This window comes from Hibiscus syriacus, unplaced genomic scaffold (genome assembly GCF_006381635.1).
Source record: "Hibiscus syriacus cultivar Baekdansim isolate YM2019G1 unplaced genomic scaffold, ASM638163v2 tig00110303_pilon, whole genome shotgun sequence".
NCBI lineage: Eukaryota > Viridiplantae > Streptophyta > Magnoliopsida > Malvales > Malvaceae > Hibiscus > Hibiscus syriacus.
Window position 1 is genome coordinate 908146 of NW_024062672.1, and position 144179 is coordinate 1052324.

General features: G+C 35.4%; 8 protein-coding genes, 1 long non-coding RNA gene and 6 pseudogenes across 15 annotated transcripts; 5 read left to right on the top strand and 10 right to left on the bottom strand.

The window, feature by feature from the left end:
* Positions 1–7173: 7173 nt before the first annotated feature.
* LOC120116858 lies at positions 7174–11134 on the top strand (annotated as a pseudogene).
* Positions 11135–11296: 162 nt separating this feature from the next.
* On the bottom strand, positions 11297–13339 carry LOC120116753 (ATP synthase subunit d, mitochondrial). Its single transcript, XM_039137164.1, has 5 exons — positions 13107–13339; positions 12795–12876; positions 11886–11950; positions 11707–11793; positions 11297–11599 (listed from the first exon to the last, which is right to left on the bottom strand). The coding sequence occupies exons 1-5, from the start codon at positions 13275–13277 to the stop codon at positions 11498–11500; spliced, it is 507 nt and encodes a 168-aa protein (XP_038993095.1). The 5' UTR covers positions 13278–13339; the 3' UTR covers positions 11297–11497.
* Positions 13340–15943: 2604 nt separating this feature from the next.
* LOC120116754 lies at positions 15944–29958 on the top strand (annotated as a pseudogene).
* A 1548-nt stretch (positions 29959–31506) lies between these two features.
* Positions 31507–32823, bottom strand: LOC120116859. Its single transcript, XM_039137258.1, has 5 exons — positions 32665–32823; positions 32198–32464; positions 31965–32018; positions 31779–31810; positions 31507–31692 (listed from the first exon to the last, which is right to left on the bottom strand). The coding sequence occupies exons 1-5, from the start codon at positions 32786–32788 to the stop codon at positions 31507–31509; spliced, it is 663 nt and encodes a 220-aa protein (XP_038993189.1). The 5' UTR covers positions 32789–32823.
* Positions 32824–35106: 2283 nt separating this feature from the next.
* Positions 35107–38279, bottom strand: LOC120116755 (integumentary mucin A.1-like). 4 transcript variants are annotated; one of them, XM_039137167.1, is made up of 3 exons: positions 37912–38279; positions 37145–37803; positions 35107–35300 (listed from the first exon to the last, which is right to left on the bottom strand). In XM_039137167.1, exons 1-2 carry the CDS (start codon positions 38247–38249, stop codon positions 37179–37181), a joined length of 963 nt encoding a protein of 320 aa, XP_038993098.1. In that variant the 5' UTR covers positions 38250–38279; the 3' UTR covers positions 35107–35300; positions 37145–37178. The 4 variants fall into 4 exon arrangements, with proteins under 4 accessions (XP_038993098.1, XP_038993100.1, XP_038993099.1 ...); XM_039137169.1 differs by lacking the exon at positions 35107–35300 and having other exon boundaries at positions 36895–37474; positions 37511–37803; XM_039137168.1 differs by lacking the exon at positions 35107–35300 and having other exon boundaries at positions 36895–37474; positions 37508–37803.
* Positions 35402–36012, top strand: LOC120116860. The gene is made up of 2 exons (XM_039137259.1): positions 35402–35461; positions 35558–36012. Exons 1-2 carry the CDS (start codon positions 35402–35404, stop codon positions 35876–35878), a joined length of 381 nt encoding a protein of 126 aa, XP_038993190.1. The 3' UTR covers positions 35879–36012.
* On the top strand, positions 35894–36636 carry LOC120116861 (annotated as a pseudogene).
* A 10-nt stretch (positions 38280–38289) lies between the features above and the next one.
* LOC120116756 lies at positions 38290–40691 on the bottom strand (annotated as a pseudogene).
* An 82-nt stretch (positions 40692–40773) lies between these two features.
* Positions 40774–41904, bottom strand: LOC120116757. The gene is made up of 4 exons (XR_005515585.1): positions 41840–41904; positions 41674–41731; positions 41499–41595; positions 40774–41138 (listed from the first exon to the last, which is right to left on the bottom strand). It is a non-coding gene; the product is annotated as an uncharacterized LOC120116757 (long non-coding RNA).
* Positions 41905–45252: 3348 nt separating this feature from the next.
* On the bottom strand, positions 45253–59367 carry LOC120116862 (annotated as a pseudogene).
* Positions 59368–59758: 391 nt separating this feature from the next.
* On the bottom strand, positions 59759–63145 carry LOC120116758 (leucine aminopeptidase-like). The gene is made up of 4 exons (XM_039137170.1): positions 62047–63145; positions 61566–61799; positions 61152–61478; positions 59759–60202 (listed from the first exon to the last, which is right to left on the bottom strand). Exons 1-4 carry the CDS (start codon positions 63046–63048, stop codon positions 59915–59917), a joined length of 1851 nt encoding a protein of 616 aa, XP_038993101.1. The 5' UTR covers positions 63049–63145; the 3' UTR covers positions 59759–59914.
* Positions 63146–81375: 18230 nt separating this feature from the next.
* On the bottom strand, positions 81376–89700 carry LOC120116759 (EVI5-like protein). Of its 3 annotated transcripts, none has more exons than XM_039137171.1 (19): positions 89477–89700; positions 88500–88569; positions 87612–88235; positions 87340–87519; positions 87115–87228; positions 86977–87035; positions 86657–86723; positions 86466–86517; positions 86258–86350; positions 86033–86116; positions 85513–85913; positions 85214–85275; positions 84859–84928; positions 84337–84417; positions 84139–84240; positions 83573–83682; positions 82767–82884; positions 82143–82290; positions 81376–81581 (listed from the first exon to the last, which is right to left on the bottom strand). In XM_039137171.1, exons 1-19 carry the CDS (start codon positions 89539–89541, stop codon positions 81448–81450), a joined length of 2634 nt encoding a protein of 877 aa, XP_038993102.1. In that variant the 5' UTR covers positions 89542–89700; the 3' UTR covers positions 81376–81447. The 3 variants fall into 3 exon arrangements, with proteins under 3 accessions (XP_038993102.1, XP_038993103.1, XP_038993104.1); XM_039137172.1 differs by lacking the exon at positions 89477–89700 and adding an exon at positions 89212–89332; XM_039137173.1 differs by lacking the exon at positions 81376–81581 and having other exon boundaries at positions 81845–82290.
* Positions 89701–95975: 6275 nt separating this feature from the next.
* Positions 95976–97698, top strand: LOC120116760 (CDP-diacylglycerol--glycerol-3-phosphate 3-phosphatidyltransferase 1, chloroplastic-like). Of its 2 annotated transcripts, none has more exons than XM_039137174.1 (6): positions 95976–96250; positions 96624–96721; positions 96840–96902; positions 97031–97144; positions 97229–97284; positions 97397–97698. In XM_039137174.1, exons 1-6 carry the CDS (start codon positions 96109–96111, stop codon positions 97407–97409), a joined length of 486 nt encoding a protein of 161 aa, XP_038993105.1. In that variant the 5' UTR covers positions 95976–96108; the 3' UTR covers positions 97410–97698. The 2 variants fall into 2 exon arrangements, with proteins under 2 accessions (XP_038993105.1, XP_038993106.1); XM_039137175.1 differs by having other exon boundaries at positions 96840–96890.
* A 2129-nt stretch (positions 97699–99827) lies between these two features.
* Positions 99828–102512, bottom strand: LOC120116863 (annotated as a pseudogene).
* Positions 102513–105596: 3084 nt separating this feature from the next.
* Positions 105597–107809, bottom strand: LOC120116761 (serine/arginine-rich splicing factor RS2Z32-like). Its single transcript, XM_039137176.1, has 6 exons — positions 107675–107809; positions 107111–107150; positions 106871–106966; positions 106431–106630; positions 106263–106349; positions 105597–106057 (listed from the first exon to the last, which is right to left on the bottom strand). Exons 1-6 carry the CDS (start codon positions 107779–107781, stop codon positions 105676–105678), a joined length of 912 nt encoding a protein of 303 aa, XP_038993107.1. The 5' UTR covers positions 107782–107809; the 3' UTR covers positions 105597–105675.
* Between the last annotated feature and the right edge of the window lie 36370 nt (positions 107810–144179).

Below are 144179 nucleotides of genomic sequence, written 5' to 3' on the forward strand. Positions count from 1 at the left end.
AACATTAAATAGAAATTCTTACCTTAAAGGCCCAAGTAAAGCCTGTCAAAGTGTATTTAGAACCATCTCCCCGCAAACTTTTTCGATCCTCAAAGGAAGACGACAACTTCTTCCAGGTAGCTTTCCATAGATATAAATCCCACAGAAATAGGTTCCATGCATTTAGGTCCTTTACCAAAAATATTAGGTCCTCAGAGATAGGTTGTCTGCCCTCTTTGCCTAAAAAGATGGCATGCAAAAGTAATAAATGGCATACTCGGACAACATCAAGGTCATCCATCCGAGTAAAACCATCTTTATCAAATAATCTCTTCAAGTCGTCGACGTGTAAACTCGGCTTCGACTTTGCCAGCTCAGGAAAAACCCGAGATAACCATGATGGGCGGGCGATATGACTAGTGTACCGACCTATATCATCGTGTTCGAAGCGTAGACCAATGATTAAGCAAAACTCCTCCCGCCCAAAACAAGTATGTGCCAGAGGAAAATGAAACCATATCTCCTCATCATCACGTTGTATCCCCTCGGGTAGATCGTTAGTCATGGTCTGAAGAAACAAATGTGTCAACATAGTATCTCCACCCGTATGTTGCACTTTCAGCCGTGGCCCGAAGCAAGTGTCATCAAACAATTTTCTTTGTAGAGGTGTAAGCGTTGACGCAATTTTAGTGGCTAGGCTTAATTTATTCCTTAAGGTCAATGCAGCCGAAAAAAATTTCTACAAAAACAATAAACATACAGTTAGATATACCAAAAACTGCAAATTATACACTATAAATAGACATGATATTAAACAGTGAAAACAAAGCCAAATATGTTTCAAACTAGCACGGTATTCACCCAAGTCATTATTCCATCATAGTTCACAAAATGCATCAGATAACATTCCAGAAGTAAGCACTTATATAAACATTTAAAAGGACAACATATAAGTTTAGTGCAGGTTCAAGGACAACATAAAGAGTAGTAGTTTATTCTTGAAACTTAAATTAGCAACACTGTGAAGTTAGTATTTGTCTTTGTTTTTTGGTTGAAGTAATGCAATTCATTCAAGTTTCAATTTTCAGAATAAAAGAAGTTTCTGAAACTTAAATTCGCAACACGAAAATGAAAATCACAATGCGTTGTGATTTAGGGTTTTTTCAACAAAAAGGCAAAACAAAAAGACAAAACAAAGACAAATACTAACTTCACAGGGTTAAAGACTAAATAGTTTAGCAGTATTGGCATCAACCGAATGAATTTACTAAGCAATCTCAGTGAAATGGTTAATCTATATATATTGAAATTACCAGTAAATTTATCATCAATATAAGAAAAATCTAATAATAATAAAAAAATTTCAAAATAAAAATAAGAGATTAAAAAAACTAACCCTCGGCGGTTGATTTTCCATTCTGACCGTGAATGGTTGTGAGGGTTGCTCTGAGAGATGAAGATAGACGGATTTCGTCGGAGATGGGGACGGATGTCGCCGTAGAGAGTGAGAGATGGAGATGGGACTGAGTTATGATTTAGGGTTTTAGGTTAGAGATGATTTACGATAATACTGTTTACATTTGTGTTGCGAAATTAATAATGTTTCGCGTAAAAACATTTGACTTTCGCGTTGCGAATTTGACTTCTATGTTGTGATTTACAAATTCGCGTTGCGAATTTGACTTTTGTGTTGCGAATTTGACTATCACGTTGCGAATTTGACTATCGCGTTACGAATTTAACTATCGCGTTGCAATTTACAAATTCACGTTGCGATTTACATATTCGCGTTGCGAAATTGGAAATTGGGTTGCGAAATTGGAGTTCGCGTTGCGAATTTATTGGTCATTTTGGCAAATCCAAAAAAAGTTGGTTAAATTCGTATATTATAAGGCATTTTTGGTCACTGAGGTTATTTTCTCAATTTTCAATCACCGATGTATGCCAATATTAGTATCAAAACGTTCATATTTCACTTTTCTCTCTCCTATTATCGATTTTCCAAGAAACCCACAAAATCGATAAAATTAAACAAAAAAACCCATGTCATTTTAGGGATTTAAGGATTTTCTTAGATTCAAGGAATTTACAATGTTTGTTTGAGAATCTGAAATATGATAAACATTATTTCGAGAAGAGAAGCGACATATGTCAAGAATAGTCTTATTGGATGATCATTAGAAGAAAGAGGAGTGAGATGTGAGCATTTTGATATCGATCTTATCACGAAAGACGACCATGATATACAATGATTGGTTGACAATGACAACTAGAAAGGCACAATGCTAAAAAAATGAACAGTTTGAAAGTTTAGTGACAAATTTGATAACTCTAAAGTTTATTGTCTAAAATGACACCATTTTAGGCATCAATAGTTGCACCAAAACGATGTTGTTTTGTCCATATCATCAAACCATTTAGGTTATAACGACCTAGTGACATGATTGAAGTTAAAACTAAAGTTCAATGTTATAATTGAAAAAATTGAAACTTCAATTATATAAACGATAAACTACATGGAATCCAGTAATATCTTAAGTAGTTTATCTCTTTATAAATCAAAAATTTAAATTTAGTTTATTTATTTAATTTTGATATTAATCCTAAAGCTATATGTAAACTTTGATTTAAAATTCAATAGATATAAAATGTTTGATTTGATGTAACTAAATACATACAAATTCAATTATAATTCAATTTTAAATATTAAAAAAACTAATTATATTTATATTAAATGAATATAATTATTTGTATATACATAAGTTTTTTTTTAAACATAAGTTTTTTTAAACATAAACATGATATTTCATTTATCGAAGTCGTATCAACAAACGTCTTGTCAAATACAAACTGAATAAATATATTCGTGACTATCGAAATAACATATAACAATGTTCGCATAGAGATGGCCTATAAACAAAACCATTAACAAGTGAAGCAACGACATAAAAAAAATTAAAAACACCCCAACGGCTCCGAGCATCAAACATGGAAGAGAGAAACTTGAAGAAGAACCAAAAGGACCAACGGAAAAAGCGATCTCCCCTTAACAACAATCCCATCCGGCACCTTTATGCGATAATCAGAGAACCATCTTGAACAAACGAATAGAGGAATCATGCATCGGGAAAGCAACAACCATGTATTCAGGTAAAATAAAAAACCAAAAAGAAAACCAAATAAAACCTGCACCGAGAGTTCAAAAACACCAGTAGCCACGATATCCTTTACTAGAGAAAGGGACAAAAATATTATTATAGTAAATATAAGAAAACATAACTAGAAATGATAGGCTAGTGGTCGGAGAAGACCACCACAGCTGCTATGAACAAAAAAAGAAATTGAAAATTGTCCAAAAGTTTGTAATTGTCGCAGGGAGTTTGTGAGTGAGTGGTTTAATAAATATATATATACAGAAGTTAAATATGAAATGATATAAACTAATAATATTATTATTAGTTTGTGAATAAATTAATTTAAATCAAATCTCGTGTATCAAATTACATAAATATTTTTTTTGGTAACAATAAAAGCCATTGGAATCAGTGGAGGTTTCTTCTTCTTAGAGTCGTTTGATCAGAGTTGAGAATGTTTTGGATTTCAAGTGGTGGAGTCGTTAACGTAGTGAGTCCAAAATCCTCCCTCTGCCCATCTTGGTAACCTTATCGGCCGAGGCATTCGCTTTACGTGGAATATGTCTCACTGTGACTCTCTAGTTACGTTAAAAGTAGCCTCTGATTCTTCTTAAAAGGGATGACTCATGGAGAGAGGGGTGGCTCTCGAGGACTCTAACCGCTTCTTCGCTATCGAGCTTTAAGTGAAGATTGTTGACGCCAAGAGACCAGGTAATTTCCAGGCCATCGAGAACCTCTCACATCTCAGCTTGAAGGGCTGAGCACCGTCCAACGTTTCTGTTGAATCCCACAATCCAGTCGTCAGCGCTGTTTCGAATGATTCCGCCGCTCACAACTTCCATCGTCACGGGGTGCATGGACCAATCAGTATTAAGCTTAAGAATTCGAGGTTTGGGTGCTTTCCGTTTGGTTCCAGCATTTTGATTTAACGTGCAAGTAGGATGAGAGATATATTTTTTTGCTTGGTACGCGCCTCAAATTTAAACTTAAGATAATGTGTAGATTTAGAAATTATGGACCTTTAACCTTATATGTTACCTGATTTTTTATCAATTATATATGAATATTATAATTTTGATCAAATATGAATAAAATATTTTTAAAAACAATATAATCATTGTGTTTTGCTTTATACTATGGATCTTAATTCGGATTTGTATTTAAAGAAGAAAGAAAAAGGCAATGAATACTAAAGAAAATGATAAAAGAATAGTGGTATTTAGAGTATTAGATATGACCTACAATAACTAATATAGTATTACACACACACACATAATGTGTATTAACAAAATCACTTTGCAACTACGGGGAAAAATAGCTTCACACGTGTGAAATACATCATAACGAAGACTTGTTCATTGTATTAAAAGCATGAGCTCCGCACCTCGAAGGCCTCAACAGACTCCAAAGAAAACTCTTCTTGTCTTTAACACCACAGCCGTCATCGGCGTCCACCACCGCCATATCTCCGGTGGCCCCCAGAGGAAACATGGGTAATGGGTGGTTTCTTCTGCTTTGCCTTCTCTTTAAATCACTCAGCTCCATCTTCTGCGGTATATTCGTTACCCCTATCAAAGCCTTGTGTTGTTTGACAGAAGAAGTGCTCTCAGACCTACAGATTTTGGCTGGTAAAGAAGAGTTTGGCTTGGAATTCACAGAGTAAAGAGAACCCAAATCATTTTTGTTGCTGTTGAATCGCCTGAACGAAGATAAAGGGGAAAGAGACTTATTTTGATCACCATCGTCTGCAACAAAGTCTCGTTCTTGGATGAGTTTACCGCAGAAAACGGTGTCGCTTTTGTTGTTTTTCAGAGGAGTGATTGGAATGAAAGGAAACTCAAAAGGTTGAGGATCATGATAAGGAGAGTTGGGTGAGTGGTTAAAAGCAAGGGATTGATCATAGAGGTCTTGGCTTTCAAGTGAAAAATCACAAAGAGAGAGAGTTTCTTGAAGCTCTTCTTGGTTAATGTTATAAAAAGCATTTGCCTTTGCATCCATATTTTGGGGGATTTGAAAATTTTGGTAAGAGCATTTTGGTTTATATAGGTATTTTGTTTGAGCCTCTAGAGGATGGGGTGGTTAATAGCTATGAAATGACGGTTATCTTGACAAGAAGGCTTTCTAGACGGAGTGAGGGAAGACCAAGTGTAGGCGAAGTGGATGGAGATGATTTACTAAAATCATAATTAGGGTGAGTAAAATTTAACTTAATTCGAAAAATCAATTTTTTCGTCTAGACTTAATTTTAAAAAAAAAATTGACTTAAAAAAATTTCATGTTCAAATCAAGTTGTAAAATACAACTCGAATAACTCGAAATTTTTAGTAATTATTAGATGAATTTTTAAGCTTGAGTCGAGTCTCTCAATTTTATATAATATATGTATATCACATATGAAAGAAATATACATATATTGTATTTTTTTATAAAAAATTACACATGAATGTATTGTTATATATATATATTGTATATGATCATAAAAATCATTTAAATTGAAATTCAATAATATCATAATATTATAAAATATTGATAATTAAATTTCAACACAAATTCGACTCAACTCGACTCAAATTTTATAAACTCAACTCGAGTCGAAAAATTTGAAGTCAATTCTGAGTTGTAAAATAAAACTCATCAACTCAAATAACTCGAATTTTTTTTACTCGTTGACTCGACTCGATCAAACGATCTCCTCTAATCATAATAACTAATGAATATTTGATTGAGTTACTAGGAAAGATAACAATAATATAATATTAACTAAAACAAATGGTACAAGGTTTTTCATAAACAAAAATATATAAAATTAACTTTATCCCAGAGGAAAATTTAAATAGGTAAAAGATGCTTTACTATTATAAATTTTAAAATTTAATGTGCATATTTTATATGAAAATTTTATTATTTATTACAATTTAAGTTCAATTTATCATTAAATATTCATATGATAATTACAAAAAAGGTAAAAGTATTTTTTAGTTCATACGTTTATAATTTTTTTTATTAATTTGACTATTAATATTAAAAAAATAAAAAAATACTATTAACTGAATAATATAATTTTTCAATAATCTATATTTATAATATCTTAAAGGTTATTCTGATAAAAAAAATTATAAATATAAGAGATCAAAAAAGTAATTATATTTATCAGAAGTTAATCGTAAAGTTAAACATAAGTTATGAAATGTTTAAGATTTTTAAATAAAAAAATAATACATAACATAGACTCGGTTTTCTAAGAATACAGTTTAAAAATTAAATTTTACATTTTAAAATAGTACAAGAATCCTTAACATATTTAAACTTTAAAAAAGATAAATACAAGTTTTTGATTTGATTAAAAAAACCGTAGGGTATAAATCAAATAATAAAATCAAGGGTAAACTATACATTTAGTATCTAAATTATTAATTTTGATCTATTTTAATACTTAAACTTTTATTTTTTTTAAATCATATCTAACATTTAATTTTTGTTTCATTTTAATACTCTTCGTTAAAAATTTAATACGTTTAGTATCTAAATTATCAGTTTTGATTCGTTTTAATACCTTTAACTTTAATTTTTTTTCTCTAAAACTCAGTGCTAAATTTTAAACGGATACTAAAATAAAACAAAAGTTATTTGTAGGACAAGAAACTAGTGCCACTTGGCTATTTGTCAGTATGGATAAGCTTGATTTGCTTAAGAAGGCAAGGCAGCGTTGGTTTCTTCAGCAGATCCTCCTTCCAAGTAAAATCTCCTTTTAGTTCAAATATCATTTTATTGGCCAAAGATATAAGTTTATATTATAGGGAAGCTAGGATTTCGGGTTGTTCGAATTGATTTTTGATTCGATTTAAGTAGGAAAAGCTCTTTTCATACTTTGAGTTGGCTCAACTTTTTTTTTTTTGGGTTGTATATGGTTCTTGTTGAATATCCATAGAGAAACAAAGTTTGTATTGAAGAGGGGAGTTTTTGAGGTGGTAAAGAGTAATGTTGTCTAAAACTGATCCATTGGAATCGATTACGAATCCGATTCAATTTGTAAAGGAAACACTTTTACCTCTTGAATTGGGCATTAAGAAAACCGCTAAAGATGTTGAAAGTTGTTTTTGGGTGTCAAATAATAAAGGAGATAATGTTGAATTGATTTCCCAATCGAATGTTAGTGATAGGAATGGTAAGGTTCAAATCTTTGGTATGAATAAGAGAAATGGCAGTTTTTGGTAGTGATGTTAATGATGGACAGTGTTGTGTTGGTAGTGAAGAGAGGAAAAAAGCTCCAACTGTGAAACTTCCCGTCAAGGCCTTTATCGGAATGTTTTCGCCTTTAAATGAGAAGAACAATGAGAAGGTTGAGGTGGTTAGGAAGGGATTGAAAGAAAAGGATGTGGATAGGGATGAAGGTTCTTGCATGAATTGCTTTCAGTTTGCAATTACTTGGTCAGCGTTGGTTAATAGTTTTGTCCATACTATACTGAACTCATTTTACTTCGGTAGGAAAAGAAATCGGAGAATGGGTGACAAAGATAAAGGGTTTCGACATTCTTGTATTCATGACATGAAATCAAAGGCTCCAGTTGAGTGTAGGCATAGCGAGGCAAGGGCTCAGTTTGGTGCAAAGAATGAGGGTTTGGAACATAATGATGAAAAACATGCACCATTTGAATGTTTTATAGGGCTTATTCTTGATCAGTTGACTCAAATCTTCAGAAGTTTGATCAGCTTCTCCAGGAAAGTAAACATATGCATCATGATTGCCCTCAGACTCCATCTCCACAGCCTGTGTTCGATTACTTTAAATCAGTGACAAGTATTTGGGAAGGTCAAAAGATTGATGTAAATGGTTTTTTGGGAAATTTGAAGTTTGCTAGAGTGGGAGGTGTTCCATCAGGTATGGTTGGAGTTGCGTCTCAAGTGAACAAAGAGGGTGCTGATGGTGTTAGTACTGGGAGTAGGGTAGAAACAGCTGGTAGTTCCCGACAGAAGTTGGCCAGTGGGATACTTAGCATTCCTCTATCAAATGTGGAGCGTTTGAAATCCACCTTTTCCACTGTCTCACTTACGGAATTGATCGAGCTTCTACCACTTTTGGGCAGCTCTTCACAAGATCATCCTGACAAGAAGAAGCTATTCTCTGTCCAGGATTTCTTCAGATACACTGAGTCTGAAGGTATGATTTCTCAGGCAGCTCGGCAAACAATTACCTTCATATCATTTTCTTTTCTTGGTTTGGTTCCTTGAATAGCAACATCAATAGATATGTTATGTTGTAGACTATACAAGTAGTATAATTCTAGCCATAGTTTTCTTGGTTTGGTTCAAGGATTATCAGCAAAGAAATATATTATGCTGCGACTATAAGTAGTGCAATTCAAATCATAGTTTCTTTAAACTCTGTAGGAACTAGTTAGTTTTGGACTCTGGTTTCGGTTATCACCCTTCCCTTATTCCAAACTGAATTTGGGGGTTGAGAGACTGGTCGTTGATAGTTTTTCTTTTTCATTCTCTTTAATAGACTTCTCAGTTATCGAACTTTATGCTAAACGAGTTCATATCCTTTGAGTTCTCATGGAATTAATTTCAGGGTGGGTAATTTACCATGGCCTAATTTGATCAACTACAGTTCAGTAAAATAGCTATGAACTAATTTTACTCTTGCGTTATTCTTTTAGGGAGGAGGTTCTTTGAAGAATTGGATAGAGATGGCGATGGACAAGTAACCTTAGATGATCTTGAAGTTGCTATGAGAAAAAGAAATTGCCACCGAGATATGCACGGGAATTCATGTGTCGCTCTAGAAGTCATTATTTTCAAAATCATTCAATTGGATTTTGTCTTTGATGGAACAGAAGGAGCCAACTATTCTTCGAGCATACACTTCTCTCTGTTTAAGCAAGTCCGGGACCCTCCAAAAAGTGAAATATTGGCATCACTTAAAAATGCTGGACTTCCTGAAAATGAGGACAATGCTGTTGCTATGATGTGGTTTTTGAATGCAGATACTGAGGAATCTATTTCATATGGGCACTTCCGCAACTTTATGCTTTTGTTGCCTTCTGATCGCCTACTTCAAGATGATCCTCGGTTAGATTAATATTTCCATTTGAATAATCTATAGCAAGTCTAGTTGAAGCTCAAGGTTTAGTTTTATTTATTATTGGCTTGCCTTTTGTTCAGTCTTCACCGTGTAGAACATAAAACTATAGATCGGATCATGGTTACCAAATTAGAGTGTTTAGGTCCGTTTTGTGAAATTGATTGTTTACTGAAGTACTGCTCTGTGTTTCTTGGTCTGGACACCTTGTTAAAAATGTTATCTTTTCCTATTGATCAATGCGTATGTTAGTATAAAGTTTTGGTACCAGGCCTTAAAGGTTATTATAAAAGCTGAATATTAGTAGCAATTACCACCTTCCTGTTTTTCCTTTGGTGAACATATAGTTTTTTCTTGCACATGCACTCCTTTTGCACTAATTCTCTGGTGACTAACTTCCGATGTTAACTTCTTTTTATATTACATACAGGAATATCTGGTTTGAAGCTGCAACTGTTGTTGCTGTTGCACCGCCTGTGGAAATACATACCGGAAGTGTTCTTAAATCTGCATTGGCTGGAGGTCTTGCAAGTGCGCTCTCCACATCTTTACTGAACCCAGTTGATACTATAAAGGCATGTTATTCAGCTTAGTGTTGTTGTTACATGATAAGATATAAAATTTTATATGTTTCCGCATCATTCCCTGTAACTGGTATCAGACGTCCAGAACTTTTACATCATTCCGTACCCTTTGTGAACACCTACTGGACTCTGTAACCATCATATCTTTTGCAAAGACAGATATGCATTCTGCATGTTAGTATTTATTTGTCAGTATGGAGTACGGAAAGCTCATGTCTGGCACTCACTTTCATAACCGTTAATGTTTTTCACATATGGTGGAAATTGTTCCTTTGTGATATTTATGATATATTGGTTTCTCTCGTAGATGGTTTTTATTGCAATTTTTGGTGCTTGCTTTTCTTCAAGATAAACCCTTTAATGTTGTTGGAAAACCATTTTACTTGTTACATATATTTTTTGGAAGCCATTGAAGTACTCCATAGTTTGATAATGTTTCGCAATACCTGAGCTTTTCCGTTTTCTTTGATAAATATATTCAGGCTTTGGCTAAATTGTGCAAGTCATGAAATGCTTACAACTTAGTGCACAACTGGTTCTACGAGTCTTCTTGCCGTCTGCTTATTGTGTAATGTTGTTTACTTTAATATTTATTGTCAGAGTTCTTTGTCGTGAGGTGCCATTCTATGTTGCCGGGATGGGTCTTTATGCTGAATCAAAAAAGGTATTGAATTTTATCTCGAACTTGAGTACTTTCATTGCTCTCGAGTAATTTCTCAGTGTGTATGCGATTTTTCATTTCGGTTCTGCATCTTGTTTTAGATCGCACAACTTCTCAAACGGGAACTGGAGCCATGGAAACTATTGCCGTGGGAGTTTTATCTGGAGGGTTAGTTGCTGTTGTCACTACACCTTTTGATGTCATGAAAACTAGAATGATGACTGCTCCAGGGGGGCGGCCAATATCGATGTCAGTGGTAGCATTTTCTATACTCCATCACGAGGGACCTCTTGGTCTCTTTAAAGGAGCTGTACCCCGGTTTTTCTGGATTGCTCCCTTGGGAGCCATGAACTTTGCCGGCTACGAGTTGGCAAGGAAGGCCATGGTCAAAAATGAAGAAGCGGCTACGGATCAACTCTCCCAAAAGAAATTGGTCAAAATCTAAGTATGCCCCAAATCCTTGGAAGGAAAAGAACATAACCTGGAAGTGGCCTCTAGATTTTTTGTTAGTGGTGAAAACAAACCGAATACTGTTGGAAAATTTTGTGCACTTGGGGTAAGGCAGCAACTTTTTCAAATTTAATTTGTTTACAACCCCTACTTTGTATTTCTCTTTACTTCCTTTTTGAACTGTACTTAACCAAGGTGATCATTTTGTTGGCTTTTGGGTTACATTTTTGTATCTCTTGTACATTATTTTGTAATGCCTTTTTTTTAATAGATTTATTAGACTTGGGGAATAAATGGTTACGTTGATTAAGTTTGTTTACCTCAAAAAATAATCAGGATTTACTCGTTAGTTTTGCACGTCGGAAATAAGGCAAATGAAACCCATGGAAATGGATGCAACTTAAAATGAAAAAGCATGTTTTAAAATATCCACTTTGGTGAATTATTATTGGATCCCAACATTTCCAACAAAAAGATCAACCAAATCAACACAAAATGTGGGTTTTCGTAATCATCATTTGGATCAAAACAGAAAAAGAAACAAAGTTCAACTCGGAAATACTGGTAGACTGTTTTGCACCTTGGCCCTTATATTACCAAAGATGTCTCAATAACCCCAGTTGTCGTTCCGGATTTCATCATCGAATTTCTTTTTCAGCTCGGGATGTTTCTCGAAGTACTCGTCCGCTGTCATGGTGCTGATCTTTTGCTGTTCAAATGAAGGAGCAATAATTTAAAAAATTAAAGTCAACAATTGCAACTACAGTCTACAGTTACAATAAAGAAGCATTCATTAGGGAAGCAGTTTGTGATTACCTTCAGCTCCTGAACCTCAGCAATTTCTTTCTCCAAACGTTCAGACTCTTTCAAAGATTTCTCTTCAGCTTCTTTCAATTCAACCAACTGTAAACCACAAGCAAATAGCCATATCACATAACAAAAAATAAACACTGAGACAAAGTTAAAAGCGGGTCAAGCATCTCCATAATTCTCACCAAGGCATCAAATTTTGGTTTGTATTGAGGAGTGACTGTGTCAACAAACTTGGGGATCTCAACACCTTCATATCATATAAAACGAAGAAAACATGAGGATCATCAACGTAGACAAAAAGAGAACAATGAATAAAAAAAAAACCCCAAACACACACAATAATCAATGCAGGTCCAAAAATTGCCATAATCAAGGCAAAGAAACTACACTACTAAACAAGTTATACAGTGTATACAACCAATATGCCAAGGAAGCAGAGAAATTGAAGCAGCCTCATAAATATGGTTAATTGCTAGGAGGTGATCAGGGGACATCATACTGTAATAAATTTGAAAGTCGTCTGGTTCAGTGATTTGAGTAAACATTTTTCCTTTATCGTAACAAAGGTCTGATTGAACTAATTTTATATCAAACATCCAAAGTACTGAAGTAATAAGAGTCTCGTGTATTCTGTAGAATCTGATTACCATAATTATTATGAAAATGAAAGATTCAAGCATGTTCCTAAAACTATTGCAGCATTTTACAAGAGAATCATATTTAAAAACTTTCTGAGCAAATTATATAACAACCAATAAATGCATCACCCCTGTTTGGAAATCAATTCCATCTTAGCTTCTTGATAAAATATGCAAAGCAGGACATTGTCTAAGAAAGATTAAAGACATCCAGAATTAAAGAGCGACTGTCAAATTCATTCCAACCTTCCCTAATTTTTCATCTAAACAATGAAAAAGGAAAGAGCTTAAGCAAAAGTAAATCCAAAGCACAAATTGAGGAAGCTGCAACCATGTGACGACCTGAAATATGAGGCAAGTATACCATCTATGCTTTTAGGAAACTACAGCAGATCAAATCATAAAGAGCACAGAAAATAAACCCAAAACATGACAATCATCAAATAAACTTACTGTCATAAGCCTCTTTGTACATATCCACCAAGCGCGAGCCGATTCCTTTTCTATAATATTCCCAATCAATAGGTTCAGGTTCCTGCTAAAAAAATCAGATTATCACCGAGATCACAGTTGCAATAAAATTAATGTAAGCAAAAAATGAACAATCGACCTAACGACAAATAAAAGTCTTCAAAAATAATTATTCTTTAAAAAAATAAAATTACCAAAATCCATCAAAACCCTAAAGATCTAGTACAACATTAACCCAATTAATTTTCAAAAGGAAAAAAGGAATCTGAGATGAGAAAGAAGAGAAACCCTAACCTGGCTGAATTTGGTCTGCAAAGTGGAGTTAACTTCATCAAAAGTGCGACGAAGAGTGGCGAACTCTTTGCGAGCCTCATCGGAGACCAAAAGCTTCGCCATCCCTTCCCAATCAATGTTCTTTGATGCTTTGAACGCCACGTCGACTACTTTCTTCCCTGTTCCGCTCATTTTTCTCGCACTATCGCGTTTCCTAAACGCAATTCTTTTTCCTCCAAGCTCTAGGTGATGACTGATAAGAATGACTGCTGCTTCTTGTTTGGGAGATAAAACGATCTTTAAATGAGAAATTTTGATTGTTCATGATGGGCAAAATTGGAAATTGAAAACTTGACCCGACCGGTTCGATCTGCTTATTTTGGGCTTTATTTAAATACCTCATGATACATCGGGGATTCTCTGTCAACCAACTGGATTGTGTTGGGCTTTATTTAAGAACCTCTAACCGAGATTTTGACGGTTAATTCAGTTTAATTATCGGTTCTAAAATTAACACAGTATTTACGAGCATATGTTCATCAAATTTTAGTTGAGCAAATATGGTGATAGGACAAATGGTAGGCGCAGATATTCTCAAAGAAACAAACACCGGATTCGAGATCGATTTCGGCGAAACAAATAGACCCTTAATGTTTGCAGCTGATTTCTGTTGGTAAGAATGCTTTCAGTCACGTTATGGTGTGTTCTGAAACCTGCAAAACTCATAAGTTGACAAAGTAACCACAATATGAACATTCATTCCCGTCGGGAAATCGAATGCCGAACACAAAACACAACGAACGTGCCCCCAATGGAGAACTCATTATTATCAAGAGTTACGAGGTGTAACATATCGTGCAGAACATCTCGGATAAGATAAATAACCAACTTGTCTCATAAAAAACTAACATATAACTTATTTATGAAAAACAGACAATTATCTCCCTACCCCTTGGCCTCTCGTTACTTCTTCAAGGCTCAAGAAGCATTAACAAGTTCAATAAAACGTCGTACAAAAACAAGTCAACAAAACCGGGATTTCAATCGGTTCTACTTGTATTGAATCTCCGGTACTTATAGAATGGAGGCAAAATTATTCTCCACTAGACGAAGAAGGTGAAGAAGACGAAGAAGGTGAAGAGAATTATCATCCACTGATATCAAGGCCTGATAAATCTCAGGAAGCTTAAGACCAACACTTGCAGCTGATTTTCCAAGTACTCTTTTCATTTCATCCGACCTGTCTACCGCAATGTTGTAAGAGAACAATTATTCCTGCCATATAAATAACAAAACCGGAACAAAAATGATGCGCTTGCTGGTGACATGGAAGTATATAAATAACTATATAATCAATACAAGCAGGATAAGAGAAAACATGAAGACCATAACTAATATAACATTAGAGAAACCAATGACAGGCATCTTAAAGCCTTCTCTATTAATCCCTGGATGAAAAGAAAGCCTTGTATTAATATACCAAACATGTCTTAGAGAAACCATGCCACAGTCCCACAAAATAATATCCAATATGTTTGGATATGGTCTTCCAAGAACCATCCCTAGAAAAACTTTTGAAATGATTGAAGATACCCGTGTTAGGCACTATCATAATGCAAGCACCATAATAATGAATGTAAAACATTCACAAAATAAAGAACACCAATGGAAAAACCTTTCGGAAAAAAACCGCCGATTGAACTTCTATTTTACACAAATTTAGTTTCCTACACATACAAAGGAAAAAGTAGAGTTCTACGCATATTGAACTTCTATTTGAGGTGAGTTTCTTCCTGACCATCTCGGCCCCGATCAAAAAAGAATTTGGGTCACACTGCTCTAAAAAGGCATAAAACCCGTATCCCACACTTACACCCGAGTACACCTAACATGGGTCCAATAAGCAACAACCAATGCTAAACTAGCAGATTTAGAATCCTTTTGATTACTGGTTTTGCGGTTCCATTTTAATTTTTGAGAATCAGGAAGCAAAACGGCATTTCAATATAATATAAACCATATATTTGAATAATTTGAAATAAATTATTAACAACATGAATTTCTATTAAGTATACATAATTTTAAGAAATTATAAAGACACGTGAAAAATAGCATCAGAGGGAGCTTAAGCGTAGCAGTGAAAGATAGCATTTACCTTGTGATGATGCACACTGTTAAGTAAATATATAATCATTGGCAAGCTGGATCCTTTGGGCAACCAAGGAAGGGTCTGAAAGTTGACTGTTCTTCCTGAACTGTTCTGTTATATACTGGCTAAAATGCTTCTTATACTCTTCTTTTCCAATGTGTTTTTTCACTGCTTTGAGAAGATCACAATATGCTTTGAATGCTTTCAAAGCTTTGCTCACAACCCATTGTCAAGCCCTTTAATCTGTGGTGTGTGTGTGTGTGGGGGGGGGGGGGATCACAATGTCAAAACTAAGCGGTGTAAACACTCTCTCTAACGCATTTTATCAAACAGTATGAAGAAGTTAACAAGTCTGGTTGAGAACGAGACTTTACGAACTTTACTTTTAAAACAAACCCAGGAATCGAAATGGCCTAAACTAAAAAGATTAACATAAAAACATGAAAGAAGAAACCAATAATGAAGTTCCCAAGCGGAGATAACTGAAGAAGGAATTACCTCCGCTTCCTTGAGAGCTTTTTTTTATTAATTTTTTTTTTAAAAAAAAACCTTTTCTGCTTTCTTATTTTTATTTGAAATTTTCGTCTTTTTTATTTCACCCAAGAAAAAATAAAAAGATAAAAAGCCCATGTGATTTGTTGAAAAAGGCTCAGCCCATTTTCGACTTGTCTGGACTCTCTTGTGTTATTGAATTCGAAGATGACCGAACTAAGTAGAAGAAAAATATAAAACCAGATCTTTCTTAATACTAATAATCAAGAAAACTCGGTACTTTATTTCCATAGAAGAAGTGAAAGGGGAAATCGAGGGAAAATGTCAAGAGAGAAACTCCGAAGAGCCACACTCCCTCCTGTTCAAGAGGTATTCGTTTTCTATTTCTATCACTTCAGTGTTTTTTTATTTCAATAAATATATATATTACTGAAAAAATGGAAATAACCCATCATTTATTTCGTCGAAATCTGGGGGGAAAAGAACAAATTGATTATTTGGAACTATTTTTACATTTATGTACTTTTTTCCAAAGCTTTGTTTGGTTGCTAAGAAAATAGGGGTGCTGAATGTTGGAGGAATGGAATGTTTCATTAAAAATAAGGAAATTTGAAACCTTTTGATAATTTTCTCTGGGTTTGTAGTATTAACATGTGTAAAGTTTTGTTCTTTGAAAGAAACAACTTGATTTCCAATCAGGAGTAAACTGATAAAGATTGTAGTTTATATTTAGGTATGATTTTACTTTATTTTTATGGTGAGGAATGATTTCTATTTGATTTAGTTTTTTCTTTTGATATGAAATGCAGAATATTACTAAATTAGAGAAAGCTATAAATGAGGGCAATTTCTATGGGGCTCAGCAAATGTACAAATCTATAAGTGCACGGTATGACTATCTGCAATTCTCAAATTTATATTCTTTGAGTTGCAAATAGCTAGATATGATATTAGTCTCTGTTGCCCGGATGCATGGAAAGTCGTGCCTATTATACATGTCAAGTATCACCAGAAAGAAAAAATGAAGAACCTTAGCAACATAGGTATTAGCTGTGCTTAGAGTCTCAGATGAGGCTTAATGGGGCAGATCCCCTTATGGTTTTGGATGAAAGGCTTGTATGCTTGAGACTTGAGTAGGTTATGGGACTCTGCTAGTGGCATTCTTTGTTTTCAAATTTGCTTAGGATTCCATCTCAGTTGTTAAGGGAGCGAGTAATATGACTTATTGTTTTGTTCCTTTGTTTTCTTTTTACTAATTTTGAAGTTGGGACAAATTTAAGAATGGTGCTTACCATGTTTGAACTTCTGTTTACTTTGGAAGACTTATCATTGATTTCGAAACATGCGTGTTTTATTTCAGATATGTATCTGCTGAAAGATATTCTGAGGCCTTGGATTTGCTTGAGTCAGGTGCATGCCTCCAGTTGAAGCATGGACAGGTAATTATTTTCCCTTTCAGTTACATTGGTTCAGAGCTTGTTGATCAAGTTCTTTTTCTTTTTCCCTCAGTGTTCTGTGCAAAAGCATCATGTAGTTGGCATCGGTTGTTTGAAATTTGGCCCCAGGATGAATTGATGATAATTGGATACTACTATATTTTGTTTTATCTCCTTAGGATAATCATTGGCTTAGAATCTTGTTTTTTTAAGATTTGAACAAATATAAGATGGCATCAATATTGTAATTGCAAATATAAGATGACATCAATGCAGAAATTGCAAATATTTCATGGTTAATTTGCTTTACATGCTTGGTTGGCCTTCCTCCTAGTCAAAATATAATATAGGATGTAAGTTTGATGTAAGCTAGTATATCAAAGGCTAGGATATATTAGCGATCTACTTGACCCAATATTCTACGAGGAAGGCAGGTTAAGAATGTTGATGTTGATAAATTCAATTGCATTTTACTTTATAATTGCTTAAAAACGATTGTGCTGTTGTGGAAATAGAGGTGGTGAAACTTGCATGAGGAAATTGTTGGTTGCTCTTCTTAATTATTGTCCTTAACTTCATGGACATTGCATTGAAGTCACGGGAGTGAAAAATTTTCAGGTTACTTGTGGGGCAGAGCTTGCAGTTTTGTTTGTTGATGCACTTGTCAAAGGGAAAATTCCATATGGCGGAGATATCCTTGGTCAGTACATGTGTTGTCTTATAGTTTGATTTTCTTATCAGCACAAATTGTGATTATTAGTTTATGAACCCTCCCTTATTTTGATGACTTGGGTGCCTTTTATATGGAAAAAAACTTATAGTTCATTATATTATTTTATATATAGCTGTTTGGTTCATTTGGTTCTGCTATTTCTTTTCTTGTGATTATAACAAAATGTGTATTTTAGACCGTGTCAGGAAAATATAATGTTTTTCCTAAGGTGCCGCTGCCTACTAACATGGAAGATGATGATGATGTTCGAGAACTTAATGAAGCTCTTGGGGCAGCAAAAACACATCTAGAGGGCTGTTCATCATTCATAAGAGCTGCTATAAAGTGAGACATCGTTCCCATATTATTTTGTTGATTAGCTATTTTCTTTCTTCTAATGATTGTGGTGCTATGTTTTCATGAGAGAATTTACTAGACGGATAGTGTGGTTGCTCTTATACCAGTATTGTCATGTCATTTGAAGTTAATTATGGAACAATGCTCAGTCTGTCCCCTTGTCCTATTATTATTGTGGTTAAATTTATTTGATAGATGAATTACAGCCTCCCTCCATTTGCAATATTATTGGAGACATAAGATTGTACTGTTATGATCTTGAATTTACACTCTACTGAGTAGGAAATGAAAGACATGAAAACAGAAAGAATAAATGACTTTTTGTCTGCGTTTAAAAATGGTACTGCATTTTTACTTGAAATTTATTATTTTGTGTTTTAGGTGGTCTGCAGAGTTTGGTGCTTCCAGGAACGGTGATCCACAACTGCATGTTATGCAGGCGGAATACATATATTCCGAATCAACTGAGTTGGTAGGTTTGGAAGTAAAATTGACTTTGCTTTTGGCAATCACATATTTTTCCTTGTCTCTTACTTTAAATTAGATGAAGTTTATCTTTTTCCTAATTTTGAAGGTCCTAATGTCTTGCAGAATACTTGCATTGTACGCTAATGACCAAGTTAATGTTTTGCAGATAACACACTAATATATATATATATATTGATAGAAATAGGGTAGGCCTCATTAAAAAACCCCTTCATAACCTCCATGTTACAACAGTAACATGAAGGACATTGGAAGGAGGAAAAGAGTGCCTAAGAATTTATTAATATAAGAATAATACAATGTCAGATCCTAACAAACTTCTGTTACAACATAACACTTAAAAACCAAACTAACAACACTAATACAACCAACTCAGAAACAGAACAACCTAAACACACAACCTATTAATCAACCTATTCCTTCTTTAGCTAATTTATCCGATTCCCAATTAGCAGCTCTCAAGATATGCCTAATAATTATATCTTTACTATCCACTAGGGCAGCAATATCTTTCATCAAAGACTGAAACATAGGTGTACATATAGCCGGATTTTTTATCCACTTCAGAGCAGTAAGGGAATCCGATTCGAGGATAATCCTTGGAATTGGAACCAAAACTATTTCCTCCATAAACAGCAGCCCTCTTTTGATAGCCATCAACTCTGCAAGAATAGGAGGACCACCCCCAATCTTCTCAGAAAACGAACAGAGCTGCAGATCTTCAGAATCCCTTATCAGACCACCTATGCCTCCTTTATCCCACCCCTTAGACATTGCACCATCTACATTTAATTTAACAAAACCTGAAGGAGGAGGAATCCAGCACGAGGAAGAAGTACAACCCTTCTTCCTAAAGGCATTCATTTTGTTTAAATGTGTGCTGTGCTCAAACTTTAATAATCAAAATATGTACTCTTATATAACTTTTAAATGTGAATAACTTAAGTAAATACATGTCATGGATCCTTCAGATTAAAAGATAACAGCCTCTCAGGATGGTATGTATGGGCAGTCCTTGCAGAGAGATAAGGCTGGTCTGCCACTTAAGTTCGTTCTAATATGTGTAAAAAGCACATTTAAACTGCTCTATTAATCATAAGTTGTTTATGTACTCGATGGTGATATCCCGATTTTTGTTTGTTGGTTTGAACTAGTTTATTTACACCTAGAAACCTTTACAGCATTTGTGATGTACTGAGATTTAGGGAATTCGGGATTTTGTCCGACATATGTCTTGCTTGTAATTTTGCAATTGGAACATTAGTGAATTCATCAAAGTTAAATAATTAGTTAATATTTTGCTATGGGTAATTGAAGTTGCTTTTATTTTGGTTTTATCATAATGCTTAGGAAATAAAATTAGATGCTTCCATTTTCCCTCCATCAAAGTTAAAGTATCCTTATATCTAGTTATTGTACATTGGTTTTCATCATTTTGCATCTAAAGGTCCATTCATCTGTTAACATGCATGTTGATTGTGGATGCCTACAATTATATGTATTTTTCTTTTGCAGAACATGGCTAAAGTGTCATATCATTTTGTTAGAGGAAACAACCCAAAGAAGTTTGCATCTACTTTAGTAAATTTCATGAGCAAGGTTAATTTTCTTCTCTCCCACCCTGTTATGAATATGGTTCGAGGCACACAAATCAATGTCATATTCCCTGTGAAACAGTACAGTATATTATAGGTGAACAGTTGTATAGATGCAATATAGATTGTAGATATATATATTTTTTGAAAGGTGATTGAAGATATTTTGAACCCATCCATGCAGTGAAGTTTTTATACTCAACAATCAATTTAAACAAGGTGAAACATACCCCCCCTCTTCTTCCCCAAAATTGAAGCGGGGAAATTGTATTCCTTTGTTGTGGAGTTATAAGTTTTCACTGCCAGTCTATCAAAGATGAATTTGGATATTTTTTAAAAGTTACAATCATCTTCAGATTGTATATGTTGGTACTTATGCTAGGGAGATTCTACTCTAAACCTGTTTCTTATTATTGTTGAAATTAATTTGTCACTTCTAAGACTCCTACCATTCTAAAATCTCAACTAGAGTCATTGAAGCTACACAAATATGCTCTTTACTGATGAGTGCTTAAATAATTGAAAGTTTAGGGTTAGAATCTAGGCCTATTTTAGGAAATAGAATATTGGCCATAAAAAATGCATGGAAGATTGTATGACTCAATCAATTTACTTGGATTTCGAGTTCCATCTCCATGTTCAACAGTAGGCATTCCATTTCCTTTGATACTTATTTAGTGCAATCAACTGATATGCTTTTCAACCATGCAGTGTTATCCTGGTGAAGATGAGATAGCAATCGCACGGGCAGTTCTTATGTAAGCCTGCTGAAAATCTGCTCACTTGACCTGTAGTTTATTGTTCCTATTGCCAGTATTGTTGAAACTGACTTTAACCTTGACAGCTTGACCTCACATCTAAAATTTCGTTTTTCTGAAATTATGTATTTCATTGTTTCCCTTTTCAAAGTGGTCCTTTGTGGTTTATAAACTTATATTGATTATTAATATGCCATGTTCTACTTCCAACCTACTATCAATTTCCTTCTATGATAGGGAATCTAGTTTTTTTATTTGTCCTTTTCTTTTCTGAATCTTTGTATGGTCCAAACTTGAAAATTTTGAGACTGTTACTTCTGTTAATAAATTGTATACGAATAAAGAAAATGGCATTTACATCATAGGTACTTGTCTATGGGTAATCTCCGAGGTGCTAATTACCTGATGGATGAATTAAAGAGACTAGTGGAATCCATGGAGCTTGATTTCCCCGAATCGGATTTGATTCAGTTTATCACTTTTCTCTTGCTAACGTAAGTATTTTTCCCTTTCTCTTTCATCAATCCATTCTCCATATTTATAGGGAACGGTCCTACTATCCTAGGCACAAGTAGATGTGGATGCAATGTTGAATATCATGTAATGTTGATAATACTGCCTGCTTTGTCAGAAGTCGGTGTTATCAACAATTTAGTTTAAGGATGATACTAAGTGCATATACTTCCTCCATTTCCATAGTTTATGTACTTGTATTGCATTTCCTTGGCATTGCTGATATCAGAGGGGTATAACCCATGTCCAACTTGTACTCAGACTTCTAGAAAAAGTTGAATATACCTCGTATACATGCCCATATCGACCCCAGTCCAAGTAACATGGATAAAGAAACTAAAGACGGAAAAACTTGTTCCGAATAAATCGTGTTTATTTCTGCTGAATATGGCCGACTTAAATAGAGTTTACAATGTAACAACTTTACATAAAAAGATGCATAAAATTAGCAACAAAATAAAAATGATTCTATCTAATTAAAAATGATCCTATCTAATAACTAATAGAATATAAACTGATTCTATCTAATTAAAACTGATCCTATCTAATATTTAATTTAGATATTCTCGACACCCCCCCTCAAGCTGGAGAATAGATATCGATCATTCCCAGCTTGGACAGAAATCCTTTGAACATCGTAGTAAATAGTCTCTTGGTGAGAACATCGGCGAGCTGCTCTGATGATGGAACAAACGGTATGCAGATATCGCCATTTTCCAGCCTCTCCTTGATGAAATGTCGATCTATTTCGACATGTTTGGTCCTGTCATGCTGTACAAGATTCTGAGCAATACTGATTGCCGATTTGTTGTCGCAATACAACTTCATCGGTTTATCTCCTTCAACCTTCAGCTCCTCCAAGATCCTCCTAAGCCATAACAACTCACATACTCCTTGCGACATGGCTCTGAACTCGGCCTCCGCACTGCTTCTAGAGACAACTGGTTGTTTCTTGCTCCTCCAAGTAACTAAGTTGCCCCAGACAAAGGAGCAATAACCGGTAGTAGATCTTATGTCTGTAGAACTTCCGCCCCAATCAGCATCAGTGAAGATCTCCACTCTTCGACTTCCATTCTTCGAAAACATGATTCCTTTACCAGGACTCCCTTTCAAGTAATGATGAATCCGGTAAATAGCCTTGGAGTGTTTTTTTGAGGGACAATGCATAAACTGACTAACCAAGCTCACAGCAAATGCAAGATCTGGTCTCGTATGAGCCAAATAAATCAGTTTCCCCACCAGCTTCTGATACCGATTCTTGTCCACAGGCTTAGCACCATCTTCTTTTTCGAGTTTTTGATTCGGATCAATAGGAGTCGCCACTGGTTTACATTCGAGTAATCCGGTCTCTTTCAAGATATCGAGGACATATTTCCTTTGCGAGATAATTATACCTTTTGAGGATCTAGCCACCTCCATTCCAAGGAAATATTTGAGTTGTCCTAGATCCTTGACTTCAAACTGGTTGGATAAGAAGTTCTTCAACGACTCCAACTCTACTATGTCATCTCCTGTCATAACAATGTCATCTACATACACAATTAAAATAGCAATTTTACCATTATTGTGTTTGTAGAACATAGTATGATCAGACTGGGCCTGAGTGTAACCATGTTGTTTCACAGCTCTCGTGAATCTCTCGAACCAGGCTCTCGGAGATTGTTTCAATCCATAAATGGATTTCTTTAGCTTGCAGACCCTGTCATCCTTCTTCAATTCATCAAAGCCTGGAGGAACTTCCATAAACACCTCTTCCTCTAGCTCACCGTTTAGGAACGCATTCTTCACATCAAACTGTCTGATAGTCCAATCCAGATTGGCGGCTAGTGAGAGTAGGACACGTACGGTGTTTAGTTTGGCCACAGGTGCGAAGGTCTCCTCGTAGTCAAGGCCGTATGTCTGAGTGAAGCCTCGTGCTACGAGTCTTGCCTTGTATCTCTCGACCGAGCCATCTGCATGGTATTTGATGGTGAACACCCACTTGCTGCCTACAGATCGTTTCCCCTCAGGTAAAGGAGTTAGATCCCACGTGTCATTCTTCTTCAGGGCCTTTAACTCCTCAAAAACTGCCTCTCTCCATCTCGGAACTTCTAGAGCTTCATGTATCGACTTAGGTAGTGCATCATCCATAATCCTGGTGGAAAAAGCTTTGAAATCTGGAGAGAGTTTATTATAAGATAAGAAATTGGATATTGGATGTTTTGTGGTACATGATCTAACACCTTTGCGCAAGGCTATGGGTTCAAAGAATTCTGTAGAAGGCTCTAAATTTGGAGAAGAAATAGGAGAAAGAGAAGTCGTACCTTGGACCATAGTCGAGTCCGATGGTTGGCATACCTTGGGGGCCGGTGGAACATTACTTGGTCGAGTCATCCGTCTAGAATAAACACGAAGTTTAGTAGGTGGTTCCAAGTTGGTTTCTACCTGAGTCTCACGAGGTTGTGAATTTATAGGTTGTGAAATCCTAGGATTAGTTACGGAAATATGAATTGGTTCCATTGAGCTATTTACAACCGATTTTGACAAGGATGTTTGTTCCCAAAAACTCATTTCAGAGTCATTCTCCCCCGGAAGAGATTTTTTGTCAAAAAAAGGTTGTTTTTCAAAAAACGTGACATCCATACTCACATAATACTTCCCAGATTTAGGATCAAAGCATTTATACCCTTTTTGTGTTGGTGAAAAACCTAGAAATATGCATTTATGTGCTCGAGGATCGAGTTTTCCTCTATTTTGGCCGTGTATATGAACAAAAGCAATGCAACCAAAAATTTTAGGTGTTAAATCAGTGAAAGATCTATTTTCAGGAAACATATTCTTTAGAGCTTGCAAAGGAGTAATATAATTAAGAACTCTTGTAGGCATTCGATTTATCAAATAAGACGCTGTTAAGAGTGCTTCATTCCAAAAACGATTAGGAACATTCATAGCAAACAGTAAAGCCCTAGTCACCTCAAATAAATGCCTATTTTTTCTTTCAGCAACTCCATTTTGTTGGGGAGTATCAACGCAAGAACTGTGATGAATAATTCCTTTTTGTTTCAAAAAATCACCTAAGATTGCATTAAAATATTATCGACCATTATCGGTTCTAAGAACTTGAATATTTGCTTGAAACTGAGTATTGATCAGTGAGTGCAAATTTTTGAAAACACTTGTTGCCTCGGATTTTTCTTTTAGTAAATAAATCCACGTGACTCTAGTGTGATCATCAATGAATGTGATGAACCATCTAGATCCTGAGGCTGTTTTTACTCGTGAAGGGCCCCAAATATCACTATGCACAAGAGAAAAAGGTTTTGATGGCATATACTTTAAAGATGGATAAACAGATCTATGATGTTTTGCCAATTCACAAGCTTCACACTGAAAAGAAAAACCGTCCTTTTTTTGAAAAGATTTGGAAACAAATATTTCAAGTAATTAAAACTAGGATGGCCTAACCTATAATGCCACAACATTATTTCATTCTCACAATACAAGGTAGTAAAGCATCTCGGTTTCTGAACTTGTTTATCTGAAGGATTGTCCGTGACCAAGTGATAGAGTCCATCAACCTCCTTAGCATTGCCAATCATCTTCCCCGAACAAGGGTCCTGAAATTCAAATCCAACAAATGTTTTTTTTTTTTGATAGGAAATGAAGGCCTCATTAAAAACCTCATTGATTAGAGAGACTTAAAGAGAAGCTCTTTAATCAGCGGAAGGAGGAAAAGAGTGCCTTAGAATTTCATTGAACATAAGAACACCAAAATACATTCAGATATCGACCCCATACATAAAACAAAACACCATAAAACAACCATAAAACACCCCCATAGCAGCAACAGTAGCTTAACCTAATATCAACAACAACAGCCTCTAAAGGACTGACCCAACTAAAAGCCTAACTCTTGACTCGGAGAGCACCAGAAAACAGAACACCTAAAAAAGAGACAAGAAAATGACAGTTGACTCAAACCATAGTATCCAAAATAAAACACAGACATCCAGGAGCTTCCATCCACATGAAGAGGGCAGAAAACCAAACTATAGACTCTGGCTCCAAAGCTGGAAAAATGGAATCATAATCTGGCTCCCAGAATAGACAAATCTCCCACACATTGAACCTTCTACTGCTGCTTGATTTGGCTGTATCAGGCCATTAATTGGGGATCCGAAACTTTCTCTGCTAACCCCGATATATCTCTGCCATCCAGCCTGTCAACCACCGCCCCAATCTGTTTGGCATCCCCATCCTGGTGGGCCTCCACACCCTTTGAACTACTAATAGCACGCCTCTTGATAATGTTAATCACGTTCTTCATCACCTTTGCCTTTAACCGACCATCCAAGTTGGATGAATCAAAAAATCCAATATTCTCTCTATCACGTGCAGACATACAACTTTCGCTGCTTTCAAAAACTGACTCTCTAGCCCCTTGATCCAGCACATTCTCGTGCTCCACCACATCCTCGAATTCCGATGGAATAATCCCCAAACCAGCAGCATAATTCCTTAAGCCCATAATAAAATCCTCCCCTATGTTCCTTTCCACTACTTCCCCACCCGACGAGAAGCAGCCACTAACTCTTTCCCCCATACAACATAATAGACTTTCTTCATCCACATAACAACACTCAGAAATCTTCTCCACCGAAGAGTCCTCGTTTCTGCCAGCTCCCTCAAGACATACCTCCACCACGGGAGAATTAACTGGCGAGACACCGACGAGCTCCCCCACCAAAGATAACGGGGAAGCAACTGCCTCATCCATCAAGAACGAGTCTGCCCAGACTGAATCGGGACTGAAACAAGGCTCAAACTCAGAAATACAAACTGTAAATAACAAGTCCCCGGCTTTCAAAACAACGGATTCTTCCACACGTGTTTGACGATTTGTAATAATTTGAAACAAAGCCCTTTCAAAAGAACCTGGATTCACAGATCCTTCGTCAATGGAGATAAGTTCTCCCCATTTGTCTGCAATGCTTCTGAAGGTGGAGGGATTCCACAAGAACGGTGGGATCCCTTTGCACGAAAGCCACGCCCGACGGCTGCTGCAATGAAAGTTTTCCGACCACATTTCTACTTTGCCAAAACATTTATTCAATGCCCCCATCTGATTATTCAGCGTGAAATCCCTACTCTCATCATCTTCAAAAATGATTAGAACTGCTAACCCGCTTAGCCTCAATGATTTTCGGGCCTAAAATGCCTTATGCATTATGGCAGCCAACACATTCATCTTTAAAAAATTTCTGCACCACCCTACCAAGTTGCCTCTGCAAGTTAGCAGTTTGTCCTCGTCAACAGAACCCACAATGGGAGCCTCTAAATGCCCAACATCCTCCCTTTTACTCTTGATCTCGGCTGGTTTTAAACCCGAAAACTTCTTTCTCCAAAAAGCTTCCCGGGGTTGAAATCTGGCCAAAAAAGCTCTAACTTCATTACCGCGAATCCTAGATCTGTCAACACAGTTGATAGCCTTCCTTGCGTCCTCCAATCTGGTGAAACGAACAAAGCCAAACCTACTTCCTCCCTTGCTTCTTTTGTTAGGGATGAAAGAATCGACCACCTCTCCATGTTTATCGAATAACAGCCAAAGCCCTTTATGATGAAGACGCTCTGGAATGTTGAAAATGATCACCGTAAAACAATTTTTCCCAGCAGAACTAGTCACCTTACTTGCCATCATAAGACAAAAAGAGAGATCAAAGAAAGAGCTGTAAAAAAAACGCCTAAAAAACTAGAGAGAAGCAGGAGCTTCTCTCACTAAAAAAACGGGACATGTAGGACATTTAGTAATGTGAGAGATGGAGAAATAATGATCCTTTTCCAGCTATAGAGGTTAGGGAGCCATCAGCAATTTTTACCTTCAGATTACCAGATAAAGGAAAATAAGATGAGAATATGGAGGAATTACCGGTCATGTGATCTGTTGCCCCTGAATCTATGATCCAAGGGTTTGATTTAGAACCGGCTATGAAAGCTGTAGGATATGTACCTTTCTGGGCTAATGATGAAGAGGCAATATAAGATGATGGGTTAGGAGTGTTGGATATGGAATGAGAACTCATTAGTTGATACAATTGCTCTAGCTGTTCTTTGCTGAAGGCAGACAATTCTGAGGCAGGTTTCGGCTCTTCAGAAGCATCTTCAGATGAGGCATGGAATCCCTTTGCATTACGAGAATTTCGATTGGCTGAAAAATTCTCGGCTGGCTTCCCGTGTAGCTTCCAACACTTGGCTTTAGTGTGTCCCGGCTTGTTGCAGTGCTCGCAGATTGGCTGATCTCTGTCGTTCCGACGATCATTGCGACGTGGTGGCTGACCCGAGAACGAGGCAGAAGACTCGGTGGGATTTGGTGAGTGGCCTCCAAGCATGACTGTCCGTCGGCTCTCCTCTCGTCTGACTTCGGAGAAGACTTCTCTTGTGCTTGGTAGTGGTTCACGACCAAGAATGCGCCCTCTGACTTCATCCAATTCCTTGTTAAGGCCGATAAGGAATTCGAAGACGCGTTCTTTTTCCACCATCTTCTGGAATAGAGCCCTGTCCTTAGCACAACTCCATTCGTAGTCGCTGAACATGTCAACCTCTTGCCACAAGGTCTTGAGTTCAGTGTAGTATTGAGTGACAGTTTTTTCTCCTTGTTTTAGCCTCCATAACCGAGTTTTTAGTTCAAACCATTGTCCTGCGTTCCCGAGATCAGAATAGGTCTCGTTCACAGCATTCCAAATGTCATGAGCAGTAGGTTGGAAGAGATAAGTTCTCCCTACACTCGGATCCATGGAATTTATGAGCCAAGACATAATCATCAAGTTTTCTGCCTCCCATCTTTCAGATTCTTCATCTTCTTCGGCAGGTTTCGTAGTGGTACCTGAGAGATAGCCGAATTTTCCACGGCCACGAATAAACAGTTTCACAGATTGTGACCACTGTAAGAAATTATTTCCATTCAACTTGTGAGAAGTGATGGATATGTTTTGGAAGGATTCAGTGTTTAGGGTGATTGAAGGTGAGCGAGTAGAACTCATAGAGTCAATACAAGAGGTATCATTGTAGGGTTTGGCCATTTTGGCTTTGATACCATAAAGACGGAAAAACTTGTTCCGAATAAATCGTGTTTATTTCTGCTGAATATGGCTGATTTAAATATAGTTTACAATGTAACAACTTTACATAAAAAGATGCATAAAATTAGCAACAAAATAAAAAATGATTCTATTTAATTAAAAATGATCCTATCTAATAACTAATAGAATAAAAAACTGATTCTATCTAATTAAAAATGATCCTATCTAATAACTAATAGAATAAAAACTGATTCTATCTAATTAAAACTGATCCTATCTAATATTTAATTTAGATATTCTCGACAGAAACTACTAGTGTTTTATACTTTGACCTATCTGGCAAAACTATCTCTATTCACTTTTAAACTAAATCACCAGTCAGTTTTCGGCTTAGATTTAGGCTACCATATTTTTTTACATGTTGGGTAAATTTAACATGGCCTGATAAATTGTTCTAAAGACTCTTTTGTATGCAGGTTGGAAAGAGATGCCTTGTCACTTTTTAATATGTTGAGAGTGAATTACAAGTCTAGCATAGACAGGGAACCTTCATTCAACGAGGTGTGTAATCAGTTCTGCATTCAATGCTTTTGTATATCTGCTAAGTCTTCCTTTTTGTGTATTGGTTTCATAATCTGTTTGGAATATAGTAAAGCTTACATGTGTCTGATTCTAACACAAACATGATTGTGCAGTTGCTAGATGAAATTGCTGAAAAGTTCTACGGTGTACAGCGTAGAAATCCCCTTCAAGGGATGTTTGGCGACTTATTCAAGGTGATTATTGACATATCCTTAAAACTTTATGATTTTTGGATCATAATATTCCAGGCATAAAAGACATAGTAAATAAAATCATCTCTGAATATCGAAAGCTTCTTTTAAACTTGTTTCCTGGTACATGATTTTCAATTATAAATGTGTGAACTCTTAGCATTTGATCATCCAAGAACTGGAAACTAAATTAACTTACAGGGACATGTTTCTAATGCTTTCTAACTTATTGTGTAGATGTGATGAGTTAGAACATGGCTGCAACCTGTGTTTGTCCGAATTTGTTGGAATTTCCCGGTTCCTCGACAGATCCAGATAGCTGATTCTAATTGTCTTTGGTCTGATGACAAATTCCTTTTTATTGTGTTAAATACTTCTGTAATATGTCTCCCATCCACTGGGAGTGTGATATTTATCCTTAAACCAATGAAAACCGGTAATCATTTCTTACCAATACAAAACCTTGTACCATTAGCCATGTTGTCACATTCCGACCCTATATTATTCAGACTCGAGGATGAGAGTTGAGATATAGATTTGCATCAGATATGGATATACTCTTTTTCTAGTTTTTCATATATTTTGAAGATCGTAATTTTTCATATATGTTGAATCTTCATATATTGAATCACGATCATCTACAATCCTTACATAAGAAGCTCATCGGAGGAATATGAATTTGGCATCAAAACTTAACAAACTGTGAATGTTTTAACCACTCTATCCCAGTTTACAATTCTAATCCCCATTGACATCAATGGCCTTAATCTGCTTAGTTAAAACATCCACTTGACTCTTGAAACTAAATAAGTTTTCTTTTCATCACGATTTAGTGCATCTCTTCGTTTTGATCATGAGATGACTTTTCAACAATTTTACTCTTAGCTTGAGTTTTACCTTTACCGTCTCCTTTCACATGTGATCCGGAACTGTCAGTTTTCAATCCAAATCTGTTGCTTGACTCACAAGTTGGATCAGTTTCAGGCATAAAAGTTGAAGCAGGATAACTTTTAATAGTCCCAGAAGATCTAAGTTCTTGACTAGATTTCTCTCCTTCAAGCTTCGCATTAAGGTTGATATCCCCAGACCTTTGAATTCCATTTTGCTGAGAACGCAATTTTTTCTCCTTCAAGTTTAAAGTTCTTGTTGATGTTCTTGGTGATTGAAGCGTACTATACCTTGCTCTATTTGGAGTGCCATTGAGATGATTAGTTCCAGTTCTAGTCTTAGAACTATTGTGCAAACCAGAATGGAACTTTACACCATTTGGAGTTAATTCCTTGGAATTTCCCTGCCAGCGAAAAAGAACACCACTCAACATCAAGATTGTGATGTTTAAACCCAAAAGAACAATAAAGAAACTAACAGGTTCAAAGAATCCAATCTTTGGTGATGGCAGTCGAAGTCCAGAAGGCTTCGCTTCTCTCGAAACAATGGATGGTAAATGACAACTTCTCTCAGTGCTGACATGATCCAAAGAAGCTGAGGATTCAGAAGACCAACAGTCAATGGAAGTTAAAAGTGATGCTCTCGGAGAATTCGGTGTGGACTGTAAACCAATTGGCTGAGAAGAATCTATCAGTTTGCTTTTGTGTAGGGTTAAGGATCTTGTAGGGGTCCGAACACCTGTGTCTGAAGCAGCCAAATCATTTTTTCTTCTCAGAGAGCTTGGGGATCTAACAATGGAAGCACTGTGTCCACAAACAGATCCTGAAATATCTTTAGAGGCGACATAGGAACGTGAAGAAGATGATTCTGGAGATGGAGTACCACGGTCACCAATACAAGGTTTCTTTGATATGTTCTGCCCTATAATCATCAATCAAAAATGAATATCCAAAAACAACTTTATGTAAAGCAGAAATGAAACACGACCAAACCAAAAATTTATGACAGTTTTACCAGATACAGCTTTTCTGATTTTATTGTTCACTTTCGTTTGATTTGCGACCACTGAAGCCCTTTTGGAAGCACCAGGCGAGAAAGGGTTGGCATGGTCATATGCCTTGGACAGCTTAAGGGAAGATGATGGCTCATGTTCTCCAGTTTGAGTACCATGCTTTGTTTTTATCCATACGTAGTGAAGCCATGTAAGTCACTCGTATAAGAAAAGGTCCGAGTTCATACAACTCAGAGATATACATGAAAATTTCACAAATACCATAGCAATGTTCTGAACTGAACATACCAATGCTTTTGAAGGATTGATGGCTTCTTTTGATGTCTTTCCCACTCCATCTGCTGTAGTTTTTGGCCTTCTGGAAGCTGGGAAGGGTTTAACCTAACATTTTTTAAATGAATGAGCATCAAAAAGGCATAAATAATGTTTGATTTCACCCAAATTTTTTTAAAAAAAAAAATACAAACCCTCGTTGAAGTTGTATCCCGCCTTTTTGAAACTGCAAAGAAAAAGCAGACTTGATAAGCACAAGGCAAAAGAAAATCCAAGAACAAATTCATAACAATCATATGAACTTGAAGTTATTACTTTTAACTAGAAAAGCATTTAGTTTTGTGTGCTAATCCTAACTAAGCCTATAGAATATAAGTTACTTGTACTGTAAGTCCGATTCTTGAATTTTATGGACTTGGAGATGGGAATATGACCTTCCAAATACATGAAAAAAAGTTAACATGCCTGACATATACCCGAATCCAACACTAAAACCCAATTCCATGTAACATAGTTTACTTGCAAAAACAAAGAAGCAACCTGAAAACTAGACAGAAATTATTTCACTCCGTTTACTTCCCACTGAAGATAGTTCAAAGCAGTAGATTCTTACAATGGGAATTTGGAATGCCAGTCTGACTTTGAAGTTTGCTACTGGAATTCAACATATTGGATTCTTTGCTTGACTTTTGCATTGAAGCTCTCATATCATCAAAAAGATCAATCTCAAGACTTGACAAGGAGTAATCACTATCCAACGCAGAGTCTGATTCAGTAGATTTCCAAAACTCTTGCTCGATTCCCGGAAGTATATGTGGTACTGTTTCAGACTTCCTATATCCATTGTTTACCAAAGACAACTCTTCTGGATTCAATACCCCTAAGCATTAAAAGAAAAGTAAGTCTTAGATCTGGAAAACTATATGGTGAGACAAATATGCTATAACAAGGAACCCGAACTTAGCAAATTGGTTCATGTAGTTACGCTTTCAAAGCGGCTTGAATCCAGATATTTGTGACTCCTTCCTTTTGAGGCTAAGCTGCTAAGGACTCATTTATACCTAGTGTAAATAAGTATACCTGCACTGGTGAAAAAGGCAGCATCCCAAGCTAAACTTCTCCGGGCAATGCAATCTCCGATTCTACTCGCTGCCATGGATTCCGAAGGTAAACCACTTGGTTCCTTGTGTCCCTTCTCCAGCATTAATGTTCAAAGTCTCAAACAACTCTTCAGGATCCAAAACTCCTTAGAAAATGAACAAAATTTCACAACAATAACGACAATGAAAGCGAAAAAGGCTTTCAAAATGATGTTGAAATTAGTTGGTAATTTTATCAGTCATTTTGAAAGCTTAAAAACCAACCTGGACTTGTGAAAAAGGCACTGTCCCAGGCCAAACTCTTGCGAAGATCATACTTGGACTCGAATCCATCAGTCTTTTTTTCTTCTTCCTTATGCTTTAGTTCATCTTTTGAAGCCTCAATCAGCCTGAATTCATCAATATCAATCTTTTTCTGTCGCTTGAAGCCTCTTCTAAATCAATAATATTCCATCAAGAAATTGATTTAGTCAATGAAAGTACAGTAAGAAAGGAAAAGAACAATCCGATATTCAAATTAAATCCTAATTGCATTCCCAATTTTAATGGCTTAAACTAAATTTTTTCATAATGACTTGATCAAATTCAATCCTGATGCAGTTTTTCTATAGTGGTAGTGGAATTTGACTAAAACTTGAAGATCATCAATATATAATTTCCTTAAAATATGATAGCCTACCAAACATAAAGATTTTTTCTTTACAGAAAAATAGTAAAATCCAAACCTTTCAAAGCCAACAAAGAAACAGAGAATTGATGAAAGCATGTTTAACTATCCAGTGTTTTTTTCTCAACATCCAGACAAAGAAAATAATAAAACCCAGAATGAATAACGTACCAGGGAATTGAAATTCGTACAAAATATCTCTTTTGGACGACATTTTCTTCTTCAAGATTACTCTATTCTTTTTTCCTTTGCATTGGATTTGGAGTTGAAGGCATATAAAGAAACTAACCGAGAAAAAAAAGAGAGAGAAAGGGAGGGAAAGTGAAGAACTTTAAAAAACATAGAAAATGAAGATTTTGACAATTAATTTGTAATTATTGCTAATTAATTTGATTAGTGGAGCGCGTGTTTTGTGCATGAATTTAGATAGGAACAATCCAATTTTGTTGTCTTAAAAATGGAAATATCATAAAGTCATCAAAACGACCAAGTTTTTATAATCAAACGACGATGACCCATCTATAATAACTGCTAAAGAAAAATACTTTCAAATAATAAAATTAATTATTTAATTTTTGAAATATGATAAATTTTTCATATGTGGAATAAAACATTTTATGTAAAAATTATTTTTTAAAAAGTTTATTTAATAATAATTATAGATTGAGTGTTAAAGATCTTAGATGTAAATTAAATTGAACATAATTTTGATTCTTAAATGAATAATTTATATTGTTTAAAAATCATATAAAAATAAAAAAAATTATTAACATAATATTAATTATTATCTAAAAATATAATTTGATTATTATTTTATATACTATCAATAAAATTATTTTCACAAACATGTGTTTCACTTGTCTATTTAAAAATTCACATTGAAACTTCTATCATTACTTAAATCATAGTACTTGTAGAATGAATTTAACTGACAATATACATTATAATAATTCATATCAGAATTATAGTTTTCAATTAATATTATTGATAAATTATAAATTCTTTTGTTTGAATTATAATAGAAAATAAAAAATATATATAAATATTGATCGAACTTTAGTTTATTGACACCGTTGTTATAATATTATAAAGGTCATTACTTCAAATGTATTTAAATATGATTATACTTCATTTAATAATTAAAATTATAAATATTTTAATGTATACAAGAATACATATAAACAATGCCAACCTTTTCATGTACTAAGGCTAAACTTCAGCTATTTTAATTCTCATTTTATTTGCTTGATAATTAAATTTGTTCAAATCAAATCAGAAAGAAATGAGACACAAGAAGAGAAGGCATGTTTCCCACGGCCCTTTTTCATTCTTTAATTTTAAGAACTTGAAAACTTACCCTTACCATAGGGTTGTCTTATTTATTTAAACTACATTTTTTAAAATCAAAATGTTGATAAAAACATGCTGTGTAATCCTCTTAAAACAATGGGGCCATTAAAAAAGATTTATATTGAATTAAGGGTTTGGCATCTATTAGGTTTCTATTCAAGCCAAAGCCTTGCAATCCCCCATACATCATGTTTTAGCATTAAAAATAAGTGGGTAAATATACCTAACACCATTATGCCACCCCTACTGATTATAGCAGTATTTTCCCATGCTGATCGAAATGCACGAGAAACGGAAGGATGAAGCAGCAGTGAAGTCACGTAACGACTGAAAATCGAAAAATCATCACCCGTTGGGCAGCCATGATCTACAATGCAATTCTCCTAGTCCTCAAGGATACGTCAAATCATCTAAAAATGCTATTACATTACACTAGTCGGAGCATGCGTGTACCGTCATGCAGCTTATAGCATAATTCAAGAAATAAAATCCGAGCTGAAGGGTGGCCGGTTGCCTTCTTCAGTCACAAGTTGAATCAAGCGCCTACCAGAGCCACACACTGACACCTTAACCTCAGGGTATGTTCTCCCCTATATCGATTGCATGAAATAATCAAGAATAAGATTTAACCGCAGAAGGCGATATTGTTACAGCTTAACAAAACAGAAGAATTTGTATCATAAAATGTCAGTCATTATGCATGACTGGTAGTTCATTTATCCAACTTCAAGCCACCAGAAACCTAAGAAGCACGGGGACGGCAAAGGAGACCCGTTTCAAGTACCCGATACGTTTCGGGTACGGGGACGGTTCGGGGACGGCTGAGGGACGTACCGGGGACGTGCCACGGTGGTAGGGTACGGCTGATCGAAATGGGGGACGGTCAAAGCTTATCCGGGACGTTTCGGGGACGTACCCAAAGGTAATTTTGGCTGAGGAGACAACCTCCGAGGATGAAGAAGTGGGATCTTCAGCCGAGGAAGAAGAAGAGGATGAAGAACCCCAAACCCAGTCTACTCCATTGATCCAAAAGAGCCCACCTCCCAGGAAGCTTGATCCTGCGATAGCCGTCGCGGGGAATGAAGAATCTGAGGAATCCGGGACTGAGTCGGAATCCGAATCCGACACGGCTATGCCGAATGTCAAGCCTCTTGCGACGAACCCATGGAAGACATGAACGCGAAGAAACCCATATCCGAGACTGTTGAAAGGTATGTTGGATTACTCTGCTAAAAAAGAGGCTGATCCTTGTGTTGATATGAATGCATTTTATGATTTTGTTAAGAAATCGATTCATACTGAATTACTGATGTTACGAAAGCACAGTTGATGGATAAGATTAGAAGGTTAAAGAAAAAGTTTGAGAACAATGCCGGGAAAGGTAAAAAGGGTGAGGATCGAAGTTTCTCTAAAGCCCATGAACATAATGCATTTGAACTGTCGAAAAAGTTATAGGGAAAAGAGGGGATTAGTGGGAAAGTTAAGTCTTCAGCTGCTAAATCCAATGGGAAAGCCAAGGCAAATAACAAGGCAGTGGTTGCATTGAAAGCAGAGTTTCATTCTTCACCTGATAAGAAAGCAGATATTGGGGTGCCAATGGAGGTCGATAAGGTGCCTAAGAGTTCGGTTAGTAATTTGTTTGATAAGAGGTTTCGTGTGTCTGGCTTAGAAGAGGAACTTCTAAAGCATAGTTTAGATATGGTTGACAGTGAAATGAAGGCAACTTTAGAGGCGAGATGGAGGAAATTGCAATTGCCGAATTGGAACTGTTTATTGAGCGAAATGAATTGGTCAAGGAGCATGCCAAGTTGATATTTTTATTTGACTTTATTTATAATTTTTTATATATATTTATAATTTTAAAATTATTTTATATGCCGTACCCTTGCCGTCCTCGTACCCTGTAATTTTAAAAATTACCGTTTTCCGTCCCCGTATCCGTGCAACATAGCCAGAAACTGAATAAACTATATTTTTGTACAATCCCATGATGCATCAATCCTTCAGCTTTATGCACCTTTAAAATGAGATGGTTTCAAGAAGAACTAATATAAACCATCAACTCCGACCTCACGGTTATCTATTCAAAAGAGAGAATAATTAAAACATTTATCCCCAACCCAACTAGCCTGGAGATCTAAACTTTGGGATCCAAAATGTAAAATAATAGCTGCTCCTATTCTTGCCATTTGATCTTGGTGGTGGCATACATAGTAATACAGATTCAGTTATTTCAGATCTTACACCTATTATCAGCCTGTAAATACAAAAAATAGTAACCATACTTGTCCACTAAATGAGTTTAAGTGCAGGAGGTGAAAAGAAATTCACTGGACCTGCACTCTCATCGTCTCCATAATGGTTTGTACAAAGCCAGATGAGAACTGTCATTATTCTAACATCATCAAGTTAAACGCTTTCATACAGATAAGAGAAGTAATACCTGAAATTTCCAAGTAAATTTTGCAGTGGAGATACTAAGTTGAATTTTCCTTGCTTCCAGCCACTTCAGGGGGAGATGACTCAGTTTCAGTATTTGTAGAAACAGTTGATGTTTCCTCACCGTTAGTTGTGAGAACAGTTGAAGCTTCCTCACCCAAGGTTGTCGAGATAGTTGAAGTTCCCTCGGCCAAGGTTGTCGGAATAGTTGCAGATTCTTCAACAAAGGTTGTGGGACTGGTTGGAGTTTCATCACCCAAGTTTGTGGTAATTGGAGTTTCCTCAGCCAAAGTCGTCACAATAGCCGGAGTTTCATCATGCAAGGATGCAGGAAGAGTTGCAGCATCCTTGTCCAAGGTTGCAGGAATGATTGTGGTTTCCTCAACCATGGTTGAAGGAGTGGTCTGAGTTTCCTGACCCAAGGTTGGAGGCAGAGTAGGAGTTTCTTCCCTGGAAGTTGGAAAAATTGTAGGAGTTTCTCCAGTTGACGTTGGAGGAATGGACGGGGTTTCTTCACTGAAAGTTTCAGGAATGGCTGGTGTTTCTTCGCCTAAGATTCTAGGAATACTAAGGGTTTCTTCTGCCAAGGGAATGGCTGGAGTTTCTTCACTCAAGGTTCTGGGAATACTGGGGGTTTCTTCTGCCAAGGGAATGGCAGGAGTTCTTCAGCCAAGGTTCTGGGAATGCTAGGGGAGTCTTCTTCCATGGAAATGACTGGTGTTTCTTTCGTTCTGGAAATACTAGGGGCTTCTTCGGCCAGTAATAGTTGGCGTTTCTTCAACCAAGGTTCTGGGAATACTAGTGGCTTCATCCGCCAAGGGAATAGCAGTAGTTTCTTCACCTAAGGTTGTGGGAGTACTAGGGGTTTCTTCTGCCACAGGGATGGCTGGAGTTTCTTCACCCAAGGTTCTGGGAACAATAGGGGTTTCTTCGACCGAGGGAATAGCTGGAGTTTCTTCACCTGAGGTTCTGGGAATACTAGGATTTTCTTCTTCTAAGGTCACAGGATTGGCAGTAGTTCCTTCACCAAAAGCTGTGGGAAAGCTTGAAGTTTCTTGACCTTCAGTAACGAAGCCTGAATTTTCCTCACCCAAGCTTACATTAACCATTGAAGTTTCCTCTCCCAAGTTTGTGGTGATGGTTGAAGTTCTTTGCTCAAAGTTGTGGAGAAAGGATAAGCTTCCTCAAATGTTGAAACCTTTGAGGTCTGCCACTACAAGTTGTAACAACTGTTGAAAATTGTTCACCTACAGTTGTAACAACAGTCAAAGTTTGATTACCAATAGTTGTTGCAATGTCCATTGTTCCCTCAACTTCAGTTGTAGCAATTGGCAATGTTTCCTCATACATGCTCGTGGAGATGGGTAAAGTCTCCTCATACATGCTTGTAGCGATGGGCAAAGTCTGCTCATACATGCTTGTGTCGAGGCCTGAATTTTGATTGCCTAAGGTAGTCGGAATGGCCAAACTGCCCTCACCAAAGGATGACTGAAGTTCCTCATGGAAAGTTGTAGCAATGGGTAAATTTTCCTCACTGGGTTGAAACCATGAATGAAGCTTCCTCACTAGGCTTGGAGGAAAGTGTGAACTTCCCTCGCCCAGGGTTGAGGCAACAAGAGCATGATCCCCACATAGAGATGAAGACATGAGTGGATTCTCCTCAGCTAGGGTTGGAGCATACAATGAAGCTTTGAATGATTCAGATATAGTGTAGTTGAGTAGATAATTTACAGCCACATGCCCAAAGATGTTGAACTTTCCAGCACTATTGTAGGCAACTTCAGCATCAGACGATCTTCTAAAAACAACTCTTGCACGGCTGGTTTCGCGATCGACTTCTGTTTCAGTTTCCTTTAATGGTCCGAAGTGCTTGAACATCTTATTTAGCTTTGTCTCCGAAGGGACAGAATTAATATCAGTGAAATTCATGACAAGTTCTGCAGGAGCCTTCTCATCGACATAGCCAGGGGGTTTCTGAGTGGACAAATCATTATTACCAACAGAATACCTTTTTCGAGACTTACGGCCTTTTTGAAGTGGCTTCTCTAATTGAACAGGCACTATTTCATATTGTCCATTTCCATTTCCATGTACCGGTTGCTCTTCGAACCATTTTGAACTACTCTGTGAGTCCAGTAAGTATCGTTCATGTCCTCAAACTCAAAAGTTTCTGGAGAACCAAAAATAGTATTGGGAGACTTTTTCCTTTTGTCACCTACTTTGTCCCCAGGAGGTTGATCCACAACAATTGAATCTCTGAAGTTAGAGAAGAAGTTGACAATTAAACTAAAGAACTTCGCCTTGGATCGCATGCTGACTCGTGAAGTTGAGATAACAACCCAAACTAGTGATGAGTGATTTGACATAAAACTCGTCATCTTTTGCAGTGCGTCATCGAAATTCTCGATCGGAACATCATTCCATCTGCAGCGGGATTTTCACTGCCTCCATCAATCTTCGGTAACATATCACCACTAGACTTCAGAATCGATGGAGATCCTGCCATTTGACTTGCAGCTCTACGGATGCATTCACCAATCTTAAAGGAAGGCTTTGGGGAATGAGGTGGAGTTTGAGACACTTTGGCAAGAGGAACTGTCTTCCTCTCGTCTTGCATCGAGTCCTCAAAGGAATCAACAGCTTTTCTTTTCTTTCCAAATGATGATGAAGGAAGCTTATTAGCCATCCCGTCAGGCCCATTTTCAGCATCAGGAGCATCAAATGTCTCACCCATTAATTCAGAGCTTCTTTCCTTTTTACTAGGATACACCTTCAGATTATGCTTACGCTTAGGTAACGGTCTCTTAGTTTGTGAAGTTTCTCCCACTGGAAATTGCTCACCATCGGTATCCAAGAGAGTACTAGCTCAATTACCTCACCGAAATGCATTTTCTTTTCAGAATGTGAGGTTTTTGTTTCATTTTCACTTAAATCTCCACAGGATTGGAATTCAGGCAACTGATGATAACCTTTAAACGATAGAAAGCTAACAACTGAGCTTTAGCAATCACAAGGTCAAGTCGATCACCCCCAGCAGCTGGAGACTCTGCTAATGCTTTCATATAGTTAACTAAGTTATCAAGTTTAAAAGAACTAGCACAAAGACTTATCAACATCTCTTATACTTGTTCTTTCCGAACACCTGCATTCCCAACATTTGGAATTTTATTCTATCAAAAGCATCCTGAGGTATGCAAGAGCAAGCTAATCCTAACTCTGTCCGTCTAGACACTTCTTCAAAGAACAATCGACAGCATTGGAATGCTTCTAAATTACTCTGCTTCTCAATCTGAGAGAAATGTGGTCGAAATGGCTTCAAAAACAGAAGCTTCATTCCAAGCAAATGTCCGATCCCCAAAATAGGCAACCAGATAGGTATCCTTCTTATGATGCTTAACCGCCTTCTCAGAAGCATCTGAAGGATCAAAGATCTGTCCTGGCCACCATGGATGACTCCTCACCTTTCCCCAGACTAAATCAGAAACCGAAAATTCGCCTTCCTCTGATGGCAGCTGGTACCTAGTTTGATGCACCTTTTGCACTCGCAGACCTCAGAGCCATTCGTGTAACAGTCTTTTCATCGAAGTTGGTTGGCTGTTCAGGATCAGAATCATGTTCTTCAACTTCTTTCTTGCAATTGGTCTAAACCATCATGTTCATCACTAGAAACTTGTTCTTCAACATTCATATCTTGTGCTACCCTGGAATCACCCTTAGAAGCTGCATTCTCAGCTAGCAGATCTGCATTTCCCAAAGAATTTGGGGAAAGTACTTGGTTCGAAATTGTTATCAGATTTTGAGGCTTCATGGTTTTCAGAGCCAACACCCACTGTCTCAATTTCAACAGACTTTTCTTCCACTTTAACATCTTATCAGCATCAAAACCATCATTTTTTGAATCAGGAACCTGCTTTGAACATCCATTGCAGCCCCAAGACTTGAATCAACTTCCTCTGCTCCATCAATTACTGTCGCAGACTTTATGCTTCGGTCATTTCCTGAGCAAGATAAAACTTCTCCAAATCAACATTGTTGTAACCATATAATATATGTGTGTTAGGTTACACGGTGTAAAACTTCAAGTTTTACGCTTTTTGTGGATCACTAGATCCTTGGATTAATGATTTAATGGATGAGATTAAAACTTTTAAATTAAGGATAATCCTTCTCTTTCTTTCCGTAAAATCTTCTCATTTCCTAATGCTAATCTCAACCATCTGTTTTCACTTATCCAACGATCCAAAAAGTGTAAAACTTTTAAGTTTTAGAAAGTTTTACAATCTGTCAATGGATCTTGCCTATATATATATATAATATATATATATAAGAGAATACATGATGGACTCTAGCAATTTTACCTGCATGATTTTCAGAGCTACGATGAGGAATATCAACTTCCATATGCCTTTGTTCAAAATCAGCACCTTGCTTTTCAGTTTCCTTGTTTGTGTTAACCTGCAGAAGAAAAAAAAGTTAGGCTAGGTTTACACATTAGAGTTATTAACCATTGGCAGAATCAGAATTTTGAAGTACCTTCTCATCCAATCCACTTTCAACAACCGATATAGTTGATTGATATGAACAACCACATCTGCATGGACATTGTAGATATTTTTTCAGTGCTACCCACCACTCTCAAAACTTCATTCCTTCCTTCAACGTTGAAATTCAAATTGTGATCAAATAACTAATTTCATACCTTTAGCCTTAGAATGGTGACATCTTCTGCAGTAATCTGTGACTTCACATCTGATGAGTTAGCATACACCAACATCAGCAGCTTCTTTGTGTCAGATATAGTTTCACAAGAACCATCCAGAGTATTCAAATTGTCCCCTTCAATCATCATTGCAACTTCCTCAACAACTTTAGTTTGCACCATTGAATCTTTGGATGCAACGGATGAACATTCGACATCTTTCTGTTCTCCCGGTTTAAGTCATTACCATCTAAATCACCAACTTTTTGTGCCACCAAAGTTTGATTTGCATCTCTCTCACCTTTATCCCTTCCAGCTTCACCACCAGAAACCTCACTCCTAGAACCTAATCACCAGCTTCGTCGCCTTCACTGTTTAGGTTGAGCATATTACCCTCCATACCAACTCCACCAGAGTCACCAGGACCATGAACCGCTTCATCATTTGAACCGTCCCAATCTACCTCCATCTCCCCCATCAGTAGTACAAATACCATCCACATAAACATGAGAACCCAGAACTTCCACCATATATCATCTCCATTACTAGGTTCCTCTTCCCCTCCTTCCTCCATGGGAATTTGACCCTCCGTCTCACAACAGTTTCACAGTTAATGAAGATTCTGTAGCAACACTCAGGGAACCACCTTTCCCTTTAGCCTCATCCATTCAATAACCGACCTGAGTATTTTCAAATCATCCGGAAATTGAAATTAAAATTTTTAAGAAAAATGATCAAATACACATTTTCATACCACATAAAGTTACAGCGATAAAACAAAGAGAGAAAGAAATAAGCTATAAACTCAACTACAGTTCACTAACAACAGCTAAAAAAAATCTGTAGCATTACTAATAAACCACCCTTCTCTTTAGTTTTATCCATACAAGAACTAATCTGGGTATTTCTCAAAATCAATAAAAAAAAGCTCCAACATTAAAAAACTCCAAAGAACGAAACGAAAAATAAAATAAAATAAAATCGATCAACCCTAAACAAAACTCAAGCTAAGGCTGACAGAAGCATGAAACTGAGAAATCGCAGGGGAAATGGAAGGAACGATATATATCAAGAGATGAAATCTTCATATCATAAGTTTTAGAAAAAGATGAAAAGGTGAAGAATTTATGTTTACCTTCGATAGATCTCGTTGGGGGGGGGCTTCGAGGGTTTGGGGTTTTGAAAGAGAGAAAAGTACTTTCTTCTGTTTCGTTTGGTATTTCGGCAACAGTGAAGAAAAATATAGTAATAATTCCAGTGTTCTCCAAAGAGATCCAAGGACAGTAAACACGTATTCCACTACTGTTATCATTGCAGGTGGCATGTTTCCATTGGATTTTCTGGGGGCTTGATGACATTCCTTTTTTTACGAGGATAAAGGCTTTTTTTTCCCTTTTCGGCAAGTAAAAATCAAACTGTAGAGAAGTGATGTATGATCAACTGCTTCGCATAGTTTTTAAACAATAATAACAAATATTTATATAGTTCCTTTGATTTATTATTAATGTATAAACAATTGTTAACTTTATATCTAACGTTAATTAAGTCAGAATTTTAAAATTCTCATCTAAAAATTCAAATATTATATTCTATTACTTTTCGTCATTTGATTCCATGCACGTCATGCCTCGAACGTTATACCTCCCATTGTGGGAATCTGGTTTACTTACGGCATCCAACAATGGCCTTCTACACTGTCTTCAATGATTGACTTGTTTAAACAGTGATGATCGTTCCCCGTTGCTCATTTCGATTCGAAAACAATAACGGCATCATCCCTTTAATTCAAATGTCGACAAACAATGATGTCGATATCGCCTTGAGAACGTTCATGGGATCATTAACCTCGTTCACGATGTTTGTTATAGAGCCTTCGATGATATAATGAAACATGCACTTTTATGATTCAATGGATTAGGGCTCAAAAGAATTCTATCCATTTTCTTTATAAATTTATATTTATTATTCAAGAAGCAGTTAAACTTGCTACAGAAAGTATAACTTCGGTACATAACAAACAAAAATATCTCATACTAGCACCCAGCAAATCAAAAGAAATCAACTATCCAACAACCAGTTAATCATCCTGACGTTACGATTGCGAATGGAACAAACTGTGTTAAGAGAATCGCCACCGCCTTTATAATACCCTATTTAGATTAGTCAATCAATAGATCAGAAACCGATAGTTACACCAAAAAGAAATCAACAAATCCTGAATGTTTCCAACAGAACAAAGATGAGCATTTTTTTACGGTATCAACCTATTGTACTAACTATTTCCTGAACAAATATATTAGACTCGCTATCGCATAAACCCTTAAACAACCTATTGTTACTGTTCATGTAAATTTTTAGATTAATCTAGGGTGCTTTCAAGTAATGGTATATAGGGGTATGCAAATCCGGGTACTCTGATTTTCGGGTACCCAGTAACATCCGGGTCGGTGATTTCTCGGCCCGTGTCCCGACCCAGATTTTGCGGGTACCCGGTATCAGGTTTTTTTATTTTTTATTTTCAAATTATTAATTTTAAAAAAATATACACAAATTTAAATGTTCGAAACTTCGAATTACATATTCTAATATCCGAACATAAAATTTAAAAGTTAGAAATACAAAATCTAATAATCCATAATATAAATAATTCATTATATTTTATATATATATAAAAAAACAAAAATAAAAACTAACCGGGTATCCGAAAAAATTAGATTTTGTGACCCGGGCCCGACCCGGCCGGTAATTTTTTTAAGAAAATTATCCGATTTTTTAGGTCCGGGTTAACGGGTCAGCAGGTCGGGTCAACCGGGTCGGGTAGTCTTGCACACCCCTACAATGGTATACGTTCTAAAAACTCTCAATTATTTGATAATAAATGCCTAAATATCTTGTAATCTCTGGTGCTTGGAACCTCTAGAAATAAATATTCCTTTAACCAATGAGTACCAATAAATTCTTAATTAAACCAATTTGATTAATGACAATAAATTCCTTTATGAACCCATATCATTTACAAGAATGAAATGGTCATGTAGACGTAGTTAATCTAATCGTTACAGCAAAAGCTAACTAGAGAAAGTAAATGTACAGCAAAAGCCACTTTTGATGAGAAATAGTCTTGACAATGTGAAAAATTACTAATCTTGAATTCAAGGGTCATAAAGACCTCTTGACGAGGTCATAAAGAGAGATGACGATTTCGGCGCTTATCAACACAATGATGAGCCACTCAAGAAAATCTGATTTCCTATTTTGAAGAATTTCTTGAAGAAAAATGTTGTGCTGCAAAAGAAGAAGCAGGGATGTCACATGTTAGAAGCTAAACATGTACAATATCATTTATGACCATTGTTTTCATTGTATATATATGTGGGACATTTCCGCATCTATGCTTTTTCATAAAGACGACAATTCTAAGAGAGCAAATATCATACCTCAACGAACTTCAACTTGAAATCGAGACCTGCAAATCTTTGAGTTAATTCAAATTCATCTCGTAGAAATTCCCAGATTATGGCGTATTTAGCATCTTTTCAGGCAATATCTGATCTGTTAAAGCCCAGAAAAAAATGCATGAGCTACAAAATTGTAACCCCCTAGACCCGACCTATGCGTTTCGACTAAGTCTAGTGGATCACATTATGATTATTAAAGACATTTTCCGAAATCGTTATTCCATCAATATAAAATCACATTATAATAACATGAAATTATAAACAAATTATACTATCAAAATCCAACTCGTAAATATAGTACCAATAAATAATTTAATTTAAAACATGTCTTCAAATTCAAAATCACAATAAACCGAACAGTAATAGCAAAAGAGTCATCATTATAAAATCCGATATTTAAAATAAGGTCCATGTCACCAAAATAAAGTCAACTTGCAAGATAAAAACATTACAATCTGATTTATTTCAAGAGATATGTTGATCCTCCAAGTGCTCGAATCGAGGTATCTAACCACAGTATCTGAAAGGGGGAACATTTCAAAAGGTGAGCTAGGCTCAGTGTGTCCCAACATTTCTATAAAATGTCAATAGGTACAAATCATAGTCCAGTAATCTCACAAATTCGTAAAAGAGTTTAACTTTTGAAAGTCATAGTTTAAACCCTTTTCTGTTACACCATCAGTAGTTCTCAAAATTATTTTTCATATAGCTTACTTTATGCACATAGCAAAAAGAAAGCCGACTTAAGGATAGGCTCTGAAGCTTGTATCCTTAAGCCCAAGTCAATAAGTTCATATAGCTTACCCAAAGCACACAGCAAAGGAAAGCCGACCTAATGAAACATCTTGGGGCCCTCAAGAGTCACATTAGGCCTATTTAGCTTGATCAGAGCTATTCCATCGTAATTTAATTCCAAAATTCAATTGCACCGTGACATAAATTCCATAAATCCAAAAACATGGTAATCATATACCATTTCAAAACAAAAAAATTAGATAGCAGCCATATTCCATAAATTGTACATTAAATTGGTGCATCCATAAAACAATAACCAAATGAATTCGGTGTACCATATATTAAAACCAATAAAACAGTTCAGTAATAAGTAGGGAACACACCTCGACAATAGGTTCAAATAGTAAATCTACTGATTGTTGGTTTCACCACGCTCTGCTACAGTTTTCGAACGCGTGAATAATGGCACACGTGGTTTAACTGATCTAGAAGAGCTGGGTCGAGTTGTCGAACGATCCGGAGAGTCTCTTGTACCTTCAAACAATAATAATCTATCAGTCCCAAATCCTATTTAATTGTTCAAAACTAGACTTCTTAAGTATATAAGAATTTTTCGGGTTTGACTATCAATTTGGGGTATTTCGAGTCTGAATTTGGCCAAACGAATTGCGGAATCGGAATCAGGACGTCGAAAAACATAAAGTATGACTTTTTTGAAAATTCAGATTCTTGGTCAAAGTCAAAGTCAACTACTTTGACCGTCGATTTGGAGTCCTTCGGGTTCGAATTTGACAAAACGGACAGCGGAAACGGATTTGGCACGTCGAAAACTATCAGGATAGGTATACTCCGAAAAGATTAACGGTTGTTTAATGCTCGGTCAAAGCCATTTTAAGTTTTGGTCAAAGAAAGTCAACGGTCAACGGTCGGGACGGGACGGGTCGAGTCAACGGTCGGGTCGAGTCAACGGTCGGGTCGGGTCGGTCGGTCAAACCGGTTCAGACCGGTCAAACCGGTTCGAACCGGTCGAAACCGGTCAAACCGGTCAGAACCGGTTGAAAACCGGTTAAACCGGTTTCCAGCAGCCACTCGCCCTGCGGCGGCGCGTGTGGCGCGTGAGGCGTCCTCCGGGGCCCTAAAAATCCCGGAAAAATTTCTAAAAATTATTTTGAGCGATTTCGAGATACTTACAACGATCGGTTCAAATTTTTGAACGGCGGAGAGCTCGATTTCAAATCGGCCGAATCTTTGACTGCACCACCTCCTCACGCGCCGCCGTCTACGGCGGACAAGGTTGACACCGGTGAACTCGGAACGGCACAAGGAACACGATGGTGCGGGAGGTGTCGTAAACGGGAGCAACGATCAGCAGTGAATTTAAGATTTTCTCGGCGATAGAGCTAACAAAACCGTCGCTACTTTGACTGGAAATTCCCGACGTTTGGCTGCGTTTCGCTTCAATTAATTTGAAGGGTTTGTTCCTCGCTCGATGATGAACACAACGGTGGTTTCAAAACAACGATCGGAATTCGGACGACGTTTGGATCGGACTTGAAAGTGGAGGTGTGAGAGGAAGAAAATTGAAGGAATAGCATTTGTGATTTCTGATTGTAAATCAGAAATCAGGCTTAAATCATCAAGCCTACTGACAGTTTTAGGGGAAATTCAAGGCTTGGTCCCTGAATTTCCTTTACTTCGAAAATGGCATACAAGTTTCCATAAATTTTAATTTAGTCACTTAATTTCACCCATTTTCACAATTTACCTCCAATTTCAATTAATATTATTTTGTAAATATTCGGGTTGTTACAATTCTCCCCCTCTACAAGAAATTTCGTCCTCGAAATTTACCTTATGAGAATAGTTGAGGAAACTGAGCCTCCATTGACTCCAATGTCTCCCAAGTAGCTTCTGAGGGGCCTCGATTACTCCATTGAACTTTGACCATTGGAATTCGCCTATTCCGAAGAACTCGTTCATCTCTCTCTAAAATCTGAATTGGCTCCTCTTCATATGACAAATCCGGTCTCAGCTCTACTTCTTCAACCTAAATAATGTGACCTGGATCTGGACGGTATCTCCTCAACATTGATACATGAAAGACATCATGAATACGACTTAGCTCAGAAGGCAACTCAAGCTGATATGCAACAGGTCCTACCCTCTTCAAGATACGAAATGGTCCAATAAATCTTGGACTCAATTTACCCTTACGCCCGAATCTCAATACTTTCTTCCAGGGTGAAACTTTCAAAAAGACCTGATCTCCAACCTCAAACTGTATATCCTTCCTCCTTTGATCTGCATAAGATTTCTGCCTATTAAATGCCTCCTTCAGACGGTCACGGATTAATCTGACTGTGTCCTCCGTCTCTCGCACTAACTCAGGTCCCAACGTTTTCCTATCACGCAACTCAGTCCAACAGATCGGAGTGCGACATTTACGCCCATAGAGTGCTTCATAGGGTGCCATACAAATGCTGGTTTGATAACTGTTATTGTAAGCAAATTCAGCCAACGGCAAAAAGTTCTCCCAACTACCATGAAAATCGATTACGCAACCCCGCAACATATCTTCCAGAATCTGAATTACTCTCTCAGATTGACCATCAGTTTGTGGATGAAATGGTGTACTATAATCCAATCTTGTTCCCAAAGCCGTATGTAACGCCTTCCAAAATCTCGAAGTAAATCTCAGATCTCGGTCAGAAATAATAGACAATGGAACACCATGCAATCTGACAATCTCTGAAATATACAATCTTGCCAGCTTATCCAAAGTATAATTTACTCGCACAGGAATGAAGTGAGCTGACTTTGTAAGTCTGTCAACAATCACCCAAACTGAATCTTTTTTCGAAGGAGTCATAGGCAAGCCAGTAACAAAATCCATAGTAATACGCTCCCATTTCCATTCAGGAATCTTGATAGGCTGTAACAAACCTGATGGATGTTGATGTTCTGCCTTAACTTGCTGACAAGTCAAACACCTAGCCACAAATTCAGATATGTCTTTCTTCATACCAATCCAATAATACCTCTCTCTCAAATTCCGGTACATCTTATCTCCTCCGGGGTGCATAGCATATGGACTACTATGAGCCTCAGTAAGGATAGTCTGCCTCAACTCAGCATCATCAGGCACACAATATCTACCTTTAAAGCATAAAACTTCATCCTGATCAATTGCGTAATCTGAGTTTGTCCCCTGCTCTACTTGCTTAAAAATGGAAAGCAAGGAGCTATCAAGGGGCTTAGCTTTGATCTCATCAACCAAGGTCGGCTTAACTTGCAATTCTGCTAACAAAGTGCCATCGTCATATAAATTCATCTTGGCCATTAAAGACCTCAACTCCGATACTGTCTTTCGACTCAAAGCATCTGCTACAATGTTAGCTTTACCAGGGTGGTAATCAATCACGCAATCATAATCCTTTAGAAGCTCTAACCAGCGACGATGTCTCAAATTAAGTTCCTTCTGGGTCAGAAGATACTTTAAGCTCTTATGATCTGTGAAAATGTAACACTTCTCTCCATAAAGATAGTGTCTCCAAATCTTCAAGGCAAAAATTACTGCTACCAACTCTAAATCGTGAGTAGGATAGTTACTCTCATGCGGCCGTAGCTGACGGGATGCATAAGCCACCACCTTACTTTCCTGCATTAAAACACAACCAAGTCCTAAATGTGAAGCATCACTATACACTGTAAAATCCTTCCCGGACACTGGTTGAATCAACATCGGTGCTTGAGTCAAAACCGCCTTTAATTTCTCAAAGCTCTCCTGTTGTGCCTCGCCCCAGTCAAACAACACATTCTTCCTTAACAACTTTGTCAAAGAAGAAGCAATGATCGAGAAGCCCTCAACAAAACGTCGATAATAACCAGCCAAGCCCAAGAAACTACGGATTTCAAATACGTTCTTAGGTCGTTTCCAATTCATAATAGCCTCTATCTTGCTGGGATCAACCTGAACACCTCACGCAGAAATAATATGCCCCAGAAATGACACTTATTGAAGCCAAAACTCACACTTGCTTAGTTTGGCATATAGACGATGCTCTCTCAAAGTCCGCAGAACGATCTTCAAATGCTCGTCATGCTCTGCCTCAGTACGAGAATAGATCAGAATATCGTCAATGAAGACCACCACAAATTGATCCAAATATGGTCGGAACACCCGATTCATCAAATCTATGAAAGCTGCAGGAGCGTTCGTCAAACCAAAAGGCATCACTAAAAATTCGTAATGACCATATCTAGTGCAAATGGCCATTTTTGCAACATCAGATCCTTTAACTTTCAATTGATAATACCCCGAACGAAGATCAATCTTAGAGAATACAGTAGCTCTTCGCAATTGATCAAATAAGTCATCAATCCTGGGTAATGGGTATTTATTCTTGACCGTCATCTTGTTCAATTTCCGATAGTCAATACATAATCTTAGCGACCCATCCTTCTTTTTCACGAATAGAACTGGAGCTCCCCATGGTGAAGTGCTATGTCGGATAAATCCTCGATCGAATAATTCTTGCAATTGGACTTTCAACTCCTTAAGTTCCTTTGGAGCCATACGATAAGGTGCCATAGAAATAGGTGAAGATCCCGGATAAGTCTCAATCTCGAACTCTACCTCTCTATCAGGAGGTAACCCAGGCAACTCCTCCGGAAAAACATCAGGAAACTCGCTAACTGTACGAATCTCCTCGATCGTGGACAATGCACCTTTGGTGTTCAAAATACAAGCAATGAAGGTCTCATATCCCTTCCGGATCATATGATCAATTTCCATCGCTGAAACTATATTGGAGAGATAACCACGCCGTTCACCAATTAACACAACAGTCCGACCATCTGAAGTCTTCAGAGTAGCCCGCTTGTATTCGCAATCCAGCTTTACCTTGTGTTTATTCAACCAATCTATTCCAAGAATTAGATCGAACTCCCCTAAAGGAAGTTCCATAAGATCAGCGAGAAAATTTTTTCCCTGAACCTCGAGAGGACAACGCCGAAATACTTTATTCACTAATACCGCTTGTCCTACTGGACTTGTAACTGTAACAGTATTTTCAGTGTTCTCGATCGGAATCTGAAGGTTTCGAGATACTGAGCTCGATACATAGGAGTGAGTGGAGCCATTGTCCAATAATGCAAAGTATGGGGTAGAATAAATAGTAAATGTACCTGCAATAACCTCAGGCTCATCTCTGTCATCACGACGTCTAGTTGCATAAACCAAAGCTGGCTGTCTAGCCTCAGAAGCTGTTGGCCCTCTATTTTGCTGAGGTCTGGCTCTACTGTCTGTCCTGGACGCTGATCCTCGAGTCTTTTATTGACTACGATCTCTAATTGGGGTTTGTACTGTAGTCTGCGAACGCACAGGAGTTTGGGTAGTGATCTTCTCAAACGAAACTAGCTGAGGACAATCCCTCCGATAATGACCACTAGATCTACACTGATAGCAAAGACCCATCTTCTTACGACACTCTCCTGAGTGTTGTTTACCACAATACTCACAAAGGGGCCCATTATAATACGACGAGGAACCGCCTCGACTGACAGCTAAAGGTGAGGATGCTGTAGGCCTGAAACGTGTATTGCTTCTCTGAGGGGCTGAAGTACGAGTCCTCTTCCCGGACTGTGCTGATGACTCCATCGGGCCTGAAAATTTCTTAGATCGATCTTGATCAACACGCTCTCTACCAGAAGCTAAAACCTCCACCTCTTCCGCATCTTTGGCTCTGCCCACCAGCACATCAAATATCTCATCCTGATGGGTTACAACTTGCCTACGCAGCTCGTATCTGAGTCCAAGGGTAAATTTACGACATCGATCTCTCTCCGTAGGTACCATACTGAATCCATACTTCAGCAACTTCAGGAACTCGATCTCATATTCAGAAACAGTCATGTCTCCCTGAACCAGGTCTTGAAACTGTTGTCGTCTCTGAGCTAAGTAGCGCTCTCCCAGAAAATGGCTCCGAAAGCGATCCTTAAAGAAATTCCAGGTCAAACGATCGGTAGGAACACTACTGGTCACTGACTCCCACCAAGTGTAGGCATTGCCATCTAACATCGCAACAGCACCCTGATATCTCTTAGTTGAGTCCAAACCCAACTGATCCATGCGTCTCTCTGTATCCTGGAGCCAATCCTCAGCTTCAGTAGGAGCTCCACCAATCTGTCCCCCAAAAGTTCTAACTCCATTGGCAATCAACGTCTGTGAAATAGGAACCTCATATACAACACCAGTAGCTCTAACTGCTCCCTGTATTAACTGCAGAAACTGTCTACTAAAATTCTCATCCAAAGCAAATCCAGTAGACTCTGACTCAATATCGGGTCGCTCCTATGATCGGTGCAGTCATGCCAATACCATCGGTAGGTGGCATATTCGTTGGGGTCGTAGGAGCAGGATCACCTATCGGAGGTGGGGGATCTACTCGTAGCTCATCAATCAGATCTGTAAATCTAGCCACTCGACCTCGTCCACGACTAGTTCGACGACCACGTCTAGCACTCATTTTGGTATATCTCGAGATTACTACATAAGATAAACTTAAGGTTAGATAAGCACTTGGAGTCTCGAACATAGTTAAAATCTTAATAACTTTGTGACATGGCCTTAGTAACTCGTTTTGTAAAATATTTCAAAATTGTATTTTCAATGTGGACTTATACACAGTCCGAGGGTTAAAAACCAAAAGCTCTGATACCAATAAATGTAACCCCCTAAACACGGCCTATGCGTTTCGACTAAGTCTAGTGGATCACATTATGATTATTATTAAAGATATTTTCCGAAATCGTTATTCCATCAATATAAAATCACATTATAAATAACATGAAATTATAAACAAATTATATTATCAAAATCCAACTCGTAAATATAGTACCAATAAATAATAATTTAATTTAAAACATGTCTTCAAATTCAAAATCACAATAAACCGAGCAGTAATAGCAAAAGAGTCATCATTATAAAATCCGATATTTAAAATAAGGTCCATGTCACCAAAATAAAGTCAACTTGCAAGATAAAAACATTATAATCTGATTTATTTCAAGAGATATGTTGATCCTCCAAGTGCTCGAACCGAGGTATCTTACCAACAGTATCTGAAAGGGGGAAAATATTTTCAAAAGGTGAGCTAGGCTCAGTGTGTCCTAACATTTCCATAAAATGTCAATAGGTACAAATCATAGTCCAGTAATCTCACAAATTCGTAAAAGAGTTTAACTTTTGAAAATCATAGTTTAAACCCTTTTCTGTTACACCATCAGTAGTTCTCAAAATTATTTTCCATATAGCTTACTTTATGCACATAGCAAAAAGAAAGCCGACTTAAGGATAGGCTCTGAAGCTTGTATCCTTAAGCCCAAGTCAATAAGTCCATATAGCTTACCCAAAGCACACAGCAAAGGAAAACCGACCTAATGAAACATCTTGGGGCCCTCAAGAGTCACATTAGGCCCATTTAGCTTGATTAGAGCTATTCCATCGTAATTCAATTCCAAAATTCAATTGCACCGTGACATAAATTCCATAAATCCAAAAACATGGTAATCATATATCATTTCAAAACAAAAAAATTAGATAGCAGCCATATTCCATAAATTGTCACATTAAATTGGTGCATCCATAAAACAATAACCAAATGAATTCGGTGTACCATATATTAAAACCAATAAAACAGTTCAGTAATAAGTAGGGAACACACCTCGACAATAGGTTCAAATAGTAAATCTACTGATTGCTGGTTTCACCACGCTCTGCTACAGTTTTCGAACGCGTGAATAATGGCACACGTGGTTTAACTGATCTAGAAGAGCTGGGTCGAGTTGTCGAACGATCCGGAGAGTCTCTTGTACCTTCAAACAATAATAATCTATCAGTCCCAAATCCTATTTAATTGTTCAAAACTAGACTTCTTAAGTATATAAGCATTTTTCGGGTTTGACTATCAATTTGGGGTATTTCGAGTCTGAATTTGGCCAAACGAATTGCGGAATCGGAATCAGGACGTCAAAAAACATAAAGTATGACTTTTCGAAAATTCAGATTCTTGGTCAAAGTCAACTACTTTGACCGTCGATTTGGAGTCCTTCGGGTTCGAATTTGACGAAACGGACAGAGGAAACGGATTTGGCACGTCGAAAACTATCAGGATAGGTATACTCGGAAAAGATTAACGGGTCGTTTAATGCTCGGTCAAAGCCATTTTATGTTTTGGTCAAAGAAAGTCAACGGTCGGGTCGGGTCGGGTCAACGGTCGGGTCGGGTCAACGGTCGGGTCGGGTCGGTCAGTCAGGTCAGACCGGTCAAACCGATTCAGACCGGTCAAACCGATTCAGACCGGTCAAACCGGTTCGAACCGGTCAAAACCGGTCAGAACCGGTTGAAAACCGGTTAAACCGGTTTCCAGCAGCCACTCGCCCTGCGGCGGCGCGTGTGGCGCGTGAGGCGTCCTCTGGGGCCCTAAAAATCCCGGAAAAATTTCTAAAAATTATTTTGAGCGATTTCGAGATACTTACAACGATCGGTTCAAATTTTTTGAACGGCGGAGAGCTCGATTTCAAATCGGCCGAATCTTTGACTGCACCACCTCCTCACGCGCCGCCGTCTACGGTGGACAAGGTTGACACCGGTGAACTCGAAACGGCACAAGGAACACGATGGTGCGGGAGGTGTCGTAAACGGAGCAACGATCAGCGGTGAATTTAAGATTTTCTCGGCGATAGAGCTAAAAAAACTGTCGCTACTTTGACTGGAAATTCCTGACGTTTGGCCGCGTTTCGCTTCAATTAATCTGAAGGGTTTGTTCCTCGCTCGATGATGAACACAACGGTGGTTTCAAAACAACGATCGAAATTCGGACGGCGTTTGGATCGGACTTGAAAGTGGAGGTGTGAGAGGAAGAAAATTGAAGGAATAGCATTTAGGATTTCTGATTGTAAATCAGAAATCACGCTTAAATCATCAAGCCTACCGATAGTTTTAGGGGAAATTCAAGGCTTGGTCCCTGAATTTCCTTTACTTCGAAAATGGCATACAAGTTTCCATAAATTTTAATTTAGTCACTTAATTTCACCCATTTTCACAATTTACCTCCAATTTCAATTAATATTATTTTGTAAATATTCGGGTTGTTACAAAAATAGTCATTCCTATTCGTATTTTTATGATTTTATCCCATTATGAGATGAATAAAAAAAAAGAGAAAATAACCTCAGTGACCAAAAATCCCAGATAATATACGATTTTGACCAACTTTTTTTGGATTTACTGATCAACAAAATCGCAATGCGATCTCTAATTCGCATTGCGATCTCAACTATCGCAAATTCGCGTTGCATTTCGCGTTGCGGTAGTTGAAAATCGCGTTGCGATTTTTCATTTCGCGTTGCGATAGTCTACAGTTGTCGTTGCGATAGTTAAAAAAAAAGATTTTGTTTCTTAAGAATTTTCTCTAAAAAGATAGTATCCGCGCGGACGTGTCGAAGACACGTATTAGAACGACCACGACCACGACCACGACCCCGACCCGAGACGAGACGGCGGCGGCGGCGCGCGAGAGTCCCCCTTGTTCTCTATCACTCAACAAGAAAGTGAGAAAGCCAAGCCTTAAATACCATTCACAATAGTATTTCCAATACTATGTGGGATTTGAGCATTACTAACACTTGTTCCCAATACTATGTGAGATTGACCCTTAAATAGTGATATTATTTTTGAATGTTTTGCTTAAAATTGCAATAATCACGATTGATTGTAGATTGACTTTTAATTATGACATATTTAATTGTATAATACTAATGCAAATTGATTGTTGATTCAGTTGTTTTAAGGTGCATGATTGTTAATTGTTTCCTGAATAATCACATTGTATTGGAAACAAGTGTTGGTAATGCTCAATCCCACATAGTATTGGAAACACTATTGGGAATGATATTTAAGGCTTGGCTTTCCCACTTCCTTGTTGAGTGATAGAGAACAAGGGGGACTCTTGCGCGCCGCCGCCGTCCGTCTCGTCTCGGGTCGGATCGTGGTCGTGGTAATACGTGTCTTCGACACGTCACTATCTTTTTAGAGAAAATTCTTAAGAAATAAAATCTTTTTTTTTTAACTATCACAACGAATTTTCGCAACGAATTTGGAAAATCGCAACGACAACTGTAGACTATCGCAACGACAACTGTAGACTATCGCAACGCGAAATGGAAAATCGCAACGCGATTTTCAACTATCGCAATACGAAATGGAAAAGCGCAACGCGATTTTCAACTATCGCAACGCGAAATGCAACGCGAATTTGCGATAGTGGAGATCGCAATGCGAATTAGAGATCGCATTACGATTTTGTTGGTCATTTTCGCAAATCCAAAAAAAATTGATCAAAATCGTATATTATCTAGAATTTTTGGTCACTGAGGTTATTTTATTTAAAAAATAATAATAATGTGAAATTATTACAAATTCATTTGGAAATAGTAGCCTTAGAGAAAGTTACAGGGTCACGGTACATAGTGGGGTTGATTACCTTCTCTGTAATGGGTAAAAAAAGTTACCTCTCAAAAAGTCCGAGCTTAAGAATCACATCAGCAAGATTAGAGTTTGCCTTTCCCACTATCTGACAAGTTTCTTGCTGTCCATAGTAAATGTTCCTGTTTTTTCCATCCCACGATTTATGTCAGTAAATTCCGCAACCATCCCATCAACCTAAGGAAAAAAGCTTTGACTGTCATTATCAAGCTAGATGCTCAGAAAGCAGACATGGGCAATCAAACACTACACACCTTGCGCACATAATAGTCGAGAGCAATACTTTGACCAAGAACACTTCCAATGGTACGGATTCCATCAATATCCAAAAATTGCAACATGATGTAATCCAATCCACCTTGCATCCACGTATTTAGAGCACGCATCTCTCTCACCTCATATTCTGCTCGTACATATAAAAAAGAAACAAAACAATCAAACAGAACTCCTTTATTGCAGTACCTTCTGCATTTCTTTGTTCCTTATGAAAGCACGGGATCTAATCTCGAATAACAGGGTCCAGTCAGAAAATTGAATGATAAAAACGCAGCATCAAGTGAATGAGTTATCAAGAAGAAATCCATTGAAAATGACGGTAAAGTACGAGGTTGAAACCCAAACTATCTCTAATAGTATGTCTGTATGTGTATTCATGCCCATGTGTTGAAACATATAAATGAGAAACCACAATGTATCTGGTGAATGCAAGAATGGCTGGATGGGACATGCATAAGCAGGAGAGAAAGAAACTGGCAAGAAATACAAATGATATAATATATGTAGGGAACTTGTGAACTCGCCCTCTTTTCTCATTTCAGGAAGCAATCCCGACGCATGTTTTTCAACAATTTTCAGATACTGATCCACATCACATTCACGAACATTAAACAACACGATGGAACCATACTGGAACACCACCATAAAACAGCAGTTACTTCCACTTATGAAAACACCGGGACCCTGAATAAAAGAAATTACAAATTCAACTACATTATTTGATTAATTTACTCATACATCACAATCCATAAAGAGACTAGAGAATACTAAGATGCATAATTTGAATGAGAGAGCCATTGCTTTCTAGGGAAAAATAGTCAAGAGTGTGAAATGCCTCATACAATGATGGCCAAATCTCACATCTATTCAAAATTTTCATGCCGATTTAAAAATCTATGATCTATCCAGAAACATTTTAACAGAAAAATTTTCTCGCATCTGTTTCTCCGGTGACATTAGGTAATTTAAGCTCTAAATGTAACTCAGAAGGCTTAGAGATATGTGCCATTTAACCCAATTCGTGGGAGAGGGAAGAGAGAGAGAGCAAATAAGCTGCACACAGATAAATGACATTATGACAAATCTCAAAATAAAATCTGGCTTACAGCAAGACCACACCTCATTTTTACTGTTTAAACTAATGCATACATGAATAATTAAGAAGTTCCTTATTCTTTAACTTTTCCAATATTTCATAACGAAGAGAAATGATATTATTAAGCTCTAGGTTTATAACACAATAAATAAAAGCTTTTCAATTTACTCGCAAAATCCCAAAATATGTCACCCCTATAAGAAAAATGGAAAAAGCTTTTCATGAAATTGCAACAAGAAATGGGCATGGTACCCAAACCCGACAGGTTCTAACTCAACCCTATAAAGTTGGATTTCTAAAAAATGGGTTCAAGTCGGAGTTGGATTTAGTGTGAAAAATAGCTGACCCAAGATACTACTATAGTTTTCCCTTATGTATTTAAGGATAATTACTATAATGCCCCTCTCCATTTTTTTTCAATTACCTCTCTATTTTTATAGAATAAAATAGGGAAAATAGGTTATTATAATGACCCTCTTTATATATATATATATATATATATTCTATAATCCTTTTATTTTTGAATAAAATATGAGGACCTTTTATTTGTTTCGGGCCGGAGAAGATTTTAACCCCAAAATTTAGGACATGTGAAAATCATCAAATGTGGGCTAGGTTCAGATAGAAGCTTTAGATTTTTAGATCATCCAAAAACCCAACCCTTCACGACTCATGTCCATCCCTAGTTGCAGCATAGTGAAACCAACAACGTCCTAGCCATCCTGACACCACATACATGTAAGTTCCAAGTGCTACACTCAAGAAGAATAATATCATTTCAATGTTCATTGTTGGTTCATAGGAACTCCCCATCTTTTCCTAATTAGCTTCTCCTTTTCCCTGATTACAACAGTTATGTGGATGAAATATATGAATGAACATTACATAAGAAACAAAACCTCCATCAGTGATTGGTTGATTACTGATTAGAATGCCTTTTTTAAAGAAAAAATTATCATCATAAAACAAAATTGTAATTGATTAGAGTAAATGATCTTAGCTCTTAATAACAGAATAAATTTGTTACAATTAACTTACAGGGGAACTAGCAAGATCACCAAACTTCAGAACAACATAGTTAGTCATTCGTGACGTCGGCGGCATAATATTCTGCTTGTTCTGCTCCACCAATCCTCTCAAATCCACACTACACCCAAAAGGGGACAAAATCATTTAAGTAAGGTGTATGCTAAGTAAATTTATTTAGGATTGAAGCATCAGAATTTAGAAAGTTCTAATATTTACCCCAATATGCAACACCAAAAGTAAAGGCTTTGGAAACAAATCGATTCTAATGATTTCCCATTAAAGCTCAATAATTAATTGAAAAGAAAAAGCAAAATGAATTGGCAAAAAACCTGGTAGAGAAAAAATAATTTTGGTTTAATAGTACTTTGATTCCTATAAAAATAAACATTTAAATTAAAAAAATATAAAAATTTATTAAATATTTAATCAAATATGACAAAACTAAAGAAGAATAACCCCGTGTTCTCAAAATTTTTAGTCTAAAAACAATTTAAGTCATTATAAGTCTTAATATTACACATTGTATTATCTGGTGAATTTTGAATTTTTTTTATAAATCTAGGGTGAATACAAAGTAATATATGTACAAAAACTCTCAACTATTTAACAATTAACGCTCATACCCTCACATGAACAGTACTCAAACTCGAGACCTCAAAGATAACAACAATCCCTTAATCACTAAGATTGCTTAGTTTATACTGAATTTTGAATTTAAATACCTAATAAGTCTATATATTTTTTTAAAATAGTCTGATATTTTAATCCCTGGTTCCGTCCCTGACTACACAATATTTGATCATCAAATTTTTCATTCCAGTTAAGCGCAAACGCAAGTGCATTAAACTTTGTAACCTAAATCTCTATTCTCGGGTGGATGGAAAGTCTTTGGTACCATATATTACATAGCGTGTCAATGCACAATTTTAGATGTGCTAGGCAAGAATCGACTCGACAACTCCTTGAGCTATGGGGTGATAGCACTCACGAGCCTCTGAAAACACTCGTTTGGCCAGAATCTTCTCTTCCTCTTTCCCGTCACCTTGTACGAGAGCCGTGTAAAGTGGGCGAAGGTACTTCATCCTCCCAACTTCCTTCAAAGTTTTCTCCACCTCACCATAGAATTTTTTGCATTGGGATAAGATTGCTAGTTGAAGAAAAGCCACTTTTACTTCATAATCCTTTGATTCGGATAGTCTGTAGTGTTCGTCCAAGGCTAAGACCTGCATGAACAATATCGTATACCAGAGACTGAGTTGACAACAAAAAGTAATGATTTGAAGTGTCAACTAAGGGAAACGTATTGAGTGAAGAGGCCAACAAACGAGCTCTGGTGAAACCAACCCACACACTACCAAACAAGAAAAGATACATTCTATCACAAGATCGATTAAAATTTGAAGGTTCGGGCCAAATCTAAAGGTCTGCATTAAAGTTTCATATCTAAGAACAGCCTCAAGTTTACCAGGGAAAATAAGTGCAGATTACATCCAAAAACTCTAAAACCTTAGAAAAAGCCTAGCATCACAGAAAACAGTAAAGCTTTATATTCAACAACATAAGCAAATCCATCCTCTACAAAAGGATATTTCCCTCAATGCAGCCAAAGAAACTAAGCAACTTGAAAAGTATCTCGTGGCAGCTAATTGACATTAATATATTTCATCTCACTACACGTTTTCCAGTCATTGATTAGAAAAAGGATAAGAGAACTAGATGACATTTAGTCCCTTCCTAATAATAGGTTAGCCTGCTAATAGCATATGTTGTGCTGTTTATCCGAATGAGTTCCTAAAAAAATCAGTCCCTCTTGCATAATTGTTCATTGACATGATATCCTCCATCCGATACCGTGGAAGCAATTCTTACAGTCTTCTCCTTACAAGTCGAATCAATTCAAACATGTCATTTCTTATTATTCTTCAAGGATTCAACCCACCTCTTTTTCTTGGCATGCTAGTTCCTAACCTAATTTTCCTTCCATGCCCACAATAGCACACATCTAGCATAGTAGTTTAATTGCATCCACTAATTAAAATTTCATCTTTATATGAATTTAAGGAAGTTCAAAGGAACAAGTAATCTTTAAACTGGAAGTTCAAAAAGCATTATAAAATCATGCAATCTTATAAACCAGAAGAAATGGTCGTTTTAAGAGAAAACAAGTACTACCTGAGAAGCCTCGAGAACTCTAGGCAGATTCTCTAAGTAGAGCTCCCATTCCTGCCCTTTCCAATCTGCAACTTCATCTTCCCTTGGAATCCTCCCAAATTTGAATTCATCTGCCAATAACAAAATTTTGGTGTATAGATCGGATACTGGTTCGCATGCATCTGGTGGGATACCAGTTCCCTCAGTCCACAACACCAGGTCTATATCTTTCTCTATTCCAGGGACTTTAAATTTCAGGAAGTGAAGAAATGTCTTAGTGTCAATTGATTGGAACTTGAATTCATCAATATAATCCAGGATAAATGCATCGAAGGCTGGTCTTCCAATCTAAGCATTCCAGTAAAAACACAATATAATGCACCAACATTATTTACAAACATAGTGAAACCTTTAAAAGAAAGGGCTTCAAGATACCTGACGTTCAATGCGCCACAGGAACTGAAAACCTTTCTCGTATGGAATTTCAGAATAAATCGCATCAGGATCAACTCCTTCCTGACAGTTTTTGAGCTTGGTGAATTCCAAATTATCCTTAAATTTCTCCACTTGATCCTTTAAACCCTTCCAACCAATTCCAGTGTTCAGTATAGCTTTGTCTTTATCCAGCACAGCTTCAACAATTCTCCTTTCTGCATATGTTGTAAATCCCTATGACCACAAAGCAAAATTACCTAATTTGCAAAGGTCAAAAGACATCACAAAAATGGAAAAATCCTTTCGAACAATATACCATTCTATTGATCAATAAAACGGCATGATCTTCCTTTTGAAATTTTCAAATTATCATATTTTTGTCTCCCAAAAATGTCGTCCACTATAATTTTATAAATTCGGCTCAAACATAAAATCCTTCATACTTTCAAAAAGGAATAGTATAAAAATAACAGAGTATTACCTCATTCAACCAGAAGTGTTCGTTGTTCCGATTAGTGATCAAGTTCCCGGTCCAACTATGAGCGAGCTCATGAGCCACCACCTGCGCCCCACTGGCGTCTCCTTTAATCACAGTTGGGGTTAAAAACACCATCATCGGGTTCTCCATTCCGCCATAAGGGAAACTCGGCGGCAGAACAAGCAAATCGAATCTCTCCCAAGGATATTTTCCAAACAACTTCTCCCCTTGAATGATCATCTCCTCCGTCCCGGCAAACTCCTTCGCCGCAGCATCCAAAAGGCTATCCACAGCCTCAGCATAAATCGTAGTCCTCGGCCCAACTTCCCTTGATCCTAGCTCCCCAACCGCAAAAGCGAACAAATAAGGCGGGATCGGATGGTTCATGTGAAACTGCTCGACTACCCTCGTTTCGGAACTCCATAACGAATTAAATCCATACGGCAAAATATGCGAATGTCCTTCGTCGGAAACCGGTGGCCGCCTTTCCACGTGGCTGGCAGACATAACGGCGGATAACTCCTGAGGAATGTTGAGCAGAGCGGTGTAACGGATTCGGGCGGCGGGGGTGTCTTGGCATGGGAAAATGGAGCGGGCGTGGATGGACTGGCATTGAGTGTAGACGAAAGGGTGTTTCTTGTTAAAAGTCTGGGGCGGAGAGAGCCATTGGAGGGCGGTAGATGAAGGGGAAGTGGAGAAAACGATGAAGAAGGAGTTGAAACGAGGGCCGTTCGGGAATGAAATGGAAAGCTGTGTTCCTTTGATCGGGTCAGGGGAAGAGGAAAGGGAGAAAGGGAGTGGGGAAAGGTTGAAGGGGTCGAGGACTTGGTGGATGGTAAGAGAGCGGGTGTCGAAGGAGAGTTGACCGGTTGGAGAGAAAGAGAGGATGAAGAAAGCGACGCCGTGGATGGTGGCGGAAGGGAAGTCGAAGTAGAGGGAAAGGGAGACGTCGGTGGTGCGTGGGTTTCTGCTGTCGGCGAAGGAGTGGGGGTCCAAGGGCGCCATCGGAGGCAAACAAGAAACAAGAGAAAGTAAAGGGAAAATTGGAAGGATTGTTATGGTTTGGCTGGGAAAATGATGCAACGAAAAAGCGGATTGATCACCTTTAATCAATTCGGAGGGAGAATCAATTATTTATAAGCTGCAATCTGGACTTTCTTCTTCCATCAACTTCTACTGTTCAAGAAACAAGATCTTGGCAAAAGTTACTCAATTGAGACCAAAGTAAAAATTTAATTTAATTCTTTTAGGGGCTGTTTAATTAAATCAGAACGATTAATCGTTGAATAATTCAATGGCCTGAACGATTCAAATGTTCTGTATAAATTAATTCTGAATATGACATGTTGTTTGATAATGGTTCTGAATCATTCAAAATTTAATTTAATGTTAAATCATTCAGCAGTGTTTTACTGAATCATTCAACACAGTCTTCATTTAGTTTGTGAGAATCAAACACGCTGAATGTTGAACTGTTCATCATTCAACAGTAAACAAATAACCCCTTAGTTTTTTTATCAGTCTTTACGTTTATATTTTTATGATATAATATAATATTAAAGATCACATTATCAAATTAAAATAAAATTTACGGATTAAGAAAAAATTATCAATTTCAAAGGAATTAAAATAAAAATTAGTAAGATTTGTTATAAAATTTATGGACTAAGAAAAAATTATCAATTTCAAAGGCTAAAATTTACTTTATCCCTTCGATCACTAAAATTATTTAAATCAAATTATACTTTTTACATTCAATTATTATGATTTGATATGTAAATAATATTTTATACAAAATCACTAAGTTTATTATAATATGAAATAACATGTTTTTACTGTAATTTATTTATATTAATTATATTTTTAAAATTTTAATGTAATTTAAATTAGGGTCGTTTTGGATCGCTTAATTATCAAATAATAGTATAAAATTAAAGTAGTATTATGTAACACCTAATTCGTATTCGACCCGAATACGAGTTCGAGATGTCACATTGACTTTTAAAAACGATATTCTTACAAAATATCAAAACATTTGAACTCATTTTAAGAAAATACGATCATATATTATTGAATTGTATTTGTTATAAAATTTCAAGGCAAAAACGTATTTATGAACAGTAAAATACGATATGAACAGTGCCGTAAACATTAATGACCAATATCATGAACAGTACTCTGCTACAGTACCAAATGTTAAAATTTTCCATATTACTGCCAGGGAACCGATTCTCCTGCTACAGGGAACCGATACCCTACTACAATACTTCCGTAAAATACATATAAATTCATAAAAATCTAAGGTTTCATCCGTATAAAATTTCCATTTACATATACACATTTAAAACATTACAAAATTCAATCATATGATTTTACAAAACCGATTAAAACATATCAGATTCAAATCTTTGTTTACATGCCAACTAAATTCTTTCTAACAAAATACATGTAATTCGATCTACATTTCTGATCTGATCTTCGGTAAGGAGAACTAACTTGTCTTGTTCCTCTTTACTTCTTTTTTTTGCTTTCCAAACCTACGTGTGAAACAATCTCACGCTAAGTCATAGACTTAGTGAGGCATATAAACATATAATAAAAACATAAAACATTTCATATATCAAATCCACACATGTACATATATGATTATCCTCTTTCTTAACATTATCATATTATTATCATTAATACCTTTTATCATATAATCATATACTTATCATATTTACACATCATATACCATTTCATAAAGAAATACACTTAACATCATATAATTCATGTAATACAGTTCATATAACTACAAACATATATCTTTTCATATAACCAATACATGAATCATGTAATTTATTCCATATAACAAATCACATATACATATCACATTTAGTATATTTGTTTAATCTCTTTATTAGCCCATGGTACACTGGTGAGAACTGAAGGTATGTGAGTACATTGAGGTTGTGCACTAATGATGTCACCACAACTCGTATAAAGTCCCACTGAGTGTCATATGAAATTTGTCTCGAAGAACCTATATATTTGTCACGAAGGACCATTGTATATGTTCTGAAGGACCACTGTATATGTCCCGAATGACCGCGTATATAACACCCCAACCCATACCCGACCCGGATATGAGTCTGAGATATCACATTGACTTTTTAAAACAACGTTCTTACAAAGTAACAACACATTTGAACTTATATTAATAAAATACAAGTACATATTGATGAATTATGTTTGTTATAACAAATTAAAAAAAATACTTTTTCATGAACAGTAATATACGTATGAACAATACCGTGAATAGTGTATCGATGCACTGCTACAGTAACGTGAAAAGTACTACTATAGTAACTTCGGCAAATATGTATAAAACTCATAAAAATTTAACCGTTCATCACTATACAGTTACCATTTACATAAATACGTTTAAATTTCTTTAAAACATTTTTTTATTTAAATCTACTACATGCCGACTAAAATATAACTAAAACAGTTCCTTATGTCATACGGTTACCGATGAGGTGACCTTGATTGAATATCCAAATATCTCCTTACAAGCTGTATTCAACCTACACGTGAAATAAACACACGTTAAGTATTACTTAGTGAGGCATAAATAATCACGAATAACATTTCTACGTATAAGTTATATTCTTATATTTAATCTCCAAGGAATCTTTAATTCCAATGAATATACTACAATATGCATTATTGATGCCATTAACTCATTTATCAATCATTATTGTAATCCATACATTTAATAAGAAATTCATACAATTCATGTAAATTCCTTTTAATATTAGCACTCTCAGTGCTCTATCTGGAAAACCATACGCTTAGTATGCTTCTCCTTTCATTTTAGCACACGAAGTGCCCTATTAAAAAATTCATACCATTAGTATGATTTTTGTTACCATTTTAGCAAATAAAATGCCCTATTTGGAAATCCATATTTTCAATATGATTTCCTTATAATTTAGCACACTCAGTGCTCCATATGAAAATATATACAGTCAGTATGATTTTCTTATCATTTTAGCACACTCAGTGCTCCATATGAAAATCTATACACTCAGTATGATTTTCTTATCATTTTAGCACACTCAGTGCTCCATATAAAAATCTATACACTCAGTATGATTTTCTTATCATTTTAGCACACAAAGTGCCATTCGGTAATCACTATACATACATCAATAAATTATGTTATTTTAACTATTATCACATGTACGTACATAATTAAATGCACTCACATGGTTCGCCTTGCTATTATTTCCAATACGTAATTCTGATTACTCAGCTACTTTGTCTTTGCCTTTCGTTTTGCTAGACTCGGGAGCTTGATTTCGATCTACTCAAGCATCCATTAAAGACACATTCAATATCACTTATTAGTATATTGAAATCTTTGATTTCTTAAACTAAAAGAAAGGTTATTTTCATTTATTTATTTAATGTATTCATCGGTACATTTTAGAGTGTATCCATGCATCCTCTCACTGGTGCATCGGTACAGAGCCTATGTATCGATGCACTATCTACATTCGATGTTTATTTATTTAAGTGTGCATCGGTACACTCCTTGTGCATCGGTGCACTTTGTCCAGAATTTACATTTTGAGCACGAAAATCACTTAATTCCAGCTCAAATGCTCAATATTCCAACCCCTTTCATACCCTTAACTCCAATACCTTCATCTAAATTCATTTATACGCATTTACTACATCCTTAACCTCAAGATCTTTTCTTCTACATGAGATTCAAGAATCATACCCAATTTTCAACATGTTCTAAATCTAATTCTAACACTTCATATCTCTTAAGTAAGTTGATGACAAGTCAAATCTACCATAAAACATTCATAAACCTTCATATTTCATCATGTCACTCAAAAACCCATTTTCTGTAATCTCTAATATCTCATCAATAACTTAGTTTTAATCTCATTTAAACCTTCCTTTAGCTTCCATAATATACGAAGCTTCAGTCCCTATAAAAATCGAAGGAAATAACCCTTAAATTGGAAACTTACCTTTGAGCTGAAGGGAAGAGTTTTCCACGACAAGAAGAGAAGAAGATGAAAGGGTTGACTTCCTATTCCCCTCTTCATCTTATCTCTTAACTTAATTCCCCACTAATTGAATATTAAATTCAATTTAATCCAAATGACCAAAATATCATTTTAATCATCATTTCTTACAATTTAGTCTAAGCTATGAATCATATTCATCTTCGTCTTTCATTATTTAATTTAATAAATCCTCATATTTTTAAATCATTTCAATTTAATCCTTAAATAAATTTTTGGGCCATTACAGCGTAGACCCTCGACTCTTGGCATGCCAAATATACCACTAGCTCTCATATCACATAACATGGGCATTATCATTTATACATTTCATATCACTTATTCTTTCACATAGCTCTTTATCACATTTCATATGATCACATATTTCTTTCTCTTCTGTCACATACCATATGTATGTGTAAACATATATCTCATATCATATCACATGTATCACAAGTGCATGTATTCACGTAGATAGTTTCATATGGCTTATATCATTTCTCATATTTTTATATAAGCACATATGTCACATCTTGTTCATATATATACATCACATAGCACATAGAATAACATATAAACTTATGCATAAATCATTTCTATTTGATTCACATGTCACCTATCTTATTTCCTATATCTCTTAAGCACTTAATCGTTTGTCTCATAATTTCATATATTCACATATCACTTATCACATTGTTTATATCTTATGATCATGTAATCATGCCAAACATATTCACACATACATGTATTCACATAAATCACATGTAGAAATACACTTACTCTATAGACATATGCATGTATTCATCTTATTGCTCTTATAATCACATATAATAACATATACCTATTTTCATGTACTCATGCACATATAAGAATTCTATCAACTATATAACATTTTAGGAGTCACTTCTTACCATAGTAACTCCGCCACTGGCACATCGCAAGCCAATGTATGTTCAATAACATACGTACAATTAAATTGCACTCACCTTAGCCTCACTTTTATTCGATCCTAATTCTTTGATTGTTCCGAAACATGTTTAGGCTCAATATCTACATAAATATAACATTTCAAAACAATTATCAGAAGCTTAAACCTTAAACTTGATGTTAATAACTTAAGCTAGTTTAATGAACCAAATTTCCATTTTTTCTATTAGGGGGAATCGATACCCCCTGCATAATCTAGACTTTTTCGTTCAAGCCCAGAAAATCACTGTTCATGCACAAAAATTCACTATATAAACTTAAATTCTTCATGTTTCATTCTCTTTCATAATCTTAACTCAAACATACATACTTAAACTAATTTCTACTCATTTATCTCATCTTAAATCTCAAAATCTTCTCCTCTTTATGAACTTCAATAATCATACCAAATATTCAATATACTCTAAATTCAATTCTAACACTTCATATCTCTTAATTAAGCTGATGACATGTCGAAATTAACTTCAAATTCAACTTATAAACTCTTTTACAGAAATTCATTAAAACTCTTTCACTTAAATCTTTCATAACTTCTTCATCTTTTGATTATAAGATAACTTAAGCTTTCCTTAAGCTCAGTTATCATCTAATAATCAAAACCCAACTATAAAATCAACAAATAATCAACTAAATAAAAAATCACCTTTGCTCAGCACGTTGGAGAAGAAGAAAGCAAGCAAGAAGAAGAGTTTTCCATATACTCTTCCCCCCAACGTGTTTATCTCTTCTTATAAGATAACTTAAGCTTTCCTTAAGCTTAGTTGTCTGCATTCGATGTTTATTTATTTAAGTGTGCATCGATGCACTTTGTCTAGAATTTACATTTTGAGCACGTAAAACACTTAATTTCAGCTCAAATGCTCCATATTCCAACCCCTTTCATACCCTTAACTCCAATACCTTTATCTAAATTCATTTATACGCATTTACTACATCCTTAACCTCAAGATCTTTTCTTCTACATGAGATTCAAGAATTATACCCAATTTTTAACATGTTCTAAATCCAATTCTAACACATCATATCTCTTAAGTAAGTTGATGACAAGTCAAATCTACCATAAAACATTCATAAACCTTCATATTTCATCATGTCACTTAAAAACTCATTTTCTTTAATCTCTAATATCTCATCAATAACTTAGTTTTAATCTCATTTAAACCTTCTTTAGCTTCCATAATATACAAAGCTTCAATCCCTATAAAAAATCGAAGGAAATAACCATTAAATTGGAAACTTACCTGTGAGCTGAAGGGGAGAGTTTTCCACGGCAATAAGAGAAGAATATGAAAGGGTCGACTTCCTATTCCCCTCTTCATCTTATCTCTTATCTTAATTCCCCACTAATTGAATATTAAATTCAATTTAATACAAATAACCAAAATATCCTTTTAAACATCATTTCTTACAATTTAGTCTAAGCTATGAATCCTATTCATCCTCGTCTTTCATTATTTAATTTAATAAATCCTCGTATTTTTAAATCATTTCAGTTTAATCCTTAAATAAATTTTTGGGGCATTACAATTCTCCCCCTTAATAAAATTTGTCCTTGAATTTTAAAGGAGTACCTGAATTAAAAAGATGTGGAAACTGCTTTTCCATATCCTTCTCCTTTTCCCAGGTAGCCTCTTCCACCTTGTGATTCTGCCAAGTACCTTGACTAGAGGAATCCTTTAATTATGTAATTCCTTGATTTCCTTAGCCAAAATTTTTACCCGTTCTTCCTCATAAATCAAGTCTGGTCGAATCTTTATCTCTTCAGGGTTGATAACATGCGAGGGATATGATATGTACCTTCTAAGCATTGATACATGAAAAACATTGTGGATCTTGTCCATGTCCGGAGGTAAGGCCAATTGATAAGCCACGGGTCCGACCTTTTTCAATATCTTGTACAGTCCAATAAATCTCGGACTCAGTTTTCCTTTTTGCCCAAAACGTAATACTTTTTCCCAATGTGATACTTTAAAAAAACACTTTGTCTCCCACTTGATGTTCTATTTCTTTCCTTTTCAGATCTGCATAGGACTTTTGTTGATCCGAAGCTATCTTTAGATTGCTCTGGATAATTTTCACTTTATCCTCCATATCTTTCATCAAATCTGGCCCAACTAGATCTCGATCTTTTAATTCAAACCAATTTAATGGTGTTCTGCATTTTCTCCCGTACAGAGCTTCATATGGAACCATCTTAATACTTGATTAATAACTATTGTTATACGCAAATTCCACTAAAGGCAAAATTTTTCCCATGATCCCATAAACTCAATTACACATGCCCTTAGCATATCCCCTAGTGTAACACCCCAACCCGTATCCGACCCGGATACGAGTCCGAGATGTCACATTGACATTTCAAAACCTTTATTCTTGCAAAATAACATAACATTTGAATTTATATTAAGAAAATATGATCATATATTGTTGAATTGTATTTGTTATAAAATTTTGAGGCAAAACGTATTTATGAATAGTAAAATATGCTATGAACAGTAATGAAAAGTGCTACAGTGCATCGATGTATTGCTACAGTGCACCGATGCACTAAAATTTCGAAGCAAAATTGTGCATCGATACACTGCTACAGTGACTTTCGTAAAATATACATAAAACTCGTAAAAAATTAATTGTTCATTACTATGCATATATACGTTTAAAATATTTCAAAATTCAATCAGAGCATATCCACTAAAAATTCTTTTTATTACATGCGAACTAAAATTCTATTTCACAAAATACATGTAATTTGATTAACATTTCTGATCTGATATTTGGTAAGGAGAACTGACCTGTCTTGTTCATCTTTACTTCTCTTTTCGCTTTCCAAACCTACGTGTGAAACAATCACACGCTAAGTCATAGACTTAGTGAGACATATAAAACATATAATAAAGATAATGCATTTCATATCTATATGAGCATATCATCTACTCATTCGATCATGTCACATATGATTCCATGTAAATAATAATAGCATGATAACATGTAAGAATGCAAACAATTTTATACCTTTTTGTAATCCCATGTACATTACTGAGAACTCAAGGTATTCGAGTACATTGAGGTTGTGCACTATGTTATCACCACAGCTCGTATGAGGTCCCACTAGGGGCTATGAAATTTGTCCCGAATGACCTATGTACTGTATTTGTCCTGAATGACCACTCCTTAATAACCATACACATATTACAATGGATCAAATATGTCTCAAAAGACCCTGTAAATATTTCAAATGATACATATATGTCCCGAATTACCACTTAGAACCCTCAACTCTTGGCATGCCAACTATACCTATAGCTCTCGTATCATATACCATGGGCATTATTCTTGTTTTTCATATGTTCATGTACTCATGTCATTTCTCTTGTGATCACATATATCTTTTCTTCTGTCACATACCACATGTATGTGTAAACATCTATGTCATTTCATATAACATGTAATACATATTGGATATTCATAAAGCATGTAGATCATGTAACATTTTCATATAGTCGCATAGCTTATCTCATTTCACATTGGTCATGTCTCATAGCATATATCACATATGCATATAATCATGTAACATATATAATAACCTATGTCCATTTCATGTATTCATGCACATATAAGAATCACAAATTAAATAACATTTTATGAGTCACTTCTTACCATAGTAACTCCATCACTAGCTCATCGTAAGCCAATGTTCGTTCAATAACATAAGTACAATTAAAATTGCACTCACTTTAGCCTTGCTTTGATTCGATCCTAATTCTTTGATTGTTTCGAAACTTGTTTAGGCTCAATATCTACATAAACATAATTTCTGAGACAATTATCAAAAGCCTAAACCTTATAACTTGATATTAATAACTCAACTAGTTTAATGAACCAAATTTTATTTTCCTTTAGGGTTGTATCGATGCACTATGGGTGCATCGGTAAACAAAATAGCTTCGAAATTCCCATGCATCGATGCACCCCTTAATGCATCGATGCACCTTCAAATTTTATCTTAGTGCATCGGTACACACTCATAGTGCATCGATGCACCTGCCCAGAATAGGCTATTTCATCCGAAAATCATCAACACTTCGCCCAAATTTTCATATATAAAATCCTTATCATGCTACTAAACTCATATATAACAACTTTAACTAATTTCTATCATTCCAACACTTTATAATCTCCCATATTTCATCCAAATTCTAAAGGTTAAGAATCATACAAAATTTTCCATGTTATCCAAACTTGATTCTAACACTTCTAACTTCTTATTCTCATAGATGACAAGTCAAATTCATCCTCCAAATTCATTCAAACTTCTTATTCAAAATTTCACTTAAAAACCCATTTTCTTTAATCTTTCATAACTTCTTCATCTTTTGGTTTTAAGACAAATTAAGCTTTCCTTAAGCTTAATTATCATCTAAGGATCAAAACCCAACCTTTAAATTAACAAATAATCAAGAAACAAAGAAACTCTTACCTTTGCCTAGCTTCCACGGTTGGAGAAGAAGAAAGGAAGAAGAAGAAGATGATGAAATGTTTTTATCTTACCCTTCCCCACGTGTATATCTCTTATTAAAGGGGAGAAAAATATCTTTCCTTGTCAATTAACTATTTTGCCCTTTAATTCCTTGAATAATTACTAACAACTTTTCGGAAATATTCCCGAATAAATCATTGAACTATTCAACTTTTCCACTTTAATCACCAAATTCTGAAATTTTACAATTTAGTCACTAACCCATAGTTCGGGATGTTACACCTAGTATCTGAATGGCTCTCTCTGATTGCCCATCTGTCTGCGGATGAAAAGCTGTACTAAAATTCAATCGAGTACCCAATGCCCCATGTAAAGATTTCCAAAATCTTGAGGTGAACCTTGGGTCTCGATCATATACTATCGATATCGGCACTCCATGCAATCTAACTATTTCTTTTATATATATCTCAACATACTTATCCATCGAGTAATCTACTCGAACTGGAATAAAATGAGTTGTTTTGGTCAATCGATCTACAATTACCCATATCGAGTCATTTTTACCTGGTGACAAAGGTAGCCCCGAAACAAAATCCATTGTAACTCGCTCCCACTTCCATTCAGGAATAGTCATTAGTTGTAGTAATCCGGAAGGTACTTGATGTTCAGCTTTCACTTGCTGACATGTCAAACATTTTGCTACAAACTCGGTTACAACTCTTTTTATACCTGACCACCAATAACGACTCTTTAAGTATTGATACATCTTATTTCCACCGGGATGCATCATCGACAGACTGTAATACGCCTCGTAAAAAAATTTCTTTCCTCAATTCCTCATCCTCGGGAATACAAAGTCTTCCTCGATAATATAAACATCTATTATCCCTTATTTCAAAGTCTCTAATTTCCTCATTTTTAACTTGCTTCAACCTCATTAAGCATTTCTTATCTCGACCTTGTAGCTCTTTAATTCGATCTAGAAATATCAGCTTTAATTTTAATTCAGCAATTAAAACACCATCATCATTAAATGACACATGTGTATCTAAAGCCCTTAGAGCTGCAAAAGTCTTTCGACTAAGCGCATCTGCTACCACATTAGCCTTTCCCGGATGATAGTCAATAACCAAATCATAATCCTTTAAGAGCTCAATCATCTTCGTTGTCTTAAATTCAGCTCTTTTTGAGTCAACAAATATTTTAGACTACAAATAATATCGCCAAATTTTTAGAGCGAAAACTACTGCAGCCAATTCTAAATCATGCGTCGGGTAATTTCGCTCATGATTCTGCAATTGTCTGGAGGCATAAGCCACAACCTTTCCTTCTTGCATCAACACACAACCCAACCCATTATGGGATGCATTACTATAAACTACATATTCTTTACCCGACTCAGGTTGCACAAGCATTGGAGCCTCGGTTAAAATTTTCTTTAACATCTCAAAGCTTTCATGGCATTTTTCTGTCCAAACAAATGTCACATCTTTTCGCAATAGTTTGGTTAGCGACATAGATAACATCGAAAAATTCTTCACAAATCTTCTGTAATAACCCGCAAGTCCTAAGAAACTCCGGACTTATGTAATATTCTTTAGAGATTGCCAATCTACTACGGTTTGAATCTTCTTATGATCCACTTTAATGCCTTCTGTCGATACTATATGACAGAGAAAAGAAATCTCAGATAACCAAAATTCGCATTTGGACAATTTGGCATATAACTTCTTATCACGAAGTATCTGAAGGACTACTCGAAGATGAGTATCATGATCTTCCTTTGATTTGGAATAAACCAAGATGTCATCTATAAACACTACTACAAATTGATCCAAAAATGGTTGAAACAATATGTTCAATAAATCCATAAATGCTGCAGGAGCATTCGTCAATCCAAACGGCATTACCACAAATTCATAATGTTCGTACCGAGTCCGAAAAAACGTCTTGGAGATATTCTCTCTTTCTATCTTTAATTGATGATACCCCGATCTCAGATCTATCTTTGAGAATACTGATGCGCCTTTTAATTGGTCAAACAAGTCATCAATCCTTGGAAGAGGATACTTATTCTTTATCGTCACCCTGTTTAATTGACAATAGTCAATACATAACCTTATAGAACCATCTTTCTTTTTCACAAATAACATAGGTGCTCCCCAAGGAGAAACACTGGGTCTGATAAATCCCTTATCCACAACTCTTGCAATTGTGCTTTTAATTCCTTTAACTCCGTTGGAGCCATTCTATACGGAGCCATAGAAACAGGTTCAGTACCGGATAAACCTCTATTCTAAATTCCACTTCGCGATCTGGAGGTAAACCGATAACTCTTCCCGAAATACCTCTGAAAATTCCTTAACTATAAGAATATCCTTTAACACCACTTTTGATATTCGAGTATCTACCACATTAGCTAGGAAAGCTACACAACCTTTTTCAATCATTTTCTTAGCTGTCATGGCTGATATCACACTGGAGGGTGAATTCGCTTTTTAGCAATCACTACTATTTCGGAACCTTTCACATCCTTCAAAAATAATCGCTTCTTACGACAATCCACCTATCCATGATGCGAAAACAACCAATACATGCCCAGAATGATTTTAAATTCATCAAAAGGCAACTCTATTAAGTTTGCTAAGAACACAACCCCTTGAATCTTAATTGGACATTTTCTACATACTCGAGTTACCCTTGCACTATGCCCCAGAGGGTTTACTACTATCATTTCACTATAGATTGGTTCTAAAGGAATTTCTCTAGTTTTAATCAACCTGGTACTAATATATGAGTATGTCAAACCATGGTCAACTAGAACAAAAATAGGATCATCGAAAAGATGAAATATACCTGTTATAATCTCTGGATCATCCCGATCATCTTTAATCTTTATATTATATACTCAGACCACTCCCCGAGTTTTTTGTCTCTGGATAGCCTCAGATTGACCGCCTGATTTTCCTCTCCCTCTGCTTCTATTAGGTGCTGCCACAAATCTCTCAGACTATACGAATTTATCACCATACTTCTTCGGGCAATTTCGAGCAAAGTGACCATATTCACCACAATTGAAACAAGTACCAGAAAGCAACCTACATGCCCCCTGTGTGACTTGCCACACGTCTGACATAAAGGTTTCTCTCTAAGAGCTCCTCTTGAGCTAACAACATAGGAATATGACTGCTTAGTTTTCTGTGAAGCTGCAGAATAATAAGTTCTATTTGTGAATTGAGAACCTGAGCCCTTGCCCTTTTTGCATACAGTGCAAATGAAGACGTTCCGTTCTTTTTCTCGTCTGAATACCCTGATATATTGCTAACGTCTCATCTTGAGCTCTTTCAATGACCTTTGCTATGTTCATAACCTCTTGTAAATTGGAAAAGTTTAAGGCCAACATCATTTCTTTCAACTTAGGCCTCAAACCCTCAATAAACCAATCCCGAGAAGCTTTTTCATTAGATACTACCTCTGTAGCATATCGTATAAGTTTGTTGTATTCATCTTATACTCATGCACTGCTCGATCACCTTGTTTCAAGTTTAGAAACTTCAACAACATCGATCTCATAAACTGCTCCCCAATATACTTGTTTTTAAATTCGTCCATAAAGAACTGCCAGTTCACTTGTTCTAGCGACGCATATATCGTCGTGTTTGTCCACTATACTCGAGCTGATCCTCTGAGCAATGATACTGCTCCACCCAACTTTTCATGATCGGAGAACTATAGACTTTCCATCATTGCCTTAACGCCATTCAACCATAAGTCCGCGTCCATTGGACCTTCACTTTCTTCTCCCTTAAACTCAGGAGCTCCCAAACTTTTTAACTCCTTTGGGATTAGCATCTTTGGTACTAAAGGAGCAGGAGGGGTCGGAGAAGGTTGGAGTCGTGCTATGATAGCATCTAGAGCTTGCATAAAAGCTCCAAACTCCGGAACAGACATACCCTGAGGTACCTGTGCGCTTGCATTCTCCGATGGAATCGGATGTTCACTATTCTCTTCATAACTTTCGCTACCTGATCCATCTCTAATCTCTTGTCCAGCTGATCTTCTCAAATTCGTAGAATTCGACATCTATTGTAACAACATGCAAATATTACTTAAGTTAGTAAGGAGAGACATCTATTATATTTTTTCTATAACCTATCAGTAACCTTGACATTTTAGTGGCATGTAAACTCTTTTTACATCAAATACAAAGATTTTGGCCGAGAATTGACTAAACCTATAGCTCTGATACCATTAAAAGTAACACCCAACCCGTACCCGACCCGGATATGAGTCTGAGATATCACATTGACTTTTTAAAACAACGTTCTTACAAAGTAACAACACATTTGAACTTATATTAATAAAATACAAGTACATATTGATGAATTATGTTTGTTATAACAAATTTAAAAAAAATACTTTTTCATGAACAGTAATATACGTATGAACAATACCGTGAATAGTGTATCGATGCACTGCTATAGTAACGTGAACAGTACTGCTATAGTAACTTCGGCAAACATGTATAAAACTCATAAAAATTTAACCGTTCATCACTATACATTTACCATTTACATAAATAGGTTTAAATTTCTTTAAAAATTTTTTTATTTAAATCTACTACATGCCGACTAAAATATAACTAAAATAGTTCCTTATGTCATACGGTTACTGATGAGGCGACCTTGATTGAATATCCAAATATCTCCTTACAAGTTGTATTCAACCTACGCGTGAAATAAACACACGTTAAGTATTTCTTAGTGAGGCATAAAAAATCACAAATAAAATTTCTACGTACAAGTTATATTTTGATATTTAATCTCCAAGGAATCTTTAATTCCAATGAATATACTACAATCTGCATTATTGATGCCATTAACCCATTTATCAATCATTATTGGAATCCATACATTTAATAAGAAATTCATACAATTCATGTAAATTCCTTTTAATATTAGCACTCTCAGTGTTTTATCTGGAAAACCATACGCTTAGTATGCTTCCCCTTTCATTTTAGCACACGAAGTGCCCTATTCAAAAATTCATACCATTAGTATAATTTTTGTTACCATTTTAGCACATAAAATGCCCTATCTGGAAATCCATATTTTCAATATGATTTCCTTATCATTTAGCACACTCAGTGTTCCATATGAAAATATATACAATCAGTATGATTTTCTTATCATTTTAGCACACTCAGTGCTCCATATGAAAATCTATACACTCAGTATGATTTTCTTATCATTTTAGCACACTTAGTGCTCCATATGAAAATCTATACACTCAGTATGATTTTCTTATCATTTTAGCACACAAAGTGTCATTCGGTAATCACTATACATACATCAATAAATTATGTTATTTTAACTATTATCATATACATAATTAAATGTACTCACATGGTTCGCCTTGCTATTATTTCCAATACGCAATTCTGATTACTCATCTACTTTGTCTTTGCCTTTCGTTTTGCTAGACTCGGGAGCTTGATTTCGATCTACTCAAGCATTCATTAAAGACACATTCAATATCACTTATTAGTATATTGAAATCTTTCATTTCTTAAACTAAAAGAAAGACTATTTTCATTTATTTATTTAATGTATTCATCGATACATTTTAGAGTGTATTGATGCATCCTCTCACTGGTGCATCAGTACACACCTATGCATCGATGCACTATCTGCATTCAATGTTTATTTATTTAAGTGTGCATCGGTACACTCCTTGTTTATCAATGCACTTTGTCCATAATTTACATTTTGAGCACGAAAATCACTTAATTCCAGCTCAAATGCTCCATATTCCAACCCCTTTCATACCCTTAGCTCCAATACCTTCATCTAAATTCATTTATACGCATTTACTACATCCTTAACCTCATGATCTTTTCTTCTACATGAGATTCAAGAATCATACTCAATTTTCAACATATTCTAAATCCAATTCTAACACTTCATATCTCTTAAGTAAGTTGATGACAAGTCAAATCTACCATAAAACATTCATAAACCTTCATATTTCATCATGTCACTCAAAAACCCATTTTCTGTAATCTCTAATATCTCATCAATAACTTAGTTTTAATCTCATTTAAACCTTCCTTTAGCTTCCATAATATACAAAGCTTCAATCCCTATAAAAAATCGAATTAATTAACCATTAAATTGGAAACTTACCTTTGAGCTGAAGGGGAGAGTTTTTCACGACAAGAAGAGAAGAAGATGAAAGGGTTGACTTCCTATTCCCCTCTTCATCTTATCTCTTATCTTAATTCCCCACTAATTGAATATTAAATTCAATTTAATCCAAATGACCAAAATATCCTTTTAATCATCATTTCTTACAATTTAGTCTAAGCTATGAATCTATTCATCCTCGTCTTTCATTATTTAATTTAATAAATCCTCGTATTTTTAAATCATTTCAATTTAATCCTTAAATAAATTTTTGGGGCATTACAGCGTAGACCCTCGACTCTTGGCATGCTAACTATACCATTAGCTCTCATATCACATAACATGGGCATTATCATTTATACATTTCATATCACTTATTCTTTCACATAGCTCTTTATCACATTTCATATGATCACATATTTCTTTCTCTTCTATCACATACCATATGTATGTGTAAACATATATCTCATATCATATCACATGTATCACAAGTGCATGTATTCACGTAGATAGTTTCATATGGCTTATATCATTTCTCATATTTTTATATAAGCACATATGTCACATCTTATTCATATATATACATCACATAGCACATAGAATAACATATAAACTTATGCATAAATCATTTCTATTTGATTCACATGTCACCTATCTCATTGCCTATATCTCTTAAGCACTTAATCGTTTGTCTCATAATTTCATATATTCACATATCACTTATCACATTGTTTATATCTTATGATCATGTAATCATACCAAACATATTCACACATACATATATTCACATAACATGTAGAAATACACTTACTCTATAGACATATGCATGTATTCATCTTATTGCTCTTATAATCACATATAATAACATATACCTATTTTCATGTACTTATGCACATATAAGAATTCCATCAACTATATAACATTTTAGGAGTCACGTTTTACTATAGTAATTCCGCCAGTGGCTCATCGCAAGCCATGTATGTTCAATAACATACATACAATTAAATTGCACTCACCTTAGCCTCGCTTTTATTCGATCCTAATTCTTTGATTGTTCCGAAACTTGTTTAGACTCAATATCTACATAAATATAACATTTCAAAACAATTATCAGAAGCCTAAACCTTAAACTTGATGTTAATAACTTAAGCTAGTTTAATGAACCAAATTTCCATTTTTTCCATTAGGGGGAATCAATACCCCCCAGGAGGGTATCTGTACCCCCTGCATAATCTGGAATTTTTCGTTGAAGCCCAGAAAATCACTGTTCATGCACGAAAATTCACTATATAAACTTAAATTCGTCATGTTTCATTCCCTTTCATAATCTTAACTCAAATATACATACTTAAACTAATTTCTACTCATTTATCTCATTTTAAACCTCAAAATCTTCTCCTCTTTATGAACTTCAATAATCATACCAAATATTCAATATACTCTAAATTCAATTATATCACGTCATATCTCTTAATTAAGCTGATGACATGTCGAAATTAATTTCAAATTCAGCTTATCAACTCTTTTATAGAAATTCATTTAAAAACTCTTTCACTTAAATCTTTCATAACTTCTTCATCTTTTGTTTATAAGATAACTTAAGCTTTCCTTAAGCTTAGTTATCATCTAATAATCAAAACCCAACTATAAAATCAACAAATAATCAACTAAATAAAAACTCACATTTGCTCAACACGTTGGAGAAGAAGAAGAGTTTTCCAGATACTCTCCCCCCCCAACGTGTTTATCTCTTCTTAAAGAGATAAAAAAAATATCTTTCATGATAAATGACCATTTTGCCCTTTAATTCCTTTAATAATTACTAATAACTTTAAAGAAATATCCACAAATAAATCATTGAACTATTCAACTATTCTGCTTAAATTTTACAATTTAGTCACTAACTCGTAGTTTGGGATGTTACATATTATACACTTTTACAATTTCTTATAGAGTAGTATCTCTTATAGAGTAGAATGTTGATACATGTATAATTTTGAATGAATTAAAATATTTGATTATTTATTTTATATGAAAAAAAAATTTCCGGTCATCAAATATATAAAGTTAAGATGATATACAAAATTAGTATAATTAAATTCGACCATCAAAATATTAATAGTGAAAACGAGTATAAAGTTTGTTAACTCAGGCTTATAATTTTCTATTGTTATTTTCTACTGTTATTATCTGTAATGGTCTTCAAGGAATAAATGCTTATACACCCCATTAGCAAAAGGATTCTTATACCTGATTATATAAACCCAATTTGTTATTCTCTTCTTTTTGGGTATTATTAAAAATATATCACTTAAAAAATACAGTATCGGATGTATTATTTTTTATTTTTTACTTTTTTAAATATATTTGATATCATTTAAATTACCGAAGTTAATTTTTACTGATATATTAAATAATATTTTTTTTTGTTTTATACTCGTACTCCATAGTTGGAAGGGAAGTTAGTTATGAGATCCATTTGGTGCTGAATCTGCTTCATTTTATAAAACAAATTAAGCACACATAAAAATTTATATTTAAATGTTTTAAATACCATTATTAAATGCAAATATTCAAAAATAAAAAATGTGATAATTTGGTTTTATTTAATAGGGGATCCAACAAATAAAGAAAAAGCATACAAATGAAAGAATTGAGGATATATTGGAATTGACTTTTTATGATTGGCTTATTCATTTTCAGATTTTAAAATTTCTCCGGTCCGGAGTTTACTTCTAAGATTCCTCCATAAATCGTAATTTTGCAAGTTTAGATCGTCGGCTGAATAGGATCTGGCAAATTTGAACACCATATGACTAAAGCCTGCAGCACCGCATCAAAGTGAAAAAAAAATGTCAAATTTTATATGAAATAAATTACTAACAAATCAAATTATATAATAATTTAAACCAATATTCAACATTAAAAAGAAAATATCAATTCAACAAGAGATATATATATATATATACTAAAATTCAGGACAAATAAATATTAAATCGAAACTCCTTTAGGACAACTGCATCAATAAATCTAAAACACATGAGAATGTTCAGATTTTAAATGTATTCCAGTACAGTTACCTTCTCTTTTTCTCGCTAAAGGACTTACAGTTGATTACCAACTCATCTCCTTTCTTACATGCTCTTTACTTCTAGGAACCAGAACCAACATTGTAATCTAATAGCAGCCAAGGCAAACAACAACCGATACGAGCTTTATATCGATTTTCCAGTTAAAATATTTGCAACTTCTCCCCACAAATGGCAGTGATGAAGAAAAATGATATACAGAGCCCAATGAATGTAAGAATTGAACTGAAGGCAGCAAATGAAGGATATATATGCAGTTATTAACATGACATATTAGCAACATTTCACTCCTTACCTTGACCTTCGGTGCCGCTTGCATCCTCGTCATTCGCATCCGTGCTGTTGTTTTCTGAAGCCTTTGTATCTGTCTGCCTTACTTCGGTATTCTGACCCTCAATAGAGGACTTCCCATCATTTGGCTCATCGGTGTTACTGATCTTTGCCTGTTTTGTCAATAAGTCATATTTACAATCTTAGTAAATCATACCAAACTTCAACTTCAAAAGTAAACCATTATGAACTCAGTAAGCATGCTTAATAACAAGTACATTTTTACAGCAAATACCAACAATGTCGACAATTAGACTAAAATTTTTAAATAAAAAAAGTAAGAGATTTAAATTTCCAACTTTTTAAGTACACTTACTAAATCTCAAACTCAGGTTCTTATTTTTGTTCAGGTATGTCTCTGATACCTGTGCCCAATATAATTTTGGACATGAATGCGGACATATATCTTTCAAATGTGCGGCTTTTTAATAAAGAGCTGAACATAATTCCATCAAACTCATACTCGTGTGAATTTCGAGTAACGTATTTTAGTTGTGCCAATTGTTAAGCCTTCACATCAGTTTAATAAAGCCAAATAATCATCTGATAATCCCACAGCTTATAAGAACATAAAAGTGTGAAAATTAACCTTGATCCTGTCATGCCAGTTAAGTACAAGTGGTCGAACAAATAAATCAATCGAGCTGGAGGGTATCTCTTGTTGGAGTTCTTTATTCTTGCGTGGTGGTAAACCTGGCTGAGATGATCTGCAAGCCAATATTTATTAGCGGGAGGTCAAATCAAAGGCATAAGGAGCTCAAAAATAAAACAGAGGCTCAATATCTTTCTTTTTTTTCAGAATGGCTCATAATATCTTTTATATGTAAATAATGGGCTGAAAATTAGAGGGTAGATGATGAAAAGGGAAATTAAAAATAATAAGAAATGAAAAGAACAAAGCATTTGAAAGACGTCGATAAAGGAATAGTAAATAGAGAGATGAGATAAAGACAATTTACTGTCCCCAATCCGCCACCTCCAATATATACACAACAGGCCAACAAAATATAACGTTGAAAGACCTGAACCGGTTGGACCCTGGTTTTTAATTCGACTGGTTGAATCAAATGATTCAATCATCTTGAAAATTTTCAACATAAATTAGTAAAAATCCATTAACATTTTCAAAGATTTAGGAAAATAAAAGTAAACCCAAACAATTAGGAAATTTTATATTTACAAAAAAAAGAGATGAAAACGAACCAAAATATAATGGAAAAGCCTGATTTTTAAAAAAAAAATCAGTTGTACCAGTTTTACTGGTTTCGGGTGGTTCTCTCATTTTTAAGTTCAACTATATAGAACTGACCAATCTGGTCCAGATTTTTCATCCGCAAGAAAATGTTTTTTCACCCTAGCATAAAAGATTTGAAATCAGGAATGCCAAATACACACCGTGGATAAAGAGGAGGTTGAGCTTTAAAGGTAGCCTTTAACATTGATTCTGCCATTACCACTCTTTTCTCCAGTTGAGCAAGTTTACCAACGGCCTCGTCATACTTTCCCTGCATTACCATAAATGTCGAAGCCAAGAGCAGAGATGGTATGAAGAAAAATGCATATAATATTTGCATACTTTTCTCCATGAAAATGTTATAAGTACTCAAAACAATGTTAGTTTCCTCAGTAATGTAAGTTTAATGGGGAATTTATTATGGAGAAAAGGAAATGAGCATGTTCTTCCAAATTTTCCATGCTACAGCATATCAACAACATTCCCAGTGTTTGGTTATAATAACTTAAACAGCGTTATTTTCCATGAAAGCAAGAGATGCTTTAAAGATATTTGTTCCTTAACCTGGAGTACTTGGTAAAAGATGATTTTTTTATAGCTGTGAAACCATTGATATAAAGCCAAATGAAATATATCACTACTATTCAGGATTGAAGAGCAAAATATAGTGAATATCTACATACAAAAATTACATGAAAAAACAAGAGAGTTTGGTCAAGCTGAGTACCTGAAGCACTTCAACAGAAAATCTTTGTTCAGCTGCATCTTGTTCAGCAGACATGCGAGCATCTTCTGTTTCCTTTTGATGTTGCTCCATGTGCATTAGGACCTATGAATTTTGTAACAGATCTAGTTATCATCAATACTGTACATCAAGAGAAGAAGATAACATTTAAACTGTTGAAAATGAAAAAACAAATCAAACCTGAAGCATTGCATGTTCTCGTTCAAGCTTCTCAGAGAGTGCGTTACGAAGCTCACCAATTTCTTGCTCTAATTGCTCCACCTAAAGATGAAAAGCAGATATTCAGTACACAATTTAATCATCTGAAGAAAATAACTAGCGACTTTCAAGTCAGAAAACCACTATCAGCAAAACATATGGGTAATTAGCTAACTGCCCAATGACGATAATGATTCGGACATGGGTCATGAAAACCAGAAACACAGATTTTTTAGACAGTTGAGGTAATAACATTAATCAAATTGTACATTAAAGTAGCTAGAGATAGAATGACCATTGAGAATCTAACATAAAATTTCATGAAAATACCCAAGGTGCCAGGTAAAAGCAAGCAAATTTTGTTGCACGATGGGAATGACATAGTTCAATAATTATATTAAGAAAAAATTATTAGCTGACTGTAAATTTTAGCAAATTGAACAATAATTAAAGAATTATATTAATGTCAATGGAATTTCCACTGTTTAAGATATTCCAATTTACCCTAGCACTTAATTGGTGTCGATTGTCCTGCTTAACCATCTCCATCAAAGCCGTCTCCAGCGCCTCAGACCTAACACAAGTGAGGAAATCAGTGTCACATAAGCACATGGGATTTTCAGGAAGAAGATAGAGGATTATCTCAAATTAAATCACACATAAATTCAATCATAAAATGCTATTACATAGTCAGATATATCCAATTTATAAAACATAATGGCACAGCAAAGATATCAACCGTGTAGAAAAGAGGTAAGAGAAAGTGAGTAACAGAACTGCAAGCAACAAAATAAATTACATTGCCTATATTACATAATCTATAGAAACTTAAGAATCAGACATAATATAATTTATGAACCTGAGGACAGCTAATTTTTTCTCTTCCAGCAACCTGCACAACTCAACCTTTAACCCTATAGCCTGCACATGATTGTTTATAATAAATTAAGACTGAAACGTGATAAAACAGGAGAACAGAATCTCATGAATGAACATAAGTCGAGCAAAATACACTGTGAATATGATGTAGCCTACTGTATCCTCAACTTGCCAAATTTAGATAAACTATTAGTAATTAAACAATTAACATACCCTTTAAACATTTTGTTTGGTCTGCAATGAAATATTGTATTCATGAAGAGGAAATTTATACACTACCTGCTGTTTAAGATCAGGAACAGGATCTGAAAAATGGTCTTCATCCGCATTCATTGAATTGGATTCTAAACGAGAAATGTTCTCATTAGTTTTTGAATCAACCAGTTGTCTTGTCTTATTTGTTCCCGTAAGCACCACGTTATGATCATGCTTAAAACTATATAGCTTTGCCAGGCCCTGAGACTTTCTCCAAATTTGAAGCCCCCTTAATCTTTCCTCAACTGCAGCTTTTACAACTGACCGATGCTTTTCTCTTAACTCACATAATATTTGTTCATTTACATTTTGGTAACCCATACAAGCTGTCAATACAAGTTGACTACTGTCAAATGTTGAGCTAGCCAATGATTGTAGCAAAGTAACTGCATCCCCTGCGTCCTTAGTTGTAAGTAGTGCAGGGCCTGTAAGAAAATTAGGTTACAGTTTGTAGATAAAAATAGTTAGTTAGTCGCAATTTTCAGGCTTCAATTACCCAAAAGATATCATAAAGTTCAAAATAATTATGTCTATTACCCCTTACCATAAAACTCTATAAGAGCAAGTGCTGCCCTAAAAATCATAACGCGATTTCCTTCAAACAAGAACACATCCCAGATTCGAAGAACTGTAATGAGGACAAATCCATCAGGAATCTGGTGACTAAGCACTAGTTATTACAATTGTAAATTGAGTAGTACAAACATCAGTAAAATGGAAACAAAGGCACTCATCAAATATTGCTATAGGACATGGCATGAAACCTGACCACTTTCCCATGGAAGCATGTTCATAAAAATGGAAAGGAACCAAGGTCCAGTAACCCATGCCACTTGAACTCCCAGGTGATCCAGATGACTGACTGCAGTAAACATGGCATTGTCAATCATAAACTGCCTTCCCAGAAAACATGATGTAAAGAGAACATCTGAGAAATTACAAACAAAAAAAGAACAAATATTGAAAAACAAACAAACCAAGTTTTGGAAATCTCTCATGCACCAACTCCTCAAAGACAAGTTGGTCAACCTAACAAAAGGTCACAATTTTACTATGATAGATCTAAAGCATAATTACTTCACTATCCACTTTAACAATCTCGTTTAGGAGAAGCAGATAGTAGAAATCAATCAACAAGGAGAAAAAGGAGTAATGTGAAATACTTTACCTGAGACTCAATCATTTCCTCTGAGAAATAGCCATCAAAATACTCATCAATAATGCCCTTCAAAGTCCTAAAGTATATACCATAACTTAGAAAAATATAAAATCAATCCTGCCCCTAATTTTAAAATTCGAATATTATGCTTGTATTTAAAAATAGAATACTGGCATCAAATAAACAAGACAAGCAAATAATGGAAATACCAAAATTATCATGTTCCAGAAACAAAATATGCTCTGCTCTGTAACCTTGAAAAATGAATTTCAGAAAACAATGTATACTGGATTTTCAAGGAATTTTCACTACTGAGTCTCTCAACCTACCAGAACGCATTTTCTTCAGGCATCAAGAGCAGTAACAAGGCAGCAAAGAAATTCATGGCCTGCATGAGAAAACACTTAATCCAAAATGCCAAAACACCATAACCATGACAATAGCTAACATATTTCTGAACCGAGTACCTGACAGTATCCAACTGAGGGGTTATGTCGAGCATAGGCTGTAAGTAACCGTCTCAAAGCATTTCTACCATCACCATCCAGAGCGGGATGACCAGGGAATGTTCGCGGCAAATCCTGTTTTTAGAATCTCCAATCAGGAATCTCAAACTAATAACACTTTAAAAAAAAGGTAGCATCTACTGCTGAAAAAAACTAATATGTAATTAAAACTGCAAATGAAACAACCTTCTCAATCTGTCCCTTCCACTTCTCATGCCCACTTATGGACTTGGTGGTTGAGTCCTTACTATATGACTGGAAGCTCTTTTGATCAGTGTTATTGGCAGTGTTAGTTTCATTGGCAAGCAGATCCTGGTAGTAGTTCTCTACTCGGTGTGTCCTTACACCAACAAAGGCTTGCCAAACCTGTAATGACCAAGATATAAGAGAGAGAGAGAGAAGAAGAAGAAGAAGAAGAAGAAGAAGAAGAAGAAAATAGAGGATTATCAAATACATACCTCTCCCCTAAGAGTCATTGGCACACCACCACGAACAAGAACTTCCAACTCTTCTTTCCAAGGATGTAAAGATTCTGTAGGAGCTGCATTTTCAGCAGCACCTGGTATGGTGTCTGTGTTGTCAATTGTAGGGGCATCTTGGCCTGGGTCAGATCTCTCAGAATAAGCATCATAAAATTCATCCTCGGAATCTTCCTCTGGTGCTCCCTTTGTGCATCTAGCATCTCCTGCAGGAGATAATGGTTTCGTTTGACCAGTTTCTTGCTCTTCTTTTGATACACCACCTGTCTTCTGAATACTGATAGTCATCATATATTCAATGACCCTAATGGATGGTCTAATTTCAGTCCATATTTTGGTCCGATGACCTATTTTCTCAGGTGCATACAGCACCTTCTCTTTTTCTGTATCATCATTCTCAGACAGACTATCAGAATCAGACTTCTTTTTGCATAAATTGTCTCCATCTCCCTTTTGTGCTTCATTGTTCCCATCCTCTGCAGCTTCGATGCGTGAGACCTCATTTTCTTCCTCCGAGGGCATCTCGTTCATAGGCAGTCCAGCATACTCTGCTTGGCGTTCCAAGAAATCATTCCACCTACCTGATCTTTCCTCCTCTTCTTCCTGAAGTCATTATTATATACAAGATAATCACTTTGATCCTAGTTCAATTACCAAGAAACTAGTCAAACAACCTATACCAAAGTTCTGAGTTCAGATTTTGCAATAATTTAGGACTGTAAGGCCATAACAATGTGGGAGAGGTTGGAAAAGAATCAATATTCACCAAGATACATGAGGTGGCATTTAATTATCCTTTCTTTTCCTCAGAAGCTGAAAGAAGGGATGAGCTTAAAACAAAAAGTAATAAAAGGTCAAGAAAAATACCTTGTAGATATTAGCATATTCTCGGTATCTTTGTACATGCTGAGGTCTCACAGCAAATCCATATGCATCCCTATCAACAATAAAAGCTTTAATAAGCCCCCAAAAGTTCAACACACATTCAATTTAACAACAGATTATTATTCTTCCATAAAATAAAGATAAAGATAAAGATAAAAAAACAGCATATTATTCCACCAAAAAAGAAAGATTGATATTTCCACAACATCCTAAGCAAAACCTAACTTCAATTTGCAAAAGCTTCCATAACATTGCTTGCCATATTAACCTAAACTTATCAAATTCAAAACAATACAACTTGCTGCAAAATAAAACCTATTGCAAGAAATAAGCAAAAGCATCAAACTAAAAGCTAAAGGTAAGTTAATCAATAAATAACTCCAATTTATTGCAGTTGACTCTAGACATTGCCTACTTAGAGACGGTACACAAATAGTCTATTTTCAGTTATAACTATTTTCCACTCAATCTGAACAAAAATAAAACCAGGTTCCATGAAGGTTTTTCCCGAATGAAAGATCACGAACCCCAACAGCGTTCTCCAAATAGAAAACAATAAATTAAACCGCTATCAACCAGATGCCAAATTAGTCAATTACCAAACCAAACTGTGACGAATTTCAATAGGATGTTCAAAATTGAAAAAAGGAACAATGAAAAAGGAAAAATCAATCAAAATCGAGCTTGAATTTACCTGAAATCGGCACTAGAAGACCGCCGAGTTACGGTAGAAAACACCATAAGCTCATATTTACCACTCAAATGTGTTCATAACAAATAAATCACATTCCACATTATCAATTTCAAATCAATAATCACGAATAAAAAAGCGGAATAAAAAAACAGTAAAAATATTTTCACTAGAAACAAGGGAGGGATAAGAGAAGAAGAATAAATCAGATCGTAACTGTCATAGGTGGAGAAAGAAATCGGCGGTACACGTGGCAAGAGAAGCGTACCTATTGTGTTCGATCGTTATTAGGGAGTTCGCGGCTTTGGTGGTTGCAGTGGTGGAGGATCGCATTTGTTGCGGTGATGAGGTGGATGGATTTGATTGGTCTGTGAGATCTCCAGGGTGACAGCGACGGGCAGGAGGATCATTCGGAGAATTTTGTGCTCCTTTTGCTTGAATTTCTGCAAGGGAAGGGAACAATTGAAGATAAAATGGAGTTGGAAAGGCGGGCAGACGCATGCAAAAAAAAAAAAAAAAGGCACGTCATTACAACGTGACCCATTTCTTTCTTAATATGGACATGGATTATCGGTTGGATTTTGATTTTCTATTTTAATCATTCCATCGAATTATTTACTATTTTCACTATTTTAAAAGTATCAATTTGTAGTAATTTAGAGTTTTTAAAATTTATTTATATTTGTAAAAAGAAATCAACCATAAAAATAAACCAATGCCTGCTGAAAATAAGATAATTCCTTTTTTTAAATATAAAATTAATAAAAAAATGGTTTGACTAATTCTATATATTTGAATTCTGAAAATAAGATAATTCCTTTTTTTTGTAAAATCTAAAATTAATAAAATAAAAAAATGGTATGACTAATTCTATATATTTGAATTCTGAAAATAAGATAATTCCTTTTTTTGTAAAATCTAAAATTAATAAAATAAAAAAATGGTTTGACTAATTCTACATATTTGAATTCTGAAAATAAGATAATTCCTTTTTTTGTGTGTAAAATCTAAAATTAATAAAACAAAAAAATGGTTTGACTAATTCTATATATTTGAATTCTGACCGGTTTCAATTATTTTTAATTTTTTTATTTAAATAAGTAGATAAATGCATGGTTTTCAGAACCAGACCGGTTAGCGAACCGGTCATGTTATCGGGTCATTGGTTCAACCGGTCGAATCGGTTTGACCGGTCGGAAGAATCGGACGACGTCATAATTATTTAAAAAATTAAATAAATATACCAAAAATATTTAATAAAAAATAATTTTTTATATCACAAATCATATTCAAAGTAAGTCATAACATATATAAGTTAAAAACCATAAAATCAAGTGAAACAAAATGATTCAAATTAACTACACATAATATTTAAGATAAAACATATTAAATAATAAATATAATTATATAACTATAATTAAAAAATAAATTTGGGGCTAAAAAAATTATAACAAAATGATATTTGTTTGGTTTAATTTTTTTTTAAAAACAATCACATATGGCTAAGAAACATAGAAGAGCATTCCAAAAGTTTAAAGAGTAAAAATATGAGAACAAAACAATCTCACATACTAAGAAACATAGAAGAGCATCACAACTAACTTCTATAAATAATAGAGGTAATTTGGCATTCAAAATCATGGAGCCTTTTGATGAGCATTGAGTGAACTATTCTTTCACTTCAATCAAGCTCGAATTTTAGGCTTCAATCGAGCTTCCAATTTTTTTTGAGTTCAAGCCTTTTTGAGTTAAGTTTTAATATTATATTTCGAGTTTGAGTTGAACTTGATAATTTTTGCGTGATTTTGAGTCGAGTTGAGCTTACTTTTAAAGTTTTCAAGTTCGAGTCGAGCTCGGCAATACTCGAGTTCGACTTGGCTCGTTTAACAAACGACGTCGTTTGGTTTAAATTTTTTTTTAAAACAAAATTTCCGTTTTTTTCCAATTTTCAGCGGGTTCGGTTCGAACGGTTCAGCGGTTCTGGCTGGTTCACTAGTAACGGTTCAACCAGTTTAGATTGAATCGGACTAGACAACGGTTCCCGATTGAACCGGTTGAACTAGCTGATCCGATCCGGTTTTCAAAACAATGGATAAATGTTCAAAAGTACATAGTTATACGCCGTTTTATTATTTTATTATTAAAAATTACAAAATGATTATCTAATTATTTATATATTCTAAATTCATTTTTTCTTATTAGAAATTGACAATATTCTATTTTGAACGTTAACTTACTGACTGAAATATAACAATATTTAATTTCAAAACCATTTGAGATATATTTTGTGAATTGAGTCTCCATTTACATTATGTCGTATAACCAATGCTTAAAATATTATAACGTCAAGTCATTGTTTGACAACAAAGACGGTGTCAATATATATTATTAAAATACTATTTCATCATATCTCAGTAAGCATGTCAACGTCCAACTCAAAAAATAATATTTTTTAATAAAAAAATAATGAATTTATAATATATGAATAATCAAATAATCATTCTGTCTTTTTTAATAATTAGAAAATCTAACAAAATAATTTCTTATAACTATATTACTATTTTGTAACTTTTAATAATAGAAATATTTAACGAAATACAGCTTTATAATCAAAGATCATTCATGTATCTTATCCCAAATAAATTCTACCTTTTATTATTTTAATAAATAATAAATATTGATAATTACAGATCATTCATGTACCTTATCCCAAATACAAATAATTATTTAAAAGTTAGCAACTGACAATCTTTTAGAAATTTGGTTGCATTTAGGATGATCTTTCAGTCGTTAACATTCAAAATTGTTATTTTGAAAGTCATATATTTTTAATTCTACTACTTTCTTCTCTCATCTGAGTTTTAATTTTCACAAATTTTTAATTATCATTGAAAATTTTATTTTTAATGTTTTTTATTATCACTCTAAACATTGATAAATTTGTTTCATCATCTTCTATCATCTTATCCATTTAAATTCTATTCAAAACTTTTTTAAAACCTACAAAAATAAATAAAAATACATCATTTTTTTAGATTTTATAGCTATTTTTTATTTGAAAATTTTGAGGGTATGCTCATAAAACAATGAGAATTTTTTTGTTGTTAAGAAAACGAATAACATAACTCAAAATTAACACTATTGGATGATCATCAGTGGATACCAAAATATTAGCACGTCAAATATTTAGATAAAATTTTATCGATTTTGAATAATTTTTTTACGTATAAATCCAATTTGATAAGAAAAAGGAATGAAAGGCAAATGATCCATTACTTTATCTTGCCAAGTAACGGGCAACAATTGATCGTTATTGATAATAAAAAAAATTAAGTACTTAAAATTGATATCTTCTAAAATTTAATGATAAAATCAATATAAAAATATAATATTTCAAAATATTATTATTTTAAGATAAATCGAAAATATTTTTGTCGACAAAAAATATTATCTACACCATCACATTATTTTGAGATAATTAACCATTAATTTAATTAAATTTTGAGAATCCAATTCAATTTTACTCCAACGACCAGCTTAGTGACACGACGTTTTTTTCAAAAAAATCATCGGTGACCGGTATATTTACCGATCAGGCACCGGTCAGACTATATTTCTCGATCTAACACCCTTTGCAGTAAGGCGCGCCCCCTGCAGCGCGCTATACGCTAATTTGACGTCACGTGGAGTAAGGCGCGCCTCCTGCGACGCGTCTTATGCTGACTTGGATACATGTGTAAACGGTCGAGGGCAAGTTGTAATTAAGGGTATGACGCGGCGCAGGGGTCGCGCCTTACCTATGATTCTAACACTCGTCAGAAATGCGCGGGCTCTGTCCCGCACTATACCCTTAATTATCAAATTACCCCCGCCCGTTCACACTCATCCCTCCCTATAAATACTTCCATTCTCAATCACTTTCATTACATCAAATCCTCTCAACTTCTCTCAAATACTCTTATATTCTATTATTAAGGTATATTTTATTATATTTAGTATTTTTTAGTAATTTATTTAATTATTTAATATTTTATTTAATTAATTTTTTTTTGCAGATATAAAATGGAAGGCGGTCTACTTTGGTTGGATGGAAATCATATATCTCGACACTTTGCTGATACGGTAACATTTTAACGTTTTAATTTAATTAATTAATTTATTTAATGCATGATTATTAGTTTAAAAATTAATTTGTGTAATTATTTATTTTTTATGAGAGAGATCGTATATTAGATCCATTTATTAGGAACCTTAAGTTAATTATACCTACTCGTATAATGCCGTATTTAGTAGAGGTTGGATTCGGTCACCTAGGTAGATATCAGAGTCACTGTAAGATAGAACCAGACCTTATTTCTACCTTAGTAGAGCGGTGGAGGCCAGAGACCCACACATTCCATATTCTGTGCAAAGAGTGCACGATCACGCTTGAGGATGTTTCTATGCACATGGAGCTTCCAATGGATGGAGGTGTGATATCAGGGATAGCTTTCGGTTCTTGGACTACTTTGTGTCGGGTTAGTCTAGGACGTGTCCCGGAAAATTTTAACGGTGGACGGATACCGTTAAATTGGTTAGATGCCAATTTTCGGGAGTTGAGCGAGGACGCGTCTAACGATGAAGTTAAACAGTATGCACGAGCATGCATACTGCAGCTGATAAGAGGGTTGCTGATGCCGGACAAATCGTGCAACCAAGTTCACTGTATGTGGTTGCAACATCTTGGTGACTTTCATCTGGCCGGATCACTCAGTTGGGGCTCGATAGTTTTGGGTTGCCTGTACAGGGAGATGTGTCGAGCCATTGACTACAGGCGTAATGCTATCGGCGGACCTTTTTATATCCTGTTGTTAATAACCCATTCGTATTTCCGCTACTCTTGAGGTAATTATAAAACTGATTTTGTATATTAATAATTTTATACAGTGAATAAGAAATTATTTTTCTTGAATAGGTGGTCTACTGATAGGAAAAATCATCAGGAGCTACATGATGATTTAGAAAAAATTAGGGTGTTAATTGATCAGAAGGCTGGAACACATGTATTAATTTTAATGTTTAAAAATCGATTTTATATTATAGTTATATAATTAGATTATTATTTTGATAAAAAGTATATATATTTGTTTTAGTTTGAATGGGTGTCATATTCTACTGATGATGTGAGGGCGGTGATCCCACCTGAGTTGAGGGACCCATCAGATGTTTGGATGGCGATGGTCCCCTTGATCTATTATGTGACCGTCGAGTAGCACTCCACTGATCGCGTGCTCCGGCAATTTGGTTGTTTTCAACCAATTCTGGAAGCACCTCGCAATATGAACAGTTGCATAAAATAAATAGACGCGGCAAGACAAATACAGATTGGCTGGTGAGGCATCATGCGTGTGTCGTGTTGTGGGAGGATCGACATCGGCGCCTTCCCCGTAGAGAGCTCATTTTACTTAACCTCTTGATGGTTGCTGACGATTATTACGAGTGATTCAACAAAAACGGCAAACCGTTTATGCTTCCCGAGGATGCACGAGGGCAGATCTTTCCGCGACGACGACAAAGACGTTCACCGACACAGTACCATCGTCCCCCGACTCGTGGACGGAGAGCAGGTGCATCCGGTTCATCCTCAGCTGCACCAGTAGGACCTTCACAACAGCCACCGTATCCAGCGACTTACATACCGCAACCATATATTATGCCGCCATCGCCTTTCCATTACCAGATGCCGCCGCCGCCGCCTTCACCTGCTTTTATGACCCTGCCGCCGCCACCGTCACAGATGACCCCTCTGGAGGCTATTATGGATCTATATTTGTAGATCCGACTTGGGGTTCATATGCTGGATATTTGGCGGGTTCAGCCTCATCACCCATGGCCGCAGCACAGACACCTCCTGTACAGTTTTCACACTCAACAATGTCTGGGTTTTATGAGTTTTCCTAGTTTTCGCAGGCCGGTGGATAGTCAGTCATACACCTCCAGGGTCCTTATTCTATGGAGGTGCTTCATCGTCATCAGCTCCTCATCAACCTAATGTACCTACTCAGGACGATGACGGCGACGACGGTGGTGATGATGATGACAGTGAGGAGTCACAACCAGTGATACAAAGAAATCCTCCTCGAGACCGACAGCCACCGCCCTGCGGAACACATTCGCGTCGCAGACATCGATAGATTTTGTTTTTTTATTATATTTGTATTTAGTTTATTGGACTTTTTAATTATAATTTTTTATTATTTCTCATTTAATATTTACTTTATTTTGTTAAATTTGTTTGACTTTTTTAATATTTCAATTAATTTTATTTATTACCATTTAATATCAGTTATTGTAATTTAGTTATTATTTACTATTTAATACTTATTGTAAGTATTTAAAATTATTTGAAATATTAAATTGTTCGATAACTTTCTTAAGGTTGTCACTTATTATCTCTTTTATTATAATCACATATAACGTAAACGCCCAATTAAGCACCGGTCAGACTATATTTTCCGATCTATGTCAGCTTATTACCCTTTGCAGTAAGCCGCGCCCCCTAACCCGCGCCATACACACGTGTATCTATGTAAGCATAAGGCGCGCCTTACCCTACGTGACGCCAAATCAACTAATAGCGCGCTACAAGAGACACGACTTACTACAAAGGGTGTTAGATCGAAAAATATAGTACAACCTATTCATGGCTCTTACACTTTTCACGTTTCCCGGAGCATTTTAGTTTACCCTTTTAACCCTATATTTCAGTTCAGCATCCCAAACTTCCCCATAAAAACCTCCTCCCGTTTACTAGATCTGCGTTGCGTTTACCCGAGTGTTTCTCTCCCTCCTCTTCTTTAAACAAACAATAAAGGAATCTTTAACGGGTCGGGTTCCGAGTCTTCTGACATTCTCGCGGGTATGGAATCGGAGACTTTGATGCAACAGCAACCAGTACGCCTGCCTAAATTAGCTTATTCTAATAATTCTTCTTCCAAAATTTTAACGTTGCCCACGGTTTTAACACTCGGCCGCGTCGCCGCCGTGCCGGTGCTGATTTTCAGTTAAGTTTCTTTTTATTGAATTTCATATTTAGCAATATTTTAGCTGAATATTTGTAACTTACGATATTAGATTTGTTTTTCTTTTGTTCTTATTCACTTGCTCGTTGAATTTGATTTGAAATTTCTAGTAATGATGATGATGATTTGATAACGGCATTTCAACTTTTGAGGCAATGCAATCAGCATTTGTTTCAGACCTTCAATTTGATCTGTTTAGTTTGATCTGCTAATGTCAACGTGGTTTGTTTGTTATTTTCCTGTCTTGGCTCATGAATCATGAATTCTTAGCGGCAGTTGTTAATTGCATTGCTGATGCCAAAACTTTATGCTCAGTCTGAGACTAACAAAAATGGGTTTTCTTTTTCTTTCTAGCCTTCTCTGTCGATAGTTGGTGGGGGAGGACTGCTACTACTAGCATATTTGTGGCTGCTGCTATGACTGATTGGCTTGACGGGTACATTGCTCGAAAAGTATGCTTCTACCAGCCCCTTTTCAAGATACTATGGAAACCTTTATTTTCCCTCTCTTTATTGGAAATTAGTTAATCTATACAATTTATCTTAGTAAAGTCTTTATTATGTCTTTCAGATGAAATTATGTTCTGCCTTTGGTGCCCTTTTGGATCCAGTTGCTGACAAAGTGAGCGAGCAGGTTTTTTATTTCCTTTTTATTTGCAAAACATTTAAGTTGTTTATTAGATAGAGTTTGATTGCCAAAGATTGTAGTGACTTTTCTGAACCAGTGAGCATTTCATCTGAACCCATGCCTCTTTAATGTAGCTTATGGTTGCTGCTGCATTGGTTTTACTATGTTCAAGACCTGTGAATGTTGCCCTGTTTGGGCAAGCTCCGTGGTTACTGAATGTACCATCGACAGCCATTATAGGAAGGGAGGTAATATATACCACAGCTGATGCTGTTTTATACTTGTATTAATTAGTTATAAATATCTTACAAACAGTTGATATTTGTTTGTAGATAACTATGGCGCTGTTAGGGAATGGGCTGCTTCTCAGAATAGTAAGCTTTCGGAGGTGTGTTTCTCTCCCTTGGATGTCAAGCAACTATCTATTTTACGTTTATATCGAAGTAGGCAATGCTTGAGTTTTGCCTATAGCTTATCCTCAAGTTTGATACATGAATTAGGCTGTTGCCGTAAATAAGCTGGGGAAGTGGAAAACTGCCACACAGATGGCTGCATTAACCATCCTTCTGGCTACACGAGATAACAGGTTTATTAAATTTCTTCCTTCGCCGACATGAAAATGATAAATGCCAAACAAGCCTGGTTGCCATATCTGACTACTTATTTTCCACTTTTATCCCTCTTTATGCAGTGTTGGAGAAAGTGGAATCTTAGTTGCGTCCGGTATTATTTTTCTTTATGTTTCAGCTGGGCTCTCGGTGATGTCATTAGCTGTGTATGTGGAGAAGATGGCGAAAGTATTACTAAAGTAGTTATCTTCATCTTCTGGGTTGTAGAGGCTCGAATATTTTTGTTGTGGACTGTTTGAGGCTGATCTCTCTTGCTACTTCATGCCTTCCGATGAATATTTTTTCACACATTGAAGCTGCCATCTTTATTTCACTGGATTAACAATAAAGCCCTTGCCTTTTGAAGTTCACAAACGTTGGAATTTCCTTTCAGATTGGATTGTTTGGTGAGGGTAGTATCCATATATAGTCATGGGCTTATTATGTCTTAAATTTCATGGAGGATGCTCATTGCTTTAAGCAAGTCAAGTCCCAACATCAACAAATTTTACTCTGCAATTTGCTACTGCAACTTGATATTGAGAAACTCTTACTAAGCTATTCTATTGTAAATGCCGATTACTAGTCAAGTGGCTTATCACAGCTTATGCACAAGTGATAAATATTCAAAGTATGCCATGTATAATGCAACTTCTTGCCCTGTTATATCTTGTCCTTTTATGAACTCAGTTTTGTGATGACGAATCGATTATGAGAAACTGAGAATGATGCTGGAGTGTTTTTGCAGGTTTTTATGCATAACTTATTTCCAAGTTTTTCAGGTATTTGGAGAGTTTTTGCAGGGTCACATCTCCATGCATACGTCCGGATGTCGTCTAAGATGGGAATTTCAAGGAAAAGGAAGAGTGAAAGCAACAAAACTAAAATCAGCATGCAACAGGGTTATGCTTTCACATGCATCTTCTTCAGAAACATTTGGGTGTAGTTCTCTCACGTTGCTCACACTCTCCCATTGTAAGTTGCTACTGTGAGTGATGATTCTTTAGACATTAATGCTTATGCTTTCAGGATTGGGGCTAATTGTTAGATACGGATATGATTCTGACCCGGGTGTAAATTTTGTTTCATTTGTTTGAGAGATCATATCTTTATACTCGCTTGAAAGGATGTTTCAGAACCAAAAAAAAAAAAAAACTGGAGAGTTTTGAGTAACATAAGACTAATATGATTGCTGATATAAATAGATTTTAGTGATTTTCTTAAAAGTTTTGCCATTCGTAACAGATAGGCAAACATATATGTAGGGGTGAGCGTTCAAGCGAGTCGAGTTAAAAATTTTCGAGTTATTTGAGTTGACGAGTCTTATTTTACAACTTGGAGTTGACTTGAAATTTTTTCGAATCGAGTCGTGTTTATAAAATTCGAATCGAGTCAAGTCGAATCAATTTTTTGAGTTTCTGTTTAAATTTAATTGTGAATACTTATAATATTATTTGGTTCCAATTTAAGTGAGTTTCTATAATTATATATACAATACAAATATGTTTCTACAAATTTTTTTCATATGTGATATGTATATATCATACAAAGTCCAAGGACTCGACTCAAACGTGAAAATAAATCCACTAATTATTAAAAATTTTGAGTTATTCGAGTTGTATTTTACAACTTGATTTGAACTTGAATTTTTTTTGAGTCGAGTTTATGAAATTGTAACTCAAAGTCAATTCGATCGAGTTTTTTTCGAGTCAAATATAATCGAAAAAATCGATTTTTTGAGTCATTTTGATCACCCCTACATAAATGTATACACATGTAAGGGAATTTTTTTATACACGGGATGTATAAATTAAAATTTAGTCTATTTGAGCCCAAAAATTTATAACTCAATGAGGGATCTCAATAGTAAAAAGAATGTTCTTTCTAGGTGACCCAGGTTCAAGTAGCATTTTCTGCACGTGTCCATAAAATCTTAAACACTAAATAAAACACATGATACTCAAATAAGTCTTATGTAAACTTATTATCCTGCTAAAATAGAGTATGGTGTAGATGGTCTTGTGTAAACTTATTATCTTACGAGAATATAGTGTACATCAACTGGAGAAAGTATGTATAAAAGTGTATTTTCCCCCCAGGGAGTTACCCAAGAATTCTGTCTGTTTTTAGGTTTGGAAATTTGTGAATTTTCAAGAACGAGTTTATTGACATGTTAGAAATCTCTTGTAAGAATAATCAAAAAAAAAAAAATTGTGCACCATATAATTTTGCTATATATAAGATTAGTATTTGATACACAGACTGGATAATATTTATTTTACACAATCTAATTATTTTAATTTCTTCTAAAATCCAAACCCCTAAATCCTAATTTCTAAACCCCAAATAGAACGCATGACACTGAAATAAACAAGTTTGTAAAACTAAATTTTAAACCCTAAACAAAACACTTGACACTAAGACAGGTTTTTATAAACTACATAAATTTCTGATTAATACTACTGCATTGAAGTCATATTTCATACAACTTTTGTCACTGTTTGAGCTTTCAATTTTGATTACCATGAAACGCTTCTTGTAGCTCTCAACAAGTTCCTTTGGATCACGCCTGGTTTGCTTGTAACCTTCGTTTCTGTTCATCTCCTGTCAAGGATAGATTTACTATGATCAGGGAATGAGCTAGGATTGAATTACAAGGGAGACGAGTTGTTTCATTTTGAAACTAATATGGTCTTTAAAATTGAATAAAGCATAAAATTTAAAGATGTGCTTTAATTTCAAATTTTAAAATTGAAGGTGAAGATATAATTTCATTTTAAAACTGAAAGTGTCCTAAAAATATAATTAAACCAGCAAATTTTGGGATGAGAAAGGGCTTAATTGTAATGATTTCAAAAATATTAGCGACTTAGAAACAATTAAACTTTTTTGACATTGATTATGCTCTCCGTATAATCAGTCACCCTTTGATAGACTAAAAAATGGAACTTTTAGAACCATGGTTTAGTCCATAATATCAGATTCAAAGAAGGTTACAGTAAGAATAAATCTAGCAATACCACAATCCAAGTTGCTAATTTAGGTCTGCATGAGTAACATCATAATTCTTCACATCCATCAGAAAATGATGAAATCTTTCAATGAATGGTGCATAAGCTATATCCACCTGAAGAAGAAAGGATGCCAATACTGATAATCTGCTTTCTAAAACTTGATGAAAACTGGATATCATTGATATGTATTTTGTGTTTAACTGACAATTGTTCACACACCAGACTAAACTGCCCGAGGAAGAAAGGCCCGTCCTCAAACTTGGAAAGAGCTATTTCAATGTCATCAAATGCAATGCCTGGCGCAGTTTTCAGATTATGACCATGGTGACATGAGTTCATTTACATCATTCCAAAATGAATAGAAGAGGCCGAACTCACCTGCTCGTACCCTCTCCTTTGAACGTAGAAGTCACTGTTTTGTAGAAAGAATCGATGTAGGAGAATAACTCATCTGCAAACTGTCTCTTTGCAGGGTCCTGTTACATAGTCTATGAGCATGAAAGAAGAACTATGGAGGTGATAAAAAAACTAATCAAGAGCTTTTAAGATTGTACATCGGGGAAAAGCGAAGGCCCTTCAAAGTAAGTATCTATGTACTTGATCAAGTCGAGACTCTCGCCTTTTACTTCATTATTGTGTTCTAATGCCGGCACCTGCATCAGTTTTCCATTAACTTGGTGCAAGGAAGAGGGATTGCAGAATGTTGGTACTCTGCTATTTCATATTTTCTAATCTTTTAGCATCTATGTTGCTAGGACACTTTTGTGGATGTATCGAACATGGTGCTCACATTCAAATCCGAGTCTATGGTTAGACACAAACTCATATCCAATGCTCATGTTCAAATCCGAGTCTATGTTAGACACAAACTCATATCAGATGCTCACATTCAAATCCGAGTCTATGTTAGGCACAAGCTCATATCCGATGCTCACGTTCAAATCCAAGTAACTTAGTTTAACATCAAATGTTTCAAAGATGTGGTGTGACCTTGTTTGGAGGGTAGACTCTCTCCTTGTACCAAGCAGGCCTGTTCTTCATATCAATGGGAACCAGCTTTATCTTATCCTGCAATCCCTGGTTTCAGAAATGAAAAATTAGCTTGGACCGAACTCAAAAGCTATGCAAGTAAGCTAGTGTACTGGTTCGATCGACTATGAAACGTTAATTCTACATCGATATTAAAGATCGAATCAGTTCAAAGAAACAAAATAAACCCAGCAACATATTGCTAAATTACCCTAATAATTTCATTAATTAAAGCGAAAGCCCCGCAGTAGAACTTCATATTAGGGAGTGAATTCTTAATGAAAATTTGAAATTTTCATTTGTTCCTTCAAATTGGAACCATATTTCAAGTGAAGCAAGTTTCGATGGAACCTTGTTGTTCCATCAAAGAGTGAAGGTGGATGCGAAGTAGAATCAAGAGCTGGTTGAAGATCCTCTTGCACATATCTGTATATAGACAAAATAATTGTTAAAAATAGAAAATGCGAAACTAAATTCAGAAACTGCAACGCTGAAACTTGTAGAAGCGATTAATTTGGGCTGCTAACACTAATACAAAAAAGCCCAGAAAATCAAATACTTCTCTAGCTTGATAACAAATGATTATGCCGACAATTCCTCCATTTTTTTTTGCAGTAAAACTAGAAAAATAAACGTAATACGTGCCCAGACGACATAGCCGAAGAAATGGTTGTAGATTTCTTTGAGGCAAGGATTGAAAAGTGGAGTTCACGGTGAAAAGAGAGGATTGGGTGGAATGCAGATAAGGCTGATTTTATAGGATTGGAGGAGAAAGGAATTGGGTGATTTGATGAATATTGAGAGGTTGAAGAAGAACCGGTGGGAATAGCAATGATACCGTAGATTTTCAAAGATGCCATTCTCTGTTTTGTTTTCTGCACATACTGAGATGCACCTGTCAAGCTATCTTCAACTTCTGCCCCATTTTTCTGGATAGATTCGGCTACATCTGATACGCTCTCCATTAAATTTGGATAAATTACACCGCATAATTTCTATCCTCTATATCTTTTCTTTTCGTATGTGGCTTTAACTCTTCTTCAACTGTTACTCTTAAAGGGGTGTTTGTTTTAGGTTATATCTTATTATCAGGGAATGAAATGTCATTTCTATGTTTGGTTGGCCAACATTCTTAACTTTCGGTAATCTTTTATTATCAATAATTATATTTTGGAGTATATTACAGGGATGTGATTACCTCGTTTCTTTAGGTATTGTTGGATTACTGGTGTTTCGAACTAAAATGCCCTTAAACTTTATTTTTTTTAAAAATATCCTTATTCTGTCGTTGAATAAAAAAATATATGAAGGTTAAATTACAAATTTATCCTTAAAATATTTTAGATTTACAAAAAAAAAATCAATAATTAAAATTTTATATAAAGTTCAGGGATTAAAATAAAATTTTACCCTTTCATTAAATATATTTATCTTTTCAATTTTATTAAAAAAATATAAAATTTTATGAATTTAAAATTTTTAAAGAAAATATATTAATTAATTATAGTAAAATTATAAAAGAATTCAACTTGTTAAAAAATAAATATATAATAAGACAATTTGGTAAAATATATATTCTAATAATCTTTTATTCCTTTAACCAAACACGGTAATCTTATATTCATGCTAAACGAACCAAACACAAAATACAATATTTCCAGTAATCTTATTCTCACTGGTAATCATGTTCTCACTGATAATCTTATATTCTGTGAACCAAACGCACCCTTAAAGATTCAAATATATCAAATAGATAACACTTATACAAAAAATAAAATAAAAAATCACGTTGAAGAAGTTCTCTAACAAAAAATACGACGGTTCAATTATAAATATATTATCATTTACCCATTAAAATCTTATTAATAATTTATATTTTAATTTAGGGTAAATTACATCATTTCTCATTGAACTTTACTCTCTCTCCTATTTTATTAACTATACTTTTATTTTTTAATTTACTCATTAAACTTTTGAATTGTTCATATTTGATCACTTTAGATTATTTTTTTATTATTTCTATATATGGCATTTATTATTATTATTAAATATAAAAATAATTTAAAATAAACAATAAAATAGTATTTTTATTATTTTAATTAAAAACTTTTAATCATATTGACCTTTAATATTTTTTTATATTAATATCATATTAATAAATATAAAATAATTTAAAATAAACAATAAAATAATATTTTTATTATTAAATTTAAAAAGATTTAAAATAATCATAACCCACCTTCGACCTTCAATATTATTTTTATATTAAATAAAAAAATATCATACAATAATAATAATAAAACAATTCAAAATTAACAAAATATGAGCAACTCGAAAGTTTATTGAGTAAATTAGAAAAATTAAAAGAACAATGAGTATAATAAGAAAGAGCAAAATTCAATGAAAAATAATGTATTTTACCCTTTCATTTAATAATAGGAACGATGAATTATACTCCCGCTCTCCCATTAACTTTATCCATTTTGTGTTTTCGTATTTAAATTATCTCTTTGAAAAATCAAGAACTTTAATTAGACCCATTTTTTTTTTTTATACCTTTTTTTCAGTTTTCTAACTAAATAAAATTTAATTTTTCTGAAATAAAATAATCAATTTAAACTTTTTATAATAAATCTCTTTAATAAACATTTTTCCCTAAAATTATATGAATAGTCAACAATAAACAATAAAAAAGGGACGAAAGTAATATTTCTCTTATAATTTACTTTCAAATATAATAAACAGAGTTATTTGAATTCCTCATTCTTTAAACCAAGATGTCATTTCTCGATAAGTTTGTCGTCCGACGAGGCTAGCGATGATGATAATCCTTTGACTGATGTAAATACTGAAATGGAACTCGAAAAACAGCAAGAAAAAGAGGATAAAAGGTTTGGATACAAAGGATCAACGGCGGAACACAACAGGGGCTAGTGGGGGCCATGCCCACCAATTTAAAATTTTATAATTTAGACCCTTATAAATGTTTAAAAATTTAATTTAGTCCCCTCAAAATTTTAAAAAAATCAAATTAAACTATAATTTTTTTGAATATTTTTAATTAAATCTCCTCTCATAATTTTAAAACAATATCATTAAGCCTCTCAAAATTTCCAAAATTTCAGTTAAACCCTAATTTTTTGGGGGAAAAAATGTAAACTAAACTCTTCAAAAATTTTACAAATTTTAATTTAAACCTCTAAACTTTTTAATGTTTAAAGTTGGTCCCCCAAACTTTATCACCAAGTTCTACCGCTGCAAAGCATATTGATGAATAGATATAAATATACTTGAAAATATGGAATTGAAGATTTAGTACAAAACATTAAGAGAGTTTAAGAGATTAGTCTTAAAACTATAGACAACAATCAATAGACACAGCCAAAATTATTATAAAAAATATAATATTTTTTGTTATACACAACTTAAAAGGTTGATTATTTTTAATATTTTAATATTAATTTTTTTTCATAATATTTTTAGTTGGGAACTGAAAATATCACATGTTTTACAATTTTTTAATTTAATAAAAAATATAAAAAAACATAAAAAACAATTTTAGGTTATGATTAATAAAAACATTATATTTTTATAATATTTTCTGTTACGCTCATTTCATGTCGTTCCTTAACCTTAACATTTGACCTACCCACAAATTCAGATTCCAAAGCAATTTGAGAGGGAAAAAGATGGATGAGCAGTACTAAATAAAATCTGAGGCAGGAAGAATTAAATCGATATATATAAGGATAGTTTTGTAAAAATTTGCTTAATTATCAAATTTGCATACCCTTCTAATATTTTGTTATAATCTTTATCTTTAAGAGAGCTTTCATTGTAGAAGCCATTTGCTGATTATCATTAGACCGCTAGTTAGTTCGAAAGGCAGACCCAGTATTGAACTATTACTTCAATGGGCATCAATATCATTGAAATATCAAACGTTAGTACCTATATATATATATACCGAAAATAACTTCAGGAATATTTTTATAAAAACTATATTTTAACAGGCGAGCATAAAATATTCAAGTATAAAAAATTAAAAATATAAAATAAAATTCAAAGTTACGGCTAAAAACGCAAATTGTCACTAAGCACAGCAACCAATTCAAACCACCGGTTGCCTTAATTTGATTCACTGCGTCTGGCGGAAGCATGGTTATCCTCATCATCATAAATAGGGCTTCGATCACCCCTTGGTGGAGGACAAGGGCTGCCGCTCTGACCATTTTCCTTTGTGGAGTTCCTATGAGTGTCCTCAGCATCTGCTTCAGCATCAGGGCATCTGCTCCTTCCCCTAGGACTTGCACTGTAATCTGAACCATTAGTTTGTCGGCGATCCCTTGGGGAAAGGCTACCTCTCGCTTGTGGCCTTCTTTCCTCAGGATCCGAACTATGCTTCCTCCCTCGAAATGGGGAAGGAGAACCCTTGTGGTGCTTAGGGCTCCTTGACCTTCTATCTTCACGTTCATAACTTCGGTCTCTCTTAACAGGTGATCTTGATCTACTGCAGAAAGGACAAGATTCAGCATACAGAGAATTGGAATGAAAAAAACAGCAGATTTGCTATATTCTTTTGATTTGAACATATACTTCAACAAAAAGTGCTTAATTTTGTTTCAGAACATGGATTGTTACCCAAACAACACAAGCAAAATGTCAAAGGTAATTTGCATTTAAGAACTCAATGCCAATGAAAGCTAAACACAAACCTGTTGCTGCGACCCCCGCTGTAACTGTGGCTTCTGCTTCTACCGCGGTAGGGGCTAGGAGAGCGTGAGTAACTGCGTGGTCTGTGGCTGCATCAAAACAGTTGTTTTCAGCATAATAGATAAAACAAATTGAAATAAGAAAAGTGGATGAAAGGGAGAAGGGGAAACCTTAGTTTCTTTGGACTGTTTTGACAATTTCTTTCTATGTGGCCTCGTTCCCCACAGCGGTAACACTTATTTTTCCAATCCCCAGCTTTGCAATCACGAGCCCAATGGCCATCAATTCCGCAGTTGAAGCAACGTCCCGACCCAGGAGTGGGACCACCTCTTCCAGGGTTATCTCGAGATCCACCTGGAGCAGGTGGAACCTAAATTGCAAATCAAATCCGATTCAATATTCAAACAAAAATGATAAAAGACAAGTGGAAAACAAGATAAAATGAAGTAGACCAGCATAACATTTAAAATAACACTGGGAAAATTATTCCAACTTCAATGCAAAAACCAAGCAGCACATAACATAAAAGGATTTTTTTTGACACCATAAGGTTAAAACCTTTGAATGATCAAAATCTCTTGAAGGTGAAAAAAGTCCACAGAAAACTTACTCCTCTGGCAAATTCAACAACAATACGGCTTCCATCTATGTCTCTACCATCCAATGAATATCTTGCATCATCGGCATCTCTTGGGTAGCTGAATTCCTATAAACAACAATGCCAACAATATACAAACACAGACAAGAAAAAGGTTCCAAGCAAGAATGGACATATTTCATACAAATAGTGAAGATATTATAGATAAGAAAAAGTCTTTGGGATTAAGGTAAAGGTATGAGAAATACATACAATGAATGCATAGTCGCGCTTCATATCCACATCTCGTACTCTGCGTAAATGGGTGGCAGAAACAGTAAGGCCATCATGACACAATTATCAAAGGGTTGATAGTTTGCCCCTCACAGAAGAACCAAAAACACCACTTTTTGAGATTGTTGCCATTTCGCTAAAAACACGAATAACAATATAGTAAGACTCGCCAAATCCACCAAGGTAACCCTCTCACCATAGACCTCCGGGTTAGGCAATAGCCAACAGACCTTCAACAAGATCATTCAAGTTAACCATACAGACAAGTGTAGGGTCACAACATTCTCACTCGTATAAGAAAGACCGGATGTCAAGCATTAGAACAAGGGCTTGACAAGGGCTCTATTTTATCCCACCCTGAACCTATCCAAAAGCCACTAATACAACAGGAAAAAAACATAATACCAAAAACGAGAAAAATAAAACTAAAACACCTGAAACAAGTTTACTAAGAGACATGCAACCACTAAACCAAACAGGTAAATGCAACAATTATAAATGTTATGGATTACTTCATTCAACATAACAAAAGACTTAGATTACCTCCCATATCTGCTAAACATGTCGTCAAGATCGCGTGATCTTGTCCTCGAAGACAAATGACCAACATACAAACGAGTGCCACCACGACGATCATCATACCTCGGCATAGCTTCTTTCCCTGTAGTAATTATTTCCATAAGAACCCAAAAATACAATCACACAGAATTATATAATAAAGGCACCTTAGTTCTTACAATAAACAATCAAAAGTATAACTTAAGATCAAGATATCTTAAAAGGATAATGTGGTAGAGCACATAATCGTAATTGATTTTAAAAATACAGCATTACAATGAAACATAATTTTGGCAAGATTTTTAATGAGAACCTATGGGCTATATTTAATTTTTCAGATTTCAATTTCAAACAACGCAAGCATAAAATACATCTACAAATTACTATTACAAAATAATAAAACCTAAATAATAAGTAATATGATGTAAAGTAATAAACATAAAAAGCAGCAAACTCAATTTTAAAAGCTCAAGAATCATTCAGATCTACGGATAAATAATAAAGAAATTAAACAAACTAACTAGTGAGAACTCAAATCGAAACAAGACAAAAAAACTAATGAATTAAATAAGCCTACGATGAATTTCAGACGGGGCTAGGGATGGCAAAAAAACCCGAACCCGACGGGGAAAACCGAAAACCGAATTAAACGGGCCGGGTTCGGGGATGATAAACGGGGACGGGGACGGGGACGGGGAAAACCCATTTATTTTAAACGGGGACGGGGACGGGTTTGGTAATCCCCGCCCCGATTACCCGATTACCCGCCCCGATTACCCGCCCCGATACCCGACCCGATAAATATTAAAAATAATTATTTATATATATATATAATATTAATAAATTTAATTTAAATAAAAAATATATATTTAATTTAAATATATATATACCCCCCGATTCCCAGCCCAATACCGACCCAATACCTGGCCCAATACCCGTTTAAATAATCGTTTGTGCTAAACGGGGATACCCGTTTCCCCGCGGTTTTCCCCGATTACCCGACGGGGATCCCCGTTTAAATCCCCGCGGTTTTTTAAACGGGGACGGGTACCGTTTTTTAAACGGGGACGGGGACGGGGGACCAATACCCTGCCCGAACCCGGCCCGTTGCCATCCCTAGACGGGGCGAAGAAGAAGAAGGCGAAGGTGAAAACCCCTAGAGATCTCGATGTGATGGAGAGAGAGAGAGAGAGAGAGAGAGAGAGTAAACATGCCATGTTTTCTATATATAAATAGGCCTACGAATAAGGGTCAGTCAAAACACATATTTCATGAAATCACCAGAATACCCCATGCACGTTGGTGGAATTACGATATTCGGCTTGGTAGGTAGGTGTTTGAAACCAGGCGATTTTCCCGGTATATCACCGGTGATCGGTATTATTACCGATCTAACACCAGTCAGATTATATTTCCCGATCTAACATCCTTTGTAGGAAAGCGCGCCCCCTGCACCGCGCTGTCGTAACCGGTTTTCGTCCGGGCACGAAATATTTATTTGGCGGGAAAATTTATGTGAATAAATGGTTTTGAAAATAATTTGGGAGTCACCATCGGCCTTTTGGGTCAGGTAGGTCAAATACCTAAAAATTATTTTTTTAAAAAGAGTTTTAAGAAAACACCAATAAAAAATGAACTGATCTGCGTTTGTAACCAAAAATTCGTTCTTTTTGATAATAAAAAGGGATTCGTGGTCGATTACGTTTAGGGAAGGATTAGCATCCCTACAACGCCCAAAATTGGTACTTTTTAATTATAAATTGTCTCTATTATTAAAAATATTAAAAATTCAAAATATATTTAATTTATAATCCTATTATTTCAAAATTATAAAAAAATATTTAAAATATCAAAAAAGGACTTCTAGGTGCCTTAAGACAGCTCTTTTCTTTGATATTGATAAATATTAATTTAAATTAAATAATATTTTAAAAAATTAATTATTAAATTTTAAAATACCAGAATAGGACATCTAGTTGTATTAAGACTGTCTTTTTCTTCGATATTGAAAAACAAATATTAAAATAATTTATTAAAAAAAAATTAATTATTATTTATTATATATATATTTATGAATACATAAAAATATTTAAAAATATAAACAAGTAAAATTAAAACAATAAAAATACAACTAGAACGATATATTTAAAAGTAGTAAAATAAATGAAAACATTTAAAATAAATAATAAATTATAGTAAAAGTAAATTAAAAACCTAATTCATAATTAATCAAATTATAGGGATTAAACATACTATTTCTTTATTTTATTTATTTAGTGACTAAAAAAAATTATCTAAAATTCGGATATTAGAATAAAATAAATTAAAAATAGAAACTAGGGATTAAAATATTATTTATTAAAATTAAGGGATTAAATCTGCTATTTATCCTAAATATATTATTTTAATATAAAGGACTAAAATAAATAAAATTAAAATTAAAGATTTGAATTAAAAGGATTATAAACTTGATTTAGTGACTAAAATGTAAAGTTTACAAATCTTGATGACTGCGGACGGGATTTAATAATTTAAATTTGCGCATATAGTCCTTCCTGAAACGACGTCGTTCAGGAAGGCCTATATAAGGTCCAAAACGGCTGGCCCGAAGGGCCAGCCTTCATTTCATTTTTTTTCTCTCAAGCAGAGAGAGAGAGCCAGAATTCTCTCTGGCCTCTCTCTATATTCCCTCGCCGGAGGGAATCCGGCAACCGTCTGCCGCCGACCACCGCCTCCGGTGGTCGGAAATTCCCCAAATTCACCTAAAACGTAGATCTAAACACCCTAAGACCGAATTCGGCCTTTGTTTCTTCAAAAAGACTCCTAATCGGAGTAAATCTATGAAAATACCTTCGGTATTTTCTGTTTTCCGGCGATGTGTAGTGCTTCCGGCGATGGTCAAGGCTTCTTTGGTAAGCTTCTCTCCTCTCCTTTTTTTTTGTTGTTGCTGTTGTTGACTGGGATCGTTGGTAGTTTTTGTATCTCTCTCTGTTTCTGTTGTTCCCTCGTCTCTGTTTTTTTTTCTGTATTTCTCTCTGTCTTTTTTTTTCTCACAGATGGGGTGATGGCTTTATAGCCATCACCGGCGTGGCCATCGGACCGGTCCGAAGAGTGGGTCTCAGTGAGTCACCGGACTCCCAGTGGTGACTCACCCCATAGCCATATCGTGGACGGTTGGCGTTGGAGCTTCTGGAGCCTTCGGTTGGGACGTGCCAGGGGTGGAGACGGCGAGAGCAGCTGCGGCGGCCGCGTGGCCCTAGGGTATCATACCCTAGGGTTTGCTGCTGGAACCATCTGGACCGTTGGATCTTGCCAAATCCAACGGTAGCAAGCTGAGGCGGCTGGGAATATGGAAACCCTAATCTGTTAGGGTTTATAATAGGCCATTTGTAATTGGGCCGGTTGATTGGGCTTGTATATTTATTATTATTATTTATATATGTATTTAATAATAATAATAATAATAATGATAATAATAATAATAATAATTATAATAATAATAATAATTATAATAATAATAATAAGAAATCCATATGGGTAAAAAATTAGTATCTTCAGCTGCCCGTCTTTGCTCATTCTTATGTTAACAGGAATAGGGCAAAGATGAAAAGATAATAAATTTTTTTATCCATTTGGCTTCACTTGATCATAATGGAGATGTTGAATATATTCTTCTATTTCTTCAGATGAGTTCTTCTTATTATGAACTTTCCACTGGGGATGATGTTGACCTTTTTCCTTCTGTGATAGAGTCATCCAAAAGGTTGATCCATTAAGTGATGAATTTGAACAAAAAGGTTAAACAAGTTCTTCTTATTATGAACTTCCTTTTCTTCAGATGAGTTCTTCTCATTATGAACTCTCTTCTTCATTCTTCAGATAAATTCTTCTCATTATGAACTTTCTCTGGAAAAGTTGATGTTGATTAAACTAAAGTCGAATAAATTCTTCTCATTATGAACTTCTTCTTCTTTCTTCAGATGACGAGTTCTTCTCATTATGAACTCTTCCTGGCAATGTTAATCCATCAATTGATGAATTTAAACAAAAGGTTGAACAAATTCTTCTCATTATGAACTTTTTCTTCCTTCTTCAGATGAGTTCTTCTCATTATGAACCTTCTCTGGAAAAGCTGATCCATCTAATGATGGATTTGAGCAAAAGGTTGAACAAGCTCTTCTCATTATGAACTTTTTCTTCCTTCTTCAGATGAGTTCTTCTCATTATGAACTTTCTCTGGAAAAGCTGATCCATCGAATGATGGATTTAAGCATAAGGTTGAACAAATTCTTCTCATTATGAATTTCTTATTCCTTCTTCAGATGAGTTCTTCTCATTATGAACTTTCTCTGGCAAAGCTAATCCATCAAGTGATGGATTCAGGCAAAAGGTTGAACAAATTCTTCTCATTATGAACTTCTTCTTCCTTCTTCAGATGAGTTCTTCTCATTATGAACTTTCTCTGGAAAAGCTGATCCATCGAATGATGGATTTAAGCATAAGGTTGAACAAATTCTTCTCATTATGAATTTCTTCTTCCTTCTTCAGATGAGTTCTTCTCATTATGAACTTTCTCTGGCAAAGCTAATTCATCAAGTGATGGATTCAGGCAAAAGGTTGAACAAATTCTTCTCATTATGAACTTCTTCTTCCTTCTTCAGATGAGTTCTTCTCATTATGAACTTTCTCTGACAATGTTAATCCATTGAATGATGGATTTAAATCTTTGCTAAAATCTTTGAAATTCCTGTTAAAAATTCAGTATGAATGAAAATGAATGAATATGCACCTATTTTTGCAAATGCCTAAATATGATGCATGAATGTTAAGTTATTTGATTTCAGATTGGTGAACTGAGTATTTCTTCAGTTGCAGAAACCCAATAAATCTTTCTTCTTCAAATCAGAGAATCTATCATCTTTGATAAATGTAGATGTAGATATAATGTCACAAAACCTCTTGAGAATAAAACTCAATAGTATAGGCTCTTGAAAAGCTTGCCTTCATGCGACATGTTGATTCTGATAACAACTCATCTGATTATGAAATGTCCTTTCAAGATGATTTCACAGATATCGATAGTTCTTTTAATACCAAGAAATCTTGAATTATGATTCTGATGAGGAGACTAAACTGTTATACTTGACAAAAATGGGATTCTCAGAGGCTGAAGCTTCAATAGCCATGGAGAGATGTGGTCCAGATTCATCAATTGCAGAATTGACAAATTTTATATGTACTGCTCAAATGGCTAAGGCTGCTGACACATTTTTTTTCCGGTAAAAGATGGGAAGCCATTATGCAATGATCCCAATTACAAGCAAAGGCGAAACTTGGGCTATGATTTGTGGAAAAGGAAGAAGCAGATGAAGCTTGAAAAGAAGCTTATTAATGAAGATGATCATGCAGTTCATCTTTCAATTCCAACGATCGGTTCTGGGGTTCCTACTGAATCAGATCAGATAACTCAAAGAACACTTCCAGAAGATGCTATGAGCAAATTCATCTTTCAACTTCAATGATTGGTTTTGGTTCATACCAAACTAGATCAGATAACTCAAAGAACACTTCCAGAAGATGTTATGAGCCTTCTTCATCTTTCAAATTTAATGATTGGTTCTGCCAAACCAGATCAGATAACTCAAAGAACACTTCTAGAAGATGTTATGAGCACATGGCATTTGTTCCAGTTAATGTTTGGACTGGGATATCACAGTACTTATTCGATGTAAAGCCAGAATTTGTAGACTCGAAGCATCTTCATGCTACTACACTAAAAATAACTATATTCATAATTCTGACAATTAAGAACAGATATTCTCTTATTCTGTTTCCTCCATGTGCTGATGTTTTTCCATTGACAAAGAAATGATGGCCTTCTTGGGATAAAAGAACAAAGTTGAACTGTTTATAAACATGTACAAGAAGTGCCAAATTGACAGAAAGGATCTGTAAAGCTCCTGAAGCTTATGACAATGAATCACATTCAAATGTCCAAAAGTATGTTCTTGATGAGTGCTGAAAATGGAATCTAGTATGGGTTGGAAGGAATAAAGTTGCTCCACTTGAACTTGATGAGGTGGAAATGCTTCTAGGTTTCTCTAAAAACCATGCACAATAATCTGTATAGAGACATGTTTACCAGTGATATCAATGTCCTGTTTCTTTTTGCTGGAATCAGTGCTGCAAAAGTCGCCTTCTACTGTCTTAGTATATCTTTGAAAACAGATGTGCAAGAACTGAATGGTAATCGGTTGGAGCAATTGATGAGTAGATTTGGTGGATTCGACCTTGTTGTCGGTAACATCCCATGTAACAATCTTGTTGTTCATGGCTTTAAGATGGTGATAATTTGCTTACTTTGTATTCCATGTATTTAAAAGTATTAACATAAAGTGATATTCAGAAATCTTTAAATTATTTCAAAAATTATGTTAATTCATATAAAAGAATAAATTGAATTTTCGAAAATAAATTGAATCTTAAATAAATTGAACTTGAAATAGATAGAATTGTATTCAAAGTTCTGGCAAGCATAAGAATGATAAAAATTCAAATGTCTCAACAAATTATAAGCATAAGTATTTCTAAATTAATCAAGTTGACATAATTTAGAGAAATGATGTAAGCTTTTGTCTGGAAGATCTCAAACGTTGTCAACATGCTTGTAGATGTGAAGTTTCTCCCAAACTGTCAAAATCTTAATAGAGTTCAATTGCCAGATGCCTAATATCAACCTGCATTTGAGCCGCCTTTTCAGGTTTTCAACTCAAATCCTTCCTTTGGTTACAAGATGCCCTTTGCGGGTTTTCACCTTGACCCCCCTTTTTCTTTTTTCTCTTTTTTTTCTTTTTTCTCTCTTTTTTTCTTTTTCTTTTTTTTTTCTTTTTTTTCTTTTTTTTTTCTTTTTTCTTCAAGCATAATATTTCTTGACAGAATCCGAGTTTATTGGATTTCTCAGAATTTTTCCATCCATTTCTGCTAAGATCAATGCTCCTCCGGAAAAGGCCTTTTTTACAACGTATGGCCCTTCCCAATTAGGCATCCATTTCCCACGGAAATCTTTATGTATAGGCAAGATCTTTTTTAGTACTAGATCACCCTCTTGGAATTCTCTTGGATGTACTTTTTTGTCATGAGACTTCATCATCCGTTTTTGATACATCTGTCCATGGCAAATAGCTTTCAATCTTTTCTCCTCAACAAGGTTCAATTGATCAACTCTAGCTTGGATCCATTCAGATTCATCCAATCTTATTTCTCTCAATATTCGAAGCGATGGAATCTCAACTTCAATTGGTAAGACTGCTTCCATCCCGTAGACTAAAGAAAACGGTGTTGCCCCAGTAGATGTTCGAACAGTAGTTCGGTATGCATATAAAGCAAAAGGTAACTTCTCGTGCCAATCTTTGTAAGTTTCAGTAGTCTTTGTAATGATTCTCTTGATGTTCTTATTTGCTGCTTCAACTGCCCCATTCATCTTTGGACGATATGCCACTGAGTTTGCATGTTTGATCTTAAACTGCGCACAAAGTTCGGTCATCATTTTGTTGTTCAGGTTCAGAGCATTATCTGTAATGATCCTTTCTGGTAGACCATATCGGCAAACTATCTCTTTCTTTATGAATTTACAGACTGTGGACCTCTTAATATTGGCATATGAAGCAGCTTCAACCCATTTGGTAAAATAATCAATTGCCACAAGAATGAAACAATGTCCATTCGATGCTTTTGGTGTGATTGCACCAATGACATCTATTCCCCACATAGAAAATGGCCAGGGTGCTGTCATTTCATGTAAAGGAGATGGTGGTACATGAATTTTGTCTGTATATATCTGGCATTTATGACATTTCCTTGCATAATCAATGCAATCTGTATGCATGGTAGCCCAATAGTATCCATATCTCATTATTTTTCTGGCCATGGAAAGACCATTTGCATGTGTTCCACATATTCCACTGTGTACTTCTTCAATGATGCTTCGAGCTTCGCTGGTATTTAAACATCTCAATAGCATTTGATCATTGCTTCTTCTGTACATAATCTCTCCATCAAGAAAATATCCAGCAACCATTCTTCTCAAGGTTCTTTTATCAATTTCCGATGCATTTGGTGGATAACTTTGATTTTTGATATATTGCAGAATATCATGATACCATGGTTTACCATCTACCTCTTCTTCCACACTATAACAATGTGCAGGAATTTCATATACTTGCATTTTGATTGGCATCATATCAACTTTTTTAGTTGCCTGAAACATAGCAGCTAATGTAGCCAAAGCATCTGCCATTTGATTTTCTTCTCGAGGGAGATAATTGAAGGTGACTCTCTCAAATTCTTTCACTAATTCGAGGGTAAAATTTCGGTATTCCAACAATTTGAGATCTTTTGTTTCCCATTCACCTCGTAATTGATACACCACTAAAGATGAATCTCCATATATTTTGAGACATTTGATTTTTCTTTCTATAGCTGCTTTCAATCCCATGACACAAGCTTCATATTCTGCCATGTTATTGGTGCAAAAGAACTCCAGTCTACTTGTAAAGAGATAATAAACATTTTCTGGAGAAATTAACACTGCCCCAATTCCTCGTCCCAAAGCATTGGATGCTCCGTCAAAGTAAAGCTTCCAAGATGCAGATGTGTCATTTGTTCTGACTTCTTCATTCATGGATATACATAACAAATCTTCATCAGGAAAATTGAAACTCAAAGGCTGATAATCATTTGATACACGACTGGCCAGAAAATCAGCTATTACACTTCCTTTTATTGTTTTTTGGTTGACATATACAATATCAAACTCAGATAATAACATCTGCCATCTAGCCATTCTGCCTGTCAAAGCTGGTGATTCCATTAAGAATTTCAAAGGATCAAGTTTTGATATCAGCCAAGTAGTATGGTATAACATATATTGTCTGAGTCTTCGAGTAGCCCACACCAAAGCACAACATAATTTTTGTATTGATGGATATCGAATTTCACAATCAGTAAATTTCTTGCTCAGATAATAAATAGCTTTTTCTTTTCTTCCAGATTCATCATGCTGTCCTAGTACACATCCCATCGAATTTTCGAAGACCGTCAAGTAAAGAATTAATGGTCTATCAGGTATTGGTGATACTAAAATTGGGGCATTGGATAAATATTTCTTAATAATATCCAAAGTTTCCTGACATTCTTCATTCCAGACTTCAGGATTGTTCTTTCGAAGTAATTTGAACACTGGATCACATTTGTCAGTTAATTGAGAAATGAACCGAGATATATAATTTAATCTGCCCAAAAAGCCTCGAACTTCTTTTTTTGTATTGGGTGGTGGAAGATCTTGAATTGCTTTTACTTTATCGGGATCAATCTCGATTCCTTTTTTGCTGACCACAAATCCCAAAAGTTTCCCGGAAGTTACCCCAAAAGTGCATTTAGCGGGGTTGAGCTTTAATTGATACTTCCTCAATCTTTGGAAAAGCTTTCTCAGATTTTGAATATGTTCTTCTTCAGTTCGGGATTTGGCAATCATGTCATCCACGTATACTTCAATCTCTTTGTGCATCATGTCATGAAACAAAGTTACCATGGCTCTTTGATACGTTGCCCCATCATTTTTCAATCCAAATGGCATCACTTTATAACAGAATGTGCCCCACATGGTTAAAAATGTTGTTTTTTCCATGTCTTCAGGATTCATTTTTATCTGATTATATCCTGAAAAACCATCCATGAATGAAAACCATGCATGCCCTGCAGTATTGTCCACCAATGTGTCTATGTGGGGTAATGGAAAGCTATCTTTTGGACTAGCTTTGTTGAGATCTCTGTAATCCACACACATTCGAACTTTTCCATTTTTCTTTGGTACGGGAACAATGTTGGCTACCCATTCTGGGTATTTAGATGCCTGTAGGAAACCTGCATTGATCTGTTTCATCACTTCTTCTTTGATCTGCAACAACATTTCTGGCCTCATTCGTCTGAGCTTTTGTTGGACCGGTTTATATTCTGGATTGATTGGAAGCTTGTGTATCACTATATCTGTGCTTAAACCAGGCATATCTTGATAAGACCAGGCAAAGATATCTTTGAACTCTTGAAGGAGATTTATCAATTCTTGTTTTATCTGGATTGTCAGAGTAGTGCCAATTTTCACCTCTTTCATTTCTTCATCTGTTCCCAAATTCACAGTCTCAATCTCTTCTTTGTGGGGTAGAATTTGTTTGTCTTCTTTTTCTACCAATCTTAATAGTTCAGTAGGAACATCACATTCCAGTTCATCCTCACACCTATTGATTTCTTCCAGACATATAGGTTGCTCTAAATTAATCTCTTGATTAAATTTAGGAATAAACATGCTATTAACATGGTGACAGCTGCAAATTTAAGTCAGACATATTTCCGAAAGAATATAGTAAATTTATGAAATAAATAAATGTAAAAATGTAAGAAAATGTAAAGAATGATTGCCATCTGAAAATTTTAAAGAAAATTTCTTATATTTAACATAATTTCCTTTACAAGACAAAAAGTTTTCATATTTTTGAGCTAAACATAAAGATTAGTTCTGAATATTACTCTGCGTTAATATTAAAAACTATAGGAAGATCTTCAGTGGTCCAATTGTTAAGTGTTTCTTCAGGAAAACATGGGCGAATCCTATCCAAGTACTTGCCAGTCTTGTTGTCATTCATGATCATGTTGATAAATAATCCATTCATAGCTTCTTCAACTATGTCTTGATCTTTCGTCAACTTTTCTTCTTTAAAGGCTTCAACAAGCTGCTGTTCTACATTAATTGTTCCCCCTGATCTGAATGTGGTCTTCAACTGTGGAAAAAACATGTGTTCCCAAATGATTTCTTTCCCTTTCAACCTTGCCTTTCTGTCTTCATATCTTCTTTTCATCTCTTTGTTCTTTTGTTGAAAATTGGGCTTAAATCCAAGCCCAAAACGATCTTTCTTCATCTTTATACTGACAGGAACTGAAATCCCTTGAAGATTCTTTCCTAACCCTTTCCCAGCTTTAGCTCCGATGCCTAAAGTTTGTTGTACCGTCATCTTTGTGCAATCAGACAATCTGGGATATGAAATTTTGCTTCCTTCCGCAATAAAGGTTGCATTTACAAATTCAAGAGCTCGGAAAGAGCATTCAAGAGCATCATCATTGGTTTCGATATATGGAACATCACTTGTTACATACGCAATGATTTCTTCTTCAGCTCCTACGCATATTAGTTGTCCATCAACAACAAATTTCAATTTCTGATGTAATGAAGAAGGAACGTCTCCTACTGAATGAATCCATGGCCTCCCTAATAAAGAATTATATGTAGGGTGGATGTCCATCACCACAAAGTCAATATTGTACACTACTGGTCCAATTAACAACGGTATTTCCATTTTCCCAAGCACTTCTTTTTGAGTACCATCAAATGCTCGCACTACATTCTGATAACTCTTCATGTGTGATTGATCCACAGGCATTCTTTGAAGTGTGACTAGAGGCATCAAGTTGAGAGCGGATCCATTGTCAATCAATACTCCTGGCAACACATGACTATGACAATGTGTCGTGATGTTCAAAGCTTTTACTGACCCCATTCTGCCTTCTGGTATTTCATCATCCGTGAACGTTATGTAATTGTCAGCGGCTATATGTCCCACAATTCTATCAAGTTTATTGAGGGATATATCTTCAGGGATAAATGTTTGATTGAGAATTTTCATCAAAGCATTTCTATGTGCTTCTGAATTCATCAATAAATCAAGAATAGAAATTCTCGCTTGTTGTTTGTGTAGTTGTTCAACTATACTATACTCACTATGTTTCAAGAATTTCAAAAATTCTTGAGCTTGTTTTTCTATCACAGGCTCATTAAATGCTGGAAGGGATTCATCCTCAAATACCTTCTGAGGTATTACCATGGTTTTTCCTTTTGCTTTCACTTGTTCTGAAGCATTAGATGTTTCGGGAGAGTAACATCTCCCACTTCTAGTAAAAAACCCAACTTCGCTCACTGCTTCAGACTTCGATGTTGTACCCAAACTCTGTTTTTTCTCTTCTGTTTTTTCTAGAGAAACAGATCCTCCTACCATTGAAACATTGGTAGTATAATTCCAAGGTACCCTGCGGGTATCTTTGTATGGAAAAGGTAGAGGAGTGGTGATAACTACTTTCGGCTTTATTGGTGCAGGAATCGCCGTAGATGATTTCACATTAATGATCACAGGATCATTTATTCTTTGATTAGATTTAGAATCCTCTGATGAGCAAACATCATCCTCTTTTTTCCCTGGTTCTTCTTCAAAGAATTCTATTTCTCTGTTGTTCATCAATTTTTGCACCAAATCCCTAAACTCAGGACATAGTTGAATTTTATGCCCTTTCTCCTGATGATATTCACAATAATTCTTGCCTTCATTCTGCTTTGGCCTGAATTGTTGTGGAATTATACCGGCTAAAGAGAGTTGTTGGAATACCCAAACAAAAGGAGATTTTATTTCAGAAATGTCAGTTTTTGCTTTCTTTCTGTTCTCTTCCTGAATTGCATTCACGTTTTTATCTCCATGATTCGACAATGGATGATTTGATGCAGATGGTGTATTGAATTCCAACTTTCCAGTGTTGATCAAATTTTGAACCACTCTTTTGAATGCCAAACAGTTTTCAATAGAATGACCCGTAATTCCTTCATGGTAAACACAGTGTGCCTTTGTATCATACCAAGGAGGGAATGGTGGTTGCATGGGAACCAAAGGATAGGGCCTTATGACATCTGCTTTTAACAGTGAATCATAGATCTCCGCATATGGTACTGGTAAAGGTGTAAAAGACAACCTTTCATTTTCCTTTCGAGATCCTCTGGACTCTGTTCGATTAGTGTTTGTTTCTTCTTTCTTAACCCTTGGCTGGGTTATTGTAACACTTTTCGATGAATCCTTGTTGTAAGAATTTGCATTGTTGACTTCATTCTCTTTTTTCCGGTACATAGGTCTTTTGGAACTAGACCCCTCATTTGATTCAATTTTGCCACTTTTCAAGACATTTTCAATGAGTTCTCCAGAAATGACCAAATCTGTAAAATTTCTGGTTGCATTCCCCATTAGATGATTTAAATAAGGAGCTTTCAATGTATGGACAAATATTACTGTAGCCTCTTTTTCTGACAAAGGTGGTTGAACTTGGGCTGCTGTATCACGCCATCTCTGGGCATACTGTCTGAATGTTTCATTATTCTTTTTCTCCAAGTTTTGGAGAGTCCATCTATCAGGAACCATGTCTGTTACGTGGCGGTACTACTCTAAGAATGCTTTAGCCAGATCTTTTCAAGATCTAATGTTGGCTTTGGTCAATTGAGTATACCATTTTAAAGCCGGTCCTGTCAAACTATCCTGAAAGCAGTGAATTAACAATTTCTCGTCCTTCACATATCCTGCCATTCTGCGACAAAACATAGTAATGTGGGATGAAGGGCATGTAGTACCGTCATATTTATCAAATTCAGGAGCTTTGAACTTGACGGGGAGGATTAAGTCTGGAACCAAACTCAACTCACTAGCGTCAAACCCATAGAATGATTCAGTTATTTCCACTGATTTCATTCGTTCTTCTAAGCTTTTGATCTGTCTGGTCAATTCTTCATTTACTTTTTGTTTATCATTCAGCTCATTCAAATCTGGGATCAAATGATCAGTATTAAGATCCCCTATTTTCACATCTGATATAAGCGGATTTTTACTCGAAGATGCAGGATCCATTTGTTGATTTTCCTGTGGTTTGGCTTCTTGAAATGCTGATGTACGAGCATTGATTTGTATAGGTGTAGTACCAGAGTGATAAATTGGTTCTGGTGGATAACCTAGAGGATACATAGGTTCTTGATCGAAAGATACAGGATTTTCAGGCATTTTTCCAATGATAGCCTGTCTTTTAAACATGTCCTCTATTTTCTGCATCATGCTGTCTTGTGAATTTGCAATATTGGCTTCAATTTTCTCCAGCTTCATTCTCATTTCTGCTTGTTCTTTATTATGCTGTTCCTCAATACGTTGTATTTTATCCTCCATAATTCTCTTAGTAGCTTGTCTAGTACCGTAGTGATGTTGTATTTCTCTTTTGGCCAGAATAACTTCGATTGAAAAATCTTTTAATATTATTTTTTCCAAATTTTAATTAATGAAATTTATATTAATAAATAAAAAAAAACATATTCATAAAGAAATTTATGAAATGAATGATGAATGTATGCAAAATGTATGTATGCAAAAAGGTATTGATCCCAAAAAGTTAACTGTCATAGAACAACTTTCATCGGTATACAAAAGTTTCTTTATAATAATTCATAACTACAGATAAGGCATAGCTTTCCTATTAAGCTCTATAATTTCTTTCATTAACCATGACACCTTCTTTCCGCACTTAGAAACAGGATCAACGTGATGCTCAATTATTTTGGCTTCAACAGCTAGTTCCCCAACATATCTAGCAACTTCGCTCATTTGTACCATGGCCTCGAACACCATATTACTTCTTTCTTCACTTCTTTCAACATAGAAATCAGTTGACTTTTGCCATTGTTCATTCGTTCCTTCAAGAGTTTGCTCTAACTCAGTGATTCTGACTTGACAATTGTGCAGAATTTTTTCAAGATCTCTAATGCGTCTTCGCAGTGAAGCACTTTCCTCATTACTTTCTTTGAGATCATTAGGTCCTAGACGAACCTTTTCTTGAAACAACGATTCTTCAAGTTGTAAAATGTAAGCATTAAACTCTGAGTTTTTATTTCTAGACTGATCCAGATCTTCTTCAAGTTTTGTTCGTGCTTCTTGCGTTCTTTGATTAAGCTTCTGGATTTGAACATCCTTGTTTCTGCATCTTTGCATCCAATTGCTAGCCACTTCCTGCTCTACCTCAAGTCTGGTGTTGAAATTTTTTCTTTCTAACTCCCATTTTTCTTTTTTGATATTGTATTCTTCCATCTTTTGGCCTCTGACTTCAAGTTCAGCAATCAGCTGGTTCATTTCAGATTCAAATCCCTTGAACATGATATTTTTCTCACCTTCAAATTTATCAAAGATGTCATTCTTCATCTCTTCTAAATCTTTGGCTCGATCCCTTTCTTTTTGCATTTCATTCATGATCTCGCGGTGTTCAGCCTTGCTTTTTATAATTCGTTCTCTTCTGTCAACCTCAAAATCTTCCATTTTTTGCTTTCCTTTCTCAAGGCTTTTGAGTAGACGGCTATTCTTTCCTTTCAGATCTTCAACTCGTCTTTTCTCGATGTTCAATTCTCTGGTCATCTGTATTGTTGCCTGGCTTGATCCTGATGCTTTCCAGGATTTATATAACTCCTGGTAATTTTTCTGTAATACTCTGAATTCATCATCAACTTTTTCTTTATCTTTTCTCAACATTGCACATTGTGATGAATGAAAGTCAATGTCAACACCCAACATAGCTTTATCTTGTCTCATTTGCTCTAATTCTTTCGACCAGCCTTCTCTTTCTGCTTTAAACTCATCTCTCAGGATTTCAATCTCTGATGGAACCACCTTAATGCGATCTTCCATAGAGATATCCTCTTTTTGATCTGGTAGAGGAATATTTTCATTTTTCCTGTCAGATCTCCATTCTTCATAATCAGGAGTTAGCATTTCTTTTGCTGCTTTAGCTCGGATACAAAAAGTTGTTTTCCAAGCTGTAACGGCTTCCATGATATTTCTTTTATAATTTTTGCTATGGAATGCGAACTCAGATGACTGTAATCCAGCAGTGACAGGTACAAATTGACGACCCTCATACTGTCTTATGACCAGAAGTGGTGCATATCCAATTCCTCCCCATAATCCAAGCAGCATTATCCAATTGTAATCTCCACATTTGTAAAAGAATTCCCTTTTGATTTGCCACGGGGCTCGCCAAACAATGTCATTGCTTTGCAGATTTCGAAAGGCATTAATCCACATATCTTTCTTAATTTCTTTCGGCCATTCCTGCTCCAGAAATTCTTTTAATGGTGAATAATCCGTATTAAAGCGTCGGTATGAAACCTTTTCTGTCCTCCAGAAATGGCTACGGATCCAAACATATAACAACTGGGTACACCCTGAGAATCGTCCACCTCCTAGCCTTCTACAAGCATTTAACGATCTGAAGGTCTCTGCTAGGATTGCAGAAACAGGATTAATCTTTTTCGGTAGCTGTTCAAACAAATCTACCACTGCAGCTTCAACATATCCCAATACTTTTGGGAAGATGACCATACCATACATACCCAGAGCAAATAAATTGAATCGTACTTTAATATCTGGATGACTCTGAATAAGTTCTTTAATGTTGGTCCAAGCAATGCCTTCGTTTTCGCCTTTTTGTTTTGTACGGGATGCCACCCATTCTTCTCGTACACCGGCAATCTTTGCTAATTTAACTCGAAAGGGTTGAGTTTTAATTGACTTTGAATAGATTCGATTTTCCAAAGCCCCTTCGATATGTAACAAAGTTGTATACTCTTCAATAGTAGGGACCAAGTCTTCCTTATTGAGAGTGAAGCAATTGTACCCTGGATTCCAAAATTGAATTAGGGCTCTGAGTAATTCATCATCAACTTCAACATAGAGCAAATATGGGATGTCTCCGTAAGTCTGATAAAACTGCAATTTTTTGTTTGAATCCCAACTTTCCCAAATACTTCGCAAATCTTGCATATCATTTCTTTTTAGCGAAACTGGAGTATAACTGGCTAAGTCAGATACATAATCATCCTGCAGACTATCTCATTCTTGTCTTTGTAAATCCTCAGCCCACTGTCTTACTTCTGAATTTAAAATTACTTGATTTGAACACTTTTTATCCATGGATGAAGGCTTTCCAATGAGACAATTAACACAAGGATCAATGCCTTTTATCCTGTATGATGTTATGCAAACAGAAAAATAAAGAGCACACAAAAAGAAAATAAATTAGTTTACATAATAAAGAAATTTAATAATAACATTTACATAAATATTTTTATTTAAACATGCTTTTTCTAAATAATTTAAATAATTTAAATATACATGTAATTTAATCAGTAAAGAAAATAAATAAATTAACAAGAAAGTCAGAATTCATTTCTCCTGTGTGTACACTATTTTGGACAAAATTTCGGCATGACTTCAGATCGGAAGAGTTTCTAGGGTTTATTATATGCAGGGTTTTAGATCTAAGAATAAAGGTACCCGAATTGTCCTTGTTAGTGCCCCCTTGGGTTGCTAACCCTCAACCCTAGTCCATTACAGACTAAAGTGGATCGAGTTCAATTCGAGGGGATACATTTCTCTATGCCTGACACGGAGAATAAATTCTCACGAAGACATAGAGCATATGAACCCCAAAAGTTACTTGCTAGGTCTGACACGGAGAATAAATTCTCACGAAGACGTCGCTTTCACTCCCACTTAAAAGGGACAAACTCAATTATAGAGCTTTATTGTTATGCAATGCAAGTGTTGTGTGTGAGGAGAAATGTTCAAACCTTTGACAGAAAAATAAATAACGAAATAAAATACTTACAAGTAAAATAGAACATTAATAAAATAATATACATATAAATAATATGAAAATAATAAGTATATATAAAAATTTTGAAAAGAAAGAATTAAAAATTAAATATATAAATTTTAATTTTTAATTAATAGAGACAATTTATAATTGTTTTTAAAGTTTGACCAGGTCCCCAGCGCAGTCGCCAAGCTGTCGTAACCGGTTTTCGTCCGGGCACGAAATATTTATTTGGCGGGAAAATTTATGTGAATAAATGGTTTTGAAAATAATTTGGGAGTCGCCATCGGCCTTTTGGGTCAGGTAGGTCAAATACCTAAAAATTATTTTTTTTAAAAGAGTTTTAAGAAAACACCAATAAAAAATGAACTGATCTGCGTTTGTAACCAAAAATTCGTTCTTTTTGATAATAAAAAGGGATTCGTGGTCGATTACGTTTAGGGAAGGATTAGCACCCCTACAACGCCCAAAATTGGTACTTTTTAATTATAAATTGTCTCTATTATTAAAAATATTAAAAATTCAAAATATATTTAATTTATAATCCTATTATTTCAAAATTATAAAAGAATATTTAAAATATCAAAAAAGGACTTCTAGGTGCCTTAAGACAGCTCTTTTCTTTGATATTGATAAATATTAATTTAAATTAAATAATATTTTAAAAAATTAATTATTAAAATTTAAAATACCAGAATAGGACATCCAGTTGTATTAATACTGTCCTTTTCTTCGATATTGAAAAACAAATATTAAAATAATTTATTAAAAAAATTAATTATTATTTATTATATATATATTTATGAATACATAAAAATATTTAAAAATATAAACAAGTAAAATTAAAACAATAAAAATACAACTAGAACGATATATTTAAAAGTAGTAAAATAAATGAAAACATTTAAAATAAATAAATAAATTATAGTAAAAGTAAAATTAAAAACCTAATTCATAATTAATCAAAATTATAGGGATTAAACATACTATTTCTTTATTTTATTTATTTAGTGACTAAAATAAAATTATCTAAAATTCGGATATTAGAATAAAATAAATTAAAAATAGAAACTAGGGATTAAAATATTATTTATTAAAATTAAGGGATTAAATCTGCTATTTATCCTAAATATATTATTTTAATATAAAGGACTAAAATAAATAAAATTAAAATTAAAGATTTGAATTAAAAGGATTATAAACTTGATTTAGTGACTAAAATGTAAAGTTTACAAATCTTGATGACTGCGGACGGGATTTAACAATTTAAATTTGCGCATATAGTCCTTCCTGAAACGACGTCGTTCAGGAAGGCCTATATAAGGTCCAAAACGGCTGGCCCGAAGGGCCAGCCTTCATTTCATTTTTTTTCTCTCAAGCAGAGAGAGAGAGCCAGAATTCTCTCTGGCCTCTCTCTATATTCCCTCGCCGGAGGGAATCCGGCAACCGTCTGCCGCCACGAATTCTGCCGCCGACCACCGCCTCCGGTGGTCGGAAATTCCCCAAATTCACCTAAAACGTAGATCTAAACACCCTAAGACCGAATCCGGCCTTTGTTTCTTCAAAAAGACTCATAATCGGAGTAAATCTATGAAAATACCTTCGGTATTTTCTGTTTTCCGACGATGTGTAGTGCTTCCGGCGATGGTCAAGGCTTCTTTGGTAAGCTTCTCTCCTCTCCTTTTTTTTTTGTTGTTGCTGTTGTTGACTGGGATCGTTGGTAGTTTTTGTATCTCTCTCTGTTTCTGTTGTTCCCTCGTCTCTGTTTTTTTTTCTGTATTTCTCTCTGTCTTTTTTTTTTCTCACAGATGGGTGATGGCTTTATAGCCATCACCGGTGTGGCCATCGGACCGGTCCGAAGAGTGGGTCTCAGTGAGTCACCGAACTCCCAGTGGTGACTCACCCCATAGCCATATCGTGGACGGCTGCGTTGGAGCTTCTGGAGCCTTCGGTTGGGACGTGGCAGCGGTGGAGACGGCTGAGGCGGCTGGGAATATGGAAACCCTAATCTGTTAGGGTTTGTAATGGGCCATTTGTAATTGGGCCGGTTGATTGGGCTTGTATATTTATTATTATTATTTATATATGTATTTAATAATAATAATAATAATAATGATAATAATAATAATAATAATAATAATAATAATAATAAGAAATCCATATGGGTAAAAAATTAGTATCTTCACGCGCTATACGTTGATTTGGCACCATGTGGAGTATAGCGCGCCCCCTAAACCGCGCTATACGCTGACTGGGTTACACGTGGGGTATAACGCGCCCTGATCCACGCTATACGCCACGTAGGGGTATAGCGCAGATCAGGGGCCGCGGTATACGTCGTACCAAAATTATATTTAACGCGGTCCCTGATCCACACTATATCTTTGCATATAGCGCGGTGCAGGTACCGCGCCTTATATGCTTATAAATACACTCCTCCGGCTCATATCTCCTCGCATCTCTCCTCTCTTATAAATTAATACAACAATTCCGTCAACGAGTAATAATTCTCGCAATCTTCTCAAATTTGATTTAGAAGCTCGTGCGATTTTTAATTATAAGGTAATTTTGTTATAATTTTTTAATTATGCTTATTGTTTATTATCATTATTTGAAAAAATATTGTACTAATTATTTTCAATTAATTTTTATGTTTGTAAAATTGAAAAGCTGGAGCATACGTCGAAATAGTTTTGCGGTGCAGGTAATAATATAAAATTATATTATTTAAATTATTTACGTTGATGTGTAAAAAATTTATTGTGTTATATTTTCGTTCATATATAATTTATTTAATCAGGTTTGTTTAAGTTATTTTTTTTACAGATATAATATTGCCGCACTTTTAAACTCAAAGAATGGCGCGACTTTCAGCTATTGTTTATTATGATGGTGAAATTCGAGAAGATGAAACCGACGTTGTTTTCGTATCAAATGAGCGTGTTAAAATATCATTCAAGAGAAACATACTCTTGAGGAGCTAATAACAAAGGTTTCGAGGAAGATTCATGTTGGAAGTAACAGAAGAATGTCGTCGTTGCAGTACAGATTTCCAACATCATTGTTGCCATTAACTTATACAACGTTCGAACTTTCGAACAATGATGATGTTCAAATGATGGTTGAAGCTCAAAGTAATTATTCAGACACCGCTATTGAGATGTATGCACATTTTGTTCAAGTGCGTGCTGTTCGGGGTCAATCTTTAAGCTCACACTATGGGCTGGCTGAACAAGTTGATCAAGTTGACAGCCCGACTACAATAATGTGTAATGATTTTAATGCCATAATGGGGAGACATTCATCCGCAACTCCTTACGATATATACCGAGGTGGGTCCACGAACAATCCGTATAGCAACACCGCGTCTAGTTTAAGGGGAAGGCATTCATCTGCAAATCCCTTTGACCTTAATATGGAGATGCCATCGACGCAACCATCTGTGCAGTTTCCATTTGACACGATGGCTTCAAGCTCCAGGGGGAGGCATTCGACTGCGAGCTTTTTCGATCTCAATGTCGATATGCCTTCCAGTTCAAGGGGAAGGCGTGCAAGTAGTAGGTTCTTCGACCTAAATGTGGAGAGCATGGAGGAACATTCATCTCCACCAGAAGAACCGCTTTGTTAGCCTGGTGTGGATGGTGCTGAGACTGGACTATTCATTCACCCAGAATCATCGCAATTCAACTCCGATGATGATGAAGTTCCAGGAAATATGGCACAAACTGACCCTCCTGCACACATTTATGAAGCTGATTATGGTGCAATGTAAGGGCCAGAATTTGCGGATATGCCTCATCTCGGTGACTATGGATATTACTCATCAATAAATGATGGTGAGTTATCTTTAGGCATGGTGTTTTCAAGCAAAGAAGAAGCGATGATGGCTATCAAAAATTACAATATCCGTAATTCTGTTCAGTCTAGGTCAACCGATCGGCGACCGAAAAATATGTATGCTACTGTGCCCGACGCGAAAAACGGATGCAATTGGATAGTTCGCGTATCGAAAATGAAGAGGAAAACAACATATGGGAACTAACAGTATACAACGGTCCTCACACATGTTGTACTGGAGGGGTCAACCAAGATCATCCGAACTTGGACTCTGAAGTGATATGCCAAGCCATCATGCCCATGGTAAAAGCAAGCTCTCATATAGCTGTTGCAGTGTTGATTTCAGCTATACAATCGCAGTATGGGTACACCGTCTCCTATAAAAAAGCTTGGTTGGCAAAAAAAATGCCATTGTCAAACTTCATGGCGAATGAGATGCATCTTACAACGAACTTCCAGGTTGGTTTAGGCTGGTGCGGACGTTGAATCCTGGGATAATTGTGGACTTCGAAACCTCATATGCATACCATAATGATCGAGTTCTTCGCGATCGATGCCAATTCTACCGGGTTTTTTGGAGTTACCCACAGTGCGTTAATGTTGCCAAATACTGCAAGCCTGTGGTCCAGATCGACATGACTTTCTTGTATGGAAAATACAAGCAAGTTTTATTATTGGCAGTTGTCCAAGATGGCAATCGCAACATTCTTCCAGTTGCTTTTGCTCTTGTCGAAGGAGAAGATACAGATTCTTGGGCTTTTTTTCTCCGAAATTTACGTGCACATGTTATCACGAGAGAAAAAATTTGTGTCATTTCAGATCGCGGAGCTGGGATCAAAGCAACAATGGAGTCTTTGGGTCCAATGTGGCAACTACCCTTTGTCCAACATAGGTATTGTCTCCGACACATTGCTGCGAACTATCATGGAAGGTACAAGAAGAATGATGAGCGTCAATTAATTGTGTGCATGGGTAAGTGAAAGCAAGTTAGTAAGTTATACATTTTTTGATCATTTTAATTTTGCAAAGAAAGCAAGTTAGTAAGTTATACATTTTTTGATCAGGTTACGAACTACTTTCTCGAACCTTTGAATCAATGCTTTAAGATTTGCGGGCAAAGAACGAGGAAGGTTACGAATACGTCAGCCTAATCGATAAAGAAATATGGACGAACACATATTGAAGATACTAATTTTTTACCCATATATTATTATTATTATTATTATTATTATCATTATTATTATTATTATTATCATTATTATTATTATTATTATTATTATCATTATTATTATTATTATTAAATATATATTAAATACATATATATAAATAAATAATTACAGACCAATTACAACTGGACCGGTCCAGTTACAAACAAACCAGAACCGGTCCAGAACAAACCAGAAACCCTAAACATTTGGGGTTCCAGTTAGGGTTTCCTAACCCTAATCTAACCAGCCGCCTCATCACAGCCGTTGGATCTGAGAGATCCAACGGTCCAGATTGCTCCAGATGGAAACCCTAGGGTCTGATACCCTAGAGCCACGCGGCCGCCGCTGCTATCTCGCTGCCTCCGCCGCTGCCACGTCCCAACCGAAGACTCCAGAAGCTAGAACACCAGCCGTCCACGCCATGGCTACGGGGTGAGTCACCACTGGTAGTCCGGTGACTCACCGAGACCCCCTCGTCGGACCGGTCCGACGGCCACACCGGTGGTGGCTATAAAAGCCACCACCCAACCTGAAAAAAAAAGAAAAAAAAAACACGGAGAGAGACAAAAAAAAGAGAGATACAGAACCGGAAAAAAAAAACACAGAGAAAGAAAAAAAAAACAACTACTAACCAACGATCTCAGTCAAACATCCTACAACCAGAAACAAAAAAGAAGGAAAAAGGAAGAAGGAAAGACTTACCGAGGAAGCCAAACGCCGGATCTCACCAAAACCTTCGAAAAACCGAAGGTATTCTTTTTAGATTTGCTCCGATTGGGAGCCGTTTAACGGAAAAGAGCATCGGAACCGTCATTAGGACGGTCCGATCTATGTTTAGATGTAAAAAAAAATTTTCCGGCCACCGAAGACGGTGGCCGGCGGCGGTGGTTGACGGTGGACGAACGCCGACTAACGGCTGCCGGCCGGCTGGCTTCTCTCTGTTTTAGAGAGAAGCGAGAGAATTCTTTTTCTCTCAGAGAAGAGAGAGAAAGGAAAAGGAAAAATGAGGGCCAGCCGGTTTTGGACCATATATAGGCCTTCCCGAACGACGTCGTTTCGGGAAGGACTATGCGCGTAATTAGATAATAGTTAAACCCCGTCCGCAGTCCTCCAAACTTGTAAACTTTACATTTTAGTCACTAAATCGAATTTATAATACTTTTAATTTGATCTTGAAATTTTAATTTTATTTATTTTAGTCCTTTTTATTAAAATAATATATTTAGGATAAATAACAGATTTAATCCCTCAATTTTAATAAATAATATTTTAATCCTTAGTTTATATTTTTAATTTATTTTATTATAATATCCGAATTTTAGATAATTTTATTTTAGTCACTAAATTATTAAATAAGAAAATAGCATGTTTAATCCCTGTAATTCTGATTAATTATGAATTAGGTTTTTCAATTTTAATTTCACTATATTTTAGTCATTTATTTTAAGTATTTTTTTATTGCTTTTAAATATATAGTTAGAATTGTATTTTTACTTGTTTATATATTTAAATGTTGTTATATAATAAATAAATATTTATTTTAAATAAATTATTTTAATATTTATTTTTAATATCGAAGAAAAGGACAGTCTTAATACAACTGGATGTCCTATTCTGATATTTTAAAATTAAAAATTAAACAATATATTATTTAAATTAATATTTATCAATATCAAAGAAAAGAGCTGTCTTAAGGTACCTAGAAGTTCTTTTCTGATATTTTTAAATAAATAAATATTTTTTATATAATTTTGAAATAATAAGATTATAAATTAAATATATTTTTGAATTTTTAAATTTTAATAATAAGAGACAATTTATAATTAAAAAGTACCAATTTTGGGCGTTGTAGGGGTGCTAATCCTTCCCTAAACGTAATCGACCACGAATCCTTTTTATTTTTAAAAAAGAACGAATTTTTGGTTATAAACGCAGATCAGTTCATTTTTTAATAGATGTTGTCTTAAAACTCTTTTAAAAAATAATTTTTAGGTATTCGACTTACCTGACCCAAAAGGCCGATGGCGACTCCCAAATTATTTTTCAAAACCATTTATTCACATCAATTTTTCCCGCCAAATTTAATATTTCGTGCCCGGACGAAAACCGGTTACGACAGCTTGGCGACTCTGCTGGGGACTGGTCAAACTTTTAAAAAAATCGATTATAAATTGTCTCTATTAATTAAAAATTAAAAAATTCATATATTTAATTTTTAATTCTTTCTTTTCAAATTTTTATTTATTTATTATTTTTATAATAATTATATGTTTTATTTTATTTGCAAGTATTTTATTATTTATTTATTTTTCTGTCTAAGGTTTGAACATTTCTCCTCACACACCACACTTGCATTGCATAAACATAAAGCTCTATAATTGAGTTGTCCCTTTTAAGTGGGAGTGAAAGCGACGTCTTCGTGAGAATTTATTCTCCGTGTCAGACCTAGCAAGTAACTTTCGGGGTTCATATGCTCTATGTCTTCATGAGAATTTATTCTCCGTGTCAGGCATAGATAAATGTATCCCCTCGAATTGAACTCGATCCATTTTAGTCTGTGATGGACTAGGATTGAGGGTTAGCAACCCAAGGGGGCACTAACAATGACAATTCGGGTACCTTTATTCTTAGATCTGAAACCCTGCATATAAAAAACCCTAGAAACTCTTCCGATATGAAGTCATGCCGAAATTTTGTCCAAAATAGGTGTACACACAGGAGAAATGAATTCTGACTTTCTTGTTAATTTATTTATTGTTTAAATTACATGTTTATTTAAATTATTTAAATTCAGAAAAGCATGTTTAAATAAAGAATATTTATGTAAATGTTATTATTGAATTTTTTATTATTTAAACTAATTTATTTTCTTTTTGTGTGTTCTTTATTTTTCTGTTTGCATAGCATCATACAGGATAAAAGGCATTGATCCTTGTGTTAATTGTCTCATTGGAAAGCCTTCATCTATGGATAAAAAGTGTTCAAATCAAGTAATTCTAAACTCAGAAGTACGACAGTGGGCTGAGGACTTACAAAGACAAGAAGGAGATAGTCTGCAGGATGATTATGTATCTGACTTGGCCAGTTATGCTCCAGTTTCACTAAAAAGAAATGATATGCAAGATTTGCAAAGCATTTGGGAAAGTTGGGATTCAAACAAAAAATTGCAGTTTTATCAGACTTACGGAGACATCCCATATTTGCTATATGTTGAAGTTGATGATGAATTACTCAGAGCCCTAATTCAATTCTGGAATCCAGGGTACAATTGTTTCACTCTCAATAAAGAGGACTTGGTCCCTACTATTGAAGAATACACAACATTGCTACATATTGAAGGGGTGTTGGAGAATCGAATCTATTCAAAGTCAATTAAAACTCAACCTTTTCGAGTTAAATTAGCAAAGATTACCGGGGTACGAGAAGAATGGGTAGCAGCCCGTACAAAACAAAAAGGCGAAAGCGAAGGCATTGCTTGGACCAACATTAAAGAACTTATTCAGAGCCATCCAGACTCTAAAGTACGATTTGATTTATTTGCTCTGGGTATATATGGTATGGTCATCTTCCCAAAAGTATTGGGATATGTTGAAGCTGCAGTGGTAGATTTGTTTGAACAGCTACCGAAAAAGATTAATCCTGTTTCTGCAAACCTAGCAGAGACCTTCAGATCGTTAAATACTTGTAGAAGGCTAGGAGGTGGACGATTCTCAGGGTGTACCCAGTTGTTATATGTTTGGATCCGTAGTCATTTCTGGAGGACAGAAAAGGTTTCATACCGACGCTTTAATACGGATTATTCACCATTAAAAGAATTTCTGGAACAGGAATGGCCTAAAGAAATTAAGAAAGATATGTGGATTAATGCCTTTCGAAATCTGCAAAGCAATGACGTTGTTTGGCGAGCCCCGTGGCAAATACAAAGGGAATTCTTTTACAGGTGTGGTGATTACAACTGGATAATGCTGCTCAGATTATGGGGAGGAATTGGATATGCACCACTTCTGGTTATAAGACAGTATGAAGGTCGTCAATTTGTACCTGTCACTGCTGGATTACAGTCATCTGAATTCGCATTCCACAGAAAAAATTATAAAAGAAATATCATGGAAGCCGTTACAGCTTGGAAAACAACTTTTTGTATCCAAGCTAAAGCAGCAAAAGAAATGCTAACTCCTGATTATGAAGATTGGAGATCTGTCAGAAAAAACGAAAATATTCCTCTACCAGATCAAAATGAGGATATTTCTATGGAAGATCGCATTAAGGTGGTTCCATCAGAGATTGAAATCTTGAGAGCTGAGTTTGAAACAGAAAGAGAAGGCTGGTCGAAAGAGTTAGAGCAAATGAGACAAGATAAAGCTATGTTGGGGGTTGACATTGACTTTCATTCATCACAATGTGCAATGTTGAGAAAAGATAAAGAAAAAGGTGAGGATGAGTACAGAGCCTTACAGAAAAATTACCAGGAGTTATATAAATCCCGAAAAGCATCAGGACCCAGCCAATCGACGGTACAGATGACCAGAGAATTGAACATCGAGAAAAGACGAGTTGAAGATCTGAAAGGAAAGAATAGCCGTCTACTCAAAAGCCTTGAGAAAGGAAAGCAAAAAATGGAAGATTTTGAGGTCGACAGAAGAGAGCGAATTATAAAACACAAGGCTGAACACCGCGAGATCATGAATGAAATGCAAAGAGAAAGGGATCGAGCCAAAGATTTAGAAGAGATGAAGAATGACATCTTTAATAAATTTGAAGGTGAGAAAAATATCATGTTCAAGGGATTCGAATCTGAAATGAACCAGTTGATTACTGAACTTGAAGTCAGAGGCCAAAAGATGGAAGAATCCAATATTGAAAAAGAAAAATGGGAGCTGGAAAGAAAAAATTTCAACACCAGACTTGAAGTAGAGCAGGAAGTGGCTAGCAATTGGATGCAAAGATGCAGAAACAAGGATGTTCAAATCCAGAAGCTTAATCAGAAAACGCAAGAAGCACGAACAAAACTTGAAGAAGATCTGGATCAGTCTAGAAACAAAAATTCAGAGTTTAATGCTTACATTTTGCAACTTGAAGAATCATTGTTTCAAGAAAAGGTTCGTCTAGGACCTAATGATCTCAAAGAAAGTAATGAGGAAGATGCTTCACTGCGAAGACGCATTAGAGATCTTGAAAAAATTATGCACAATTGTCAAGTCAGAATCACTGAATTAGAGCAGACTCTTGAAGAAATGAATGAACAGTGGCAAAAGTCAACTGAGTTCTATGTTGAAAGAAGTGAAGAAAGAAGTAATATGGTATTTGAGGCCATGGTTCAAATGAGCGAAGTTGCCAGATATGTTGGGGAACTAGCTGTTGAAGCCAAAATAATTGAGCATCAAGTTGATCCAGTTTCTAAGTGTGGAAAGAAGGTTTCATGGTTAATGAAAGAAATTATAGAGCTTAATAGGAAAGCTATGCCTTATCTGTAGTTATGAACTATTATAAAGAAACTTTTGTATGCCTATGAAAGTTGTTCTATGACAGTTAACTTTTTGGGATCAATGTTTTTACATACATGCATTTTGCATACATTCATCATTCATTTCATAATTTTCGCTATGAATTATTTTATTTATTAAGTTAAAATTCATTAATTAAAATTTGAAAAAATAATATTAAAAGATTTTTCAATCGCAGTTACTCTGGCCAAAAGAGAAATACTACATCATTACGGTACTAGACAAGCTACTAAGAGAATTATGGAGGATAAAATACAGCGTATTGAGGAACAACATCATAAAGAACAAGAAGAAATGAGAATGAAGTTGGAAAAAATTGAAGCCAGTATTGCAAATTCACAAGACAGTATGATGAAGAAAATAGAGGATATGTTTAAAAGGCAGGCTATTATTGGAAAAATGCCTGAAAATCCTGTATCTTTTGATCAAGAATCTATGTATCCTCTAGGTTTTCCACCAGAACCAATTTATCATTCTGGTACTACACCTATACAAATCAATGCTCGTACATCTGCATTACAAGAAGTCAAACCACATGAAGATCAACAAGTGGATCCTGCATCTTCAAGCAAAAATCCGCTTATATCAGATGAGAAAATAGGGGATCTTAATACTGATCATTTGATCCCGGATTTGAATGAGCTGAATGAGAAACAAAAAGTAAATGAAGAACTGACCAGACAGATCAAGAACTTAGAAGAACGAATGAAATCCGTGGAAATAACTGAATCATTCTATGGGTTTGATGCTAGTGAGTTGAGTTTGGTTCCAGACCTAATCCTCCCCATCAAGTTCAAAGCTCCCGAATTTGATAAATATGACGGTATACATGCCCTTCATCCCACATTACTATGTTTTGTCAAGAATGGCAGGATATGTGAAGGATGAGAAATTGTTAATTCACTGCTTCCAGGATAGTTTGACAGGACCGGCTTTAAAATGGTATACTCAATTGACCAAAGCCAACATTAGATCCTGGAAAGATTTGGCTAAAGCATTTTTAGAGCAGTATCGCCATGTAACAGACATGGTCCCTGATAGATGGACTCTCCAAAATTTGGAGAAAAAGAATAATGAAACATTCAGACAGTATGCCCAGAGATGGCGTGACACTGCGGCCCAAGTTCAACCACCTTTGTCAGAAAAAGAGGCCACATTAATATTTGTTCATACCCTGAAGGCTCCTTATTTAAATCATCTAATGGGAAATGCAACCAGAAAGTTTGCAGATTTGGTCATTTCTGGAGAACTAATTGAAAATGTCTTGAAAAGCGGCAAGATTGAATCAAATGATGGGTCTAGTTCCAAAAGACCTACGTACCGGAAAAAGGAGAATGAAGTCAACAATGCAAATTCTTACAGCAAGGATTCATCGAAAAGTGTTACAATAAACCACCAAGGGTTAAGAAAGAGGAAACAAACACTAATCGAGCAGAGTCCAGAGGATCTCGAAAGGAAAATGAAAGGTTGTCTTTTACACCTTTACCAGTACCATATGCAGAGATCTATGATTCGCTGTTAAAAGCAGATGTTATACGGCCCTATCCTTTGGTTCCCATGCAACCACCATTCCCTCCTTGGTATGATACAAAGGCACACTGTGTTTATCATGAAGGAATTACGGGTCATTCTATTGAAAACTGTTTAGCATTCAAAAGAATGGTTCAAAATTTGATCAACACTGGGAAGTTGGAATTCAATACACCATCTGCATCAAATCATCCATTGCCAAATCATGGAGATAAAAACGTGAATGTAATTCAGGAAGAGAACAGAAAGAAAGCAAAAACTGACATTTCTGAAATTAAATCTCCGTTTGTTTGGGTATTCCAACAACTCTCTTTAGCCGGTATAATTCCACAACAATTCAGGCCAAAGCAGAATGAAGGCAAGAATTATTGTGAATATCATCAGGAGAAAGGGCATAAAATTCAACTATGTCCTGAGTTTAGGGATTTGGTGCAAAAATTGATGAACAACAGAGAAATAGAATTCTTTGAAGAAGAACCAGAAAAAAAAGAAGATGATGTTTGCTCATCAGAGGATTCTAAACCAAGTCAAAGAATAAATGATCCTGTGATCATTAATGTGAAATCATCTACGGTGATTCCTGCACCAATAAAGCCGAAAGTAGTTATCACCACTCCTCTACCATTTCCATATAAAGATACCCGCAGGGTACCTTGGAATTATACTACCAATGTTTCAATGGTAGGAGGATCTGTTTCTCTAGAAAAAACAGAAGAGAAAATACAAAGTCTGAGTACCACATCGACGTCTGAAGCAGTGAGCGAGGTCGGTTTCTTTACAAGAAGTGGGAGATGGGTACTCTCCCGAAACATCCAATGCTTTAGAACAAGTGAAAGCCAAAGGAAAAGCCATGGCAATACCTCAGAAGGTATTTGAGGATGAATCCCTTCCAGCATTTAATGAGCCTGTGACAGAAAAACAAGCTCAAGAATTTTTGAAATTCCTGAAACATAGTGAGTATAGTGTGGTTGAACAACTACACAAACAACAAGCGAGAATTTCTATTCTTGATCTATTGATGAATTCAGAAGCGCATAGAAATGCTTTGATGAAAATTCTCAATCAAACATTTATCCCCGAAGATATATCCCTCAATAAACTTGACAGAATTGTGGGACATATAGCCGCTGACAATTACATAACGTTCACAGATGATGAAATACCGGAAGGCGGAATGGGGTCAGTAAAAGCTTTGAACATCATAACACATTGTCATGGTCATGTGTTGCCAGGAGTATTGATTGACAATAGAGATCCGCTCTCAACTTGATGCCTCTAGTCACACTTCAAAGAATGCCTGTGGATCAATCACACATGAAGAGTTATCAGAATGTAGTGCGAGCATTTGATGGAACTCAAAAAGAAGTGCTTGGGAAAATGGAAATACCTTTGTTAATTGGCCCAGTCGTGTACAATATTGACTTTGTGGTGATGGACATCCACCCCACATATAATTGTCTATTAGGGAGGCCATGGATTCATTCAGCAGGAGCCGTTCCTTCTTCATTACATCAAAAATTGAAATTTGTTGTTGATGGACAACTAATATGCGTCAGTGCTGAAGAAGAAATCATTGCGTCTGTAACAAGCGATGTTCCATATATCGACACCAATGATGATGCTCTTGAATGCTCTTTTCGAGCTCTTGAATTTGTAAATGCAACCTTTATTGCAGAAGGAAGCAAAATTCCATATCCCAGATTGTCTGATTGCACCAAGATGACGGTACAACAAACTTTAGGCATCGGAGCTAAAGCTGGAAAAGGGTTAGGAAAGAATCTTCAAGGGATTTCAGTTCCTGTCAGTATAAAGATGAAGAAAGACCGTTTTGGGCTAGGGTTTAAGCCCAATCTTCAGCAAAAGAACAAAGAGATGAAAAGAAGATGTGAAGACAGAAAGGCAAAATTGAAAGGAGGAGAAATCCTTTGGAAACACATGTCTTTCCCACAGTTGAAGACAACATTCAGATCAGGGTGAACTATTAATGTAGAACAACAGCTTGTTGAAGCCTTTAAAGAAGAAAAGTTGACGAAAGATCAAGACATAGTTGAAGAAGCTATGAATGGATTATTTATCAACATGATCATGAATGACAATAAAACTGGCAAATACTTGGATAGGATTCGACCATGTCTTCCTGGAGAAACACTCACCAATTGGACCACTGAAGATCTTCCTATAGTTTTTAATATTAACGCAGAGTAATATTCGGAACTAATCTTTATGTTTAGCTCAAAAATATGAAAACTTTTTGTTATCTTGTAAAGGAAATTATGTTAAATATAAGGAATTTTCTTTAAAATTTTCATATGGCAATCATTCTTTACATTTTCTTACATTTTATTACATTCTTACATTTCATAAATTTACTATATTCTTTCGGAAATATGTCCGATTTAAATTTGCAGGTGTCACCATGTTAATAGCATGTGCATTCCTAAATTTAATCCAGTGATAAATTTAGAGCAGCCTATATGTCTGGAAGAAATCAATGGGTGTGAGGATGAACTGGAATGTGATGTTCCTACTGAACTATTAAGATTGGTAGAAAAAGAAGACAAACAAATTCTACCCCACAAAGAAGAGGTTGAGACTGTGAATTTGGGAACATATGAAGAAATAAAAGAGGTGAAAATTGGTACTACTCTGACAATCCAGATAAAACAAGAATTGATAAATCTCCTTCAAGAGTTCAAAGATATCTTTGCCTGGTCTTATCAAGATATGCCCGGTTTAAGCACAGATATAGTGATACACAAGCTTCCAATCAATCCAGAATATAAACCGGTTCAACAAAAGCTCAGAAGAATGAGGCCAGAAATGTTGTTGCAAATCAAAGAAGAAGTGATGAAACAAATCAATGCAGGTTTCCTACAGGCATCTAAGTACCCAGAATGGGTAGCCAACATTGTTCCCGTACCAAAGAAAAATGGAAAAGTTCGAATGTGTGTGGATTACAGAGATCTCAACAAAGCTAGTCCGAAAGATAGCTTTCCATTACCCCACATAGACACATTGGTGGACAATACTGCAGGGCACGCATGGTTTTCATTTATGGATGGCTTTTTAGGATATAATCAGATAAAAATGAATCCTGAAGACATGGAAAAAACAACATTTGTAACCATGTGGGGCACATTTTGTTATAAAGTAATGCCATTTGGATTGAAAAATGCAGGGGCAACATATCAAAGAGCCATGGTAACTTTGTTTCATGACATGATGCACAAAGAGATTGAAGTATATGTAGATGACATGATTGCCAAATCCCGAACTGAAGAAGAACATATTCAAAATTTGAGGAAACTTTTCCAGAGATTGAGGAAGTATCAATTAAAGCTCAACCCCGCTAAATGCACTTTTGGGGTAACTTCCGGGAAACTTTTGGGATTTGTAGTCAGCGAAAAAGGAATCGAGATTGATCCAGATAAAGTCAAAGCAATTCAAGATCTTCCACCACCCAATACAAAAAAAGAAGTTCGAGGATTTTTGGGAAGATTAAATTATATATCTCGGTTCATTTCTCAATTAACTGACAAATGTGATCCAGTGTTCAAATTACTTCGAAAGAACAATCCTGAAGTCTGGAATGAAGAATGTCAAGAAACTTTGGATATTATTAAGAAATATTTATCCAATGCCCCCATTTTAGTATCACCAATGCCTGATAGACCATTAATTCTCTACTTGACGGTCTTCGAAAATTCGATGGGATGTGTACTAGGACAGCATGATGAATCAGGAAGGAAAGAAAAAGCTATTTATTATCTGAGCAAGAAATTTACTGATTGTGAAGTTCGATATCCACCAATACAAAAATTATGTTGTGCTTTGGTATGGACTACTCGAAGACTCAGACAATATATGTTATACCATACTACTTGGTTGATATCAAAACTTGATCCTTTGAAGTTCTTAATGGAATCACCAGCTTTGACAGGCAGAATGGCTAGATGGCAGATGTTATTATCTGAGTTTGATATTGTATATGTCAACCAAAAAGCAATAAAAGGAAGTGTCATAGCTGATTTTTTGGCCAGTCGTGTATCAAATGATTATCAGCCTTTGAACTTCAATTTTCTCGATGAAGATTTGTTATGCATATCCATGAATGAAGAAGTCAGAACAAATGATGAATTTTCAACTTGGAAGCTTTATTTTGACGGAGCATCTAATGCTTTGGGACGAGGAATTGGGGCAGTGTTAATTTCTCCAGAAAATGTTTATTATCCCTTTACGAGTAGACTGGAGTTCTTTTGCACCAATAATATGGCAGAATATGAAGCTTGTGTCATGGGATTGAAAGCAGCTATAGAAAGAAAAATTAAATTTCTCAAGATATATGGAGATTCATCGTTGGTGGTGTATCAATTGCGAGGAGAATGGGAAACAAAAGATCCCAAATTGTTGGAATACCGAAATTTTACCCTCGAATTAGTGAAAGAATTTGAGAGAGTTACCTTCAATTATCTCCCTCGAGAAGAAAATCAAATGGCAGATGCTTTGGCTACATTAGCTGCTATGTTTCAGGCAACTAAGAAAGTTGATATGATGCCAATCAAATGCAAGTATATGAAATTCCTGCACATTGTTATAGTGTGGAAGAAGATGTAGATGGTAAACCATGGTATCATGATATTCTGCAATATATCAAAAATCAAAGTTATCCACCAAATGCATCGGAAATTGATAAAAGAACTTTGAGAAGAATGGCTGCTGGATATTTTCTTGATGGAGAGATTATGTATAGAAGAAGCAATGATCAAATGCTATTGAGATGTTTAAATACCAGCGAAGCTCGAAATGTCATTGAAGAAGTACACAGTGGAATATGTGGAACACATGCAAATGGTCTTTCCATGGCCAGAAAGATAATGAGATATGGATACTATTGGGCTACTATGTACACAGATTGCATTGATTATGCAAGGAAATGTCATAAATGCCAGATATATGCAGACAAGATTCATGTACCCCCATCTCCTTTACATGTAATGACAGCACCCTGGCCATTTTCTATGTGGGGAATAGATGTCATTGGGGCAATCACACCAAAAGCATCGAATGGACATTGTTTCATTCTTGTGGCAATTGATTATTTTACCAAATGGGTTGAAGCTGCTTCATATACCAACATTAAGAGATCAATAGTCTGCAAATTCATAAAGAAAGAGATAGTTTGCCGGTATGGCCTACCAGAAAGGATCATTACAGATAATGCTCTGAACCTGAATAACAAAATGATGACCGAACTTTGTGCACAGTTTAAGATCAAACATGCAAATTCAGTGGCATATCGTCCAAAGATGAATGGGGCAGTTGAAGCAGCAAATAAGAACATCAAGAGAATCATTACAAAGACTACTGAAACTTACAAAGATTGGCACGAGAAGTTACCTTTTGCTCTATATGTATACCAAAACTACTGTTCGAACATCTACTGGGGCAACGCCTTTTTCTTTAGTCTATGGGATGGAAGCAGTCTTACCAATTGAAGTTGAGATTCCATCGCTTCGAATATTGAGAGAAACAAAATTGGATGAATCTGAATGGATCCAAGCTAGAGTTGATCAATTGAACCTTATTGAGGAGAAAAGATTGAAAGCTATTTGCCATGGACAAATGTATCAGAAACGGATGATGAAGTCTCATGACAAAAAAGTACATCCAAGAGAATTCCAAGAGGGTGATCTAGTACTAAAAAAGATCTTACCTATACATAAAGATTTTCGTGGGAAATGGATGCCTAATTGGGAAGGGCCATACGTTGTAAAAAAGGCCTTTTCCGGAGGAGCATTGATCTTAGCAGAAATGGATGGAAAAATTCTGAGAAATCCAATAAACTCGGATTCTGTCAAGAAATATTATGCTTGAAGAAAAAAAAAAGAAAAAAAAAGAAGAGAAAAAAGAGGGGTCAAGGTGAAAACTCGCAAAGAGCATCTTGTAACCAAAAGAAGGATTTGAGTTGAAAACCTGAAAAGGCGGCTCAAATGCAGGTTGATATTAGGCATCTGGCAATTGAACTCTCTTGAGATTTTGACAGTTTGGGAGAAACTTCACATCTACAAGCATTTTGACAACGTTTGAGATCTTCCAGACAAAAGCTTACATCATTACTCTAAATTGTGTCAACTTGATTAATTTAGAAATACTTATGCTTATAATTTGTTGAGACATTTGAATTTTTATCATTCTTATGCTTGCCATAACTTTGAATACAATTCTATCTATTTCAAGTTCAATTTATTGGAGATTCAATTTATTTTTGGAAATTCAATTTATTCTTTTCTATTGAATTAACATAATTTTGAAATAATTTAAAGATTTCTGAATATCACTTTATGTTAATACTTTTAAATACATGGAATACAAAGTAGGCAAATCATCACTAGCTTAAAGCCATGAACATCAAGATTGTTACAAGTGGTGCTACCGACAACAAGGTCGAATCCGCTAAATCTACTCATCAATTGCTCCAATCGATCACCATTCAGTTCTTGCACATCTGTTTTCAAAGATATACTAAGACAATAGAAGGCAACCTTTGTAGCATTGATTCCAGAGAAAAGTGACAGGACATTGATACCACCATGGAATATGTCTCTATACAGATCCTTGTGTATGGTTTTTAGGGAAACCTAGAAGCATTTCCACCTCATCAGATTCAAGTGGAACAATTTTATTCTTTTCAACCCATACCAGATTCCATTTTCAGCACTCATCAAGAACATACTTCTGAACACTTGAAGGTGGCTCATTGTCATAAGCTTCAAGAGCCTTACAGATCCTTTCTGTCAATTTGGCACTTCTGTACATGTTTATAAACAGTTCAACTTTGTTCTTGGATCCCATGAAAGCCACCATTTC

Bases quoted from the DNA above. Each gene is read 5' to 3' on its own strand.
- LOC120116753 (XM_039137164.1), bottom strand. From the start codon at position 13,277: ATGAGCGGAACAGGGAAGAAAGTAGTCGACGTGGCGTTCAAAGCATCA. The intron at 11,794-11,885 runs GTGAGAATTATG...TGTGGTTTACAG, and splicing joins AACCAAAATTTGATGCCTTG to TTGGTTGAATTGAAAGAAGC. The intron at 11,600-11,706 runs GTAATCACAAAC...TCATTTGAACAG, and splicing joins CTGAGGTTCAGGAGCTGAAG to CAAAAGATCAGCACCATGAC.
- LOC120116859 (XM_039137258.1), bottom strand. From the start codon at position 32,788: ATGCTGGAGAAGGGACACAAGGAACCAAGTGGTTTACCTTCGGAATCC. The intron at 32,019-32,197 runs GTAAGAATCTAC...TGTATTTGGAAG, and splicing joins TGGCATTCCAAATTCCCATT to GTCATATTCCCATCTCCAAG. The intron at 31,811-31,964 runs GTAACTTATATT...TTTTCTTTGCAG, and splicing joins GAATCGGACTTACAGTACAA to TTTCAAAAAGGCGGGATACA.
- LOC120116860 (XM_039137259.1), top strand. From the start codon at position 35,402: ATGACTGGTAGTTCATTTATCCAACTTCAAGCCACCAGAAACCTAAGA. The intron at 35,462-35,557 runs GCAAAGGAGACC...CCACGGTGGTAG, and splicing joins ACCTAAGAAGCACGGGGACG to GGTACGGCTGATCGAAATGG.
- LOC120116755 (XM_039137167.1), bottom strand. From the start codon at position 38,249: ATGGTTAATGTAAGCTTGGGTGAGGAAAATTCAGGCTTCGTTACTGAA. The intron at 37,804-37,911 runs GCCAACTATTAC...CCTTGGCTGAAG, and splicing joins AGAACCTTGGTTGAAGAAAC to AACTCCTGCCATTCCCTTGG.
- LOC120116758 (XM_039137170.1), bottom strand. From the start codon at position 63,048: ATGGCGCCCTTGGACCCCCACTCCTTCGCCGACAGCAGAAACCCACGC. The intron at 61,800-62,046 runs GTAATACTCTGT...TTGTGGTCATAG, and splicing joins AACACTTCTGGTTGAATGAG to GGATTTACAACATATGCAGA. The intron at 61,479-61,565 runs GTATCTTGAAGC...TGGAATGCTTAG, and splicing joins TGTGGCGCATTGAACGTCAG to ATTGGAAGACCAGCCTTCGA.
- LOC120116759 (XM_039137171.1), bottom strand. From the start codon at position 89,541: ATGCGATCCTCCACCACTGCAACCACCAAAGCCGCGAACTCCCTAATA. The intron at 85,914-86,032 runs GTAAGGGGTAAT...ATTTTCTTACAG, and splicing joins TGCTCTTATAGAGTTTTATG to GCCCTGCACTACTTACAACT. The intron at 81,582-82,142 runs GTAAGGAGTGAA...GCGGTGCTGCAG, and splicing joins AAGCGGCACCGAAGGTCAAG to GCTTTAGTCATATGGTGTTC.
- LOC120116760 (XM_039137174.1), top strand. From the start codon at position 96,109: ATGGAATCGGAGACTTTGATGCAACAGCAACCAGTACGCCTGCCTAAA. The intron at 96,722-96,839 runs GTATGCTTCTAC...TATGTCTTTCAG, and splicing joins ACGGGTACATTGCTCGAAAA to ATGAAATTATGTTCTGCCTT. The intron at 97,145-97,228 runs GTAATATATACC...ATTTGTTTGTAG, and splicing joins CAGCCATTATAGGAAGGGAG to ATAACTATGGCGCTGTTAGG.
- LOC120116761 (XM_039137176.1), bottom strand. From the start codon at position 107,781: ATGCCGAGGTATGATGATCGTCGTGGTGGCACTCGTTTGTATGTTGGT. The intron at 106,631-106,870 runs GTAAGTTTTCTG...TTTGCAATTTAG, and splicing joins TTGTTGAATTTGCCAGAGGA to GTTCCACCTGCTCCAGGTGG. The intron at 106,058-106,262 runs GTTTGTGTTTAG...TCCTTTCTGCAG, and splicing joins AGCGGGGGTCGCAGCAACAG to TAGATCAAGATCACCTGTTA.